Raw genomic sequence first — 139,208 nt, forward strand, 5'->3', positions numbered from 1 at the left:
AGATGCTCAGAGAGGTATGCCCAACAGCAAGCAGCAGAGGATTAGACCCAGAGCAGCTTCAAACACAGGAGACCCTGGCCAAGGTCTGGTCTAGGCTCAACTCAGTTATGGGGGGAGCCGTTCCAGGATGAGGACTCAAGGACACCAGGCTCCCAATCACAGGACCCCTGTGCCCCCCTCACAGTCTGCTTCATCTAAGAGACAGATATGGAATCAGAGGGATTTTAGCATTTCACCTACTCATGCAACCTCAGGCAAATTCCTCCCCGCCTCCCTGGGCCTCTGTTTCCCCTACTGAGAAATGGGACAAGGATAAGGTCATGACCTGTTTTTGTTTTGTTTTTGCAGTGCTGGGAATCAAACTCAGGACTTCATGCATGCCAGGCAAGTGCTGGACCACTGAGCCACATGCCCAGGCGGCCTGGCCTGTTTTGATCAGAAGATTCTCATGCTCACTGAGACCCTACCTTGCGCCTGTGTCAACCCAGTAAGTCAGTCCCTGTCTTAGGGATGAGTTCCGGCCCCAGGTCTCAGCTGACTCTCCACTTTATACACCAGGGCAAGGAGATGTGTCAGGGCCTGGAATGAGTTAGGGCTGGGGGCCAGCCAGTCATTAGTCCCCACCTGACACCTCCTCTCCTGGCTGAGGTGGCACTGAACTTGATCACTGAGTTTGGAGAGGGTGTACAGGCACCCAACCCTGCCTGCCTCGGGACTCTCCAGTTTCTTGGCTGTACTAGTATCTCCCCCTCCGCCCGCCACTATAGATGAGATAACTGAGGTTCACAAGAGTCAAGCAACCTACCCAAGCCAGGGCAGAGCTTGGATCTAAACCAAGCAGTCGGGTCAGAGCCCAACTTTTTCTCCTAAACCTCTAGGGCTCCCAGGGCTCAGTTATCTTGTCCTCATCCTCTCCAAATTTCTGTGAGGGGCCCACATAGGTTAATTCATTTCCCTGGGGGACCTTGCCTCCCTTCCATCCTGTGAAGACTCTTCTGTAGGCCAAATTACCCAAGGACTAGAAAGAGCAGGAAGTAGGTATTATTCCCACATTCCAGAAGAAATGAAGACCTCGAAGCTCGTTGGGACTCAATTCCAGGTGTGTCCAGCTCAGTACTACAGATAGTTCCATCCACCAGGCATTCCCACCCAGGTGCAGGTGGGATCTTTAAAGACCCCAAGCTTACCTCAGCTCCAAGAACCCTACACAACCCCCAGTAAGAAAATCCCAGAGCCCACTGTTGCATCTGAGCTGTGCAATCCCTACCTGTGCCCCAGAAGGGGCTGCAGAGGCGGCGATGATCACCAGTGAGCACAGGTGGGCACTGTCTAGGCCTGGCAGCAGCACACCCAGCAGACTTTGGCACCATCTCCGCCTCTTCTGAGCAATCATTAACCCTGCCAGAGACCACACCTCCCATGATGGGGCCGACTCCTCAGGCGGCACTGACCACAGCTGGGGGCCTGGGGAGGAGGAAGGGACAGAGATGACAGGGCTCACAGTTCTCTTGGGACTGGAGTACAGACTGCAGGAGAAAGGGCCTGGCAGACCCCCAGCTCAGAGGACCTGGGAACAAGGCCCAGCCCTGTGGCAAGCCAAATATGGGGAAGGTAACAGCGGGGAGGAAAGTGTCAAGACCCTCTCCCCACTACAAGAGTCCTCAGTGACAGGGACTTGTGTAGAATGGGGAGTTAGGAGAGGAGAGGGGACTAGTAAAATGGTGTGACAATCAAACATGGAGACTCCAGGCCAGCCCCTGAGAGGTTAATGCAGGGGAGTGAGGCACCCTGGAACTGTCCCTCCTGTCATTGCTATTTATTCTCTCCATTAAGGCCCTCAAAGGGCAGTCACCTTTCTCCAGGACTTTCATCCACTCCAGGTTGGCTTTAATGCTGTCTCAATGCCAATGGCTTCCCAGCAGGGACCAAGCCCCCAGCTCCTTCTCAGTCAACCTCAAGGCCCAACCATCCCCATGTGAACACAGGAGAAGAGGGGCCCAAGTACAAGATCACCAGCCTTAGATCCTGCCTCTTTCTAACTGGGGAAGTCAGTACCCCTCTCTGAACCATGTCTACATCTAGTTCCTCTGGCACCTGCTGGGAGCCTGGAGGGTGGACAAGCAAGTGCAGTGAAACCCAGCTCTACCAGAAGAGGTCATGGGATGCAAATCCTGGAAATTTGCATCTCATGGTCCAGAGAAGTTCTGGTGAAGGCTGACTTTAAGCCTCCCAAAAGGAATTGAAATCAGCATTTACTGGTACCTACTGTGTGCTTTACATCATGTACTCAAGGATGCTTGACATCACCTAAGAGAGTTAGAGACCATTATCATCATGCCCATTCCACAGAGGAGGAACTTGAGGTTCAGAGAAAGGAAGTGACCATTCTCATGTCCCCTCAAGAGCAAATAACTGAACTGGCAGTGGATTCTGACTACAGAGTCGAGGTTCTGGAATATGGAAAGGGCAAGTGGAGTGGTCACCCTGTCCTTCCTCACTCACTTGTACCCTCCCCCTTGTTCCTTGAGAGAGGGGGTTCCTTCTCCACACTTCTCTCCCTGTCTTCCATGTGAACACAGGAGAAGAGGGGCCCAAGTACAAGATCACCAGCCTTAGATCCTGCCTCTTTCTAACTGGGGAAGTCAGTACCCCTCTCTGAACCATGTCTACATCTAGTTCCTCTGGCACCTGCTGGGAGCCTGGAGGGTGGACAAGCAAGTGCAGTGAAACCCAGCTCTACCAGAAGAGGTCATGGGATGCAAATCCTGGAAATTTGCATCTCATGGTCCAGAGAAGTTCTGGTGAAGGCTGACTTTAAGCCTCCCAAAAGGAATTGAAATCTACCTCCCAGAAAGTCTTCCCTGTTCCCTGCCAGTGGGCACCTGATGCTCCCATTGCCCAGCAGTCCTTCCCCTGGCAACAATACCCTAGTTTTCATTTGGGGAAACTCCATGTACCACTCTCCCCTATTCCATGCTGGGCATGTGATGAGGCCTGACCAGTCAGATCACAGCTTCCCCTGGCCACAACAATTGGATCAGGTTTGGGCAGGTGATCAAAGTCGGGCCAATAAGAATGAATGGTTCTCAAGTAAAGGACTTTTGTTGGAATGGTTGAAAGTAAGGGGATGGCTGAGTTGTAAGAAAGTGACTCTGGGGCTTCCAAAAGCTGTCTTACTACAATGAAGGCAAGGTCTGACAGAGACACAGAGTAAGACTTTACTCTAAGACTGAGTAAAGCAGAACTAAGAAATGAAAACACACAGATTCTTTGTGATTCTGTGTGAGCCCCTGAATGCAGCCATGTTGAAACCACTCATTGTCAGAATTTTCAGTTACTGAACCAAAACATTGCCTTTTCTGCTAGACCTTGTTAAGTTGGTTTCTGCTATGACTACAGTCTCCTTTGAGACTCCCTTCACCACTCCACCCAGATGCACAGAGTTCAGCAAGAAAGACAATGTGAATGTGGCTTGGCCATCTCCCAGTTAGTAAGCCTCTTGGAGTCCCTGCTCTTCCTTGCAGCACGATATCAGACATCCTCATTTGTAATTCAAAGAAAATATTACCTACTTCATGGGATCTTGTGAGGAGTAAATCAGGTGACTGAGATACTGCTCCTGTCATGGGGTCTTCTCACATGCACTCATCTGGATTCCCCCAGCATTGAATTCACAACTTTCTCAAGGCATATGCCCTCCATCTTGTCATCGCTATGGGGTGTCCTGTTCCTCATGAGCAGGAGACATGTCTGATTCACATTTGATAGATACACATCAGTTAGTTACCAGAGTCAGAAATTTTAACAGGATAATTTCTTCCCCAGATCCTCAAACATAAAACAGATTACTGACATATATATGCTACAACAAGCTTTAAAAGGCAAAGAAATCTGGATGAAGAGAAGTCACATGAGAAAACAAGGGGAATCTAAGCTTGAATGGAGTCCACAAAATATTTGCCTTGACGTTCTGAGTAAAACAGGTGGGCCATAAATCAGGTTCTGAGTTGTCTAGCAGGCAAAGCAAGAAGGGAAAGATGATCCATTGAGTCCAGCATCCATCTGTTCAAAACCACAAGTCTATACCCAAGATCTGGGAGCTATGATGCAATTTCAAGTTTTGATTCCTAAAAGGCGTTTCCTCTTCTGAGAGGCATTTCTGAGGCAAGGATGCTGTGAAAGTATGGACAGCACTTGACAGACTGGTACAGCAGAGCAGTTAAGAGAACAGGATCAGAGGGTGAGAATGCTGGGTTCAATCTGGGGAGGGGCAAGCTACATAATATCTCTGAACCTTAGTTTCCTCATCTGTAAATTATGGATAATGTATGGTACCTGCCTTGGAAGGAGGTGGTGAGGATGAAATGAAGTCACATATTTAAAGTCCTAGGCTTGGTGCCCACACAGGGTAAAGTCTCAATGAATGTTAATTTTTGTTGTGGTGTGCTGGGGGTTGTTGTGCCATCATTACAAATGTTATCTTATTCAATTTCCCCAAAACTCCAAGGATAATTTTCCCCTATTACAGATGGGAAAATAGAGGCCCAGACAGGTTAGTTTACCACCTGAGGCCAGACTGTCAGGAATTAGCAGAACTGGAATAATAATACATATCTGCACAACTATTCTTGCCTCTGGCTTTCCTGCCTTAGACTCTCCTCTGAAGAATATAGACACTAATTATTGCTGATGGCTTGACAGGTAGGAGGTGAAGCAGATGACGTCACCGAAGGCTCCAGGGTCCAAGCTCCAGCTCTATCTTAGATCACAAAGTCAGCCTGGTCTCCCTGCACAGACCCCAGACACAACTCTCTGCCCTCCCTCCTTGCTGTGATGACTGGGGACATCAGCTGTGCGTCACCATTATGGTTGTCAGGTGTGCCCTGGTCTACCTAGACCTTTGGACAGCACCTAGATGACCCAAATGTTGCCCTGCCCATCTCAAGAGGCACTCGTTCACCTGCCACAAGGCAGTCTGGGAAACTTGCTGTGTTCTGGGCTGTGATGAGCCAGATCTGAGTAACAGGTACAGGTTCAGTTAGTTTCAGGGAGCAAAAGGCAGAAAGCAGGGCTAAGAACCCAGGATGACCAGGGTCCTAATACCCTCTCCCAAATTTTCCAGCTGGAGTTTTAGGCAAGGTACATCAATCTGAGCCTCAATATCCTTAACTGTAAAATAGGAATAAGGACAGACTCCTTAATCATTAAGTATTAATCATTAAATGTATGAAAGCACCCAGCACAGGGCAAGTAACAGTGATGTGCACATGGGGTAACAACTTAAATATACATTAGGGTCCCTTCACAGCCACTGTTTTAAATGGGTGCTTTTTCAAAGGTGGTCAGAAAAACTTCACTATCTTTGCTATGTGCACCCACTATGTGCTCAGAAATTGATCAAGTCAAAACTAAGTGCTAGTTTATCCTTGACTCGCTGCATGACTCTGGCTAGTCATTCTCTCTGAGCCACCGCTTCTTCATATGCAACATGAAGACATCCCCTAATCCCTGCCCTAGAGGTAATGAACCACCTGTAGAGCCCGAGCTGAAGGAGGTTGTTTGGTGTGAATCCATTTAATCCTTTCTTCAATGTCCCAGTCATCCCTTGATGCTACACTTTGCACAGGGTACAAAGTTCCTTCGTTGCTGTTTACAATCAAGGAACCAGCCCAGGAATAGCCCTCCTTTGTGTCACAGATTCATTCACGGACTCCCACCCTAGAAAAAACTTCGAGATTCACGAGACAATCTCTCTCCCTTTTCCCCAACCCCAGAACCTTGAGCCCCCTTCCAAGGCACACTTTCCCTTTAAAGTGCTCTTTCCATGTTGCTCTTCTACCAAAAAAGGAATCTTTAAAAACTAAGCCTCAAGGTAGCCGAACCACTGCCTAACCAACCATCCGCATAGGAGCTGAGTCCTGGCCTCAGAACAGAGGGTTCTCCCCCCGGGTAGCCGCTGGGAGGCGCGGTCTACAGGTCCAACAAGAGCTGCCAGCGCACCGCACTCTGGGAGCTGTAGTACTTATTAACCCGCTTCCTCTAGGGCTGGGACTCCCTGTTCTGTGCAAGTATGGGGCCAGTCCTATCTCGTGTTAGGTATACAGGGAATGTGGGGACAGAGGTGCAATCCCTCGGCCAGCAGCTTTGTCTTCTTGTCACTGGAATCTCACAATTTCTTCCTGATAAAGTTCATCGCTCCACTTCGCAGACAAGAAAACATCAGGAGAATGGCCCAAAGAAGGAACCAAGATCTACTGAGCCTGTTCTTTGTATGTCTACCTGCGCCCCCTTCCCCTGTGGAAGAGGCACAAACTCTCCGGGAAGCAAAGACTCTTTGAAAGGCCACGGAGTCGTATTATTCCTTATTTCACAGATGAGAAAACGGAGTCAGTCCTCACCTAAGGTCACAGACGTAGTAAGTGGGCGCTTTGCCCTTGCGCGCCCTTTGCCGCCTAACGTGAGTGGGCGTGGCCGAAAGACGCCCGCCCTTTCCCGCCTGCCACCACCCCCTCGCATGGTGCAGTCCAGCCAGTTCCATTTGCTAGGGAGCCAGGGTGGGAGGGCCGAAGCTTGCGTGGGTGGGCCGAAGCTTGCGTGGGTTCCCCCGCGCGTGGACCGGTGGTGAAGTCCGCGGACGGTTCCACTGCGCGGGCCCAGAGGGGGGGCCCGCGGCAGGCGGCGTCCGGGCCGCTGCCCGACGGAGACGCTAGGCTGCAGCGGGAGCGACGAGCCGCCGCGGGGTGGGGGAGCAGCCCCACCACTGCCCCAGGTAACGCCCGGCCGCGACCCTGCGCCGAGCGCCCCAGGCGCGGAGCCAACGAGGACGCAGCGATAGGGGGCGGCCTCGGGCTGGTCGAGTAACGCTGGGGCTTCCAACGAGGCCTATGCGTGCGCTCACTCAGCCAGAACTCGCTGTCGTGCGTCCATGTGCCGGTGCCGCGCCGCTCTTCCGTCGGTCAGCTAGCCAAGTGCCCCAGCTCGGGGATGCCTGGGCAACTACAAGTCCCAACGAGCCCTGCGCCTGCCCTGATAACAGCCCCCAACACACATCCCCGGGTGGGTCCGGTTTCAGCTGGGACCCAGGCATCCCGGAGCCCGAGAGGCGCTGCTATCCTTTGGCCTGGTTGTGCCGGTCCAAAACATTTTTACAGACACCCTTTGTGCTAGCCACCGGAATAGCCAGAATGACCCGGGTCCTGCCCTGGAGCGGCTGCGGGTCCTGGGAACAGGACCCCCCCCCCCCAAACCCAGCACCGTCTTTACTACATTCAGGATGTTGGAATTCCGAGGGGGCAAGAGAGGATCAGTGTCTTCCAAGACCACACAGCTTCCGTTTTCTGAACGCCACTAAACCCTACTCGAGCTGGCGCCGGGGGTCAGAAAGGAGAAGAGGTGAAAGGGGACATTTAATGTGGAGGAAAAATGGGGCACTCGGTTGAACTCATCTCCCGGGTCTACCAGACACTGTACTCCGGCATATGCTGGTTTTCATTTGTGGACAGTGGGAGATGGTCGTGATCCTTTTGCAGAACTTGAGGACTCCAGTGGTGAGAGTTACAGGTACTGGGGTGAGTCAAAAAACGAAGTACACACACACACATATCCAAATGTAGACCCGGAACCAGAAGGTTAGGCAGGTGCCTCCTAAGATGCACACAGACTGAGATAGGTACTCTCATCTATATTTTACACCTGAACAAACAACCTCACAGAGGTTAATGACTTCTTCAAGGTCACAGAGCTCATAAGACGCAGAGCAGGTCCTTCATTTAACCATTAGTGTAGTACTGAGTTATCTAAAGGAGATGAACAACAGAGTTGGGTGGATCTTTGTGCTCAGTAAATGTCACCTGTCATCAGTGCTATCATTATTGCTGCGATCTTAGATATAAGAAACCAAAATTTAGAGAAGGCAAATAAATTACCCAGGGTTTCCAAACTGGAGGCAGAATGCTGCAGACATGAACCTCAAACCCTAACATCTCTACAAGACACTCACCACCCTTGCACCCTTGCCCCATTGGTGCATCTACACAAACAGTTCTTTTTAGAGAAGCCAAAACTTAGGCCTCAGGTACATTCGTCCCGCCCTGAGCAGAGAGGACTTGTTAGGGAACCTGTCAACTCCATCTCAGGTATGTGAGTCTCTAGGCTGAAGTGTGATATTGTGATATCTGGGAGGTCTGAGTCCTGAACTGGCTGTACCAGGCTGTGCTGTCCCCAGAGGTGGTACCTCAATCTCTTATCTCCTGACAGCTCCATCCTGGAAAGGTTACTGTGCCCTGCCTCTTTGGAGGAGGATTTGAGGAGCCATGGAAGAAAAGTGGAGTACTCTGTGACCCTGAGGGAGGGAGGAAGGCAACCAGCTGTCCAGGCTCTGAGTAGGTGGAAACCCTGGCTGGGCAGGGCCCCAGCAGGAAGTGATGACCACACCCTCCTTTTCCGGCCTCAGCTTACCCAAGCCCCTCCCAACTGCAGAGGCGGCCTGGAGGAGGAAGCTGGAATGTAGCTTACTTGGAAGCATCAGGATTTGAGCCCCTCTGGCTCTCATCTGCTCTGTGTGATGTGGAGTTATCCCATTAGTCCCTGAACTTCTGTGGTCTCCTCTTGCTTTTGATTATTGAGCAACTTGAGTAATCATGGGAGTCTCTGTGTTGGCATTTGCATTGCATTAATCAAACTTAAGAATGTGATCCCAGGTTTGCCCCTTGATGGCTGTGTAACAGTGGTGACTCATCACCTCTCATTTAAGTTTCCTCATCTGTAAAATGGGACAAACACTGGCACAAAGCACTTACCTCACCATCATATGATCATGTGGGATTTGCCCAGACCCTGCAGAAGAACCTTGGACCTGCATCTTTCCACACAGCAGGAGCCCACTGGCCACCCTTCTGGGTTGTATGGTGGGGGCAGTGACTTCCTGTCTCTGAACCACTTCTATCAGTAATATGAGAGTAAATAGTACCTGCGTTCAAGGGGGCAGGTGTGATGAGAAACAGGCACATTGGGAATTGTAGGCCACATTCTCACACTGGAGTTCCAAAGCATAGGATTTTGAAGAAAAGTTCAAGTTTCTGCCTTGTATTGAAAATTTAGGATATCTGATGAATTTGTGCCCCCTTTCCACTTTTCTCCAGACTGGTTTTCCTTGTGCCCAGAAAAGACATGTTATTGACCTCTGACCTTGGTTAAACCCAAGGGACTCTGGGAATTTACTGAAGACTTCCTGTGGCCAGGCCCAGACACACAGAATAAATAAGAGAGTTGTGCAGGAGAGATGATGGGGAGGGGTTTCCTGGACAAGGATGAGGGACACGTACAGAGCCCCTTCTTTGGGCATCCATTACCTAGCATGAGCCAGGCCCTGGACTGGGTGTCTGGGCCCTGCTGGGAATAGGGGAATAGCCTTCTGCTGTTGTGATGCAGTGTGATAATCCTACTGGGAGGAAGCCAGAATAAGCCAGAAGGTTAGGGAAGGCTCAGAAAGGGTGGTCTTTGAGCTGTCCCCAAAGCCTGAGCAGGATTTTACCATAGATGAGTACAGGGAGTTGAGGATATATTAGGCAAAAAGAATGGCACAGTCAGAGGCTGGATCTTGGCTAGAGAGTCCTTATCTGAGGGCGGAAACTGGCTAAGGTATTGTGTGTGGCCTTTGGCAAAGTCACTTTGTGAGTCTCAAATTCTCACTGTAAAATGAGGTTGGGTTACCCCTGTGCTGCCTAACTTCCAGCAAAGACTGACTGCACACTTAAAAGGGGTGAATCCTCTCAGCCAGGAGGAGGATTATTAAGACACAGCAGTGATCCTGACAGGGTCATGTGCAAATTAAATGGCACAAGGGGAAGATCAGGGTGCATCTAGCCCTGGTATGCAGAGATGGAAGAGTTCAGTACGAATTGGAGATATCACAAGCAGCTTATTGAAAGAGGCAAAAGACAAGGCAAGAGGAAAGAGATAAGAGCAAAGGCTCAAAGGGCAGAAAAGAGGAATGGATTGGTAGGAATTCAGAGGGCATCCAAGACAAGCAGGGAAGGCCAGAGGGAACACCACCATGGTGTGGGAGAGGGTTGAGGAGAAGTGAGCCCAAAAAGTTTGGACAGAGAGAACTTGTTAAGTATACCCCCAAAGAAGAGTTTATGTGTAGTTGGAAGTAGGGAGCCACTGCAAGCTCTACCCCTATTGAAGCAGGGGATAGTCTTAAAGATGTAGGCACCTTTAAATGTGGGGAAGGGTTTCCAATTGCTTTTATATGGTGAGGAAAATAAAAACATTAAAAAGACACAGGAGGTGAAGGAAGAATTGATGAGCCAGTTGAAGAGATCATCGAGTGGGCTGGGGATGTAGTGAAGTGGTAGAGTGTTTTAAAGTTCGGCACCCCAAATTACATCTGTAGTACTGCATCAAGAACTTGGATCTTCCGTTGCTTAGAGATCAGCAAACATCCTGCTGAGTACCATCTTTAGTAGTTGTGTTACAGGATGCACATCCACAATAATACTGATTATTGTTGGTCTAAGCGACATGCAATAAGCAAGTCTGTTCCCCAAGCTTCTTTCTGGATTTTTCCATTGGACACCTGTCCTGAAGAGGGATTTCTGATTTTGAGGAAACAAAAGATTTTATTGCTTATAAGACTAAAACATACTTCATTATAGAAGTTTTTATTAAATATCCCAGTAGGTTGTATTCTAGAAATTTTTTAAATGAGCAAATGTAACATTATATACAATAAAAAATCTATCTTCCTGATCCAGTTCTCCTTGAGGATAGTTATTAATCAGTTCCCTGGATATCCTTTCAGAAATATTCTATGCAGATGTATATATTCAATTAAAGATATTGATGGTACTGTTACACCCTGCTCAGCATTTTGGATTCAATTTTTTAATTTTTAAATTTGGGATTATGGTTGGCTCAGTACTTGCCCAGCATGTGCAAGGCCTTGGGTTCAATCCCTAGTACCAAAAAAAAAAAAAAAAACAAAAAAAAAAAACCAAAAACTACATTTGGGAGTACAAAATACCCAAGAAGCATAAAAAATGAGCCCCCATCCTGTAACCCATCACATAGATTTAACAAATCCTAACATTCTACACTAACACTTTGTTTAGGGATATCCAGGAAGTAGCCCTATGGCAATATCTCTGCAGCTGCCTATCTGTGGTAGCTACATAGGAGTCCAGTTATTAGTTGTATGGGTTCGCTCAACAGTCTTTATTAATCCTGTCCCCAGCTCTGGGATATCTCTAGCATATTAATGATTTTTTGTTGTTGTTTACATAATTGATGTGTAATGCCCCATTTCATGTAATGCCTGCCTGGGAAGACATCCAAAGGATAACAAGGCTTGGCTTTGGTTCAAATGCCTGCTCCACCACACTTACCAATTCTGTGATGTGGGGCGAGTGAAGATTCCTGCGCATGCGCTCTTCCACCCCTTCCCCTAAGGTGCTGGGGTCAAGCCAGGTCCTGGCACATGCCAGGTCAGCGCTGTAGCACCGACCAGTATCCTCAACCCGAGTTAGGGCTTTCTTAATCTTCACTTTTCTTATCTGTAAAATGGAATGACCGTCTCTCGTTTTATAAATCTCTCGTTTTATAGCTACTGGGAGGGATACTGAAGTATGGAAGCTTTACACAAAACTTCCGGGCCCAGCCAAGAGTAACTACTGCCTGATGATGACTGTAGTTAGCCTTAAACTACAATCTGTTCCCCGCCCCTTTCCCCTGGCCAACGTGGGGGCGGGGCGGTTAAGTGTCTCTGTGACGTCAGCGCGCGCAGGACCAATCTCCCCACCAGGTAGACGTTAGCTCGTTTGCATGGGTCGCCCGTCATTGGTCTGATGGGCAACCTAGGCCGTCCCACCATTTTAAAGGGGCTGCACACTATAAACAAGGAGATGTGGGGCGACCGGATCATGATGTCACCGCGGTGCTGCAGCTCTTGGAGGTGACGTCATTCTGGGAAGGTTGCTGCCCAGTACTGTTGAAGCCATCCTAAGAGGCGGCCTAAGAGACTGTCCCGTTGGAGGTCAGCCCCATTGCACTTCGGTGTCCGAGGGGGCACCCGGTCCCCAAGGAGGTGACCATGACACAGTAAGTCCGCGCTGCGGTGTCTGCTGGCGGGATCCATTTCTTCCGCAGGGAAACAGTTCAGAAGCGCAAGTAGTTGGCTAGTTTGCATAGGGTGTTTGAATTGCTACCTGTCGGTCTTGTCCACCCCGAAGTGTTCAGCTTTTTGTCAGGCTCTGTGGCCCCGCCCCTTGCCTTTTACTGTGGCTGCGGTCGCTTTAAGAGCGAAGGTGGGAGCGAATGAGATTAAAAATATATATATCTCGCTCTTATCTTTCAAGATGGCGGCCCGCCAGTCACGTGCCTGGCTACGGTAAGTGATTGGCTCTCCGGGCTGCCGTGGGGCGGAGCCCCTGGCGTGGGGCGGGACCGCCGCAGGCTTGCAGCCGGCTACTGTTTGCCTAAACCTCCCGGCGCGCCCCCGCGAACCCCCCTCCCACCCGGCGCGCGACCCCGCCGCTTCGAATGTTGTGAATCAAATGTGGGGTTTGTTACATTCCGCTGCCGCGGCGGACAGTTCTTAAAGGGCCAGCCTCCGGCAGCCGCGCAAACCAGCTGCGTCCGGCGCGTCCCTCGGCTTCCCTAGGGCCTGGGCCAAGAGAGACTGACCGCGCGTGGGCTTCGCGAGGCGTACGCCGTCGGGCGGACAACAAAGAGAGAGGGCCCCGGAAGGAGTCGGGCTGCCCCCGGACTGGGGGGGTGGGGAGGGGAGCACATTGTTCCGCAGGGCGGGGACTCTTAAAGGGTCCAGGCAGCCCCCCCGCCCCCCTGCCCGGCTTAGCCTTTCCTAGATTGCGAACAAAGGAGTCAACGTGTGGCCGGGCGGCCGAAGGTGAGTCGAGGCCAAGGCCCGTAACTCCCGATTCCCGCACCCCTGAAACTCCGTTTCCCTCCCCGGGGATTGGGGCTAGTGATCCAGCTGGCTCCGCAGGGGTTAATCACGGGCGGTAGGGACTGGGAGCGGCGAGACCCCTGAGATCAGGGAACCCCCCCTGCGCCCTCCAAGGCCGGGCCGGGTCTCCCCTCTCCAGAGGCAGAGCGCTGCGGTTGGAGAGGAAGGAGCCGCCCCCTCCCCCTGCTGCCGCCACTTCCTTTGTTGTTGCTTTTGTCTCACGCCGAGCACATGGTCCAGGATCCTCGGCTCTTAAAGTCACAGCGCTCCGGCCCCGGCGCTGCAGTCTGGCCTCCCGCCCCCAGTACTCCTGAGCGTGGCACAAAGGAATTGGAAAGGGACTCGGGAGGCCTCTCTCGGAGCAGGTGTCCCAAGTCTTAGACCCCTACCCCACGCCAGGGAGAGCTGGCTGTGGAAGCTTCTTGGAGCCCCACGACCTGCGCTTGGGCAGATCTGGGGAGGAGCCTGCCCCTCAGGGACCCCGGCTTTTCTCCCCCTTCTGATGTGACCTCCAAGTTTCTTGTCCCCTCTGGCTTTTGGGTGGCATTCCAGGGAAGAGAGATTTCTACCCCCATTTTATAGTTGGGACAGCTGAGACTTTCAGAAGCTAAGGGATTTCCTTGACCAAGGTCACCCAGAGTGAACTACCCAAAGACTCCTGGCAACGTGTGTGGTGGTCCCGCCTTCAACCGCCTCCAGGCACCACACGTTGGAGAGCTCCTCTTTGGGGTGGGGGTGGGGCAGGAAAGTAGGGAAGGGGCTTCTCTTCCTGCCTGAGTTTACTCATGCTCCTAGGATCTGACTGTGCTCATCTGCAAAAGGGAGTGTCTCTTCTGCAAGCAGACCCCAGACCCAAATGGCATGGGCTCCTTAAGGATCAGGGTATCTGCATGGGGCAGTGGGCTTAGGGAGTTGGCTGACTGGGAAGTGGGTGCATGTGGGACTGTCAGTGCAAAGTGAGATACCTGCCTCTAGGCAAATTGGATTGAGAGGGGACTGTCAACCCATTTACACAAACGTTTTTGAGAGCACAGTGCCTGTGTGGAAAGGCAGAGCAGTTAAGCTGGCCACCCTTGCTGTTTGACCTTGAGCAAGTTGCTAGCTCCATCTTGGCCTCACTTTTTTCTCTCACAGGTGCATGGAAGACAAAGCTTTCTCCACCTCTTTTATGGCTTGGAATTAGATGTTGGAATTAGATGGTCCTTCCGTGGACTACTGATGCCAATGAGAGAAAGGAATTGGGAGAGTCTGGGCCTAAGGGGCCAGCCAGGACCAATTGTGTTCCTTAGGTTTTGTGGCTTATATCAAGTTCTTCTTTCTCTGGGCTTCAGTTTTGTCAACTGTGAAGTGGGTGTGTCCCCTCTTTGCTGCCTGTCTTCGTTGTGCTTAAAGTAGTGAGTGCCCTGTTTCTGCCTGGGACTTGGGGGTGGAGGTTAGTGTATCTTATTTTCTGATAATGATCATTTACACCCAAACTGAGTTTAACTTTACAAATCACTTCTGCTGCAGTCCTTGACAGTGCCCTGGGAGGCAGTTAGTGAGTTGTTCCTGTTTTACAGAGAAGGAAGCTAAAGCTCAGTAAAGGGGAAGCCATGTACCTAAAGTCTTCAAGACTCTGGCCAGAAATTGGGGATGTTAAGCATGGGGCTGTGATGGCTGCTGCTGTCTGTCTGTTCTTGGCTCCTTACTTTCCTTCCCTGAGGACTGGGTGCCTTTGTAAGAGATCTGGCCATGGAGCAGATTTCCACAGACCTGGGTCTCTTTGGGATTAGTGCCCATGAGCATTAGTACTGCCTAGCCTCAGAAGACAGCTGGACACAAAAGGAGCAGTTGAGGCCACTGACCGCTACTGACATGATCGTGAGTGCTTTATGGTCAGACTGGGTCATGCCCCAGTGCACTTACCACTCGAGCTGACTGGCCATGGACTTACCTCTCTGAGACTGGCCATGGACTTCACCTCTCTGAGCCTTGGTGTACTTACCTCCAAAGGTTGTATGAGGACTCATCAAGTTGGCACATGGGAAATGTTATAGTTCTTGTTGTTACTATTTGTCATTGGCAGAACTGTGCCTCCCCAGATCTCTGGAATCAACTAGAGCAGAAGTTCCAAACCTGACTGCCATAGAATTTTTTTTTTAATATATTTTTTAGTTGTTGATGGACCTTTATATGTGGTGCTGAGAATCGAACCCAGTGCCTTACACATGCTAGGCAAGCGCTTTACCTCTGAGCCACAACCCCAGGCCTGCTATAGAAATTGCTAAGGAATTTGGTAAAATCTAGGTGCCCTTGTCCCCTGAATCTTCAAATGGTCTGTGGTGGGTCAAGAGTCTGTTGCTTCAGTTATCTGTGTCTCCCTTGGCCCTCATCTGCTTGGAAAATTGACAGCAGGATATACATGTGTGTATAAGGATGTGCACATGGCCCATGTCATCTATGGTGGGCAGGTTAAGAAAAAGGACTTGAGTGACCCAGAGAGCACGTGGGGAAGGCATGCAGAAATGAGGCCCAGTGGAACCAGATTTCCCACTTTTCTCCCCTCCCCTGAGAGGTTGTATTGTAATCTCCCAGTTTTTAATTATTGGCCACTAACATCATCACTGCCAGACTGTGTGGCTTGGATCTGTGTGTTTTGAGTCTCTTTAGTGCACATTTATAACACCTGCCCTGTGCTAGACACGAGGCAGTCACAGGACCCTGTCCACACCCTCCTCTGAGTGTTAGAGCCCTCGAGTTAGGGGAGAAATGTGAATTCCAACCTACACACTTCCCGCCCGTGTGGTTTCAGCCAGGCACAGTAAAGTGGAGGCGATAATTCCTAGGAAAGCTTGTTTTGAGCATTAGGGCCCAAGCTTGTAGAGCAGAGCACTGAGGAAATGGTTCTTACTGCTAATGGCAGGAAAGAACAAGATGTTGAACTGACAGTTAACACCAGCTCCCTGGCTGTGTCAATGAGGAGGTGACATTTCAGGTTGAGTATCAAGGATGCATTGGAAATTTGTTAGACCGAGAAAGGGTAAGAGGTAGAGTTCCCTGTGTCAGCAACAGCAAAGGGCTGTTGATGCACCCTTCAACTTTACAGGATCTGACAGGTTCTAGAGCTTTCCCTGCCAAGGCCTTAGCCCAGCCTAATGAAGTTAACAAATGGAAGCCTGGGATTGAGCCAGGTCCCCCGACTTCCCCCACCTGGGCCCCCACTCTGACTCTGTGGAGGAGGCCTTGGCCCCGCCCATTCCTTCTTCCTTCTTAACTTCCTCTCTCAGGGTCTTGCTTCCCTTTTTTCCTTAGCAGGCCCCACCTTCAACTTTGGGGCTATGTTAGGATTCCCCCAGCTCCAGTAAGGACCTATACCAGACTCAGGCTACCAGTAACCACTGCCTTCATTACCTCCCGTGATTGGTAGCAGGATGTAAGGGACAGGCTTATAGTGGCCCCTGTCCTAGCTTTAATACTTACTGTGGGATCTGGGAGAATTCCTTTCCTCTTGCTTATCCTAAGTTTTTCTCCTCTGCCAAATGCTCTAACAAGACCTTTCTTGAAGAGTAGATTAAGTCACAGTTGGGTAGGCACTGTGGGAACTGGTTAAGGAAAGAAAATACTGCTTCCTTGAACTGAAAACCCCCAGTGGCAGAAACCAGGTTGGAACTTCTTACCTAGTGATAGTGGAAGGAAAACTGGATTCCAGGCCTCTTTGGGATCCCTTCTGAGCCAGCCAAATGGAAGGGAGGAAGGCTGGAGGCCAAGTTGCAGCCCCTGGCAGAAGGCAAGGGAAAATCCTTGCCCAAGTCCCCATACCAGGAACCAGTACCCAGGAACCCTACCCAGCAGGAGCTTTGCGGGAACCAGCTGGTCCCAAAACACATGCTGGCCAGATCTCCAAACTCAACTCTGAGAGGACTTGATGCCTCGAATCTGAGGCATAATTCCTTACAGGCTGATCCTGTCCCTAATCTGTCAGCTCTGGACCCCAGAGCCCAGAGCAGGGTCTGTCTCAGGGTGCACATAGAGCCCATGGGTGTGATAAACATCACTGGCCCCTGGAATCATACTGCAGGGATTTGATTCAGTCTCCCCAACCTGTAGTGGGGCACGGGTGACCTGACTTCTCCATGCCTCAGTTTCTTTGTCTGTTTGCCTCCTAGGGTTGTGAGCCCTGGCCTAGCCCCTCCAACCCAGTGTTCCCCTGATGCGACCATGGGCTCTGGCAGTGACTAGGTGGCCACCCTCCATCCCTGTGGGTCAGCGGCGATTCTCTGCAGGACCTAACAGTACTCCAGGCCAGCTCTGGGGAAGGTAGGAGGGAGTCTCCCAGCCCTGGTATTGAGGTGGTCAGCTTGACTGGGACCTGGGGATCCAGAGGGGTGGGGCCCAGGGTTCTGAGCTGTCTTCCCTCCCCAGTGGGTGTACAACCCTGGCTTCTCTCCCTGCTCTGTGAATGAGTGGCACCCCTTCAGTCCTATGGGGCCTCCTCTCTGTGGTGCAGCCCCAGCCACGAGGGTCCCCTGGCCAGCCCACCTGCCCAGGATGAGCGCTTACCCTCCCAGCAGCCGCTGCCCCGACCACCACACCTCCCCTTAGAGGAGCACCGAGCCTCGGCTCCTGCCGGCGGGAGCCCCCGAATGCTACACCCAGCCACCCAGCAGAGCCCGTTCATGGTTGATCTCCACGAGCAGGTAGGCAGAACACTTCCCCACTTCACTGCTGTCCCCCAGCCTTTGACTAGCCAGTCTTAAGAAGCAAAGGCTACAACACCCTGGTTCCACCTTGCTTAACTCATTGCATGGTCAAGGGAGACATTATTAGCCTTACTTTACAGGTGGGTAAACAGGCCCAAACAAAGGCAGGACTTTTCCTGAATTTCTAGAGGTTCTTCCCTGGGGTGCCTGGGCCAGGGAATAGTCTGATCTGTAACTTGGTAGGTCCCTAGCTGAGAAGGGATAGGAACCTGGAAGCTGAGCCTGGTAGGACTTTTTCTCCTGAGGGTAACCTGAGTGGTGGGATCTCCCTACAGTTCCCCGGCTCTCTCTCTATTCACAGGTGCACCAGGGACCTGTCCCTCTGTCCTACACAGTCACCACAGTGACCACCCAAGGCTTCCCCTTGCCTACAGGCCAACACATCCCTGGCTGCAGTGCCCAGCAGCTCCCAGCATGCTCCGTGATGTTCAGCGGGCAGCACTACCCCCTCTGCTGCCTCCCGCCCCCAGTAAGTGGGGCTTTCTTTTCCTACTCCAGGAGCAAGCCCCAGCTGTAAGCAACTTTATGTCCCCAGGACAGCTCAGCAGGCAACCCTGAACTGAGCTGAGCTAACAGTGTTCACCCAGGCTGTCAGAATTCCAGTCCATAGTCCTTTCTAGGAAAGATGTGTCAAAGCGTGGTTCACATGCATTGATAGAGTACTTCAGGGTTCAAGGACCTCCCTGAACCCTAGTGTCTTACATATTGGCATAGGTACTAGAGTGGAGGCTATGGGTCTTTAGCATACTGTGTCCTTCCCAGGCAGCTTAAGACAGAGATGGGACTTGTAGATCCACTGAGACTACTGGGTTTGTGTATATAATGAGGGTGGAATAACCCCCTGGCCCTCATCACAAGCTAAGGCCCAGCCCAGAGTCCAGAAGAACATTCTCCAGCCTCCTCCTCCACTCTCTCTCTCCTCTTTCAGCAGCTGATCCAGGCATGCACCATGCAGCAGCTCCCTATGCCCTATCAGACCTACCCCCACCTCATCTCCAGTGACCACTACATCCTGCACCCCCCACCGCCAGCCCCTCCACCCCAGCCTGCCCACATGGCGCCTCTTGGGCAGTTTGTATCACTGCAGACCCAGCACCCCCGAATGGTGAGTATTGGGGTTGGGTCTGTGCTAGAGGGGGAGAGTGGAGGGGAGGGTTGGGGATTTCTTTTATCCCTTTTGTGACTGATCACCCCTATCACTTCTAGCCCCTGCAGCGGCTCGATAATGATGTGGACCTGCGGGGAGAACAGCACCCTCTGGGTGGCTTCACTTATTCCACCTCTGCCCCTGGCCCAGCTTTGTCCCCCTCAGTACCCCTACACTACCTGCCCCATGATCCACTGCACCAGGAGCTATCTTTTGGTATGGTAAGTGCCAGCCCCACCTCCCAACCAGGCTCTGGGGCATTTGGGAAGCAGGCCCACAGGCTGACTTGCAGTCCGGCCCCCGTCTTGCAGTCGTACTCCCACATGGTGCCACGAAGAATGAGCACCCAGAGATACCGCCTGCAACAGCCACTGCCCCCGCCGCCACCACCGCCACCACCACCGCCACCTTATTACCCGAGCTTCCTGCCCTACTTCCTGTAAGTACCAGCACATTTGCCCCAGAGCTGTGACACCTCTTGTCCTGGAGACCTTAGGTCCTCCAAAGCTTTCTAGTATCTCCAGCAAGCCACATACACACTCTCTTGAGTTCCATCCTAGAACAAACACCAGGGTCCCCGTTGTAAACTCTGCAGAGCTGTGGACTTTGCATGGAGGAGTTAGAGGAGCAGTTCTGTGCTCTCCCCTCCCCCGCCCGTATTAACCTTGACCTTAGGACTTGACACCTGCCTTCTCTAGCTCGATGCTGCCAATGTCACCAACAGCGATGGGGCCCACCATCAGCCTGGATCTGGATGTGGATGATGTGGAAATGGAGAACTATGAGGTCCCGTGGCTTCCCGTGCTGGGAGGTAGGGTTTGGGAGATCTCCAGCTCTGGGTGCTGCTGACCCTCCCCTTCTACCTTTATGTAGGCCCTTCTGAACCTGGCTGAGCGGCTGGGAGATGCCAAGCCCAGAGGCCTCACCAAAGCAGACATAGAGCAGCTCCCATCTTACCGCTTTAACCCCGACAGCCATCAGTCAGAGCAGACACTGTAAGTGCCTTGTCACCATCTCTTGACCCTGAACAACTGGGCTGCATTGAGATTCCCTCAAGGGGAATTACACTGTGATGAGCCTTCCCTCAGCCATCAGTGTGCAAGTGACACTGCCCTTTCCAGGTGTGTGGTCTGCTTCAGTGACTTTGAGGCGCGGCAGCTACTCCGAGTCCTCCCCTGCAACCATGAGTTCCACACCAAGTGTGTTGACAAGTGGTTGAAGGTATGGTGGCCCCAGGTATTCTTCCCATGGTGAGGGGCAGGGCAAGCCTGGAGAAAGTTCCTCCTTGTCCCTGTCATCATCCAGAAGTTCTGGCTCTGCCAGCCAGGTCCTCACCAGGCAGCTGAACCTAAAGGGGTGGGTGGAGGACAGGTGAGAGTGAATCCTGACTTGCTGCTGCTCCCCTAGGCCAACCGGACATGTCCCATTTGCCGAGCCGATGCCTCCGAGGTGCCCAGGGAGGCTGAGTGAAGCCCCACAGCTGCCCACGAGAACCCTGCCCGAAGCTCTGGAAACTCGGGGGGACCCAGGGAGGATGGGGAGGGAATGGCCCAGACCTGCCCCTTGGTTCCCACCTGCATCTCCAGAGCTGGTCCCAGGGTCCTCCTTGTGAGAAGCCCCTGCAATAAGCCCCTGCATTTGCCGAGCTCCAAAGATTACTTCCCCGATCTGCCTGCCTGTCTGCCCGCCACAGAGCTGCCTAGGTATCCCCAGCTCAGTGTCCCTCCTGTTCACCCTTGGGTCCTCCTTTTTCTTGCTGGCACTGAGAGCCAGGGGTATACTCCCCTCTCATGGCTGGTAGAGATCCTTGGCCCCAGTACGGGCAAAGGACTCACCATCCTGGGCCATCTTGTCTCTTGCACTGAAAGAGTGTGCTCTCTGCCCAGGGGGCACTGCCAGGTGTGTGGACAGATGGTGGCATGAGACTATTTTCTAGGACCTGGAACTGAGTCCCCCTGATTGACCCAGGCAGCCAGCTCTGTGTAATTTGCTGTGCAGGGTGTGTCTGTCTCAAGGACCCTCACCCAGGCACAGTAATACTCTAGCCCCATCTCCAGGCTGGAGGACATCCCAGCCAGGCCTCTTGAGCAAATAGGAGAAAGGCCCAGACTGGGACACATATATCCTGAGGGGACCTGGGCCACACTGGGCAGGGTCCCTGTGCTCCTGGTGGCTGCCCCTCCACCAGTGATGGGGTCAGATACATGCCCAATATTCTCCCCTCTGTTGTTTTGCATGAATGTGAGGAGCAGCAGTTTTTGTTTATTCATTTGGCCCAAAAATGCGTGTAGGATTGGGGGGTGTGGATATTTAAGACAATTTTTTTTCTTTTGGTTTAATGGTGGGGGGTGGGGTACAGGGACCAACCAGGACCTAATGCCCAGGGGGCAGAGAAGGGTTGGGTGGTGCCGCCCGGCCTGCATGCATGTGTGCGGCTGGGGCTGGGCTGGGCGGCTGGCAGTCATGGGACAGGGTTGGGGGGTCTGTGCTCAGCTGATAACTGCCATGCACTGTACTGCACACGTCCCTAGAGCCTACTGGGACCGTACGCTTTTCAGGGCATTTCTCCCTCTCCAGCCAGGGCCCATCTCCCACCTGCCTGGGTGAGTCTCCTCCAAGGAATCCCAGGAGGATGGGGACCAGGGAGGGTGTGGACCTCCATCTCCAGGGGACCCCTCCCAGCCTGATCCCTGCCCTCCAAGGTCTGGAGGAGGCCCCTGTAGGGTCTGGCTGTGCTCCCCACCTTCCTTCTCTGATCCTGTTCCTTTCCTCTCCTACCCTCAGCTGGGGTTGCTGCCCTGAACGAACTGCGTGTGGGGCCGGCACATCCTAGCAGGCAGCCCTTGGCGCCTGCTGCCTCAGGGATGCTCCAACCACCCTCGTTCTCCCCGCAGCTGCCCTGGCTCCCTGCCTCCCACCCGCCCCAGCCTGCCTGGTCCCACCCCCATGGAGAACCCAAAGTCTTACTGTATATAACTCCAGGTGACGTTTCTATATTTATAGCAGTGTTGAAAACCCACGTGTTTTACACAAAGAACCACCCTTTCCAAAACCCCCCTCCCTTCCCCACCCCAACAAAAGGTTTTCCAAACCCTGACCATTCCTGGGGCAGGCGGAAACAGGCTCGCGGATTGTGTGTTGGCTGCAGCAGTGATTCCAACAGCAGCTACTGGGGGGGAACAACATTATTTTTAATCATCATAAAAAAAAGATTTATGAAACAATTATTTAGGATGTTTGTGATTTGCCGACCTTGCTATAGATGCCATGTTACCAATGATTTCCTGTGGTGGGGGCTTGTCATTGTTTACTCTTATTTACCAACTTCTGGCCTAGGCATGACAGTGGGCACCTTCCCCCAGCCCTGGCTGGGCCCAGCGCCTGTGTTCTGTGTTAGAAAGGTTTTATATATATATAATAACATATATATATATATATAAATATATGTAATTTCGGGGGCCCTGTTCCTTGCACATTTTACAGTTACCTCATTTTTCCCATGTATGTATTTGAGAAAATGCTAATATATAGAGAAAAAATGGTTCTTAAAGCTTAAATGTGTGGTTTTTTCCATTCCATTGGATTCACATTGGTTTGTAGCATTTAACATAACTAGTATGTTGTATTATATATATGTGTATACTGATTGAAATTTTTAACAGATTTGTACTTTTTTTAAAATGAAAGTTGCTAGTTCTGCTTGACCAAGTAGTGCAATCATTATTTTTTTTAATATTGTTGCTGATTTCAGAGGGATATTCACTAATAAATGTATGATGTATACCAAGTATTGACCAAGCTGCCTTTGGCTGCCTGTGTTCTTTGGTGAGAAGTGGGGATGATGTTAAGCTGAGGGTATGGATGGGAGGACAGGTGAGCTGAGGGTGTAAAGGAGGTTGTTCTGCACTGTGGAACTTGAGGGTAGTCAGCACCTCCTCGTCAAAGAGTGGCCTGCCAAGCCAGTTTTTAGTGATTGCTTTTCCTGGACCATTAGCCTCACATGTGAATTAGGTAAGATTTTGTTGGCAAGTGACAGAATTTCATCTAATTTGAGGAGGACGGGGGAAATGTGCTAGCAGTTCTGACTTTTAAATTCTGAAGTAGTGAGCTGGGGTTGGACCACAGTTTTGGAGTGCTTGACTAGCCCGTGCCAGGCCTTGGGTTTGATCCCCAGCACCACAAAAAATAAAAAAATGAATTCTAAGATAGGTTCTTCTGTTATGACTGGATCAGGGGGCTCAAGCCTGTCATAAGGGAACAAGGTCTCTTTCATCTTCCAACTTTGGTATCAAATTCCCACAGAATTTCTGAAATCAAATCTTACTAGACCAGTTTTGGTTGTGTTCCCAAACCTGAACCATTCATTGTTAGGAGGGTCCTGTAATGGTGAGATTGGCCAGGACTGTGTTACATGCTGCCCATCCACAGGCAGGTTCCTGAAACCACAGGGACTTGAACTCCTCAAACCTAGGCTCAGTAGGGATGAAGGACCCTGGAGACACCTCAAGTGCCTTACAGATGATGAATTTACATTCACCTTGTTCAGAATGGTGTCTGGTGCTGCAGGAGTGGTGGCTGATTTGTTTGCATGTCGAACAACATGATCCAACATGGTTTAGAGGAAGAGTAGGCTGAGGTCTTATATCTGACGCTACTAACTGGAGCCTTGATCAGGGCACTTTTCTTTCACTCCTTCGATTACCTGCAAATTAGGGGACAGGATCATTTGAGTAGTTAGGAAAAACTAAGTGTGTTTCACAAAAAGTCCCGTGGGAGCATAATAGTTTGCGTATAAAAGAAAAGCAGATAAGGGGTCTCTGGTCAATTCCACGTTGAAGGCAATGAGTATTACAGGGCTCCTCTCAACCGATGTACACTATATCTCCAAGAGTGGATTCTGGGGTCCACATTTCCTACATTTGGTTGTATTTGGTTTGGTCGTGTGTAGGGTTCAAATTATATTCCCTGGAGCACTCTGCTGGGACACAGGGAATTAGACCAGTGGTAGCAACTGAACTACCAGAAACCTGGAAGTCTGAGAAAATTGTAAAGTGAGGGGAGTCTCTAAACTTTTTCCCTTTCAGAAAACTGAAAGAAAAAAACAAAAATATATAATCAAGTCAAATGATATAAAAAATTTAATAAAATTCATTATCCATGATGAAAACTCAGCTGATCAGGAAGAGTATAACTTTCCTCATCATAATAAAGAACATCAACAAAAGTCTCTGCAGCTAACTTCATGCTTAATATTGAAACAGTAGATGCTTCCCCCTGAAATTAGGACAAGGCAAGGAAGCCCATCTCACTGTTCCTATTCAACATCATACTGAAAATCCCAACCGTGCAATTCAGCAAGGAAAAGGAAATAAAGTTAGGCATACAGATGGGAAGGAAAAAATAAAATTGTCCCAATTTGCAGCTGACATGGAAGTCTGTAGAAAATTAAGAATCTTTCGGAAAACTCTCAAAACTGAATGAATTCAACAGGTCAAAGTATGTAAGATCAGCCAAAAAATTGTGTGAACTGGTCCTGGTGGCATGCACCTGAAGTTCTAGCTACTTTGGAAGCTGGGGCAGGAGGATCTCTTGTCAAGCTGGAAAACACATCAAGACAACATCTCAAATAAAACAAAAATGTGTTTCTATAGACTAGCAACAAATGTGGAAATCAAATGTAAAAAAAAAAAAATTCTAATCGCTCAAAAGAAAAATGAAATACTTAGGAATGAATCTAGCAAAATTGTACAAGATTTATATGCTGAAAACTACAAAATATTGATGAGAGAAGTCAGATCTAAATAAATGGAAACCACCTGTTCTTGGATTAGAATATTCAGTATAGTAAAGAGATCATTTCTTCCCAAATTGATCTATAGGTTTAATGCAATTCCTGTCAAAATTCCAGGGAAGTTTTTGTTCTTCACCCCCGCTTTTTTTTTTTTTTTTTTTTTAAGATACAGACATGCTTATTCTAACATGTATGTGAAAAAGCATACTAAGTAACTAACACAGTTTTGTAAAACAAGAATAAAATTGGAAGAAACACTAGCCAATAGAGGTAGCACACATCTGTAATCCCAGTGGCTCCGGAGGTTGAGGCAGAAGAATCACCAATCCAAGGCCAACCTCAGCAATTTAATGAGGCCCTAAGGAACATAGTGAACCCTGTCTCAAAATTTAAAAAATGGACTGAAGATGTGGCTCAGCGGTTAAGTGCCCCTGGGTTCAATCCCTAGTACCAAACAAACAATGACAACAACAAACAAACAAAAAAAAAAACCCAAAACCATAGCTAAATTCAGCAAGACAATGTATTATATAGATGGGAAACACAAAGAGATCAAAGTAACAGAATCAAGAGCCCAGGAGTCAATCTACACAAGTACAACTGATTTTTAAACTTTTGATGAAGCATAGTCTTTTCAACAAATCTCAAAATTTATACAGAAATTAAGACAAAATAGATTTAAAATAAAATGTAAGGGCTGAAAAATTTTAAAACAGGTGAAAATCTTCAAGACCTAGAGCTAAATGAAGCATTCTTAGATATGATATCAAGCGATCCATAAAAGATAAAAATCAACAATTGGACTTCATCAAAATTAAAAACTTCAAAAAAAAGTTAAAAACTTCTAGCAGGCACGGTGGCACACACCTCTAATTCCAGCGGTTTGGGAGGTTGAGGCAGGAGGATCGAGTGTTCAACCCCAGCCTCAGCAACGTAGCGAGGCCCTAAGCAACTCTGAGACCCTGTCTCTAAATAAAATACAAAAAAGGGCTGGGGATGTGGCTCAGTGGTTAAGTGCCCCTTGGTACAATCCCCCGTACCAGGAAAAAAAAAATTTTTTTTTAATTTAAATTTGCAAACTATATACCTGGCAAAGGACTTCTATCTCAGATATATAAAGAGCTCTCAAAACTCAACCAAAACCAAAACATCAGCATAATCTTATCAAGGAGGATATTTCATATGCTTTTGAAAAGATGTTCAACACTGTTAACCATTAGGAAAATGCAAATTAAACCACATGAGATATTATTACATACCTATTAATAACAACCAGAAATATTGACTATCAACCAGGTGTGGTGGTACAAACCTGTAATCCCAGCTACTTGGGAGGCTGAGACAGGAGGATCAAAATTTCCAACCCAGCCTTAGCAATTTAGCAAGACCCTGTCTCCAAAAAAAGGAAGAAAAAGAAAAGTGGGGGGTATTGCTAGAGGATCTCTGGGTTCAATTCCTGGTATTTAAAAAGAAAAAAAAAAAAAAAGCAACTGTCAAATTCAGATGAGCATGTAGAGAAACTGGATTTCTCACATATTGCTGATGGGAACGTAAAGTCACTCTGGAATGTGGTCTGGTAGTTTCTTACTAAACTAACATACACTTAGCACTACGGCCCCTGGGGGTGGAGAGTTGAATACTTTCTTATCACTTTTTGTCTCAGTGTCCTTTGAGTTCAGCTTGTATGTTGACAGGAAATTCAGAGTTCTTCTCTGGTCACAAGGAGTATATAAAAGCCTGCACACACTATAAGAACTGTTCAATTGTCACTGATTTCACAGGGCCTGGTAGGGTGCTTGGCATGTCATCTGTGTCAAATAAATTTATTGAACAAAACTGACTGAGCCCTGAGCCAACCCAAGCATTCTGTTCTAGACATCAGGACATCAGAAATACCCTAGGGAACCTGACATAGTTCCTGCGTTCAGCATTCATATGAGAGGTAGATATATATAAACAAACAACCATTGCAAATTATAATAAGAAGCAGGGTGTGGTGGTGCATGCCTGTAATCCCAGCTGCTTGGGAGGTTGAGGCAGGAGGATTGAGAGTTCAAAGCCAGCCTCAGCAATTTAGTGAGGCCCTTAGGCAACTCTGAGAGACCCTGTCTCTAAATAAAATACAAAATAGGGCTGGGGGTCGGGCCCAGGGCAGAACCGTGGGAATGGCGGCTCCGAGCGCCCAGTTGGTGCAGAGGAAGGATGAAGAGGTACTTTCAAAGCAGAGCTTTTCTGTAGAACTGTAGTATAGTAGGACTTTTACAGCCAGTCCATCCTCCCAGGTGGCTCACCCTTGTGATGTATGTGACCCCATCTTGAAAGATATTTTGCTACTGGAGGGAGCACACCGTGGACTTCAAACTTACACATGTAGGGCATGTGGGAGACAATTCTGGTTCATTGCAGATTTTAACCAGAACTTAGAGCATTACAGTGGAGAGAAACCTTCACAGAGAAATGAAGGCAAGACTTCACTGGTGAAGAATTGCAGAGTTTGTGAAAAACCTCACTTCTTAGAAAACCCCTTTACCTGTGAGGAGGAGCAGAACTTTCAGGTAGCTTGGACTGTTGCCAACAAAAGATCATCCATAACAAGAGGAAGACAGCCCAGAGAACTCAAGCAGGGAGATCCTGCATGTTGGACAGATGCATTACAAGTGCAGTGAATGTGGGAAAGCTTTTAGTCGCAAAGATACACTTGTCCAGCACCAGAGGATCCATAGTGGGGAAAAGCCTAATGAGTGCGGTGAGTGTGGGAAAGCCTCTAGTCGTAAAGCTACACTTGTCCAGCACCAGAGGATCCACACTGGAGAAAGGCCTTAGGAATGCAATGATTGTGGAAAAGGCTTCAGTTGAAAAGACAACCTTACTCAGCACTAGAGAATCCACACAGGAGAAATGCCTTATAAGTGTGGTGAATGTGGAAAGTATTTCAGCCATCACTCTAACCTAATGGTACACCAGAGAGTACACAATGGAGCAAGGCCTTACAAGTGCAATGATTGTGGGAAAGTCTTCAGACACAAATCCACACTTGTTCAGCATGAAAGCATCCATACTGGAGAAAATCCTTATGATTGCAGTGATTGTGGGAAATCCTTTGGCCACAAATATAAAACACCATTCTCATTAAACACTAGAGAATTCACACTGAGACAAAGCCTTTTGAATGCACTGAATGTGGGAAATTCTTTAGTGGAAGCTCTGACTTTATAGCACACCAGAGGGTTCACACAGGTGAAAGGCCTTTTGTGTGCAGTAAATGTGGGAAAGACTTCATCAGAACCTCCCATCTTCTTCGGCATCAGAAGGTGCACGAAAGGCCCTATGAGTGTAGTGAGTGTGGGAAGGCCTGCAGCTTAAGCTCCCACCTCATTTGGCATCAGAAAATTCATGCTGCAGGGAGGTTTTAGCTGAGCTGTCCGCACAGCAGGATTCATCAGTGAGATGTCAGGCCTGTGTTGCACTTCCTGACATCCTCAAGTTGCTGTCAAGTTGTTGACATGGCTGAACCCATCTCAACTTCTCCAGCTTGGTTACCCGGCATCTTCAGATTCGAATAGCAGGACTTGAACTCTCTCCAATGCCCAGGGTGAGGCAGGGGACACCTGAGTTCACAGGGTCCTCATTCCTTTCTGTGACTGGTGTGGTTATGAATATGACCCATCTTTAACCAAGAGGACCTGAGATGTGTTCTGCTGGTAACTTACAGAGGTTTTCTTTCTTCATGGACATTGTTGATCTTACATAAAATTTGTTTTTTGTTTGAGACAGTGTCTTGCTGTGTTGCCTAAGCTGGCCTTGAACTCATAGGCTCAAATGATTCTCAGGCTGCAGCCCTCAAGTAGTTGGGATTAAAGCACTTGCCACTGTGCCCAGCTTTTACATGGAATTTCAACAGATGTTTTCAGACTTCCAAGTCACCTAGCCTGGAATAGTACTTGCCTCATGTTGCTCTGGTTTATAATAATAAAGGCTTTATAATTTAAGCCACACACACACAAAAAAAAAGAGGGCTGGGGATGTGGTTCAGTGGTCGAGTGCCCCTAACTTCAATCCCCTGTACACCTCCCCCGCAAAAAAAGAAAAATTGTAATAAGAGGACTGGGGTGTGGCTCAGTGGTAGAGTAGGTTGCCCACCTTGTGTAAGGCCAGGGTTCAATCCCCAGCCCTAAAAAAGAATTAAACGAGGGCCATAAAGGAAAAGTGAGAAGTCAGAGGGCCTAGGGCAGGGGCATCCCGACACAGGGGCGGTCTCTCAGAGGAGGTGACATTGAATCTAGACCTAAATAATGAAAAGGAGCCAGTCAGGACATGAGCACTCCAAAGAGAGGGAACAGAATGGGCAAAGGCCAGGAGGCCAGGGTGCACTGGAGTGGGAGCATGGTGAAGTTTTCCAGGGTGAGTCAGGTCCTGGGGGCCTTATCCAACAGTGCTCTTTCACCTGCTCCTAACCATCCTGGAAGGTTGATTTGGTTTCTTTGCTATTTCCACAATCCCAGAGTGCTGGGGACTCGAACCCGGGTCTCCAGCATGAGAGGCAGGCACTCTATGAGATGGGCTATATGACCTTCACTTGCTCCTAACCATCCTGAGTAGAGAAATAATTTTGAGTTTCCATTTGAAGGACTGAGACTCAGAAAAGCCTGGGTTTAGGCCCAGATACAAAATGGAAAAATCAGTCCGGCTTTTCGGTCCCCATTCCTCCCCTCAAGTCAGAGAATCCCCTTTAACTCTGTCTTACTTTGGGGGCCTCAGACATGCTAGGCAAACACTCTACTACTGCAGCTACACAACCTGCCCAAGAGTCCACTTTGGAAAAGAGTGAACAGAGAGGCCCTGGGTTTGGTGGGCCTCAGACTGCTCTCTTCAGTCAGTTCTCACGTCCTTCAGACCTCAGATGTGCCCTCCCCAACCAGCCACCGACATCTTCCCACCACAGCAGGATGTGAAGGCCTCTGTCCCTTGGAGGAGTTTTGGGGAGGATCGGCTAGAACAGAAATTTTGTTAATTTTTACTTTTTCTTTTTTTGAATGGGGAGACTAAAGTCAGCCCTAAATGTAACCTTTGTCATTTCAGAGGAAGGTAAAGGGTGTCAAGGAAGTAGATTTCCTTGTTTGTTTCTTCCTCTCCCCTCTGTCTTCTCTACTTTCTCTGAGGGAGAGGATAGAGGCAATGGGAGGACCAGTCTCCTGGTCCACTCTGTCCACTCCTACCTCTCCCTCCTCCTCCCCGCCAGAAGCTCATGTTTCCCAGCTCATCTGTGCTACCCAACACCCTGCCCCGTCCGTATGCTGTTTCCTCTGTTTGGAAGACCACTCTCATCTCTCTCATGGGATCCTCCCTCTGTTTTCTTGACTGCGAAACTTACCTTCCTTTGTAATACCCACAGGAAACAGGCTCAGAGGAAGGATGCCACAGAGCCAACAAGAGTTGGGTTTCAGACCCGAGTGTGTGTGCCTCACCCCCAGGACACACTTCAGTCCTTGAATTACGTCATCTCAGATAACTTTGCCTTCTCCCTCCCCCTAGCAAGCAGGTTCCTTTTCCAGAGCCTAGGTCAAAGGTGCCATCCAACCCAACCCCTGCTCTCCAGCCCGCTGGCTTCTACTGGTGCTTCCACGACAGGCCTTCAGAGGGTTCTTCTCCATGTGTTACCTGTCACAATCACTCCTGCTGGTTCCCCATTTCTCTGCTTCACTAGTCTGAGGGTCATCACATGCACCATGTTCCCAGACCCCAGAAAAGGGCAAGGACATATAGGCATCAGTATTTTCTGAATAGATGACCAAATAAGCAAACAAACGGCGACCTGCAGAGAGTGTGGGAAGTTGACCCCAGCCCTGGTGACTTTATGCAGGCCTCACCCTTTCTGTCTAGTGACCCAGTTTAGTGAAATGGCATAATCTGTCTAATCTGTCCTTTTTTTCATTATTTTATTTTTATCTTTGGGATAATAATAATTCCTTGTACCCTGTCCTCTGCACTTCCGACAAACTGGATGAATCCCTGTCTTCTGCACTATTGCTAAGGAAAAGGGCCTTCTGGGGAAGACCCTCAGAACAACAGAGGACTCACAATGGCAGATCTGATGGGAGGCCAACATCAGAGTCCAGCTCATCCACATGTTAGCCAAATCTACTGAGCACAAATGAATTTATTTTAGTATATGTATAAACATTTCCTGTGGTTTTTAACCAATGTATATCCACAGAAAAAACCCAAAGCAAATTTATCTAAATATTAATGTTAATCATTTTGGATGGTGAGAATGTGAGCAATGGTTATTTTCTTCTGTATACTTTCTGCAATTTTTTTTCAGTACCAGGGATTGAACTCAGGGGCACTCAACCACTGAGCCACATCCCCAACCCTATTTTGTATTTTATTTAGAGACAGGGTCTCACTGAGTTGCTTAGCACCTCACTTTTGCTGAGGTTGGCTTTGTGCATTTTTTTTCAAATGTCTTATTTTGTTTGTTTGTTTTTATGTGGTGCTAAGGGGCAAACCCAGTGCCTCACATATGATAAGCAAGCGATCTGCCACTGAGCTATAGTCCCAGCCCCCTTTATTTATTTTTTTATTTTTTATTTTTTACAAGGCTCTGCCTTATCGTATGGAGTGCACAGAAAACTCAGTCTGCTTACTGGTTATGCTCCTTCATCCCTAAGGTGGACTCTGTCAATGTTGTCCTTTATCTCCATCTTCTGTCCCACAGTTGGGCTCAACCTATGCTTTCCGAGATCTGGTTTTAAATTCTGGAACCCACCCAAGTCTTCCAACAAGTTTTCTTTCCCTTAAATTAGCTTTCCTGGGGTTGGGGATTTAGTTCAGTGGCACTTGCCTAGCATGTGCAAGGCCCTGAGTTCAGTCCTCGGCTCTGGAAAAAAAAAAAGTTAGCATTCTCTCTGTTGCTTGCAAATGAAAACCTCTGATATAGGGACCAAAATTAACATCTGTATGTGTTAAGAGCAATATGTGTGAATCTGGGTATGTGCAGAGTTTGTGTTTACATTAGCATATGATGCTAATTATGATTCATAATACTCTTTGCTAGTAACTGAGTTATGCTGAACACAAAGTTAAACCAGTTTTGTTTTTTTGTTTTTTTTTGGAGGGCAGGTACTGGGGATTGAACCCAGGGGTGCTTAACTAGTGAGCCATATCCCAAGCCCCATTTATTTTTTAGTTCGAGACAAGGTTTCACTAAGTTGCTGAGGCTGTTCTCAAGTTTGTAATGCTCCTGCCTCAGCCTCCCCAGTCACTGGGATTACAGGCACTAGCCACCATGCCTTGCTTAAACCAGTTTTATAAATGCAATTCTGGGGATACCAGTGTCATATGGTATAGGCACTTCCCTTGTTGGCAGTTGGAGGAGTCAGAGAAACTGACAGTATATCGTTTAAATTGTTCCTCTTGATATCAAGAGATCAAGAGGATAGTTGTTTAGCTACAGGCAGTAAAGTGCATGGTGTGTCTAGGGAACAATCAGGGCATCTTGATTTTCTTCAACTCAAACCTGATGTGTGCATGTGAATCAAGCAATCTCTCTCCCTCTCTCTCTCCTTGCTGTACTGTAGGGCATTGAACACATGAACACATGAATACTCTACCACTGAACTATATTCCCCCATCCCTTCTTTTTTTTTATTACAATATTTTTTATTTTTACAGACACATTTTGATTAATTGTACACAATGAATTTCTATGGTTGTACACAATGTAGACTCACACCATTCATGAAATCATACATATATATATAGGGTAATACTGTTTCATTCCACTGTTTTCCATCCCCTCCCACCCCTTTTTCCTCTACACCATCCAAAGTTTCTTCATTCTTCTCTTCCCCCCTTCACCACCCACCTCTTGTTATATATTGTCATGCACTTATCAGAGAAAACATTTGGCCTTTGGTTTTTGGGCTTGGCCTATTTCACTTAGCATGATATTTTCCAACTTCATCCATTCACCAGCAAATGCCATAATTTTATTCTTTTTTATGGCTGAGTAATATTCCACTGTGTTATATACCACAGTTTCTTTATCCATTCGTCAATTGAGGGGCATCTAGGTTGGTTCCACAATCTAGCTATTGTGAATTGAGCTGCTATGAACATTGATGTGGTTGCATCACTGTAGTATGGCAGATTTTAAGTCCTTTGGGTATAAACTGAGGAGTGGGATAGCTGGGTCAAATGGTGGGTCCATTCCAAGTTTTCTGAGGAATCTCCATACTGCTTTCCAGAGTGGCTGCACCAATTTGAAACTCCACCAACAATGTATGAGTGGGCCTTTTTCCCCACATCCATGCCAACACTTATTATTGCTTGTGTTCTTGATAATAGCCATTCTAATTGGAGTTATAGGAAATCATAGGGTGGTTTTAATTTGCATTTCTCTAATTACTAGGGATGATGAACACTTTTTCATATATTTGTTGATCATCTGTATATATTCTTCTGTGAAGTGTCTGCCCTTTTCCTTACCCTGTTTATTGATTGTGTTCTTTGTATTTTGGGTGTATTTTGGAGATGAGTGCTCTGTCTGAAGTGTGTGTGGAAAAGATTTTCTCCTACTCTGTAGGCTCTCTTTTCACGTTGTTGATTGTTTCCTGTGCTGAGAAAAAACTTTTTAGTTTGAATCTATCCCATTTATTGATTCTTGCTTTTATTTCTTATGCTGTGGGGGTTTTGTTAAGGAAGTCTGGTCCTAAGCCAACATGATGGAGATTCAGGTCTACTTTTTCTTCTATTTGGTGAAGGGTCTCAGGTCTAATTCCTAGACCCTTGATCCATTTTGAGTTGAGTTTTGTACCGGGTGAGAGATAGGACTTTAGTTTCATTTTACTGCATATGGATTTCCAGTTTTCCCAGCACCATTTGTTGAAGAGGCTATCTTTTCTGCATTGTAAGTTTTTGGCACCCTTGTCTAATATGAGGTTACTGTTCTTATGTGTATATGTCTCCATGTCTTCTATCCTGCACCATTGGTCTACCTATCTATTATGGTGTCAATACCATTTTGTTTTTGTTACTATTGCCCTATCGTAGAGCTTAAGATCTGCTATAGTGATACCTCCTGTATCATTCTTCCTGCCCAGGATTGCTTTGGCTATTCTGGGTCTTTTGTTCTTCCAGATGAATTTCATGATTGCTTTTTCTGTTTCTATGAAAAATGTCATAGGGATTTTAATTGGAATTGTGTTAAATCTGTATAGTGCCTTTGGAATGTTTATGTATAAATGCCCTTTCAAATGTTTATGTATAAAAATAGATTTATGCGTGTTGATTTTATAACCTGCTATTTTGCTGAAATCATTGATGAGGTCTAGAAGTTTTCTGGAGGAGTTTTTTGGATCCTCTAAATAGAGAATCATGTCATCAGCAAATAGTGAAAGCTTGAGTTCTCCTTTTCCTATTCGTATCCCTTTAATTTCTTTAGTCTGTCTAATTGTTCTGGCTACTATTTCAAGGACGATGTTGAATAGAAGTAGTGAAAGAGGACATCCCTGTCTTGTTCCTGTTTTTACAGGGAATGCTTTCAGTTTCTCCCCATTAAGAATGATGTTGGCTATGGGCTTAGCATAAATAGCCTTTACAATGTTGAGGTATGTTCCTACTATCCCTATGTTTTTCTAATGTTTTGAGCATGAAGGGGTGTTGTATTTTGTCGAACGCTTTGTCTGCATCAATTGAAATAACCATATGATTCTTTTTTTAAATTTATTTTTATTGTAAACAAATGGGATACATGTTGTTTATGTTTGTACATGAAGTAAAGGCATACCATTTGTGTAATCATACATTTACATAGGGTAATGGTGTTTGATTCATTCTGTTATTTTTTCCTCCCCCGCACCCCTCCCACCTCTCTTTTCCCTCTATACAGTCCCTCCTTCCTCCATTCTTGCCCCCCTCCCACCCCCCATCATGTGTCATCTTCCACTTATCAGCGAGATCATTCGTCCTTTGGTTTTTTGAGATTGGCTTATCTCACTTAGCATGATAGTCTCCATTTTCACCCACTTGTCTGCAAATGCCATAATTTTATTATTCTTTATAGCTGAGTAATATTCCATTGTATATATATACCACAATTTCTTTATCCATTCATCAATCGAAGGACATCTAGGTTGGTTCCACAATCTGGCTATTGTGAATTGAGCAGCTATGAACATTGATGTGGCTGTATCTATATAGTATGCTGATTTTAAGTCCTTTGGGTATAGGCCAAGGAGTGGGATAGCTGGGTCAAATGGTGGGTTCATTCCAAGCTTTTTGAGGAATCTCCACACTGCTTTCCAGAGTGGCTGCACTAATTTGCAACCCCACCAGCAATGTATGAGTGTACCTTTTTCCCCACATCCTCGCCAACACCTATTGTTGCTTGTATTCTTGATAATCGCCATTCTAATTGGGGTGAGATGGAATCTTAGGGTGGTTTTGATTTGCATTTCTTTTTTTTTTTTTTTTTTTGCGGTGCTGGGGATTTGAACTGAGGGCCTTGTGCTTGCGAGGCAAGCACTGTACCAACTTAGCTATATCCCCAGCCCCTTGATTTGCATTTCTATTATTACTAGAGATGTTGAACATTTTTTCATATATCTGTTGATTGCTTGTAGATCTTCTTCTGTGAAGTGTCTGTTCATTTCCTTAGCCCATTTGTTGATTGGGTTATTTGTATTCTTGGTGTAGAGTTTTTTGAGTTCTTTGTATACTCTGGAAATCAGTGCTTTATCTGAAGTATGAGTGGCAAAGATTTTCTCCCACTCTGTAGGTTCTCTTTTCACATTGCCGATAGTTTCCTTTGCTGAGAGAAAGCTTTTTAGTTTGAATCTATCCCAGTTATTGATTCTTGCTTTTATTTCTTGTGCTATTGGAGTCCTGTTAAGGAAGTCTGATCCTAAGCCAACATGTTGAAGATTTGGACCTACTTTTTCTTCTATAAGATGAAGGGTCTCTGGTCTGATTCCGAGGTCCATGATCCATTGTGAGTTGAGTTTTGTGCAGGGTGAGAGATAGGGGTTTAGTTTCATTCTGCTGCATATGGATTTCCAGTTTTCCCAGCACCATTTGTTGAAGAGGCTATCTTTTCTCCATTGTGTATTTTTGGCACCTTTGCCTACTATGAGAAAATTGTATTTATTTGGGTCTGTGTCCGTGTCCTCTATTCTGTACCATTGGTCTACCTGTCTATTTTTGGTGCCAATACCATGCCATTTTTGTTACTGTTGCTTTGTAGTATAGTTGAGGTTCTGGTATTGCGATACCTCCTGTTTCATTCTTCCTGCTAAGGATTGCTTTAGCTATTCTGGGTTTCTTATTCTTCCAGATGAATTTCATGATTGCTTGCTCTATTTCTGTAAGGTACATCATTGGGATTTTAATTGGAATTGCATTGAATCTGTATATCACTTTTGGTAGTATGGCCATTTTGACAATATTAGTTCTGCCTATCCAAGAACATGGGAGATCTTTCCATCTTCTAAGGTCTTCCTCAATTTCTTTCTTCAATGTTTTGTAGTTTTCATTGTAGAGTTCTTTTACCTCTTTGGTTGGATGGATTCCCAAGTTTTTTTTTTTTTTTTGAGGCTATTGCAAATGGAGTTGTTTTCCTCATTTCCCTTTCAGCTGTTTCATCGCTTGTGTATAAAAATGCTTTAGATTTATGCGTGTTGATTTTATAGCCTGCTATTTTGCTGAATTCATTGATGAGGTCTAGAAGTTTTCTGGAGGAGTTTTTTGGATCCTCTAAATAGAGAATCATGTCATCAGCAAATAGTGACAGCTTAAGTTCCTCTTTTCCTATTCGTATCCCTTTAATTTCTTTGGTCTGTCTAATTGCTTTGGCTAGATTTTCGAGGACAATGTTGAATAGAAGTGGTGAAAGAGGGCATCCCTGTCTTGTTCCTGTTTTTAAAGGGAATGCTTTCAGTTTTTCTCCATTAAGAATGATGTTGGCCATGGGCTTAGCATAAATAGCCTTTACAATGTTGAGGTATGTTCCTACTATCCCTATGTTTTTCTAGTGTTTTGAGCATGAAGGGGTGTTGTATTTTGTCGAACGCTTTTTCTGCATCAATTGAAATAACCATATGATTCTTATCCTTAAGTCTATTGACATGATGGATTACATTTATTGATTTACAGATGTTAAACCATCCTTGCATTCCAGGGATGAACCCCACTTGATAGTGTTGCACAATTTTCTTAATATGTTTTTGGATAAGGTTTGCCAATATTTTGTTAAGGATCTTTGCATCTGTATTCATCAAGGATATTGGTCTAAAATTTTCTTTCCTTGACATGTTTTTGCCTGGTTTGCGTATAAGGGTGATATTAGCTTCATAGATTGAGTTTGGTAGTGTTCCCTCCTTTTCTATTTCCTGGAATACTTTGAGAAGTATTGGAATGAGTTCTTCTTTGAAGGTCTTGTAGAACTTGGCTGAGAATCCGTCTGGTCCTGGGCTTTTCTTGGATGGTAGGCTTTTGATGCCTTCTTCTACTTCATTGATTGATATTGATCTGTGTAAATTGTATATGTCCCCCTAGTTCAGTTTGGGAGGAGCACATGTCTCTAGAAATTTGTCTATGTCTTCAGTATTTTCTGTTTTGTTGGAATATAGATTTTCAAAGTAGCTTCTCATTATGTTATGTATTTCAGTGGTGTCTGTTGTGATTTTTCCTTTTTCATCATAAATTTTAGTTTGAGTTTTCTCTCTCCTTGTCTTCGTTCATGTGGCTAAGGGTTTGTCTATTTTGTTTACTTTTTCAAAGAACCAACTTTTTTGTTTTGTCGATTTTCTGAATTGTTTCTTTTGTTTCAATTTCATTGATTTCAGCTCTGAATTTAATTATTTCCTGTCTTCTACTTCTTTTTGTTGTTATTTTGTTCTTCTTTTTCTAGGTCTTTGAGCTGCAATATTAAGTCATTTAGTTGTTGACTTTTTATTCTTTTCTTGAATGCGCTCCATGCAATGAATTTTCCTCTTAGTACTGCTTTCATAGTGTCCCAGAGATTTTAATATGTTGTATTGTCATTATCATTTACCTCTAAAATTTTTTTTATCTGCTCCCTGATGTTTTCTGTTATCCATGTTTCATTCAATAGCATATTATTTAGTCTCCAGGTGTTGGAGTAATTTGTTTTTTATTTTGTCATTGATTTCTAATTTCATTCCATTATGATCTGATAGAACACAAGGCAGTATCTCTTTTTTTTTTTTTTTTGCATTCACTCAGGGCTGCTTTGTGGTATAACATATGGTCTATTTTTGAGAAGATTCCATGTGCTGTTGAGAAGAAAGTGAATTTGCTTGTTGATGGATGGAATATTCTGTATATGTCTGGTAAGTGTAGCTTATTGATTGTGTTATTGAGTTCTATGGTTTCTTTGTTTAGTTTTTGTTTGGAAGATCTATCCAATGGTGACTATAAGTCTATAGAATCTAGTGACAGTATGATAGAAGAAATCATACTGTCACTGGATTCTATTAATATACAATCTAGATTTGTTTGGATCATTTTCTTCCCTTGTTTTTTCATGTTGTTCACGTATCTTTCCCTCTAGCAGTGCAGATCTGGGGTATTGTAGTTCCCCCCATAGGCTTATATTGACCCTATAGGTTTCCAAAACCTTTTCTTTACAGGAGAAATCAATATTAGCAGTGCCCAGTTCAGACTGTATGCAACCCGAAACCAAATAGCCCCTATGAGGACGTTAACAATATTGTCATAATAAACAGAATGAGTTCAATTATTATCTTCAATGCAACAAACAGACTTTCAATAAGGTCTACAGTTTCTAATGGAGGACAAAGAGGATGTGGAGGGGTGTAGGATGTAGCTGTTAAATGGGATAAGAAAAGAATATATAGAAGTTCTAGATCATAGAAAGAGTGTGAGTATAATCAAAAGAAGTCGGTTGTTAGCATGGAAAAAGGGAGAAAGAGACTCTGAGGGAACAGGTAAACAAAAGGAAAAGAGAGCAAGAAAAGTAAAGAAATAAAAACTTAAAATTTGTCAATAAGGAGAAAAAAGAAAATCTACACTATAACAGTCATATAGTAATGAAACCTCCCAGTCTTCAGTAGCCTGATGCATGAGAAGTACCTGACAATGAGCTCAGTCTGCAGCAGGCATCTCAGGATGAGTTTTGCCCCACCTAAAGATCAGAGATACAGCTTCCAGGATTATCCAAGATGGCCACTCTGGCTTCGAAATGTGTTGGCAAATGGGGAGCTGCAGCTCGGGGTATGGGCAATGTCTGCTGGAGGTCTGGAGGCGGGGTGCAGTCAGTCGGTATGGGGCTCCTGGTGGTAGGGCGCAGTCGGTCTGGGGGTCCTGGCAGCGGGGAGCAGTCAGTTGATGTGAGGCCCCCAAAGGCAGGGAGTGATCAGTTGGGCTGAGCGATCCTGGAGACAGGGCTCAGTCAGTCCAGCCAGGGGTCCTACAAATCCTGGCTGTTGTCTCAAAATGGCGGCAGCCAAACCTGCAGGTACTGTGACAGTGAACTTCCAGGCAACAGCAGGCAGCTGGTGCTCCACTGGCGGTCTATGGTCAGTCTGCTGACTGCTATTGAATGATTGGGAGGTGAACCTCAGGCGGCGGGTGATGGACAGGCAAGTGGCAGGCAAATGGCGGATGGTAGGCGCCAGATAGTGAGCAATCAAGAAACAGATATCCTCTGCTTGAAACCTGAGTTATGGAGCGATAAGGAACACAGCCTCCCTCTAGTCTGCCATCTTGGATCTCCCCCACATCCCTTCTTATTTTTTATTTATTTCTTCATTTTTTGGTACTAGGGATTGAATCCAAAGGAGCCTAACTACCGAGCCATATCCCCAGCCCTTTATATTTTTTATTTTGAGGCAAGGTCTCCTAAGTTGTTGAGGCTGGCCTTGAACTTATGATCCTCCTACCTTAACCTCCAGAGTCACTGGGATTACAGGGATGTACCACAGAGCCCAACTATTTTTTATTTCAAGACAGGGTCTCACTAGGTTGTTGAGGCTGGCCTCCAACTTGCAATTTTCTTGCCTCAGCCTTTTGAGTTGCTGGGATTACAAGCCAGTGCCACCACACCTTGCCCCAACCCAAATCTGGTGTGTGTCTCTTGCCTAATGCCCTTTACTGGCCCTCAGGACAAAGTATAAATTCCTTTAGTTCACAAAATCTGAACTTTGATTTATATTTGTTCGAATAAAGGGCAAGGGGACATTTATTCAGAATCAGTAGATGCTTGGGAACTTTTGCATTCAAAAAGGTCTTGTAAAAGGTCGATTAAAATGGTAATTAGGAGGTCCCAGGTGACCTTAGGAGAAGGTCAGTGGGAATGAAAGTACAATTACCAGAGGCTAAGAAGTGGATAGAACCTGATTGTGCAAATAATTCCTCCAGGGAAGGAGACAGTCTGGTGACTTTTGGTTAAAACAATATTGAGGATTTTTTCTTTTTCTTTCTTTTCTTTTTCTTTTTTTTTTTTTCTTTTTTCTTTTTTTTTTTTTTTTTTTTTTTTGGTAAGGGTGAGGATGCAAACATTTTTAGAGGGAAGAGTTCCAAGTGATTCAAAAGGGAATAATTGGTAAATGTTCTGGAGATGATGGTGACAGATGGGAGACTAAGCACACATTCATACGCTGCTGGTAGGAATATAAATAACTTTTCTAGACTACAATTTGGAGATAAGACAAACTTTTTTTAAAGTAAGAATTTCTATCTCTTTTGACTCAGAAATTTCACTTCTAGGATTTTCATCCTCAGCAGTGCTGAGGATCAAATCCAGGACCTCATGTATACTAGGCTAGCCCCCAGCCCCTGGATATTTTTTTTTTCCCCTCCCAAGAAAACAAGCATGGTACCAACTGTGGTGGCATACACCTGTAATCCCAGCAGCTCAGAAGGCTGAGGCAGAAGGATTGCAAGTTCAAAGCCAGACTTAGCAATTTAGCAAGGCCCTAAACCACTTAGTGAAATGCTGTCTCAAAATAAAAATAAAAAGGGGCTGGGGGGCTGGGGTTGTAGCTCAGTAGTGGAGCACTTGCCTAGCGCATGTGAGGCACTGGGTTCGATCCTCAGCACCACATAAAAATAAATAAAGTGTTGTGTCCATCTTCAACTAAAAAAAAAAAAAAAGATTTAAAAAGGCGGGGGGGATGCTAGGGAAGTGGCTCAGTGGTTAAGTGCCCCTGGGTTCAATCCTCAGTACCAAGAAAGTAAAATTAAAATAAAATATAAAATAAAAAGAAGTGAGGGATGTAGCTCAGTAGTAGAGCACCACTGGGTTCATGCCCCAGTATCACCCCACACACCAAACAAATGTGTGCTACTTATAATAGAATCCCATTTCTATAGAAAAAAAAAGTTTTTATGTGCAATGAAAAGTCCAGGAAAATATACATAAGAATATTAATACTGGACATCTCTGGACAGTGTGGTATTGTTGCAGAGCAAGGCTGTCCACAGAGGTTCTTAGTCACCACTTCTTTGTTGTCATGCTGGAAGGATTTCAAATGATTCATTTAGAGTAGCAGGCATGAGTTTATTAGTTGGAATTGGAAAAGGGAAAAAGGAACACCCTCAAAGGAGAAAGGGAGAGAGTGGGTCCTTTCAGAGAGGAGAGGAATGGTGTGTCCCTCTAGCCCTGTTTTATTAGGGGTCGCAGGGAAATTTCCAGACTCCTGCACAGGCCCACCTCTTGATGTTTGACTGGTAGTTGGACTGCATCCATCTTTCAAGTCCCTGCTGCACATGGTCTTACTCCATGGAGGAGATATTTTACTATTAAGATGGCATGCTTAAGATCCAAGGCAACTCGGGTCACTTTGGTCTGCATTGACCAGTTCTAATTGCAACTTGTTTTTACGTATTTTATGGTTGGGGACATTGTTTGAATTATCCTGTCTTCCTGAGTCTTGGAATCTGATCTGTGTAAAGGTAACAAAAGTCCCCCTTCAAGGCATCCCTTGCTCTTTTTATCTACAGGGAAGAGTCCTTGGGCCTGCATTTCTCCTGATAATAGAAGAATCCAGAATTCCATGACTCAAGTCAGGCAGGGCTAAAGCAGCCTCAGACAAATTGCCCTTTAAAAGAAAGCATGAGGGTCAGCACAGTAGGCCCAGTTCACAAAACCAACCCCCAACTTCATATTCCCACCACTTGTGTCTCTCTGCCACCTATCAATCAGTATTACAATTCTTCTTTGTTGTCTTTTCTGTTTCTTTATACTTCCTAAATTTCTCTAAATTTTCTTTTTTTTTTTCTTTTTTTTTCTTTTTTGTTATCGGGGATTGAGCCTAGGGGCACTTCATCACTGAGCCACATCCCCAGCCCTTTTTATTTTTATTTTGAGACAGAGTCTAAGTTGCTTAGAGCCTCACTAAATTGCTGAGACTGGCTTGAACTTGTGATTCTCCTGCCTCAGCCTCTCAGGTTGCTGGGGTTTTAGGCATGAGCCAGTGTCCAGCTTCTAAATTTTCTTCCTATGAAAAATAATTAAATCTTAATTAGGAAAACAATTTATAAAATCTTCCCCTTGCACATAGAGGCAGATTTCAAGAACAGGTAAAACTATGGTGAAAGAATTCAGAAGAGTCATCAGCTTTAAAGGAGCTATCAATTGCAAAGGCACAAAAGGGAATTTTCCAGGGTGGTGGGAATATTTTGCATCTTTTACTTTGTGTGTGTGTGTGTGGTGGTAGTAGGAACTGAACCCAGGACCTTGCATATGCTAGGCAAGCCCTCTACCACTGATCTGCATCCCCAATCCTGAGTATTCTGCTGCTTAATTTTAGTGGATACATAGTTAAAATTTTTATCACGCTGTAGATTTAAGATTTGGGCATTTTACTGTATGTAAAGTATATCTCTTTTTAAAAATATACCCATCAGATCAAAAGAGAAAGAGGAAGCAGGTGCATTACAAAACAATTTTGAGGTGAAAAAGGAAGATAACAAAGTTCTGTGGCAAGAACTCAACTCCTTTCTGGTGGCAGACTGTTGTAATAATGAGCCTAGACTGGGGCGATGTAGTTGGGCTTGGATTTGAGACAGTTCCTTTACAGAAGAAAGGCATGGGAGCTGGATTAAAGGAAGGGGCACTTACACCCAGGTTTAAGGAGTATGCAAGGAGAGAAACCAAATGGTTGCATTGACTTGTATTGGAATAGAGAATGAAGACAACAAAATAGGGGAACTGAGATGAGTTGAGTAGAGAGGAGAGGTTTTGAGGGCAGAGCCGGGACAGTGGGAGCTAGAGATATAAAGGTGGTCAGAGGGATTGGCATGAGGCCTTCAAAGTGAAGCAGTTAAAAGTAAAACATGGCACTATTAGGAGAGAGATAGGGAAGAGGGACACCATACTTACAGAGCATCATCCACCCAATGCCAGTCAGTTTGTACACACTGACTCATTTAAACAGTACCTCCACTTTGCAAGGATGTACTATTATAATATTTATAGATGAGGAAACAGGTTCTGAGGTCAATAATTTGCCTTAGATCATACTTAGCAAACAGTGGAATAATTTCAAGTCCAAAGCCTCTTTCCACCGTACTCAACTGACCTATAGGGACAAATTTTAGGGAATCCACATATGTAGAATTGTAAGTTCTCTAGTACTAGTGGAGGCAAAGATATAATCCAAATAGATGGTATGTGCTTCAGCACTGTCCTTTAGGACCATGCTTCAAGTTGGCAATAGAAATAGAGATCCTATTACCTTTGGCCAAGATTCATGGGGAAATGTGACCTCTGTTTACAGTTTTTGTTTTTAAGCAAGTGGAATCTTCAAGGGAAAACTAGGTCTCAATTTAAGGGGAAGAAACCTGAAAGTTGTGGGTCATCCTTCTGAGAGTTACCAAGAGGGGTAGAAGGGAGGGACTAGGGTGGTAAAAGGCTCAGGAAGCACGGTAGCTGAACTCATAGGCATGAAGAAGAGACTGAGGGCTTGGAGCCTCATTAGGACATAGGAATTCCAACTGTAATGCTAGAGAAATGTGTCATGAAAAGTTATATCATGCATGAGTTGCCAGCAAGCAAAACCTAAACTTCACACTCCTCCTCCTTTCTCCTTTCTCCACGTCTCAGATAAATCTTTAGTGTGAGTAAACTACAGACTTTGAAAAACAGGAATAGGAGGTAATATTTACCAAATGCCTACTGTGTGCTGGCATCCTGCAAAGCTGCAATTGGTCCTGTTTTACAGCTGCTGAAATTTAGAATGAGAGCTGATATGGCCAAAATCATGGTATCAGTTTGAATTCTCCTTGATTCTGTTCATCAATGGCAATTTTAATACACAAGCTTCACAGTCAATTGTGAAACATTTAGTGGCTTCTGACCTTAGGTGAATAAAATCTTGCAGACCTAAACTAGAGGCGATGTTCTAGTTCACAGGAAGAAGATGGAGTTCTACCTCCACCTCTCTGGATAAGCAACTGGGCAGACTTTGAAGGTGACAAGAATTCATAATTCAGCTGGATGTGATGATTCATGCCTATAATCCTAGCAACTTAGGAGGCTAAGGCCGGAGGATTGCCTGCCTGGGCAACTTGTGAGAGCCTGCCTAAAAAATAAAAAGGGCTGGGGATGTAGCTCAGAGGTAGTGCAATCCCCAGTACCACATGCTCACAACACACAAATCTATAATTCACAGGCACGAGTTCTTAGCACAGGAAAAGACAGGTGGAGAGATGAAGAGAAAGGCTGAAGCTTAAATGAAAACAGGAGAAAAATATCCAGGCGAGGAATTTCAGTAGTATCCTAGAATCTGTTAGATTGGAGTTACTTCTCTCTCATCACTTTTGCCAGGATATAGCTGTTCTAATAGGAGAAAAATAGGCCTGGGGATATAGCTTAGTGGTAATTTGCCTAGCATGGGTAAGGCCCTGGATTCAATCCCTAGCACCATCAAAAGAAAAAACAAAAAAGTTGAAGCAATAAACTCCTTATGAAATGGAGTTATTTCTGCAAGAAACTGTTCCTTCAAAATACATCCTTATGGGAAAAGGGGGACAAACAATGGCATCTAAAGTAGGTCAGTTGCTTCACACTTTTTTTTGGGGGGGGGTGGGGCTTACTGAGGATTGAATCCAGGGCACTTTACCACTGAACTACATTCCCAGCCCTTTTTATTTCTGAAGACACAGTCTAAGTCGCTGAGGTTGGCCTTGTGATACTCCTGCCTCAGGCTTCTGAGATGCTGGGATTACTGGTGTGCTCCACCATTCTTGGCCAATTTGTTCTTCAAATCTATCCTGAGGATGATGACATGTTTCATTTATGATTGAGGAAACTAAAGTTTATGGGAGCTAAAAAACTCACCTGAGATAGAAGCTGATAAAGGAAAACCAAAATTTAATCCCAGATCTGCCTGCTTTCTATACTACTATACTGCCTAAATTGCTATTTCTCACAGGGATATAATATAGATCTATTTTAACTTTTTTTTTTTTTTTTTTTGGGTACTGGGGATTGATCCCTTACCATTACCATTGAGCCTACACCCCCAGCCCTTTTTTTTATGCTGACACAGAGTTTTTCTAAGTTGCTGAGGCTGGCTTTGAACTTGTGATTCATCTGCCTTCGCCTTCTTAGCGGCTGGGATCACAGATGCACTGGCTTCTGGCTTCTTGGCAATGGAATGTCCCATTTACTCCCCTAATATTTTTCAACCTTTCCTTCACACATGGAAAAAGATCTGTCACACTTCTACTGGACAGAAAGACTCATAACCAGTTGTGAAATTTTTGTTATAAAACATTTAATGTTAACCTACAATACAATGTAAACCTTTATGAAAAAAATTTAAAGTACACTAGATTTCTTCAGGAAATTATCGCATAACTATTCAGCTGCAGTACAAGTTGGGGCACTGCATCCTTTGTGGATGGATTTTCTGTTGCTGCGTTCCTCACAAGTCCTAAAAAAAAAAAAAAAAAAAAAAAAAAAAAAAACCAGTTGTAAGGTGGAGCTCCTTGTTCAAGCACCAGGTGATAATACTCCCCCGACTTTGTATTCTGGGGGTTACCACTCCTTCTCATTTTCTGAAATTCTTTCCTTGGCCTTGGCACCATTAGTAATTTTCATAATAACTGCTCAGTTGATTCCAGGTTCTTTTTAAGTTTAGTTTTTTAAAGAGATATTCTCCTTCCACCATTCCTTCTTCAAATCTCATGGTAGAGGCAAGCAAGGAGAAATATTTGCTGCAGGAAATTCTGCAGAAGTGGAAGAAAAGATCAGAAGGATCCCACCAAGGCTGCAAAAATTCAACTGACCCCAGTGGGTTTCTTTGCTTGATCATTTCCCATGGTTATTCAGCTGTATCTACAACTTGAGTTTTGAGAGTGCAGAACAAAACTTGAAACAAGTATTTTCTTCAGTTGCTGACTTGCCATTTGAAATATTCCAGAGGTGATGTGGAAATGAGCAAATTTTTGTAGTTTACCAGCATCTCAGCCTTTTCTCCCTTGCAGGTCCCATCAAGCTCCTGGAGGTCCTTGGGAGTAACAGATTGTATAGGCATTAAGTGACAAATTGTGCAGCCCATATTTCACCTTCAAGGAAAGGAAATGGCACTCAGGCAGTAGTACTAGGGGCTGCAAGGAGGCAGGCACAAGGTCTAAATAAAGCAGAACTGTTTCAAAAGGGACTAGATACAGGTATGTGCTTCTGCTGAAGCTTCCTGAAACCTATAGTAAATTGGCAGGCCATCCCAAGAGTTGTATTGACAGAGGGACCTTTTCTTAATATTCTGGCATCTGACCTCCTTTACTAAATAGTTATCAAAGGCAAGAGGCATAAAGTGCACATTGTAGAATGAGATTGAGTTATTAAGGGGAGAAAAACAAAAACAAAAACAAAAACAAAAAACTTCCCCAAGAAGGTGTGGGCAAAATACTTACATTGTACACCTAGCCTAATGAAGGTCCTTCACACCCTCCCATGTGCTGCCAGGGAAATAGCTGTGAATTGCAAACAGAGAGGGAGGCTCTAAGTGGAAAAATTCCTCTTTGCATGGATGCTAGTGAGCAGACTTCACCTAAGGTTGAGTGAAGAACATAATTTATCTGATGTCCACTCTAGACACATTCTGACAATTTGTGAGAGGGTGTTTTTCCACCCATCTGGCCTCGGGACAGCAGGAAACCAAGTGGAAGAATGATAGGCAGGTAGAAACAGAACTACTTTCCCTACAGACGATGTTCTATTCCTGTGCCAAGGCCACTGGGAAATTCTCACACTCCCCAGGTGTCATCAATGAGGTACCTCCCTCAGTCCCATGGTGTTTACCCCAACAAACCTGCAGAGGGCTGCAGAGAACAGTAAGTCTATTACTACTACTGAAGAAAGTGGTCCTTAGGTTTTAGTTAATCAAGAGATAAAACCTTTGGAGATGACATATCTAGCAAGTTATACTTTAAACCTGGCCTGAAACCCCTGCCCCTCACAGCATGCTAGCAACCATAGGACTTCCGAAGGCTTCCGTATATAAGTCTGCACCCATCTAGTTACTGAACAATAGCATGTTAATACATGGCTTGACCCATATACCCATTATTATAAACTCAACCACAGACGAGTGACATCCAGAGGTGAAAAAAACCTACTACTTCAATACGGCAATAGAGGGAGAGGATCCGACTGCCTCCAGCTGTGGCTACATCAGAAAGTGATCTGTGCCTTTTCAACAGCTTACAAAGGCTGGGAGTCCAATCTTGTTTCCCTTCAGGACCTCTCCTCTGGTTCCATTCGTAAAACATACTTCCACTAAGACAGGCAGGGTGCTTTCATGTGGTTCTGCTGGCTCCACAGCAGGCCATGCCAGTCCTTTGGAAGGCACCAAGCTTGGCAATTCAGAAAAGCTGGGAGAAGCAGCAGCAGCAATGTCAGAAGAGGAATGCAGAGCTGCTATCCTTTGGTTCAGACCCTTCACCACCACCTGGTACAGATTCCAAGGCAAAGCTGCAGTTGTATGTAAAGGTGAATGTTCACCACACACATGGGTGTAATCTGTACATATACAGCCTTTGTGGGGCTACAAACAGATTTTCTCTACTGCTCCAAGTGGGGGTAGACAGGTGGCAAGAAAGGACAGCAAGAGTTGGACCAAAATGAATGACCTCTCTGGGAACATGAGAGGGGAAATAGCAGAAATAAGCACGAACCAGCCCGGGGCACCTTTATTACACTATTATGGGCTAAGGGAGCCCAGGGCAAAAACTCATATTTAAGAATTGGCTCTTTATCAAATAAAGTTAAGGAAAAGAAATACACCTATGTCAGCCTCATTCCTTTGGTCATTACAAAGCAAGAGAAACAAAGTTTTACATAAACTGTGGCAGTTCAAGGAACATCTCTGTTCTGTGCTTTCTCTTCCCTCTCTTCTCCAGAGGTAGGAGAAGCAAGTCCTCAGGAGATGCTGCTGTAGCTGGTTGATGGAGGTTTTTCACTTTTATTTTCCATAAAAGCAAGAATAAATGGGAACTAGTGGGAATGTCCCCTTCCCTGGTTGGGACAATGGACGGGTTGGAGGTGAAGAGTTTCCATTCACTCGGAAGATGCATGGTATAGAAGCCATAGGGAAGGGTGAGCTTGCCAAGTGGGTACGTTCACTGCTAACCTCGTGCACGCACACAGGTTGTGACTCTTGCAGGCAGCATGGTTTCTGATCCTTCCTTAGGATGCAGCAGTCTTTTAAAAAAAATATTGTATTATAATAATAATAATATGAATTTCTCTCTTTTTTTGTTTTCTCCATTTCTTTTAGGGATTAGGGTGGGAGGGGAGAGGAAGAAAAAGTGTCATTCATCTGTTAGGTCCTGAACAAAGAGAACTTCTGTGTGGCTGAGTCCCGCCTCCTGCAGTGTAGGGGGGTTAGGCCATTCCTCTGAAGGAACACAGGGCAGTACCCGCCGGGGAAAATTGGCTTCAATCTGAAACTTTTCAGGGCTTTCCTTCAAGGAGAATAAGAAGTCGTGGATTACCTGCAGAGGTCATATAGAAAAAAGAATGATAGTGAGAAAAAGAGATGCACACATCACTACAAAGTCAAATGTTGTCCAACTCTCCCTAGGATGATTCTGGGTTATAAATTAATCATATTACACTGGAAATTTCAGGTATTTCTATTTCCCAGAACAAATATAATATATAAATATATTATAATAAAACAAATATAAAAGGCAGCCCTTTAAAATAAATCACCCAAGCATGATACCAGTCCTACTCTGAATTGATTCATCTGTTTCTTCTTTGACAACCTATCTAAATAAAGCTTTTTTTTTTTCTTTAAAATAATCACAAAGTTACAAAAAATCTGGAAGTATAGGATATAGAATTTTTGTTTTTCTTTGAACCAGGTCTAAGTGAGCTGCCAACCCGATGTCCCATCAACCCAAAATACTTGAGGGTATGTATGTTTTACAAACAGGACAACCTTCTACATGATGACAACACTGCCATCAAAATCAGGAAATCTAATTGACATATCATTACCATAATACAATATTCCTCAGTATTCATGGGAGATTGGTTCCAGGACCCCAATGTAGATACCAAAATTCACAGATGCTTAAATCCCTTATATAAAATCATGTAACCTTAACTCATTTCTAGATTGCTAACAATGTAAATGCTATATGTCATTTCTATTCTGTATTGTTTAGAGAATAAATAATGACCTTAAAATTTCTGATCTGTGTTGTCTGAATCCATAGATTGTAACAGTCACAGATATGGAGGGCTAGACTATGTTACGTTATTTGGTCCCATTCAAGTTTTGCCAGTTGTCTTTTCTAGCAAAATGACTTAGAACTATTATATCTGTTATGACTCTGAATCTCCTTTAGTCCACAACAAATCATTCAATTTGTATAGAGTACAGTCAAATATTTTATAGAATGTCTTTCAATTTTCTGATGTTTACTTATAATCAAATTTGAGTAGTACATCCTTGATAAGAATATTTCAGAAATGATGCTGCACTCTATTCAATGCTTCCTCTTCCTGTTGGAGTACATTTTCAATTTGTTCCATTAGCTATGATGCTCATTTTGATCACCTGATTTATCTGGTGTCTGCCAGGTCTCTCCACTGTAGGTGATGCTTTTTCTTCAGTTAGGATCTACTTTGGGGGGGAAGCACTCTGAAACTATGAAGATATTTTGTTCCTTAAACATTTACATTTATTTGTATCAATACAAATTTCTGTCTTCCTATTTTATTCAATAGATAATAATATTGCAATCACCATTTTAATGTTCAAACTATTCCAGATATAGTCACCATGAATGGCTGCCTTCAGTGTCTAATATGTCTTCATCAATTTCTGAACAATTCTTTGCTTTCAGGGACAAGATGTTCCAGGCTGATCTTTTATATTCCCTTCCCTAGTCCTGGAATTAGCCATTTCCTCCAGAGAGATCTGGTCTTCTTTGTGGTGCTGGAGATTGAGCCCAGGACCTGATGCATGCCAGGCAAGTACTCTACAACTGAGCTTAATCCCCAGTTTTTCTTAATGGACAATTGTATTCAAAAGTCAAGATCTTGGTGCTAAGTATGCTCATTTTGACTGGGAGTTGCTGTTTCTAGGCACTCACTATGGAGAATATGCCTATGGATGGATAAACACATACACACATTCCTACATATAGTATATATGTGTATAAAACCAGAACTTAAAATCTGTAAATCTGTGGCTTACGACATATATTCTCCTTACTATGTTCAGGCTTTAGGCACCCAACCTGAGCTATCTGGGCTCAGATGACTCTTGCATTGAGTTGCCACACATGTAAACACACTCTTTACCTGATCAAGATTTGACACTCTTCAGGAAGCTGAGGCAAGAGGATTGAAAGTAGAGGCCAACCTGGGCAACTTATTGAGACCATGTCTTAAAAATAAAATTTAAAAAAGGGTTGGGGATGTAGTTCAATGGTACACTACTTGCTTAGCATGTGTAAGACCCTGGGTTCAATCTCAGCAGGAAGGGGGAAATATGATGCTCTTCCATGGACTTCCCTCTGTGGGAAAGCCTTCCTCACACTGTTCTGGCTCTGAGAAGGTACAGGTAAACATTTAGTGCAAAGTGGGCAGTTAGCAGAACTCACATTGCTAAAACTTAAAATGTGAGCAAGACACCTGTACAATAGGCCATGGTTATTTCTCCTGGTCTTTTAATGCCCCACATTAGGGATAGGCACAACCTAAGGCCTGCTCCATCATGCATTCTATTTCTATCAAAGACTCTTGGGGATGGATATGTTGTGAAGTACATTCCTTTTTTTCAGGTCAACCCCCAAAATGAGGACTACACCATTCAAATTATCCTTCCTTTTTTGGGGGAGAATATATATTTTTTTTGTTCTACCTCTCAGAACAATGAATTTTTTTGATTTATTCTCTTCTGCATGAAGCAGTCTTTCTCTCCTTTGTCTTCAACTCTTTAGAGATTTTTAAGAAGCTACAATTTTAGAATTTATAGATTAAATCTATTTCCCCCTTATCCAATGACTTTATAAACTTGTCACATTTTAGTCCAACAACTTCAAGCATTTTCTGACTCTCTGCAATCTCCATTAATATTAACTCTCATTTTCTTAAGATCTATCAGTTAGAATTGCAACATATATTCTTGGTATGAGCCCAAAACAGTTTTCATCTGAGACTGAAATAATACATTTGTTTCCTTTTTTCTTTTTTTCCTGGTGCTGGGGACTGAACCCAGGACCCCATGCATGCTAGGCAAATGCTCTACCACTGAGCCACATCCCCAACCCTGAAATTATACTTTGTATATCAATTATTGCTTGGGAATATCTAATATTCTTATAAGACTGGCATGTTTTCACTTACCAATGAAAAGAGTTTACACCACCAATAAACATGTCACCACTTTATGTCCCTTTTGATTTGTAATGGACATAAAGATGAGTACGTGGTTGAGTATAAATTGGATCTCTTTTTTGGGGGGCAGGGGCACCGGAGACTTAACTCAGGAGCACTCAACCACTGAGCCACATCCTCAGTCCTATTTTTAATTTTATTTAGAGACAAGGTCTCACTGAGTTGCTTAGTACCTAACTTTTGCTGAGGCTGGCTTTGAACTCAAGATCCTCCTGTGTCAGCCTCCCAAGTTGCTGGGAATACATGCGTACACCACTGTGTCTGGCTTAAATTGCATCTCTCTCTCTCTCTCTCTCTTTGCGGTGCTGGGGATTGAACCCAGGACCTTGTGTTTGCGAGGCAAGCACTCTACCAACTGGCTATCTCTCCAGCCCAAACTGGATCTCTTTTATATACATTTAAGAGAAAGCTAGATGCCACTTTTCTGCCTACTCATGGAATCTAGAGATTTTTCTATAGTTTATTCTTTTTTATCTTAGCATTTTACCGCTATCAAGAGCTGAGCATCACACGCAAAATGTGTCATTCCTTGAGATTATATGTGAAGAGTTGAGCTGATAGGAAGATGACACAAGGTCTGCAAGAGCACTAAAACACTCTAAATCATTATTTGGTTTTATGTTGTTACCTCTGTGAATGTTAAATTCCAGGCCAGAACTAGCACAGCATTTCTCCTCCTTTAGACTTTTTTCCCCTCTGCAAGCCCAATTTACAACCAAGCCTCAGCTGGTCATGATGTTCTCTTTCTTTCTTCCTTCTTCCTTCCTCCTTCTTCCCTTCTTCTTTCTTCGCTCTCTTCTCAATACTGAGGATTGAACCCAGGATGTTTAACCACTGTGTTACATCCTATTATTTTTTATTTTGACACAGAGTCTTGCTAAACTGGTTAGGGTTTTGCTAATTTGCTGAGGCTGGCTTCAAACCTGTGATCCTCCTGCCTCAGCCTCCTCAGTCACTGGGATTATAGGTGTACACCACCATGCCCAGCGTGATAGTCTTTTTTAAGAAACATCTTTCAATGAGGAACCTATTTACAAGAGTTTAATAATTAAATAGTTGAGAAGCAGTTCCCAGCGGAAATAATGAAGAATGATATTGGCCAAATTATATTGTTATATTGTGTGCATGTATGAATATGTAACAATAAATTCCACTATTACATATAACTATAATGTATCAATTTAAAAAATGGGAAAAAAAGAAAAGAAAAAAAAAAAAGAAATAGTTGGTTCCCCTTTACTCACAGGCCTATTCTTATTCTTATTCCACATTTTTATTTTTATTTTTTATTTATTTATTTTTTTTGCGGTGCTGGGGATCGAACCCAGGGCCTTGTGCTTGCAAGGCAAGCACTCTACCAACTGAGCTATCTCCCCAGCCCATATTCCACATTTTTAATAGATTTTTTTTTCTCTAAAACTCTCAGAAGAGTAAATTGTGGTTAGTTTTTTAATATATAGTTTTATCTATCTGACTTTTGGGGCTAGAAACTCCATGGAGCTCAGATGTACAAACAGTGAAACTTAGTAATGCAAGTTAAAATCCACATGTAAACATGTAGTTAAGAAACACAGGGAAAACCAGGAAACATGGTTATCACATATTACAGGGAAGGTACTCTATAAGGCACAGTCACAGTTAGAAAATCCAGGGACTGGAGATGTAGCTCACTCAGTGTACAGTGCTTGCCTATATCATGTGTGTGTGGGAGGCATCTTAGCTTCAATCCTAAGCACCAAAATCAATTAATCAATATCCAAAGTTAGACATGTGAGTACTTCCCTCAATACAAATAAATACATAAATAAGAGATGAACAAAATAAGAAAGCTATTTGTTTTGCTCTCACCTGGAAGCCTCATAACCTCCCTGACCCCTGCTGGTACTGGGGATTGAACTCAGGGCTGTTCTACCACTGAGCTACATTCCCAACCCTTTAAATTTTTTTTTTTTTTTTTTTTTTTCTTGAGGCAGGGTCTTGCTACATTGCCAGATGGCCTTGAACTTGCAATCCTGTCTCAGCTTCCCGAGTAGCAGAAATTATAGGTATGCTCCACTGTACCGGGCTAATGTTTACTCTTGATTATTTTAAATGATCAGAGAAGTGGCAGACTACTATAGCTGTAAATTTGGAAAGGCTACCTGTTAACTCTGATATAAACAGAAACTTTCTTTTGGTTATAAACACCAAAACTGTATTTGGCTGTTTATTATGAGTCAGACATAAAGTTGAGCACTTTATATGAACTTAATCTTAACAATCCTATTAAGGAGTGTCTATTACTATACCAATCTGACCGATGAAGAAATTCATGCTAGGTGTGTTTCCCAACTAAGGAAATATATCTAGCAACTCTAGTAGAATAACAGTTTGGTTTTCATTCTGTGAGACTCTTAGTGTCTCTGCTTTTAACTACTTACCTATGGAAGTAACAAAGACTATTGTATGGATTCCAAATATACAAGGAACCTCAGGAAGTGGGGATTCTTATGTGATGAGAAGGGCATAAAGGGAGAGAGAACTGCACCTGAACTACAGGTACACTTATATTCAGATATGTAATGTAATTCCAGTGATTCTTAGGTCACTGAAGACAGAGCTTTCTCTAAAAAACCAGGGGTTCTGATGTCAATGCCAAAAGAGAACATGGAAGAACCTTAAACACATAAGGCATTTGTGGGACATCTTTGTCTTTTTGTTTAGCAAAGCTTAAACATTGTGATGAAAGAAAACCTTTAAAAAAGTGCTTTGAGCCAAGAGCCAGAACTGAAGAAACCTTCAATAGTTTATTGTACTCTTCCTGGTGTTCTCTGATGTCACACCCATCTCTCTTGGTTCTTTCCCTGTTCATCAGAGCTGTAGATACACCAATAACACTTTCAGAAGGCTATGAAGGGGCTCAGTGGTTGAGTGCTTGCCTAGCATGCACAAGGCCCTGGGTTAATCCCCAGCGCTGCAAAAAACAGAAACAAACAAAACAAAACAGAACAAAAACAAAAAAGGAATGAAGGCTATAAAAGCTTCTAGAAGTCACAAACACTTCAACACACTTAGGTGATGCTTACTGTTAGAGACTGTGAAAAGTGGAATCGTCTCTCTACTCGAGAATCATTGGGTAATTTGAAAATTATCTTGACACTTTCAGGGTCATCTGGGGAAGGCTCAGGAGGCAGGCACTCCAACTTCCTTTCCTTTTCCTCCTGTAAGTTCTATAAAGACAAAGCAAAGGTGAGGCTACAGCTCAAACAGGATTGTGTAGGTTTATTGTGCACTCCAAGGAAAAACTAATAACTAATTACTCTCACAAAAACCCTTGTCAAGAGACAAGAAACAACTCTATGGCATCATATGTATTATTTGCTGACCACATTCAGGTACTGGATTATTTGAGGAAAAAGGGAATGGTTAAAAGACACTGGCTATAACCAAGAGTGAAACAAGAGCATTTCTGAAATGCACTATCAGCTAACACTGGTATTATGAATGAATAAGGAAAAAAAAAATTGTGAATCACCCAAAGTTACAACATAGTTTTTCCTTTCATGTTTTCTTTTTCACATATCTGTTTTTAGGATTTCTCTAAGTTTTCCAGGCTGGCCTTGAACTTAAGATCCTTCTGCCTCTGGGTAGCTGCAATTGCTGGTGTGTAACATCACCAGGTTCCTTTCACACTTAAGCAATCTCAGTGGTTTGGGAATCAGAGAAGAGGTATGGTCCATCACCTGTCGCCTTCTCTCCTCTGCCAGTTTCTGCTGTTGTACCTCCTCCTCCTTCCGCCGCTTTCGTTCTCGTTCCTCCCTTTTCTTCCTTTCTTTCTCTTGGTCAGCCCTGAGAGAGGCCAGGTAGGCCTCATCCTGCTGTTGTCTCAGCACCTGGGTCTGGTTCCTTTCTTCCCTATGAATGGATCAAAAGTATAAAAATGAAAAAAGCAATTTCACAAAGCTCTGTTTTCTTTTATCTCTCTCTCTTTTTTTTTGGTGGTACTCAGGATTAAACCCAGGGTTTCATGCAGCACTTAGCCATATCCCCAGACCTCTGTGGATTTTTATGTTAAAAATTTGGAACAGGGGGAATATGTTGATTCTGAAAGCAGAGGATGGCAGAATCTGAAAGAGCCATCTCTTTCCTTAGTATAATTTGGCAGGAACAGAAATTACAAGCTTCCCTCTCACTTTTTAACTTTTAAAATAAAAGTTTATCCTTTTCCACAATAGTATTGTTGTTTTAAAGTAATTACCAACATTGTATTTTATAGATAAATACCCTTCTGAATTATTGCACTATTGTATATGTGGCACTTTCACAAAATCAAAAACTCATGCATACATCATAAAAGATTTGAAAAAAGTAAATCACTATTCAGGATTTCACTAACCACAAAATAAAACAAACAAAAAATCCAACAACAAAAGAATTCCACTAACCACAGCAACAACACCCCCACACCCACCACCACTTCAACCAAAAAAGAATTCCACTAAACACATATAACATCATAACAATTTGGTGTATTTCCTGTTTTTTCACATAGCAAGAATATTTAGCCAATCAAAATGGTTGAGTAAATACACATTTTTGTTTTATATTTTCTGTCCACCTCCCCACCCCAGTATTGGGGATTATATCTACGACATACTACCACTGAGTTATGTTCCCAGCATTTTTCATTTTATAGGGCCTAAGTTGCCCAGGCTGGCCTTAAACTTGCAATCCTGCCTCAGCCTCCTGAATTGCTAGGATTACAGGTTAGTACCACAATGCCCAGCTCACAATACTCATTCCTGAGGATAAGGCCCTATATTTTGATTCACACCTCTAAGAACAGATGATCTGATATAGAATAATTCAGGTCAAAATATGCTTAAGAGAAGGAAAAAAGTCAGGGTTTGTGGAGTTCCCAAAGGTCAGTCTTTTTCACAACAGTAAAAATTTAGTGGAGTTTTACTCTAGATACACAAACTGATCTCTTCCTTTCAGAAAGTCTGTCATACCTTTCTAAGCGTTCTGATACCAGGTATGTCTGATTTGCATCCATAATAAATGTCAGCTGGTTAATGAGGTCATCAGGTTGAATAAGGCCCTCTAACCGTCCCACCACAGTCATTCTCCGATCCTTCAACATAATCATGGCCAGGAATGGATAGGTGTTCTCTCGTAAAGCCTGTGAGACTGACAGAAACACCCAAGAGATTAAGGGGATAAAACAAATCAACCCTCAAACTTTCCATAACAGTAGAGAGAAAATTGCTTTAATCCTAGTTAAGACAAATGGGAATAACATTCATTCTCTCTCTCTCTTTTCCTTTCCTAGACTCTTAATCTTTTCTCTTTGCTATATCTTTGAATCCCCACTCCTAGGTGCTTAATTAGATAGGACAGGCTTTCCTGGGGTGTGGCTATTACATTGCAGACTTCAAAGATAATGTCTACCTAATGGTAGGAAAAGGATCTATAAAGAATCTGCCTATTACTTAGCATAGCTCTTGCTACATAAGGGGTCAAGCCTAAAAGGGGACAAATTTGCCAGTTGCACATGCTACTGGTGATGATTCCCAACATCATCTTCTGCCTTTTCTTCTTTGTGTCTAATTTCTTCCTTATTCCTTTTCTCTATTTTTACTCCTAAAAAGGATACCCATTCTGCTCCAAAGGAGAAAGTCTCCAAATAACCAAAATTTGACCATAATGGAATTCCGTTTTCCTTATGCAAGAAGAGATTTTATAAATTTCTATAAAAAGTATCCTTAAATCTCCTCTTTTCACTCCCACCCCCAATCTCACAAAGTCACATTAGAATGGCAAAATATATGCTGCAGGAACTGGTCAGATGTTTAAGACATAATTAGGGAGTAAAAGATTCAGTTTCCAGGATACAAGGAAAATACCTGCTGCATCTTTGGTTTTTCAGATCTAGCACAATGCCTGGCACACACACTCAGGGTTGCTGGAGACAAGAGCTACAGAACAACTGCATTTTCCTTCACTGGATGTCTTCATATCTTCTAGTGACTTCTAAAAATACTTATCTCCAATTAAGAGTTATTGTCAGCAAAGACCTGAACTTTCTGAATCCATATCAGTACTCAGGGTACTCAAACAGCCAACTCACTGTGGCAGAAGCTCTGTTAAAATTGCTGATTAGGAGAATAAACTCTTCAGTTAAAAAAAAAAAAAAACTCCTTAAGATTAAAGTGCAAACTGCTAGGTAGGGCTCATTTTTAAAAATAAAAGTCTCTGGCAATGGATAACTATAAAGAATAGAAGTCTGTCAGACCTGATCTTGCTCCAAAACTTGTTAACTATGTAATCTCAAACCTGTAGCTTAAACGCTGAGACTGTTTCCTAAACCACAAAGTAGAGGTAATACAATTCTTGACTCTCATGACTGCTGAGATGATTGAATGACATAATATAAAAACCGCAACTAGCAATGTGTTTACCACAGACATGAAACAAATGACATGGCATGTTGTTCCAGACCTTGCCAAAGACACCCCAACAATCTCAATGAGGCAAAAGAAACACAACTCACCCCTGTATCCCTCAGGTTTGTTTGTAGAACATGCCCAGAAGAGCATCCTCGTATTTATTAGTGAAATAACTTCAGGTGCACAGAGAGTATTGCTGTGGAAAATGATGAAAAGAAATAAGAACAACTTGCTGACTACAAACTATCGGCAGAAAGGATCAGAGAAGAGAAATAAAACAATTAATTCACTTACCGACAGAACTCATCAGAGTCCTGGTGGTCATCTCCATGAAGATAAACCAAAAGAAAGCGAAGCTCTCGCTTGGCATCATTAAGTGCCTATGAGAAAAAGAATATCACTAATTATTATAAAGACAGTGTCCTGAGCTTTTATTTAGACTAAGGGTCCTAACAGATATACTACATATTTAAGAAAAATAAGGAAAAAATGTGAGCAAGAAACCAGAAAATTCCTGGGCTCCTACCTTTGCACCCCTGGTATTTTTCTCCCCATAGAAAGTTCATACTAATAAGCTTTAATGAAAAGGTTTTAGAGTTGTTAGGATTTAAATTGTATCAAACACATGAGAGTAGACAAGCTGACATATAAAGGTCTCCTACAAATCCCAGAGAAGCCAGCTGTTCCCACAGTCTAAAGATAAAAATAGAAGAATTTGACCAGGTGAAAAGGGAGGTGAGAATTGTCACTTCACAGCTATAACATCCTTATAATTAAAAAACAAAAAAACAAAACAAAATAAACCTCCAAAAAAACAAAAACCAAAAAAACTGTTAAGATGACCCTTATCATAAGCCACATAACAAGCAGGAAAGAAGGACTATGGGACCCAAAGGCATTCTAAGGAACACGTGATTTAAATGATTCTCAAAGTCAAGGCTAGTGTCCAAGAGTCTTGTTTATACTTTTGCATGTGCTTACTCCTGAGCACCATTTAATTATGTTCTGAATGGCCTATAATGGTCTATCCTCAGGATCACAGCAAAGAGGGTGCATGAGAGGTACCCATCTTTTTTCATCCCTGTATCTCCAGCATTCAGCACAGGGCCTTAATGCCATGTAGTAGATGCTTGCTGTTGGTTGGTTGCAGTGGTAGCAGCCAGCAAGGAGAATGACTATGAGAAAAAGCAGATGTGGGAAAATCAAAGTAGAAGCCAAGGGTAAGCGGTTTTCTCTTTCTCCAGATAGATTCAGGAATTCTAAAGGCTGCAGAATAAGACTACCCTTTGCCATTGTCCACAGTTTTAATTCTTTTTTTTCTCTGGCTAACTAGAGATGTGACTAACACCCAGAGAACTCTGAAGTTTTCCTCCCCTGGGAGGTAACAGTCAGAGGTCTATGTGGCTTAGGATAAATGAGATCAGCCACCCTGAATCTAAGATTTATAACCTTATTCAATTCTGTAAGGGGTCAAAAAAGATTTAGCTTTTGCCTTCAAGCCATGTACAGTCTGGTAAAGGACATAAGACATGAAATCAAATAATTATAAGGAGGAATGTGAAATTGCTATAAATTTTTAAAAGGTGGGGAGAACAAAAGGAGAGATTAATATTTTAGACTGGAAGGTACGGCAGGATAGAACACAACAATTAGAATGGTTAGAAAGGGGAGTGACATGAGCTGGTTGAAGATGGGCAAGATTTCTATTAGCCAAAACGTGAGGAAGGCATTTCATGTTGAGGGAACAGCAAAAGCAAAGGCACAGAGGTAGGAAAGGAGAAAGTGTGTTCAGGGAAGGGTTTGGCCAGAACCTAGGATATAGGGAAATAAGTAATGCAGAAAGACCTCAAAAGAAGGTTGGAATTAGATCAAGGAGGACCCAACTAAAAGGTTTGGTCTTTTTTTCCCTGTAAGCAGTGAAGAGCTATTTAAGATTTTAGAGTAGAAGACATGATCAGTGCTGGGCTATGCTTTCCTTTGAGGACAGAATCATAATCAGTAAGTTGGCATCTATATGGTTTGTGGCACTGACCTGGCTGTACGTTCCCTGGTAGAAGACAGGGTGTGCCCTCCCATATTTCTCTTCAAAAGAGTGCATAAATGAAACAATGTCCCCAACGGGGTCAGTGACCCGGCTGCGAGGGTCAGGCCGTATAAAACGAAGAGCAAACCTGGGGAGGAAGGAATAAATAATCACATGAATCCAGGTTACTGCAGTGCATATGGAGTGGGCCAGTTTGTACAGTTTCCTATAACAGAGCCAGAGGCATGGCAGCAAAGGGAGGTGAATGGTCTAAGTGGATCATCAAACCTGGGAGTAGAATCTGGCTCAAAAGCCACAAAGCTGCAAGTGTTGTTCCATGGCCTGTTCAAGAAGAATGCAAACTACTAGGATTATAAATTCCAATACTGGCCTAAACAAATGACTGGAGTGCTTTTTGCAGAAAAATTGAGAACTAGATGGGGTGGAAAAGGAAGACACCATATTAAAAAAGACTAGGGGTTAGGCCATGCTCCCAGACACTGTTTAATAGAGTAGCACTGACCACTAGCCACTTATGGCTATTCTAAATTTACATGTATTAAATCAGACACAATTAAGAATTCAGTGCCTTAGTCAGACATGCCACATTTCAAGTGCTTAACAATCATGTGGTTAGTAGCTTCCATACTGAACAGTGCAGAGACAGAACGATTCCATCATCACAGAAAGTTCTACTAGACAGTTCGTATCTAGAACAGACATCTCTTTCTACTTGTTCTACTTGCCTCTCCCTCTCCTTTCTGTTCTCCTGGTGTTTTGGATTTTTAGTTCATACTCCAAAGCTATTCAAATTACAGACAGGGACTTCAAACCTGAACTTTTTGTGATTTACTTGCTCTTCAAATGGGCAAGTAAATTTGAATTGATAATTTATGGTTGCTGTGTCCGTGAAGGAAGATTTAAAAATGATCCAGGATATACTGGCAGATTTGTAGTATAAGCAGCTATTATAAAGTTAAGGATGCATTATCTACTGGTCTACACATCTATTACTAAAGAGCCCATTCTAGTTGTATAGCACCATTCCTTTATGCTTCAAGCTTCCACAGAAAGCAATGGGGCAGGGGCCAACGTGCTACATAACATAAACAAGTTGCCTGGATGATACAGCTGCATTAAAATTAGTAACACATGCCATGCATATTTACCCAAAGAAAGCAAACAGTAGTCATTTACTTGAAATTTCAGCACAGAAAAGGTGACTAAACTATGACATTTTTAAATTAAATTCTAAGCTAATTTCTTCACCCCTAAACGAATCCCCCATGTGTATACAATTACAGTAGATTTTTTCTGAGTAATCAAATGAAACTCATTGACACAAACATTCCAGAGAAAATAAAAAACACAAAATGTAAGAAGTTGTGTTCGTGTTAGAGTCATCAGAAATTCTTCAGAAAAATGATATTTTGTCTACTTTTTTTGAAATTATTTTAGGATTATCCTTTTAAGCATTCAAAATTTTAGAAATGGATAAAGATTTTAGCTTTTTAATTCTTATTACAACACATTCCTACAGCCAACATAATTTAGTCTTCACTATGATCTTAAAGGTTTAAAATGTGCCCATTCCTACAGGGATGGAAAGGGTACTAAGCAGGTAATTAAAAACTTCGCGAAAGCAAGGAAGCCATTAAGCAGGCAGTCTCATAAAACCCCAAGAGGCTAAGGTATTATCTGATCCTTGAATTTCTTCAGCCTCTCACTTCCATTTCTGCTTCTTAGAGTAGAGCAAAGCCTACCCCATATCTGAAGGGAGGTGAAGGGAGGTAAAGGTCGTACTGTATGCAAGGCACAGGTTACATTTCTAGCTCCACCTGCTGGGCTGAATACCCAAATCATGTTAAGTTTCCCATAAAGCCTAGGTGTGGTTCAAGGCAGATACACCAAGCCTGATCTGCCAGAAATTCAGGCTCCACTCAGCATTTCCTAACCTTGGACCCTCTGCAGGCTCCAACAATGAACTCTTTGATTGTTACATGAAGGAAGCTAGAAGGTGAAGGTATGAGCAAGTGGGTGTTTATGCAAAAGGGATCCAGTGTCAGCATCCTAGAAATTGCCAGGGCAGAGGGAAATGTACATGACAGTGTTTAGAGAGATACCACTATTGTAGGAGGAATCTAGGGGCAAAGTAGGTAACCTCAGAACAAAAGAATTTGTTGGGATTATGAGTAGTAAGATGGAGAAGCAGTTTAGGTAAAAGTTCCAAGGAGTGTGAAGTTAGGAGATAACGGTGGTTAGAAAGGAAAGAATGTGGAGATTAACTAGGGAATGTAGAAGTGACAAACATGGTGAAGGGAGAAGGGGGTGATTGATAAAATGTAGGCAGATTGATTCTTGCAAACAGGCAAGACAAATTAAAACAATTCCATTATAAAACATCTGCTACTGTGCTTGAACAATTTAAAATATTTTACACTATAGTAAGAGTTCAGGAAGAATATTCGATCTGATAACAAACTGGCAAGTCAAAATTGTTAAGAGCATAAAACTTATGCTCATCCAAGCTTCAGTTCCAAGGTCTACATTGTTGTTGCTAATACATAAATATAGAGGTACCTACCTAAATATATCAAGTATCGTATAATAGGTAAACCGGAATGGAAGCATTATCAAGTAATAACCCCATCCAAGCAGCCCCTGAAATATCAAAAACAAAGTTAGAGACTATTCTCTCAACCTCTCATATCTTACAAAACAGCGAGTTCAAATTTTAGCACTTTTTTATCCTTTTATGTGATTTCTCCCACTGTGATATTCCTCTTCCCTCTTCCTAGTCACCTCCTCTGTGTCTCTGTGTGTGTGTGTGTGTGTGTGTGTGTGTGTGTGTGTGTTTTACAAGGGATTAAAGCCAAGGCCTTGTGCATGCTCGGCAAGCACTATTCTGCTGAGCTACATCTCCTACCCCTTTTAAATTTTCTTTTTAAGTCAGGGTCACTTTAGGTTGCCTAGGCTGGTCTTACACTTGTGATCCCTCCTGCCTCAGCCTTCCAAGTTCTTGGTATTACAGGTGTATGCCACATGCTGAGCTACCTTGCTTTTTTTTTTTTTTAACCTTGTCCTTCTTAAACGCTACTGCCTTTGATCTGATTCCATCTACTACTATTGTTTTTTTCCACATGATTTTGTCTTAAGTTTCCTTCAACAATTTTCCAGAAGTTACTTCCATTAGTTATCCAATTCGACTGTAAGTTTGCCTCTCCAAATAATAAATACTCATTTTTAGACATATGCATCAAAATATATGCATGCAGAAACAGCAAAGGTAACCATTATTTCTACCTGGACACTTATATGTAAACAATAAGTATATTACCACAATAACAAATTCTCACAAGGCTGCTAAGCTTAGTAATAATATTAATTATTAATATGATTATTACTGTTGTTATTATTAACTAGCAAACACACAGGGCTCTGTAGATTACAAAGCACTGCTCAGGTGTCATACTGTGTTAGCCTGAGATATATTCTGTGGCAACAGTCAAGGAGCTCTAGAGCCCCATGGCTGACATGAGGGTTCCAAACACCTAGTCAAGCCAAAAGCAAGATGAGAAACACTGGGCATACACAGACTACTCCTTGAGTTATATAATTTTCTAGGAATCTATACTCTTCTACCTCAGAAAATTTCAAAACAACTATGGTAGATCGCTCTCCTCTTTATCTACAGTTTTACTTTCTGCAGTTGCAGTTACCCATAGTCAACCAAGATCTGAAAACATTAAATGGAAAATTCAGAAATAAACAATTCATAAAAGTTTTAAAGAACATGCTGTTCTTATTGTGAGGAACCCTCACGCCATCCTGCTCCATCCCACCCAGAATGTGAATCATACCTTTGTTCAATGTACTGTATATGATACCTGCCCATTAGTCAATGAGTGGCCATCTCAGTCATCAGATTAATTGTCAAAGTACTGCAGTGCTTTTGTTAAAGTAGCCCTTACTTTACTTGATAATGGCCCCAAAGCATATCAGTAGTGATAGTGGCAATCTGGATGTGTCAAAGAGAATCATAAGGTGCTTCCTTTAGGTAAAAAGGCAAAAGCAGGAAAGAGAAAAATATTCTATGCTGAGGTTGCTAAGATAATATGGTAAGAACAAATCTTTATTTGTAAAATTGTGAAGAAGGAAAAAGAAATCCATGCTAGTTTTGCTGTTGTGCCACAAACTGCAAAATTTACTGCTACAAGGGGTACAGCAGTTACCTAGCATGTGTGAGGTTCCAAGTTTAATCCCCAGTACCACACACACACAAAAAAAAAAGAAGAAGAAGAAGATGAAGAAGAAGAAAGAGAAAGTTACATCCATAGTGAATGATAAGACAACTGGGTGCACTGGTACATGCCTATAATCCCAGCAACTCAGGAGGCTAAAGCAGGAGGATCACCAAGTTTGAGGTCAGGTTCAGCAACTTAGTGAGACCCTGTCTCAAAATAAAAATAAAAAAGGACTGTGTGTAGCTCAGTGGTAGAGCACCCCTGGGTTCAATCCCCAGTACCCCCCAACCCCACCCCACGCACAAGATGGAGAAGACATTAAAGGTTTGGCACCACTGGCAGTTTCAGACATCTACTAGGGGTCTTGAAATGTATCCCTCAAGGATAACGGTGGACTATTTAAACAAATTGACTGATTGTATCTATTTAGAGACTGGGTTTTGCTATGTTGCCCAGACTGGCCTTGAACTTCCTGCCTAAACTCCAATTTTAAAATATCAAGTTCTCTACTGGGTATAGTAGCGCACACCTGTAAACCCAGCTACTCAAGAGGCTGAGGCAGGAGGATCCGAATTGAAGGCCAGTCTAGACAACTTCAATAAAAAATAAAAAGGACTGGGGACGTAGCTCAGTGGTAAAAGACCCTTTTCCCCAGTTCAAAAAAACAAAAAACAAATTAAAAAACACCAAGTACTCCACAAAAAGTATGATGATAGAGTAAACTCTATGGCTCCAAGGTTAAAGGGAGTTCTTTCTTAGGATTCTGAATGCAAGTATAAGAGTTGAGTATAATCTCAAGGATAAGAAAGAGAAACTCCAAGAAGTTCTTTGGAGTTCATTATCAATATATACATATGACTTCCCTAACTAGACTGTGGAGAAATTTGAAATGGGAAGACAAGCTCTTTATTCAGCTCTAGATACCCAAGAGAAAAACACCAGATTATTGGAGCCCTTAAATGCCTGTCAAATTTAAGTGAACCACCTCTTTGCAACTAACCCTTCAAGACTAACTTGTAATATGTGGTAGAGGATTCCGAAGGATTCCAAACACTTCCTCAGAAATAGTCAAAATTAAGTAAATTGAAGCAATGAAGAACTTGGTTAAGAGATTCTAATTAAAAAGTGGGTGATCTATTAAATCTGTAGTAAACATTTTTACACATGTAAATGAACACATTCATATATTCAAAATAAGATACAGAAAATACTCCAAATAACTGACAAAGAACAAAAAATTGATAGTTTCTATAATAATTAATTTATTAAAAAAATCAAAGGAAAATGAAATACCCACTAAATCTACCAAGGGCCCAGGTCCAGCCCTTGTGAACATGTTCACATTCTAAATATTTCTTTTACTCCTATCAAACGGAGATCAAGGGAAAAAATTTATAAAATAAAAAAGGGGGAAATTCCAGCTACAAAGTAACTTGCCCTTGGTTGTGGTCTTGAGACAACATATCTGTAGATCCTGTGGTCAGCCGTATTAACCTGTAGGGGTCGGGATGGAGGTGGGTTGAAAACACTTGGTACACCCTCTTGCTCATTCAGCCTGTCCTGTACAGCAGCCTGAGAAGAAAAACAGAACAGCAAGAGTTTCAATAATGCTCAAATCAAACCAGAAGAGATGAGGCAACCATTTGGTGTTTCAAAACAGGGTGATAATTACACAAAGGTAACCTGAAGAATATATCTTCAAAACTAGTAGAAAAAAACCAAGGAACTTGTCTGGAAGCTATATGTATGCAGCAAGCATAATGCTTCTATTTGAATGGTATCTATTATTTAAGGGAGCTGGGATACAAGGTGCTTCATTGTATTATCCCAAGAAACGCCATCTACAGGGAGATGGAACACTGCGTATAGAGCCCCTGGAGTTGTGCAATGGAATAGTCCCAATGAGTGGTGTCTGACTGGAGCTTTGGCATAAAGAAACAGGTTTGCATCCTAGCTTCATCATTCAGAGAAGGCACTCAACTTACAAGCCCCAGGTTCCTTATGTGCAAAATGAAAATGTACAAAAATGCTCAGTTAATCTGAAAAATTAAAGAGATGCAGACACACAAAGATTCTAATAGAACTTTGGATAGATGATTTAAAAAATTCATTCTTATCTCAATTTTGTCCCTGAAAAGGGGTTATCCCAAAGTAGTACAAAATTTGGCCATACCCAGTGAAATGTCTGGTATTCTGGGAGGTAATCTATGCCATTTCTGATAGAAGTACTTTTTTGTTAGTAGGTTGTAGTTAGAGCTGCCTCAATCAATCCAGAAAGACAAATTTAGGTGGGGCCTTCGATAACTTGGTGTTAGTCAACGTGGGTAGCCAATTAAATAAATTATGCCTATGTCATGAAGCCCCCAAAAAACTCAACATTCCAGCTCAGGAGATCCTCTCCAGTTGGCCAAACTTCAGGTATATTGTAAAAAGTGTGCTAGGATGGTAATGCATCTGGTTCCAACAGAGAGGAGTATGCAAGTTTTACAACTGGAACCCTTTGAGACTCTGCCCTTTGTGTCTCTTCCTTTAGTTGATTTTAATTTGTATCCGTTCCCTTTAATAAACTGTAATCATGAGTGTAACAACTTTCAGTGGGTTCTAGTGAACCATCAAACTCCAGGATGATTTCTGAAACCCTTTGAACTTGCAGTTGGTGTCAGAAGGGGAAGTAGGTCTTTGGAGGGCCATGTATCCTTTAAACTTGATAGCTAGTTTTAAACTGTGTTGTTTGGCTAATTCAAACATTCTCCTAGTTACAATTCAGTGAGGAACAGAATATTCTTTAAGCAGACGGGGCTGGTTTAACTAGTTAGTCACATGCAAAAGACAGAAGTTGAACCCCTAAGCCTATACTACATGCAAAAGTTAACTCAAAATACATCAAGACCAAAATATAAGAATTAAAATGTTAAAACTTCTTTTTTCAAAAAATTTTAAATTTTTTTTGTGGTTCTAGGGCTCAAACCTAAGGGTTCTTTACCACTAAACTGCATTCCCAGTCCTTTCTATTTTTTGTTTTGAGACAGGGTCTCACTAAATTGCCCAGACTGGACTTGAATTTGCGATTCTCTTGTGTTAGCCTCCTGAGTAGCTGGAATTACAGGTGTGTCCCACCATGCCTGGTTGAAATTTTAAAACTCTTTAAAGAAAAACAGTGATGTAAATTTTCATGTACATGGATTAGGCCATGTTATCTTAGATTTGATGCCAAAAGCATAAGCAACAAAATAAAAAAGAAAAATAGCTCTTCAGTAAAATGAAAAAACTTTTCTGCATTTAAAGACATTATCCAGAAAATAAAAACCAAACATAAAAATGGGAGAAAATATTTACAAATCATATGTCTGATAAGGATCAAGTATCCACAATATAAAGAATTCTTACGACTCAACACCAAAGACAATTTAGTTTTAAAATAAGCAAAGACATTTTTTCAGATTTATAAATGGCCAACAAGAACACATAAAAAATACTCAACATCACTTTAGTCATGAGAAGAATGCAAATCAAAACCACAATGAGGGCTGGGGTTGTAGCTCAGTGGTGGAGTGCTTGCTTAGCATGTGTGAGGCACTGGGTTCCATTCTCAGCCTCACATATAAATAAATAAATAAAATAAAGGTTCATCAATAATTAAAAATATACATAAAAATAATTTAAACAAACAAACCACAATGAGGGTTGGGGTTGTAGCTCAGTGGTAGAACACTTGCCTAGCATGTGTGAGGCACTGGGTTCAGTTTTTAGCACTGCATATAAATAAATAAATAAATAAATAAATAAATAAATAAATAAATGCCCATCAAAAATTAAAACAAATAAACAAAAAACCACAATGAAATATTATCTCATACCCCCTAGAATGGCTATAACCAAAAAGACATTAAGGAGTATTGATAAGGGTCTAGATAAATTGGGACCTTCATACATTATTTTTGGGAATTAAAATGGTGCATTTTGAAAACAGACTAGCAGGCCTTCAATAGTGAAACATAGTTACTATATGTCCCAACAAATTCCACTTCTAAGTATATACCCAAGAAAAATAAAAATATACATTAACACAAAAACTTCCATACTTTATTGCAACATTATTAATAGCCAAAAGTGGGGAAAAAATATCAATCAAATGATGGATGAAAATATTGTGGTGCTATGGTCTGCATTTTTGTAATCCTCCTCCCCAATTTCCTATACTAAAACCTAATAAGTGTGGTTATGTTAGGAAGTAAGACCTTTGTGATTATATCGTAAGGATAGAGCCCTCATGATTAGGTTTAGTGCCTTTTTAAAAGAGGCCCTAGATAGCTGCTGGCCCCTTCCATCATGTGAAAATATAGTGAGAAAGTGCCACATGTGAATCAGAAAATGGATCCCACTAGACACTGAATCAGCTGGTGCCTTCATTTTTCATTTAAAAATTTTTTAAAAATTTCATATTTTATTATAGTAGCTGATTAAGAGGTGATATTATCTAAGGAATTTTACGGTTTTTTTGGTGGTGCTGGGGATTGAACCCAGGGTCTACCAGAGTTATACCCCCAGAACAATGGGAATATTTTTTGACCATAAAAAGGAATGAAGTATTGATACAAGCTACAAGAAGATAACTCTTGAAAACATTAAAGTGAAATAAGTCAGTTACAAAAGACCACATGCTGTATGATTCTATTCATATGAAAGTTTAGAAAAGAGAAATCTATACATAGAAAGTATACTAGTTAGGCATAGAAGGGTAAGGGAATAGGAGGGCAATAGCTAAAGGGTATGGGGTTTCTTTTTGGGATAATCTGCTAAATGATCTAAAATATTTTTGTGAAAATGTATTAAAATTGATTGTGATGATAACTGTACAAGTCTGTGAATACGAGATGGAACCTAAGGGAATTTTACCACTGAACTGCATCCTTAGACTTATTCATTATTTTGAGACAGGGCCTTGCTAAGTTGCAGAAGCTGGCCTCCAACTTGTAACCTTCCTGCCCACTCAACCTCTTAAATTGCTGGGATTACTAGCGTGCTCCATAGCACTGTTAAAAAGTTATCTTTTATAAAAGTGTTTTTAATAACTTAGAGTTATATAGTTTTTGTGGTACTGGGAACTGAAATCAGGGCCTCATGTATGCTAAACAAAATTATACACTTGCAGTTCAACATTCCATGAGTTTTCTAAAAAAAATGAATTAATAAACCTCATTAATACCTATAAATTAAAACTCCAGTTTATTTGGGGAAAACCTCTGGTCTATATAGGAAATATGTAACAAAAACATTTTTCAATGGGCATTAATAATATCTGGAAAGAATCAAAAGAAATTGTTAGCTGGGTGTGGTAGTGCCAGTAATTCCAGCAATTTTGGGAAGCTGAGGCAGGAGGATCTTGAGTTCAAGGTCATCTTGGGAAACTTAGTGAAACTCTGTCCCAAAATAAAAAATAAAAAGGGCTGGGGATATGGCTCAATGGTAAAGTGCCCCTGGGTTCATTCTCTAGTACAAAGGGTGGGGGTCGAGGGGATTATTAATAATGGCATTATTAATAATAATAATTATATTAATTATTATAATATATTAATAATTAATAATAATTATTAATAATAATTAATAATGGTATTAGGGAAGCAGGACTGAAAAAGAGAGGTAGGAAAATGATGTTAATGGAATTTCTTTCATACTTGATCTTAGGCTTTTCTTTGAACTTTTTAGAATCTAAATTATTTCTGATGTATTTTATGTATTATTTTTACAAGCTACTAAAATAGATTAAAATGAAACAGACTGCAAATACAGCACAATCCTGTATAAGAAAATTATATAAAAATATATATAGTCATTTCAATAAACAGAGTCAGAAAGAAAATACACTAAAATATAACAATATCTATCTCTAAAGTGGTTTACAGTTGATGAATTTCTTCTTTATGTTTTTTTAAAATTCTTTGTGGGTGTACAACATGGGTTTTTCTTTGTTTTCTTTTTCACTGCAGGGGTGCTCTAACATGGAGTTGCATGCCTACCCCTTTTAAAATTTTTTATTTTAAGACAGGGTCTCACTAAGTTGCCAGGGCTAGCCTTGAACTTGAGATCTTTCTGTTTCAACCTCCTAAGTTGCTGGGTCTTACAGGGATAAGTCACTGTGCCCTCTAGCATTAATATTCAAAGAATGGAATTTAGTCAACAGATACTTATTGAGACCCCATGACGTACCAAGCTCAATGTTATATGCTGGAAACAAAACAGTTAATAAAACTGGAAGAAACAAACAAACAAACAAAAATCCTCTGCTCTCATGGAGTTTACATTCTAGTGAATCCATCTCAAAGCAACAACCAATATTACAACTGATAATAAAACATCATGGTGAGAACAGATATTTCTTACTACCATTAATGATTTAGACAATATTCTAAAGTTTTAGCCAATTTCATAATCAAGTAAAAGAAACACAAGATGCAAGTAATGAAAAAAAAAATCACTGAGCTGCAGATGACATGATCACCTAGAAAACCTAAAAGAATATTATAAAATACGTAATAAGAAGGTTCACAGCTGGTTAAATACCAAGTATAAAAATCTAATCACCATATCAATAGACTTAAAGTCAAGAATCACATGATTATTTCAATAGATGCAGAGAAAGCATTTGATAAAATATAGCACCCCTTCATGCTCAAAACACTAGAAAAAATAGGGATAGTGGGAACATTCCTTAACATTGTAAAGGCCATATATGCTAAGCCCATGGCTAATATCATTCTAAATGGTGAAAAACTGAAAGCATTCCCCCTAAAAACTGGAACAAGGCAGGGATGCCCTCTTTCACCACTTCTTTTCAATATCATCCTTGAAACTCTAGCCAGAGCAATTAGACAGACCAAAGAAATTAAAGGGATACGAATAGGAAAAGAAGAACTCAAACTATCCCTATTTGCTGATATGATTGTATACTTAGAGGAACCAGGAAATTCCACCAGAAAACTTTTAGATCTCATTAGTGAATTCAGTAAAGTAGCGGGATATAAGATCAATGACATAAATCTAAGGCATTTTTATACATAAGCGATGAATCTTCAGAAAGAGAAATTAGGAAAACTACCCCATTCACAATAGCTTCGAAAAAAATAAAATACTTGGGAATCAATCTCACAAAAGAGGTGAAAGACCTCTACAATGAGAACTATAGAACACTAAAGAAAGAAATTAAAGAAAACCTTAGAAGATGGAAAGATCTCCCATGTTCTTGGATAGGAAGAATTAATATTGTCAAAATGGCCATACTACCAAAAGTGATATACAGATTCAATGCAATTCCAATTAAAATCCCAATGATGTACCTTACAGAAATAGAGCTAGCAATTATGAAATTCATCTGGAAGAATAAGAAACCCAGAATAGCTAAAGCAATCCTTGGCAGAAAGAGTGAAGCAGGGGGTATCGCAATACCAGATCTTCAACTCTACTACAAAGCAACAGTAACAAAAATGGCATGGTATTGGTACCAAAATAGAAAGGTGGATCAATGGTACAGAATAGAGGACACGGATACAAACCCAAATAAATACAATTTTCTCATACTAGACAAAGGGGCCAAAAATATGCAATGGAGAAAAGATAGCCTCTTCAACAAATGGTGCTGGGAGAATTGGAAATCCATATGCAACAGAATGAAACTAAACCCATATCTCACACCATACATGAAACTAAACTCAAAATGGATTAAGGATCTCGGAATCAGACCAGAGACCTTGCATCTTATAGAAGAAAAAGTAGGTCCAGAGCTTCAACATGTTGGCTTAGGACCAGACTTCCTCAACAGGACTCCCATAGCACAAGAAATAAAAGCAAGAATTAATAACTGGGATAGATTCAAACTAAAAAGCTTTCTCTCAGCAAAGGAAACTATCAGCAATGCGAAGAAAGAGCCTACAGAGTGGGAGAAAATCTTTGCCAATCATACTTCAGATAGAGCACTAATCTCCAGAATGTATAAAGAACTCAAAAAACTCTACACCAAGAATGCAAATAATCCAATCGACAAATGGGCTAAGGAAATGAATAGACACTTCACAGAAGAAGATCTACAAGCAATCAACAAACATGGAAAAATGTTCAACATCTCTAGTAATAAGAGAAATGCAAATCAAAACCACCCTAAGATTCCATCTCACCCCAATTAGAATGGCGATTATCAAGAATACAAGCAACAACAGGTGTTGGCGAGGATGTGGGGAGAAAGGTACACTCATACATTGCTGGTGGGGCTGCAAATTAGTGCAGCCACTCTGGAAAGCAGTGTGGAGACTCCTTAGAAAACTTGGAATGGAACCACCATTTGACCCAGCTATCCCACTCCTTGGCCTATACTCAAAGGACTTAATATCAGCATATTACAGAGATACAGCCACATCAATGTTCATAGCTGTTCAGTTCACAATAGCCAGAATGTGGAACCAACCTAGATGTCCTTCAATTGATGAATGGATAAAGAAAATGCGGTATATATATATATATATATATACACAATGGACTATTACTCAGCCATAAAGAATAATAAAATTATGGCATTTGCAGGCAAATGGATGAAACTGGAGAATATCATGCTAAGTGAGATAAGCCAATCTCAAAAAACCAAAGGACGAATGATATCGCTAATAAGTGGATGATGACAATAATGGGGGGTGGGAGGGGTTAGTGATAGGGTTAGAGTTAGGGTTAGGGAGGGGGGCAAGAATGGAGGAAGGAAGGACTGTATAGAGGGAAAAGAGGGGTGGGAGGGATGGGGGGGAAGGGAAAAAATAACAGAATGAATCAAACAACATTACCCTATGTAAATTTATGATCACACAAATGGTATGCCTTTACGCCATGTACAAACAGAGAAACAACATGTATCCCATTTGTTTACAATAAAAAAAAAAAAAAAAACCCAATGGGGGGAAAAAAAAATAAAATAAAAGTCAAAAAAAAAAAATCTAATAGTTTTCTCAAACAGCTATTAAGAAAAATTAAAAGGGGATAAAAGTATGGGATTTCATCACCATTTATGATTCCCTACTTTTTTGTCATGCTTTCTCCATTTTCCACACCTTTAATATTCCTGCTATGGACAAACATGTATTGTTGATTCTTTATCAGACCAGGAAAAAAAAGAAAGATTAGAATAAATCCTATTATACCTCTATGTTCCAGTTATGCTGTTCCAAGGTATGGCGACATTGATCCATAGATTCTATGCCAGTCAGATCCTGGAAAGAAAAAGACAAAAGTTACTTAACAAAAAACCAATAGTATTTATTTTTTTGTTTTGGGTATTTTTACCCCAAAGGAATCCTTAATGTTTAATGTTAGGAAAATGCACTAAGTGTTTAAGATAGATGTAAAAGTATGTTAAAACTTCGATTAAAAATTTATCCAAGCCAGGTGTGGTGGCTCAGGCCTTTAAATCCAGTGACTCAGAAGGCTAGGACAGGGGTATCATGAGTTCAAAGCCAGCCTTAGCAAACCAGAAAAGAAAAAAAAGCCAGCTGTAGCAACTTAACAAGGCCCTAAGTAACTCAGTGAGACCTTGTCTCTAAATAAAGTACAAAAAAGGGTTTTTGCTCAGTGGTTAAGCACCTTTTGGTTCAATTCTCAACAACAACAACAAAAATCTAGTCAGTTAACTATTCTAGACTCAGAATTTCTAAAACTTCAAGGCTTTTAATTAAAGAGAACTAGTGATTGAAATCAATTTTCCTCATTCAAATGCAAGTTAAAATTTTAAATATTTCTTCAACCTCTGGGTCTAGCAAAATATTTTCTAATGTAAACAACTACTCTGATTTTAATATGTAATGGTATCATACAGCTTTCCTGCAAAATGCCATGCCTTTCCTTAACTTATATCACTTTATTGGTAAATAACTTAGCTTGCAATATGAACTGTATAAAACTTTTTATGAAAAAGAATCTGTAATTCAGATGTTTTCCCATTCACTCTCCTCAGACAGTTCTAAGGTTTCAACTAAACCTGACCAAAACTCTTTCTCTGGTTCCCCTTATTCTTATCCCTCTAAATGTAATTTCCTAAGGATGTATCCTTGATTTTTGCCTCTCTTCTTGGCAATCAGTCCCCTACCTTCAAGCATCCTTTCTACGTAGATGAATCCTAGTTTAATCTCTGGGCCCACTATTCTGATTCTTAGCAACAAATTTCCTGTAGCCCATTCATATCCACCAAGACAAGGCACCAGTACTTCACTCAAATCCAACCTTTAAAATTACTGTATCTGTTAGTGATGCCACCAAAACATCCAGACAGAGGACACCTGGCTGGGTGTGGTGGTACACAACTATAATCCCAGCACTGCAGAAGCTGAGGTAGGAAGATAAGTTTGAGACTAGCCTGGGCAATTAAGGAAGATCTTGTCTCAAAATAAAATAAAAGGATTTGGGGATAGAGTTCAGTGGTAGAGTACTTGACTAGCATACAGGAGGCCCTGGGTTCAATCCAATAACCACGAATACAAAAAAAGAAAAAAAACTTTTGAAAACCTTAACCTCATCTTGCAACTCCACATTTCATTAGTAAATAAGTTTTGACAGTTCATGTTCCATTTTTTCTTTATGTCTACAACATTTCCATTCCCACAGCCAGAATCTTCAATTAACTTTTCATAAAAGCTCAAATCAACTGTCAATACTTTCTCTTCTTCCTTTTGATTCATCTTCCTGTATTTAGCATGTTTGTATGCATTACTCCTCTGTTTAAAATCTTTGAATAGTCAGCTGAATTTCAAATTGTTATTTAAATGAAAGTAATAATTCCAAAATCTTCAGCCCAACATTTAAGTGTTTTCTATAAAGTGAACCCAACCTGGCTTTCTAGGTTATTTTCCTCAATGTTTTCCTTCAGAGGACTGGGGATGCAGCTGGGTTGGTAGGGTGCTTGCCTAGCATGCACCAATCCCTAGTGCTGCCCCATCTCCCCCGAAATTTCTTCCCTTCGGATGCCCAATACCTACTAAATCTAATATTTCATTGCACATATCATGCCCAGAGAGCCAACTTCCTTCAAGGACCACTACAAAAGGGCTGGAGTCGTGACTCAGTAGTAGAATGCTTGCCCGGCATGCATGAGGCACTGGGTTTGATTCTCAGCACTGCATATAAATAAATAAATAAAATAAAAGTCCACTGACTACTAAAAAAATTTTTTTTAAAAAAAGGACCACTACAAAAGTCACATCTCAAAAAAAAAAAAAAAAAAAACAAAACGAAAGTCACATCTCTCCATTCATTCACCCTTTCATTCAACAAATACCTCTGGTGTGTCTATTCTGTATAGTAAGCATACTATGTCAAAGGGCTAGAAAAATGAGGTAAAAAGTCTATATCCTCAGGAAACTCCTCTTAATAACTGATAGCCATCATGACAAAGAGTGATCTCAACCTGACAAGAATGTGTTGGCACAGATTGACTAGTCAGAAGACTCAAGTTCTTGCTTGATTCTGCACTCCATATTCATGCACAAACATGTTTTAAAACATTCTAGAATTTAGTTTCCTTTATGTATAACATGAAGGGTTTAATATGGATTTTATATCCTTTAGAACTTGACAAACAAAAAGCAAACCAAAAAACTAAAGCTTGGATTTTTCAGAACTTTTAAAATTTACTCATTTATTAGGTATCGCACCCAGGGATGTTCTGCCACTGAGCCATCCCAGTCCTTTTTATTTTTTGAGACAGGGTTTTGCTAAGTTGCCTAGGTTAGCACTGAACTTGCAATGCTCTTGCCTTACCCTCATGAGTCACTGGGATTACAGACATGCACCACCATGCCTGGCTATAATTGTTTATTTTTTAAAATTCACAAGTGATACGTAAATTTTATAATTAAATTTAGTAGGGCTGGGGATATGGCTCAGTTGGTAGAGTGCTTGCCTCGCAAGCACAGACCCTGAGTTCAAATCCCCAGCACCAACACCAAAAAAAAAATAAAAAAATAAAAAAATAAAAAAATAAATAAATAAATAAATATAGTGTTTGAATTAATATAAAAACTTTAATACTAAAATTAAAAAGCTATTAATAGCTCTACAACTCCATTAAGAGTGAATGACTTCCATAGCTCTGACAGTCTGGATTTTATTTCCTGACCATTCTAGGCCTCTTTCCACTTTGGCAATGACATTCTTTCTGGCTTGCCTTACTTTCCAATTTCGTACATTACAGTCCATAAAGGACTGGCATGTCTAGGGTTCCTCCCTCTCTGACTGTGTATTCCCTTTAAGAATTAGACTACAGTTGGGTGCAGTGGCTCATGCCTATAATCCCTGTAATTCAGGAGGCTGAGGCAGGAAAACCACAAGTTTGAAGTCAGCCTGGGCAACTCAGTGAGACCTTGTCTCAAAAATAAAATAAAAAGGGTTAGGTATATAATTCAGAGGCACTGCACTCCTGGGTTCAATCCCTAGTGCAACAACAACAACAAAAAGGAATGAAACTCTAATCTTACCTTCTCACAAGAGTATGAAGGACCACTCCCTACCTTAAATACCAAAATTGTTTTCTATCCTCTATTATAATTATTTACATCCATGCCTTCTCAGAGGATGTAGGTTCCTTGAAAGTAGTGTCTATGATTCACTTATGTTATTACCTAGCACACGGTAAGGGCTTAAATAATTATAGAAAAAGTTAGTGGAAATTAAAAATATTTTTTGTGTATGTTTCAGTAATAGTGATAAACTGAATTCCTCTAGATATTTACGAGTTTGGGGTCTTTTTTTGTTTTGTTTTCATTTTTTTGAGGTCCTGGGGATTGATTCAAGGGCCTCATGAATGTAGGCAAGGGTTCTACCACTGAACTACCCTCCCAGTCCCAGAGGGATTTTGAAACACCAAATGTTCTCATTAGATGCCAGGCTGGTTGTTAAAAATACAAAACTGTAGAATCTTCCTAGTTAGGAAATAGTGTTTTTTTTTCTTTTTAAGTTCCTCAGCTGAACTTTAAAAAAATTCCTCAACTGATTCTAATTACAGTCAGAATGGGAAGTCAATGGCTATTAATGTGCAATTCTAAGTATGAGCAAAGTTATTTGTTTGTTTTTGAGGTACCATGGGTGAACTCAGGGCCTTGAGTTCAGCAAATACTCTACCCCTGAGATACACCCCAGTCCTGGAACAGAGATTTTTAAGTCTCTAATAAAAGACTTAAAATAAAAAATTTAAAAAGGTTTGTCAATAAGTAGGAGAAAATAAAGTAACTGCACATCTTCAATATACTGAAATAACCTAATCTGCAAGCAAAACCATTTTGTAAATAGTGAGGCAGGTATGCAGGAAGTCAAACTGGACAAGCCTGCTTTCAGATACTACTAATCATGAAACCATGGACTAGGAATAAGACTAGACACACCTAAGACAGGATTATTCATTCATACAACAAGATATAGTTATTGACTCAGTATTTTAAATATCTAGGATACAGAAAAAGTCCCTCCTCTCACTAAATTTGTATCTTTGTAGGAGACTAACCAAAACAATAAAGAGAGAGAGAGAGAGAGAGAGAGAGAGAGAGAGAGAGAGAATAAAAGAAAATAATTTTTCATTTTGTTCCAAGAGTCCTTTAGATTGGGTGCTCAAGTAAAGCTTCCCCATGGACCACAGAAGTGAATGAAAGATAAAGGGTTAAACATGGGGCAATATGTGGGAAGATTACTCCAGGCAAAAGGACAAGAAATGTAAAAATTCTAAGACAAATAGATACTTTGCATTTATCAAAATTCATGTTAACATCACAGCAGAGTGAATCTTGATGTATGCAAATTTAAAAAATCAGGTAGGATGCCAGGGGATCTCTGGATGGAACACAAACTGTGATGAAATAATCTTAATTGTATTACAAATAAATGAAACAACCTCACCAAAGGGGGTAGAGGAAAGGTGCTGACCTAAGTAACTTTGGAAATGACTGAAATCTAAGACTAAAGGCAAAAGGAACCACAAATAAGCACTGTCCTCAGTTTGATAAGAATTTTCCATGGGAATCTGGATTAATCTGAAGTCAGTGAATCTGCATTTGTACATTGGAACTGAACAATTAAGTAAATGTATGGTAGATGGTGGGAGCCAGGTTTATCACTGTTAAAGTGTGAGCTTATAGATAACCAAAGAGAGAAAGCTGGGATGATCTATGTGGTAATGGGAACATATGTACCAACTCATGTTGAACTATTCTTTTTTCTTTTTTGATAGTGGGAATTGAACCAGGGGCACTTTATCACTCATCTGTATCCCCAACTCTTTTAATTTTTATTTCAATACAAGGATTCACTAAGTTGCTGAGACTTACCTTGAACCTGAAATCTTTCTGCCTCAGCCTCCTGAATTGCTGGGATTACACATGTATCACCATACCTGGCTCATGTTTAGCTTAATATAGATGCACATGGTTCCATATAGAAAAATTCAGTTTAGTCTCTTTGCTGTCAGCTTAGAGGGCCTATGTACACAACAAAGGCCCAGATCTTATTTTCTTTCTTTTTTTTTTTTGGTGCTGGGGATTGAACCCAGGGCCTTGTGCATGCAACCAGATCTTATTTTCTAATACCATTCTTCAATAAAAGGAAACAGCGTTCCTTGCAGAAATGGATTGCAGCAAATATATAAGATGAAGGTGGAGAAAATTACAGTACTGGGAATTAAGAAAGTACTCAAAAAGCAAAAGAAAAAAACTATAATGGCTATGTAAAGGGATACAGGAGTCAACTGAAAAAGATCCACAATGTCCAAAGCTGGAAAATTAGAGTAATAAAATAAAGTAGTAATTGATTATAAGTCAAAGTATAAAATAAACAGCTATAGTATAAATACATGATTGAATAAATAAATGGGGGAGAAGAGACAAATATCCTGTACAGAAGAATTTCAAGTAATTTGGGTAGATACTTTACCTTCAAACTAAAGCAAAACTTCCTAGTCTTTTCCAGCATGGACTATACATAGTGACTTTTTTCCAAAAACTGCAGTGTGGAAAAGGAGGTGGGGATGATTAACTTTTTAGTGGAGAAATCTGGCAAGCACTATCTCACTTAGGTGAGTAACATCAACAGCAATAAATTTCATTGGATATCATGCACTCTAAATATAATGTAATAAAAAGTGTTTTACCTCTGTAGTCTTCCTCCCCAAATACTTAATTTTAGCCAAATCATGAGAAAAACACTGGACAAGTTTCAACTGGAGGATGTTCAACAAAACACCTGACCAGTACTCCTGAAAACTATCAAGGTCATCACAATCAAAGAGTCTGAAAAACTCTCATACGCAGAGGAGCTTAAGACATGATTACTGAATATAATATGGTAACTTAGATGGGATCCTGAAACAAAAAAGGACATTAGGTAAAAACTAAACACAGTAGGCTGAAGTAGGAGGATATCAAGCTTGAGGCCAGCTTGGGAAATTCAGGGAGATCTTGTTTCAAAACAAAAAATAAGCCAGGCAATCTGGCACAGGCCTATAATCCTAGCGGCTCAGGAGGCTGAGGCAGGAGAGTTGCAAGTTTAAAGCCAGCCTCAGAGACTTATCGAGGCCCTAAGCAACTTTATGAGACCCTGCCTCAAAAATAAATAAATAAATAAATAAATAAATAAGGCAGGGGATGTGGTTCAATGGTTAAGCACTCCTGGGTTCAATACCTGCTACCAAAACATAAAATAAAATAAAAATAAAAAGGGTTGGGATGTGGTTCAATGGTTCAATGCCCCTGTGTTCAATTCCCAGTACAAAAAAAAAAGAGTAAGTAGGACTCGGGGTATAGTTCAGTGATAAAATGTTTGCCTAGCATGTATAAGGCTCTGGGTTCAATATCTAGCAATGCAAAAGAGGGAAGGGAGGGAGGCAGGGTGGACAGGAAGGAAAGACAGACAATATAACTTGGAGAGGGAGGAAACCTATGAAGTTGAACAAGTTGGCAGATAAGGTCTAAGAAGTAGACAGTGGAGAGATCATTCCTCTAAGGGCAGGGTTCTCAATCTTGCCTGCACACCAGAAGCATTTGAGGGGATTTTTAAAAATACCCTATCAAAACAAAAGAAAAAGAAAAAAAAAATACCCTATAGACCCTAGGCAGTTTATTTACATTCTCTGAAGATTATCTAGCCTGGATAAATTTTTTTCTGTAGGGGTGGGGAATTTCCAGGTAATTCTAATATGAAACTACCATTAAGAATCACTAAATCCAAAGCCATAATTCCAAATTCAGCGGAGTGGCATAATCATATGTACACTATATAAAAAGTTATTCTGGTTGCATATAAAAAATTAGTTACACAGGGCATGAAAAAGGGCAAAATACCATAAAAATATCTATATAGTCACCAAAGGAAAATGGTGACTTAGAAAAGGACAACAAGCATGAAGAGGGAAAGAAGTAAACATATCTGGCATATATTGTAGAGGTACAGTCAAAGGATTAGATGACAGATTAAATATGTGAAGATGGAAAGAAATGTTTAGATGGACTCAGGCTTAAGCAAACATAACGATCATGTCATTTAATAAAGAATGGGGAAAACTGTTGAGATGATTTTACTCATCTTTGTTAGAAACACTTATTTATGGTAAAATAAAACTGTTTATAAAGAACAATAGGAAGCCTGGTAGGATGGCGTACACCTGTAATCCTAGTAACTCAGGAGGTTGATGCAGGAAGCCCAAGTTCAAGGACAGTCTGGGTAACTTAGTGAGACCTTGTCTCGATTTTTTTTTTTTTGGCGTGCTGGGGATTGAACCCAGGGCCTTCCTTGCAAGCACTCTCCTGACTGAGCTATCTATCTCCCCAGCCCAACCCTGTCTCAAAGTAAGAAATAAAACGGGCTGAGGATGTGACTCAGTAGTAGAGCACCCCTGGGGTCTAACCCCAATAGCACATGAAAAATAAATAAGTAAATGAATTTAATTAAATAAAAAAGAATGGCAGAAAAAGTAGAAACAGACTGCCTAACAAATACATTCTTATTTATTTCATTGCATTAAACACATTATATGGAAACAGACTGCTGACCTCAAATGCCAGCCAACACGATAGCTTCTAGTAAACAAGGACGTAGAACTCATTTGGCATTCACTATATCAAGACCACAGGGATGGGTTTTGCTACCTGGGTTTTCTCTCAGTTTTTTGTATTTTTAAACACTTAGTGTAATTTAGGTAAAGAAAAGCCAGGCATGGTGGCACATACCTGTAATCTTGGGAGCTGAAGCAGAAGGATCACAAGTTCGAAACCAGCCTAGGCAACTTAGCAAGACCTTGTCCCCCAAAATAAAATAAAAAGGGCTGGGAATGTAGCTCAGTTGGTAGAGTGCCCTTAGGTTCCATCCCTAGTACTTCCATGCCCCCTCACACAAAGGTAAAGGAGTTTAAATACTAAGAAAGTGGTCCCAACCACTAATAATACAATAATTTAAACGGTTTATATTTTAGTATATTTCCTTCTAGCTCCTCACATTCCAAGACAAGGATTTAGGATTTTAACTCAACCTCCTCTCCATATTCATTTTTTTTTTTAATTGTAGGGGAAACTGGTTAATGGTACTTGCTTCTTTCTAGCAAGTATTATTATCTCTATCTGTGTATCTCTATCTATCTATAGTTCTGGGAATGGAAACCAAAGGTACTCTACCACTCAGCTATCTCCAATACTTTTTGAGACAAGGTCTTGCTGAGTTACCCAAACTGGCTCAAACTTGGGATCCTCCTGTCTCAGTCTCTCAAGTCACTGGGATTACAGGTGTGCACCTTAACACACAGCTATTTCTAAAGTTCCTGATACATAGTGCCAAATGCATGTGAAAGAACTATCCCAATTTACACTGGGTTGGTTTCAATTTGAGTCAAAAGTTAAGTGTGTCTCTAACCAACATCCATTTCCATTTCAGTACCGAGAGTTTTGCAATGCCAGTCTTGTTCGGAAAGAAAGCCCACTACAGTTTTGGCAGGAGATAATTCCATTATCTTTGCTATCAATCCTGCCTCGGCAATAACAAAGTTTGGCTATTAGCATTTCTGGAAGAGAAGTAAAACAAAGAAGAGGGAAGGTTAGACTTAACCTCAGTCACAGGTTTCAAGCTCCTCCCAAAGTACTTTCTTTAGAATCCAATAGGGAATTCTCTTTTAAAAAGTAATTTTTGGGGGGTCCTGGGGATTAAACCCAGGGCTTTGCATATGCTAAGTATATATTCTACAACTGAGCTAAACCCTAGTCCTTCAAAAAAAATTTTCCCTTTGACAAAAAACTTATTTACCTTTATATCCCAAAACCTAGCATAATGCCTTGCAACAGGAAACGTTTGAGTAACTAAATGAATCCTCTCTCACCCAAATAATTTGTTTCTTTTCCTTTATCTAGTTTCTTTTTTGTTGTTGTTGTTGTTGTTATTGAATCCAGGAATGCTACATCCCCAGTTCTTTTTATTCCCCCACCACCACCAGAGATTGAACCCAGGGGCAGTAGACCACAGAACCACATCCCCAGCCATTTTTACTTTTTGTGATAGAGTTTCATTAAGTTGCTGAGGCTGGCTTTGAACTTGGCCTCCTGAGTCACTGAGATTATAGATATGTGCTACTGCACCTGGCTTACATCCCCAATTCTTCTATATTTTGAGACAGTGTCTTGCTAAGGACAGCCTCAAACTTGAGATCTTCCTGCCTAAGCCTCCCAGGTTGCTGGGATTACAAGCATGTGCCACCACACCTGGCTACCTTTCTCTAGTTTCTTAATCATTGTTCTTATTATTATTACTACTTTATTCCTACTCTGTGTCAAGAACTATGTTAGCTACTTTCACTACATTTTCCTCAAACATCTATGAAAGAAATATTGTCATCTTGTCCATTACAAATTGAGAATAATGGGTCTTTTTAAAAAGAATAATGTATAAACATCCCACACCAATTTGGGTATAAAATCAGTGCTCATTAAAGGTTGGCCAAATCTCCAAATTCTCCTACTGCTTTGCTCTTCAGAGTAGATGTGATGTACATTCAGATCTACTGATACCCAAGGTAACTTCAGATAGCACTGGACAAAATAGCTGTGATGGGAAATAAAGTTAACTTTGGAGCCTCTTTCTTCCTCTAATCTCTCAGGGGAAAGTGTCAAATGTCACCAACTGCTATCACACATCTCCCACTTGGCAGGTCCATTTAAATGTCTGAGAAATATCTCTTGCTCCATCTTTTCCCTTTTTCCTATACCCTCAGAGATAACTCTCCTTCCACGAACTGACCTCCTAAGGACTGGAAAGAATACTGCATTTAGACACAGCAATTTACACAAAAGTACAACTGATAATAGCATTATGGGGAGAAGGAAAGTATTTACCTTTGGGATAAAAATAAAAACAAAAACAAAAAACAAACCCTAATCCATCTCTAGTAAAATGCATAGGAGAAATTGGGAGAGGGGTCTGAACTATTCTATAACCCTAGCCTACTTATTCCATCTAGTCTTCGTCTAACTATCTTCTCTCTGGAGTCAAAAGATAAAAGGATATTAATCACCTGGCAACCAACTTTTGAAATACTGTGATCCCTGAGCTATCTCTTGCCAAAGTATGATTCAAGGATGGTATCACATTAGGTGGTATGTAGTATATTAACCAGATTTTTTTTTTTTTTTTTTTTGGTACCAGGGATCAAATCCAGAGGTGCTTAACCACGTCTTTTTATTTTGAGACAGTATCTCGAAAAGTTGCTTAGAGCCCACTAAGTTGCTGAGGCTGGCTTTGAACTTGCTATTCTCCTGCATCAGCCTCCCAAACTGCTGGGATTACAGGAGTGCGCCACCACACCCAATTTAACCAGATGTCTTAATCAAGTGTTTTGACAGGGATTAGGTAACAAGGGCATAATAACTTCACTTTCCAAGTGTTTCTCTTTCCATATCTCAAGTGTTTATACAAAAACAAACACTGAAGGGGGTTGGTGTGGAAACCTCAGTTGAGATCTAAGTTCTCCGAATTCCAATTGGCTTGCTAGGGCAAGCGTGTTGAGGATGCACATTTTAAGCTTTCTTTTCAGCTATTCCCAGAGAGAAATTTGGCAAAATTAGGAGATCTTTGTTTTCTCTTTCCTGCCACATAAACAATTTGGCTTTGCTGTATGCAACAGGCAGTATGCCTTCTCTGATAGTGGCAGGAGAAATGCATTTTTTTCTTCTTTTTATGTGGTACTAGGAATTGAACCCAAGAGTGCTTTAACACTGAGTTACATCCCCAGTCCTGTTCATATTTAATTTTGAGATGGGTCTTGCTAAGGTGCCCAGGCTGGCCTCAAAGTTTCAATCCTCCTGCCTCAGCCTCTTGAGTAGCTAGGATTATGGGTATGCACCACCATGCATGGCAGGAGAAATAGAATTCAAAGTCCATGCTGAAAGTAACCACAGCTAAGCCCTGATCTGTAACTAAAAAATATACTGGAGACTGTCCCCTGAGACACTTCCCCACTGAGCTAAATCCCTAGCCCTTTTTAATTTTCAATTTTGATACAAGGTCTTGCTAAATCGACTAGGGCCTCACAAAGTTGCTGAGGATGGCCTCAAATTTGTGATTCTTCTGCCTCTGCCTCCCAAATTGCTGGGATTATAGATGTGAACCATGTGCCTGGCTGTAACTAAAATTCTTACATACAGATCTTTAGTATTCACATTGAATTACTGGTCTCCCAAATTAATTACCAGCAACTCCCACTATGTATTATTACATAGTAATAGGTGCTTACTATTGCTTTGAAAGCACTTATTACTATGTAATAAGCACTGTAAAGATCAAAGCCCTTATTTTCAGCACTGAGAAAGCCAAGAATTCAAAAGGCTATGAACCTTTTCTAAGAATACCTAGACAGTGATAAGTAGTGGAGCTGAGACTGAAATCTAGAAAAAAATCTAAAAAAAAATCTAAAAAAATCTAGAAAAATCTACCTCCAAAGTCTGAGTCCTCTCTTGTGCCATGATGCCTCCAATTATTATTTGATTAATTCATGTTTGAAAACAACAGATTTTCAATAAATTCTCAATTCAGAAAATTTCAATTTCTTGTTTTTGTTTGTTTGTTTGTTTGTTTTGTGGGGGTGAGGGTGGGGGTAGAATACTGGTGTTTGAGCCCACAGTTTCACATATGCCAGGTAAGCACTCTACCACTGAGCTACATTTCCAGCAAAAAATTAAAATTTCTTTTATTTTCCCTACTTGTAGCTGAATAATAGCTCAAAGATGTACTCAAAGTTGTTCTCTTTTATGCCCAGAATCAACATATGTTGATATAGTTTTGTTCTATGGCCAAAGGGTCTGGGGGTCAAATAAGACTAGAAAATGTTGTTCAACAAATTCCCCTTCTGGAAATTGGTAATGTAATCTTTTAAAAGGTCCTGCTCTGTGAAAGAAAGAAAATTTAACCTCATACCTTTACACAGGGAAAGATCTTTTTAAGAACACTACTGACATCCCTCAATAAGTTTTCACTTAAAATCAACCTGGAACTCACTGGTTTAGTCCATCACTGGATGTCATCCAAACGCCCTGTGTGAATCAAGATAACCATAACCACATAGTAGAGTCTTAAATATTTGATAACTCATTTGAACCAAATGACACTATACATGTGGAGATGTTCTATGGGCAAATATATAAATCTACATTAAAAACTGCATAAGAAAAAGACAAAGACTGAACAAATAAAATGGGGGGGAAAAAACCTACATGAGGGTTGGGGGTGTGTCGCTCAGTGGGGGAGTGTTTTGCCTAATGTGGGAGGCCCTGGGTTCAATCCCCAGCACCTCGAAACAGAACAAAACGCACACACACACACACACACACACCCCCCACATGAATGAATATTTCCAAAAAGAAATCCATAATATCCTTTATCTGAGCAACTAAGAATAGGTGGAAAATGTGGTTGACCTTTGTTGGAAAGGTGGAAGGACACCATCTTCAATAATCTTTCCTTCACAGCTGGGCAAGGTGACACATGCCTGTAATCCAGGTACTCAGGAGGCTGAGGCAGGAGGATCGAAGGTTTGAGGCTAGCCCAGGCAACTTAGCGAAACCCTGTCTTAAAATAAAAATAAGGGCTAGGGATGTAGCTCAGTGGTAGAGGATCCCTGGGTTCAATTCCCAAAGGAGAGAGAGAGAGAGAAAAAAAAAAAAAATCCTTCCCTCTATTTCTACATTAACTAGCTTGGTAACCCTAGGCATCTTGAGTTTACTTTCCTCATTTGCAAAATGTAAATGAAAAGTGCTTATTAAACCTTTGTGTTGTAAAAATGAAGTATACAGTCTCAACAGAGGTTAGCTATTATTAATAAGACACATGAAGGACACATTAAAAAGACATTTGTTAGCAGAGTTCTGTGGTATACAACTGTAATACCAGCAACTCAGGAGGTTGAAGCAGGAGGATCAGCAACTTAGTGAGGCACTAAGCAACTCAAGGAGATACTGTCTCAAAATAGAAATAATAAAAGCTTAGTAGTACTGAGCTTTTAAATCCCCAGTATCAAAGAGGGAGAAAAAAGGCACCTGATATTTAGCATAAACACTTTTCTCAGCTGGGTGAAGTAGTAACCCACACCTGTAATCTCAGCTACTCAGGAGGCTGAAGCAGGATGATCAGAAGTTGGAAGGCTGAGGAAGGAGAATCTCAAATCAAGGTCAGCCTTGGTAGCTTAGTGAGACCCTGTCTCAAAATAAAAAACAAAAATAAAAGGGCTGGGATTTAGCTCGGTGGTAAAGCACCACTGGGTTCCATCCCCACTACTGTGTTAAAAAAATAAAAATAAAATAAAATAAAAATTTCCATAAATATTCCAGGACTGTGAGAAATTTTTCTAAATTTTATTGGTAGGGAAGTCCAAAGCTAACAGGCTCTTAAAACATTTATGGAGATTTCTGCTATTTACCATTTCTGGCACTCCTATTAAAGATAGTATTTTTAAACCCAGCGTGGTGGTGCATGCTTTTAATCCAAGTGGCCTGGGAGGCTGAGGCAGGAGAATCACAAGTTAAAGCCAGCCTCAGCAATTCAGTGAGGCCCTAAGAAACTTAGTGAGACCTTATCTCAAAATGTAAACAAGGCTGGAGATGCAGCTCAGTGGTTAGGTGTCCTCTGGGTTCAATCCCTGGTATGGGGTTTTTAATATTTTTAATGTGCATACAAGCAAAAGCAGTTATCATCAAATTTTCATTTTATAATTGTGCTACTTCATTTTTGCTTCTCATTTTAAGCAAAAATAAAATGTTGAAGGAACTGCAACTGGAGTTCCCAAATTGCATGCAAGGATGCTCAGGTGGCCCAAAAGAAAACTGACAAAATTAAATAAATCTTTATTAAGACCTACCTTAAATGACCTACTTCTAAAAGAATATGTACAGTATAGGGAATACTCCACTCAGAGAAACTTGAAATTATACTAATGTGTCATGTACAGAAATACTCCTTAGATACTTAAGATGAGAGGCTGGGGCTGTAGCTCAGTGGTAGAGCACTTGCCCAGCATGTGTGAGGCACTGGGTTTGATCCTCAGCACCACAACAAAATAAATAAATAAAATAAAGGCACTGTGTCCATTTACAACTGAAAAATATTTTAAAAAAATACTTAAGAGGAGGACATCAACATTGATGTCCAGCACATTCTAAAGAAATAACCCTAATATTGAACCAACTTGATAACAAATGTTTGTACTTCCATATAAAAATTGGGGGTGGATTGGACAGCTAGCACTACTGAATCAAAAATTCCCAGAATATAACCATATTCTTGAATAGGAAGATTCAACAATACAAAATGTCAATCCAGCTCCAGAAGCTCATTTACAAATACAATAAAATTTCAGCTTAAAAAAGTTGATTATAAACTGAGTGTACTGACACGCCTGTAAACCCAGCAGCTAGGGAGGTTAAGGCAGGAAGACTGCAAATTCAAAGCCAGTATCAGCAATTTAGTGATGCCATAAGCAACATAGCAAAGGCCTGTCTCAAAATAAATATGAAAAGGGCTGGGTATGTCACTCAGTGGTTAAGCACCCCTGGGTTCAATCCCTGGTACCCCCCAAATCCAGGATGACCCTAAAAAATAGAGCAATGGGGTGGAGGGGGGCAGGTGACAATCCTCTAGGTTGAAATATATTACAAGCCTCTATAATAAGAGTAATGTTGTGGCAGGCATGGGGCATATGCTCTAATCAGAGCTACTCAGGAGGCTAAGGCAAAAAGACCATAAATTCAAGGTTAGCCTAGGCAAGACTCTTTCTAAAAAAAAAAAAAAAAAAAAGTGCTGGAATGTAGCTCAGTGGTAGAGTGCCAGTGGGTTCAATCCACAGTTTGAAAGAGTACTATTGATATGGGATACATCTCAGAACAATCTATTTTTTACTTAATAGACTTTATTTCTTGGCACAGTTCTAGGTTTACAGAAAATTTTTAATAGAAATTAGAGTTCTCAAGAGGCTTTCTCCCATCCACCCCTTTCCCCATTTCCCCCCAATTATTAACAAGTTGCATTGGTGAGACCCACTTGTATGACTATACATCATTGTTAACTAAGGCCCATGGTTTACATTAGGGTTCACTTTTTTGTGTTGTACATTCTATGGGTTTTGCTAAATGCACAATGCCAAGGACAGTATCATAAAGAGTTATAGGGCATAGGTCTTCCTAAATAACCTCTTTGCTTCATCTATTTTTCTCTCTCCCTGATCTCCATTCCTGGCAACCTTTGATCTTTACATTCTCTACAGTCTGCCTTTTCCAGAATGTCACAGTTGGGAATCATACTTTTCTAACTGGCTTCTTTCACTCAGTAATATGTGTTTAAGATTTCTCTCTGCCTCTTTGATAGCTTGAAAGGCTAAAAGTATTTTACTTTGCAGCATACAGACTCAGATAAATAATCCTCCAAATTACTTTAAAACATAGTAAATATATTATACACCTTTTAAAATAAAGGGGCTCAGGGGCTGGGGATACAGCTCAGTGATAGAGTGCCTGCCTAGCATGCCTAAGGCCCTGGTTGATCTCTACTACTGCCAAAAGAAAAAAAGAAAAATAAAAATGGAAGAACTTAACTTACTTTAAATAATCATATTGTTAGTAGTAGTATGGATACTGCTATTTTGAGACAGTTATGTGTTAATTATGTGCTAAAGCAAATGAATAGGGCTGGGGAGATAGCTCAGTTGGTAGAGTGCTTGCCTTGCAAGCACAAGTCCCTGGGTTCAATCCCCAGCACCACAAAAAAAAAAAAAAAAAAAAAAAAAGAATAGTTGTTAGTTTTATTAACAACCAAAACTTGGAGACATGAAAAAGTAGATAAACATAAGATGTAGTATAGAGACAGGATTGGTAGTCCTAAATTTGAAATGGAAATACTAAATTATTATATCATGAAAATAAACACAGATGTATTTCCTGACTGACATTAAATAGTTCTAGACCAACCCAGTGGCAACAAGCATTCAGTTTCCATTCTGGGGCTTCTAAATATCCTTCCTCAGGTTCCTCGGAGATATGATTGATTCTGGATCTAAGAAAGCACCTTGTATGAAAAAGCTAAAAAGCTGCCAAAGATGACTAGGGCCATGATAACATGACAAAAGTCCTTAAGAGCAATAATATAAGACTTTTACATAGCCAAAGAAAGAGCTTTTTGGATTTTATACACAAAAAAATGGGTAACAATTGGGATTTCTTTTTTTTTTTTTTTTATTATTTTTTTTTTTTTACGTTTACATAGGGTAATGATGTTTATTTTATTTTTCCCCTCTCCCCCACCCCTCCCACCCCTCCCACCCCTCCCACCCCTCTTTTCCCTCTACACAGTCCTTCTTTACTTCATTCTTACCGCTCTCCTTAGCCTAACTCTAAACCTAACCCTAAACCTAATGGGATTTCTTTTTAAAAAGTCCTCAGGCGCCACCCAAAAATATTTTCAGTTATCAAACATGCACAATCTGTGCCCCAAAATAAATATAAACATAATGATATAAAACATTAACTATGTTTAAATTCATGAGTTCATAACAGTATTCAAATTTTTAAAAGTTTCAGTAATTACTTTTACAGGATGCTAGGAAAACCAACTCATTATTTAAACACTAGTAAATAACTGAAAGAATCAACATTATCATGTCTTTACTGTATATGATAATTTAGTATAACAGGTGAGAGAACATATCTCTTTACAGAGAAATCCCTATTAATAAATACAGAAGGTGCTGGGTACGGTGGCACACACCTATAATACCTGTGACTTGGGAAGCTGAGGCAAGAAGATTATAGTAAGCTTCTCCACTAATTTGCTTGTAATTTCCACAATCCCACAGTGCTGTGGACTCGAACCCGGGCCTCCAGCATGAGAGGCAGGCACTCTACAGGGTGGGCTATATGGCCTGCCCCTAGCTTCTCCACTAAGATCAGAAACAATGTAAGGATGTGTCTCTTCTACCACTGCTTTTCAAGACTGTACTAGAAGTCCTAACTAATACAATAAGAGAAGGAATAAAAAGCATATAGTTTAAGAAAGAAGAAATAAATTGTTTATAGATGACATGATCATCTATGTAAAAAAATCTGAAAGAAGTAATAACTCCTGGAACTAATAAGTAATTATAGCAAGATTGTAGGAAACCACTGTCTATATACCAGCTGTGTGAAAAAGCAGCCAGGTACAAGGTACATGCCTGTAATTCCAGTGACTCTGGAGGCTAAGGTAGGGGGATTAAAAGTTTGAGGCCAGCCTGCGCAACTCAGGGAGAGCCGGTCTCAAAATACAAAATAAAAAGGGCTGGAGATGGAGGTCAGTGGTAGAGCACCCCTGGGTTTAATCTGCTGTGCAATAACAATAATTATTATTATTATTACAAAATAATTAAATTAAAAACTGATTTTTGAAAAGACAATGTCAAGAGAATGAAAAGTCAAGCCATGAAATAGGAGAACATATTTGTAAAAGGAACATCTGATAAAAGACTTATTCAAAAGATAGAAAGAACTTAAAACTTGACAATAAGAAAATGAACAACTTGATTTAAAAATAAAGAGAATTTCAATGATTAGTTGTTCACACAATATTTTGGTCGAAATAAAAAAATAAGCAGAAGATGTGAATGAATACTTCACCAAAAAAGACATACAGATGGCAAGTAAACACTAAGAGACATCCATCATCATGTCATTAGGGAATTGCAAATTAAAATTATGAGACACCACTATATACCTATTAGATTGCTAAAACCCAAAACACTGACATCATCAAAAGTTGATAAAGATTTGGAGCAACAGGAAATACCATTCAATGCTGGTAGAAATGCAAAACCATACAGGTACTTTGGGACAGTTTGGCAGATTCTTACAAAGCTAACTAGTCTTATCATACAATTCAGTATGCCACATTCCTAAGTATTTATATAAATGAGTAAAAAACACATCCATACAAAAACCCGTATGAGGTGTTTATAGCAATTTTATTCATAAGTGCCAAAGTTTGTAAAGGAAAACACGATGTCGTTTAGTAAGTGAGTGGGTAATAACCTGCAGTATATCCAGACAATAGCATACTATTCAGTGCTATCAGGCTATAAAAAGATAAAGGACTTAAATAAATACATAAATAAACACATATCACCAAGAGAAAGAACAATCTGAAAAGGATACATACAGGTAATTTTAACCATATGATATTCTGGAAAAGGCAAAATTAAGGAACAGTAAAAATGTTTTGTGGTTGTCAAAGGCTAGGGAAGAGGGATAAGTATACAGAGACTAGAGGATTTTTAGGGAAATGAATCTATCTATTCTGTATGATATGGTAATGGTGGATAAGTGTCATTACATTATTTTTGTAAAACCACAGAATACATAACACCAAGACTCTAATGTGAAACTATGGCCTTTGACTTCATAATATGTGAGTGAAAATTCATCAACTGTAACATACTGGTGGCAGTGTCTGCGTGGTGAGAAAGGGTATATGGGCTCTCTTCCCACTCAACTTTGCTGTAAACTTAAATTACTCTATAACATAAAGTTTAACTAAAACACATTCATCTGTAACTTTCAGATGTAATCTGTAACTTTCAAAGTAATACCAATTAAGTAAAAAGTTTTATTCAAAATGGGAAGCTAGTTGTACTAAACTTGGAGTACTCTGATTTCAAAAGTTTATGCTCTTGTCACATTGTTTTCTATTATTATGCCAGTTGGTTTCTCATCTATTAAAATGAGATGTGAAAACATCATCTGAATTATCTATGAGTCACGAAGAAGGTAATGTCATGAGGTAAAAGCTAATGAAACAATGTTTTAATATTAAACTTGTGAGAAATGTGTGAAGCTATATCTGACATATGTGCATATGTATGTATGTATGATAGTGGTGGTGATGAGCAAAGGCTGCCTTGGGCACCCTAGACACATTACTTTACCACTGAGCTACAGCCCCAGCACCTAATATTTGAATTTTTAAGTGAAAAAAAAAAAAAAAAAAAAACCCTATAATGTTAAATTAACACTTTTAATTCTCAAATGACAGGTTTAATTCTGTATATAAAATATCTGATAAATCTTTCACGTATAAAAAAGTCTTAATGTCCCTCTGAAAAGGACCTGCAGTCTTTCAAACATATAACTTGCTAATTGATACATGGGTTTTGTTTGTTTCTTTGTTTGTTTGTTTTTGGTCCTGGGGATGAAACCCAGGGATGCTTCACCAATGAGCTATATCCCCAGTCCTCTTTATTTTAAGACAGGGGGTCTCACTCAGTTGCTTAGGGTTTTGTTAAGTTGCCAAGACTGGTCTCAAACTTGTGATCCTCCTATCTTAGTCTCAGAGATTATACATGTGTGCCACTGCACCTGGCCATAGTGTTTCCTGTCTCCCAAGCACAAACTTAAAAAGGACAATGTTGCCAAGTCCACCGGTACACATTTGTAATCCCAGTGACAAGGGAGGTTGATGCAGGGAGATTGAAAGTTTAAGGATGACCTCAGAAACTTAGAGACCCCCTGTCTCAAAATAAAAAATAAAAAGGACCAGGGATGCAGCTCAATGGTAAAGTGCCCCTAGATTCAATTCCCATTACCAAAAAAAAAAAAAAAGGGGGGGGAGGGGTGCATGGGTGGGTAATATTTTTACACAAATTCTCAATTTCACCTTCTAGTAAATAATCCATAGAAAAATGAAGACAAATGTTAGAGAACAGGGGGTGGGGATGTACCTCAGTAGTAGAGCACTTGCCTAGCATGCACAGGCCCTGGGGTGGATTCCCAAAACTGAAGAAGAAAATTTAAATATATACATATATACACATGTGTGTGTGTGCGCGCGCGCGCGTGTGTGTGTGTAAACATGTATAATTGAACCCTAGGACTGCTCCTTTTTTATAGAGTCTCCCTGAAACTATTAGAACAAACTAATTCAGCAAGGTTTCAGGGTATAAGACCAATATACAAAACCCAGTTATATTTTTCTTTTTTTGGTACTAGGGATTGAACTCAGGGGCACTCAACCACTGAGCTACATCTCCAGCCCTATTTTGTATTTTACTTAGAGACAGGGTCTTACTGAGTTGCTTAGTGCCTCGCTGGCTTTGAACTCGAGATCCTCCAGCCTCAGCCTCCAGAGCTGCTGGTATTATAGGGGTGCGACACTGTGCTTGGCAAAACCCAGTTATATTTCTAGGCACTAGCAATGAACAATCTGAAAATAAAATTAAGAAAACCATTATGTTCACAATATCATCAAAAAGAATAAAACTTTCAGGAATAAATTTAACAAAAGAAGTTTAAGACTTGAAAACTACAAAACATCATTGAAAAAGAATAAAGATAGGCAGGACCAGTGGTGTACATCTGTAGACTGAGGCAGGAGGATCAGGAGACTGAGGCAGGAGGATCACAAGTGTGAGGCCAACCTAGACAGTTGAACAAAATGCCTGTCTCAAAAACTAAAAAAGGCTAGGAATGTAGCTCAGTAGCAGAATGCCCCTGGGATCAATTCCCTATAGCACACACACAGACACACACAAACACAAAGGAAAAGAAAGACTGAGGATGACCTAAATAAATGGAAAATACTTCCTATGTTCATGGATTGGAAGGCTCAATAGTATTAACATGGTTATTCCCCACACTGATCTATAGAGCCAATTCCAACTACCTTCCGCCCCAAGAAATTAACAAGGTGATCCTAACATTCATTTGGAAATGCAAGAGACCCAGAACAGCCAAACAAATTTGAAAAAGAGCAACGCTGGAAGACTCACAATTCCTGATTTCAATCTTACTACATAGCTGCAATAGTCAAGACAGTGGATGTGGTTCTGATATAATTACTGACACAGATCAGTGAAACAAACCCTCAGTTATAGTCAACTGATTTTTGACAAAAGTTCCAAAGTCATTTAATGTAGACAGAATAATCTTTTCAACTAAGTGCTAGGAAAAATGGATATCCACATGCAAAAGAAGTCAGAATCCTAACTCGCATGGATCACAGACCTGAATAAAAGAGCTAAAAAATGCAAATCTCTTAAAAGAAAACATAGGCAGAAAGATTTGTAATCTTAGATTTAGGCCATGATGTCTTAGATATGACACCAAACATACAAGCAACAGACAAACTGTACTCTACAATTTAAAGCATAAAAGCATACCATCAAGAAAGTGAAGACAGTTGGGCACGGTGGCGCATGCCTGTAATTCCAGCAGCTTGGGAGGCTGAGACAGGAGGATCAAGAGTTCAAAGCCTGCATTAGTAATTTATCAAGGACCTAAGCAACTCAGCAAGACCCTATCTCTAAATAAAACACAAAAAGGACTAGGGAGTGGCTCAGTAGTTAAGCGCCCCTGAGTTCGATCCCTGATACCGTCCCCCCGCCCCCCAAAAAAGAGAGAGAAAGTAAAGATAACCTACAGAATGAGAGAATACTTTTGTTAAACATATATCTGATTAAGGATCTACATCTAGAATATATAAAGAACTCTTACCACTTAAACGAGTTACTCAAAAAATCAGGTAGAAGATTTTTTTTTTTTTTTTGCTGTGCTGGGGATTGAACCCAGGGCCTTGTGCTTACAAGGCAGGCACTCTACGAACTGAGCTACATCCCCAGCCCAGGTAGAAGATTTGAATAGACATTTCTCCAAAGATATACAAATGATCAACAAGCACAGGAAAGATATTCCACATCATTTCAGTTTTAGGATGCAAATCAAATCCCACAATGAGAAATCCCTTCAAACTCATTAGGATGATAATTAACAAATATGGACCATAACAAATGTTGGCATGGATATGGGAAAATTATATACTTTCATATACTGAGGGTCGGAATGCGGCTGCTTCAGAAAATTGGTAATTTCATGAAAAGTTAAATATAGACTCAGCAATCTTTTTTTGTTAGTTTGTTTGTTTGTTTTTGCAGTTCTGGAATTGAACCCAGGGACATTCCACCACATCCCTGGTCCTTTTTATTTTTTTATTTTGGGACAGGGTCTTCCTAAATTGCCTAGGCTGGCCTTGAACTTGTGATCCTCCTGTTTTCCAAGTCGCTGAGATTACAGGCATGCACCACCACATATACAGATTTTTGTGAGGACATATTTTCATTCTGCAATTCCAACAATCTCAAAACTGCATAAATGATTAATTTTCCAGGAAGAAAAAAAAAGTGGAAGTCCTGTTCTATCAGGTATTAAAATTTAGCATAAATCTAAGGTTATTCAATGAGTAATGGTACCAGTAGACCAGTTAGTGAAACAGCATAGTAAGATAGAGGACTACTCAAAATCAGTGGCAGGAAGGATAAATTATTCAGCAAACCTATGGTTTTTCCTGGAAAAAGGTGAAATTAGTTTCTTATCAGATATAACACAAGAAAGCTAAATGCCACATGGCTTAAAGATCGAATTTAAAAAATAAAATTACATAGCTGGGCATGATGGCATATGACCATAAACCCAGCTTCCTGGGAGGCTGAGGCAGGGTGATTACAAGTTTGAGGCCAGCTTTGGCAATTTAGCAAGACCCTATCTCAAAATGAGAAAAAACAAAAAAACAAAAAACAGGGGGCTTGGGGGCATAGGTCAGTCGTAGAGTGTCCCTGGGTTCAATCCTCAATACCACAAAAATTAAATAAAATTTTAGAAATAAAAATAAATTAAAAGTGAACTATATAAAATTCCAAAGGAAAAAAATGCATTTGTATAGCCCTATTAAGTAGAGGCAAAACAGTAAACCTAAGAGCCAGAAAGAAAAAAAGTGCCAATTTTATATACTGTAAAAATATCAACCAGCCAGGTATTGTGGCACACACCTAAAATCCCAGTTACTAATGGAGGCTGAAGCAGGAGGATCACCAAGTTCAAGGTCGGCCTGGGCAACTTAGTGAGACCTTATTTCAAAAATATAAAATTAAAAACTAAAAAGGACTAGAGATATAGCTCAGTGGTAGAGCAACCGTGGGTTCAATCCCTAGTACCACAAAACGTGGGTGGAGGGGGGAATGTGGGCATTGCTGTTTAAACTCAACTAATTGCAAAACAAAGTCAAATACCACAGCTTCCCTGGCTCCTGCTGCCACCACCACCAAGACCAGAAATGCAAATTAAAATGAGATTTTTTTTTTTCATTCTATCAGATTGTTAAAGGCCAAAAAAGATAACTGAGACTAGCAAGAGTATGGGAAAAGAGGTCCTCTTAATTCTCTTGGTGGAAATGATAGCTGACAAAATCCTTCTATAAAATAGTCTAGCAGCAATTTTTAAAATTTAACAAGTATATTTGTTTAACTAGTGCTATGGTTTCAAGGTGCCTCCCAAATTTCAAGTGTTGGAAACTTAATCCCCAAAACAACAGTGCTAGAAAGTAGGACCTTTAAAAGGTGCTCAGGTCATGAGGACAGGGATTAATGCTATCATCTCCGAAAGGGATCCTGATACAAGTATGAGTCAGTCCTTCTTCTCAAGTCCTCTTGCCCTTCTACCTTCTGTCACAAAGGCACTCTCCAGATGTGGCCCCTAAACTTGGACTTCCCAACCCCCAGAACTGTAAGAATTAAATATCTTCTTTATAAACAGATTTTGAGTATTCTGTTATAGTAGCACAAAATGGACTAAGATACCCAGGAACCCCACATTTTTAGTAATTTATTCTACAGAAATTAAAGCCCCACTATATCAGCAATATTTGCTTTATTCTTAGCCTCTAAATATTTTCTCTATCTTGGGCTGGAGCTGTACCTCAGGGGTAGAGTAATTGTCTGGCATACGTGAGGTCCTGGGTTCAAACCTCAGCACCACATTAAAAAAAAAGAAAAAATTAAAAGTCATTAAAATATGTTTTTAAAAAAGTGTTAAAAATTTCTATATGGAGCCAGGCATGGCAGCACACTCTGGGACTATGGAATCCCAGCTACTAGGGAGGCTAAGGCAGGAGGATCACTTAAGTCCAGGAGTTGGAGACCAGCTTGGGCAATGTGGCAAGACCCTATCTCAAAAGGAAAACAAAAATTTTTTTTCTCTATCTCCAAGGTCTAACTGAAACTCTGAGCCACTCATGCACTATTGTAATCCCAGCAACCCAGGAGGCTTAGGCAGGAGGATCACAGTTTGAGGACAGCCTGGACAATTTAGGAAGACTCTGTCTCAAAATAAAAAATAAAAAAAGGCTGGGGATATAGCTCAGGTATAGAGCGCCTCTGAGTTCAAACTCCAATGTCACCAAAAAAAAAAAAAAAAAACCCAAAAAACAAAAGAACTGGTTTTCTATGAGGCCACTCTTCCCAGAAGTTCTCTTTCCCATATCAATGGGCATAATTCATTTCTGTTTTGGGGTGATGATTCTTCTTTTCTCCTTAAAAAGTCCACCTTCATGTAGAGGATACTAAGAGTTACCATGAGTGATATGTCTAGATTAGAACCATACTTTTGGTCTTCCTCTGCTGAATTCTCTTAAACTGCCACATAAGACTAGGGGTATAGCTCAGTGGTAGAGCACCTCCCTAGCATGGTCGAGTTCAATTCCCAGCACTGCAAAAAATAAAATAAAATAACCTGCTACACAACATTTCTACTGGCCCTTCTTACTTAACTGATGTTAAAAACAAATTAACATTTAAGAACCAGAAAAGTAATGCTAGGTTATAGGAAAGAAGACATGGAAGCCAGGTCAAATCTCAGCTCATCATAAATACCGGGTGTTACCTATAGGTCCTAGTTAACTCAGCAAAACTAGAACCTACGCCATTTGTTTACTAGGAGAATTCACTGATAGAATGAATCTAGAATTATCCAGGTAAAAGTAAATGCTCAATAAATGTTTAAACAACATCACAAAACACCTTTAAATCTCAAAGTTTCATCAGATTGTACCAATCAAAATCCTGTCCTTGTTGGGACAACTGCTCACTCCAAATCGCTGCCTTTAATTCTTTAAAAATTTTAGCTCCTGTATGCCTGCCACCTTCTCCAACTCTACTGGTATTCTGGTGTTTTTACTATTTGTATAACTGTTCTAATACATTCAGCATTCTGCAACCACAAATTTAACCAATAGCAGATCACAAGCACAGGTGTGGGGATGGTGTCTGTACTTCAACATGGAGATTTGTTTTGGTCATTATTCTTCAAACAATACAGTATAACAACTATTTACATAGCACTTACATTGTATTAGGTATTATAAAGCATACAGGAATGTGTGCTTAGTTTATAAGCAAATACTCTGCCATTTTACATAAGGGACTTGAACATTTTCAGATATGGATATCACTGGGGGTTCTTGGAACCTCCTCCGCTAATAAGACATCTATCTGTACTTTGTTCTCTCTAGTCCTTGTCTACAGTTCCTCCAATGATCTCTACCCTACCTCAGCCATTCACTCCTAGGGTCAAACCCTAGACCTCACCACAATTAGTAACTGCACAGCCCTACACACTCTCACACACATTCCTACCTTTTACCGTTTCCTCCTTCTAAGGCCTTGCCTAACAACTCTCAACCCTTCTTGGACCACTGACCCTATTCTTCAGCACTCCTCATGTCTCTGTTTCTCATTTTATCCACTGTAATTTCTATACTCAAATATTATAACCACTTTCTTAACCCATTAACTCTTTTGACCCTCTAATATAATCATATTCCTTTGGTTAAGCCACAGTTCTTTTTAATTCCAAATCTCTGCCAACTCTGTATCTGTACCCTCACAAGTAAATGAAGCCTCCTGGTCTGTCTTGAAATAAATTTATGATCACTAACCTCAAGTGGAGGTTAACTTGCCTTCATACTAGTTGCTAATTCATTCACTCTCCCAGATGACTATACCTTCTTTCTTTTCAAACCTCTAATGCTACCACTCCATCCTTATTCTTGGCGTATAACCTTTGTTACTATTTCAGAGAGAAAATAATCACAGTATTCAAGTGGCATAATATATCTGTCTACATTTGTGCCCATTCATCCATCTTTTCTACTCTTAACTGTGGACAGATTTATTTGTGTTCCTGGCAAGAGCCAATTCCTTCTGTGTGCCTGATTCTATTCCCTGTCACCTACTCAAGGATACTGACAGCAACTTTTCTTCCTCTGCATCAAGGTTTCTCTAATTCATCTTCCTCATCCGCATACAAATATGCTAATATTTCTTCTCAATTAAAAAACAACAAACTCTCTTCCCCACTCCAGCTTCTGCCCAAATATCTTTCCTCTTTATAGCAAAACCTGCAGAAATTTCCAATTTCTCATGACATTCTTTTTTGAACTCACTCCAGTCAAGCCTTTACCCTGCAACATTCCAATAAAACTTTTAGTCAAGGGTAACTAATGACTTCCACAATGTAAAGTCAAAGATCTGTTCTCATTTTCCAAGTTACTTCACGACTACTGGGACATTATACTGTTTTCCTCCTATTTCACTTACCACTTAAATCTCCTTTGTATGTTTTCATGACATCCTCCAAACGCTAAAGATTAAGTGCCTCAGGGCTTAGCCCCTTTATCTTTTCTATTTTTTTGGAGGGGAAGTACTAGGGGTTGGTATGGTCTACCACTGAGCTACACCCAAGAGGGTCTCTGGCTAAATTGCCCAGTCTGGTCTTGAATTTGCAATCCTCTTGCCTCAGCCTCCCAAGTAGCTGAGATTACAAGACACTGCCATTGTGCCCAGCTTCAAGCAGTTTCATGGCTTTAAATATTATCTATATATCTATATTTATCTATATATATAAAACCTTGTATTGCCAGTCCAGATCATTATCTTAAACACAAGACTTCAGCTGCATACTAAACATCTTCACTTGGATATCTAATAGAAATCTCAGACTTCACAGAACAAATCTGACCTCCTGATCTCACCCTTACATGGCTCCACTGGCATTCTTGTGCTTTCAGTTAATGACTTCCACCCTTTTACTTAGGGCAAAAATTTTTAAAAAGAGACACCCTTAACTTCCTTTCTTTCTCACCAATCAATCTCAGAAAATCCCATCCACTTTACCTTCAAAATAGATTCAGAATTTAGCAAATACTCAGCATTACTACCTCCTTCACCCCTGTCTGAGCCTTCCTGAACCATTGAAAAAAAATTCCTAATTGGTCTCTACATTCTCCCTTACTTCAGAGTCTCCTCAAGATAGCGGCCAAAGTAACCCTATTAAATCATAAATCAAATCCTGTCATTATCCTACTGAAAACCTTCTTAAGCCTATCCATATTACCTCAGGGTTAAATCCAAAAATCTTTACAATGGCCTACAAGGCATTCTAAGAATGGTCTTAGCACATCTCTAACCTCATCTCCTGCTACATACCTCCTTCCTCTCTTGGTTCAAGGCACACTGGCCTCCTTGCCGTTCCTGGAAACCATTAGCAGACCATGCCTCAGAGCTTCTGCACCTTTATTTCTGCTATCCAGAATACGCTTCCCTAGCTATCCACATAATTTGGTCCCATACTTCCTTAAGGTTTTCACACAAATGACTCTTAGTGAGGTCTTCTCTTCATCATTCTATTTAAAATTAAACCTGTTCCTCAAAATTCTTTATTTCTCACCACAGTACTAACCACTATCTGACATATTACACATTTCACATCTTTATCTCCTGTGTCCTCCCCCTAGAATATGAACTCCACCAAAGTAGGAATTGTGTTAACTGTACCACTGCATTCTGGGCCCAGAACTTTAGCACAGGGTAGATGCTGAATAAATAACAATTGATTGAAAATGGGATAAATCTATATGTACGAAGATATTTTTATTTAGTGAATTTGAATGGGATAAATCTATATATACAAAAATATTCTTTATTTAGTGAATTAGAATTATACAAAATAGGATTCACTATGCCACATTCACAAAGGAATATTCACTGCAGCATTATTTGTGTGATCCCAAAAGTGAAAATGACACAATTATCCATAATATTTTGAAGAAACTACAAAGTAATAATAATGTTTAACATTCAAGTGTTTCATATTTCCCAGTGCTTTAGATATGGTAACATTTAAACACTGAAACAACATTGTGAATAAGTAATATATTATTAGTCCATAGATGAAGAAATTAAGGCACAGAGAGGTTAGGTAATCTGCTCTAAGTCACAGAATTAGTAAATGGAAATTCATAATTCAAATCCAGGAAGCCTTATTCCAAAGCCAACCTTCATAACCACTTATTATGATCTGCTTTCTAAAGCAAAATATGATCATAAGTAAAATGAGAATGAAACCTATAACTAGTCAACTGATTGAAAAGGCACTTAAAGTAAGGAATACAAATATTCTTACATCACTTAATTAAGATGAACATAAAATAAACATGTTTATGCAGCAAATTTTTTTTTTAATTTTTAATAAAAGCCTACACATTTCTCTAGGGAATGGCTCCACTGTCATTCCCGGTACTTTCTAGCAAAACCACACTAACTGGATTTTTAAAAAAAAAAATTTTTTTTTTAAAGTTGTCAATGGGCAATTTACTTATTCCAAGCAGTTGTGCCCAATCTTCTACCTCAATGATTTTCCCCAAAGTAATTTACAGTTATCTTGCCTACACCTAACTTAATAGCAACTTTTTTTCAGCAACTTATCCTTATAGAGCCTTTCAAAGCCATTTTATTTAGTTTTTATATAAACAAAACTCTTTTTGTACTGGTATTTAATTCTATCTGACATACACCAGCACCCACTGGTTTGGAAGTAAACACAATTGACTCCTGTCAAGAGTACAATTCAAATGATGAAGCCAGAAACACGAATACGTTAAGAGTAGATCTTAGGAAATGGAGGATAGTCTTTTTCAACTCATCAGTCAAGAGACAGAGTAAGAGTTTCTACATTAAGCATTTGTAGATGTGCACATGTATTAAAAAAGCATACAAAGACATGCAATGTACCCAAAATTAAAATTAGAAGAAAGAGACTTAATTGCTTTTTTAATACAGGAATATGTTGCTAACCTACAAGCATTGATCACTTTTTTTTTGGTGGGGGGAGAGTACCAGGGATTGAACTCAAGGCATTCAACCACTGAGCCACATCCTCAGCCCTTTTTTGTATTTTCAGTTACAGACAAGGTCTCACTGAGTTGCTTAGTGCCTCCCTGCTGCTGAGGCTGGCTTTGAACTGCCATCTTCCTGCCTCAGCCTTTCAAGCCGCTGGGATTACAGGGGAGCGCCACCGCACCTGTAAGCATGCATTACTTGATAGGTTTGTTTTTTAAAGTTAAAAAAAAAAAAAAAGAGCGAGAGAAATTGAATGCTGTCAATTAGATAAAAGAAGAAAGAGATTCAAAGAAGGAAGAACTTACCCAAGATTGCAGAATTCACTAGAAGCTAAGCTGAAAGGCTCTAACTTGTGTTTGCCTAGAGTTTCAAAGTTCACATTTCTCTACAATGTCAAATTTACTGCCCCATTCAAAAATAAAACAAAACAACAACAACAACAATAACAAAAAACACCTCAGATAACTATGAATTTTTATTTTTGGTACTGGGAATTGAAGGTAGGGGCATTTAACCACTGAGCCACATCCCAGCACAAAAGTAAAATAAAAATATTTTGAGACAGGGTCTTGCTAAGTTGCTGAGGCTGGCCTCAAACTTGAGGTCCTCCTGCTCAGCCTACCCAAGACGCTGGGATTACCAGCGTGCGTCATCACAGTCAGCTTGAATTTTTCAGTACACAAATGAAACCTATTTGTTTTTTCTTGCTAGGTAACTGTCTGATAAAGCACACTGAAAGATTTCCAAAATGAGTTATAAACTTGATTCTACAGCTCAATTCAGGCTTCACTTTCTATAATTTGAAAGAATGAGAGCAATCAGGTGTGGTGGTACACATCTGTAATCCCAACTACTAAGGAGGCTGAGGCAGGAGGATCACAGGTTTGAGGCCAGCCCTGGCAACTTATTAAGACCCTGTCTCAATATAAAAAATAAAAAATAAAGAGCTGGGAATGTAGCTCCGTGGTAGAGCACCAGTGGGTGCTCTACACTGGTGGGGTGGGGTGGGGTGGAGAATGAGGGTCATACCCTACTATATATTTAAAAAGAAATTTTTCTTACTCCTGTACAAGCAGAAAAGAGATCACTTCTTCCTCCAGGGAGGCAATGCATAGCTCATTTAGTTTTCTCTCTCTTTGTCCATGTCATCATTGTCTAGGTGTTCAAACAGCAAGAAGGCACTAGGGAAATTACTTTAATTACTTTATTTTGAAATTTGGAGAAATGGACTCCAACAGAAGTAATCATTCATATTACCTGTAGTAGCTCGTCTTACAAAACATGCCCCATTCTTTTCCATTTGAAATATCTTAAAACAAACACCTGCACTAGTTACTAATACTCAGTTGATTCCAAAATAAACAGAAGCAGTGGAGGACTGCAGAAAAATCTTAGAAATATCAGATGGACTGAGAAACATGATAAATATACTTTAGGGAGTTCCAATCAAATTACATGTCACACACACATAAAAGAAAATAGAGGAAAACAGATTTCTAAAATATTTACTAATCTCAATATATCAAATGAGGAAATTGAGAGCCAGGTCCTACCAAGCAGTGTCATACTGTTCTATCCTGATCCTGCGGAGATTCTAAATACATGCTGAATACTGTTCCTGAAGTAAACCTGAAATCTAATGTTGTCACTTTCTGGTTGAAAAAAACCTTTGATGGCTTCCCATGCCTACAGATTAAAAAGTTTAAACTACTGTGTGGAGGTTTGAAAGGCCTCCAAAATCAAGTTCTAGTTTACCTTTTCAGTCTTATTTTCCACCCTCAATTCTCTAAAACCATCACAATAGGCATACTTCACACTTTCCCATCTCCATACATATGCAACCTGTTGTGCAGCAGGTAAAGCCCAAGAAAGCGCTGGAAAGATGAACCTAAGCTTAAATATGGCACCATCACATACTATCTGTGTAAGTTAAGCATGTTACTCTAAAGCTTCATTTCCTTCATCTTTAAAATAGGCATTGTGACAGTATGAATCTTGCAGGAATTCTGAGTATTAAATGAGATAATGTATGCTAAATGTTTAGCAAAATACTTACAACTTTGTAAATACTTAGTAAATGGTATTCTACCTAAGAGTGCCTGAGCACTAAGATTTTTCATAAAGACTGCTGAATAAATGAATATTTAGCACATTTTGTATTATGAAATAAATGTACTACTAACTTCAGTTCTATTATAAGTGAAATAATGCTAAACAGCAGTAATACTGTTTGGGAGCACTGTACTGTTTAGAAAGTCCTTCTAATATCCATAAACTCACTGCTCTCCACAACATCCTCAAGGAAGTAGATACTTTTAAAATATGCATTTAAAAGACAGGAGAACTGCTAACCAAGCTATGGTTATCCACCCTAATGGTCTCCTCCAACTAGATTCTCCAGCTTAGAGGTGAAATGCTTAGTGATAAGGAAAATTCACTAAAATGCAGATTCCTGCAAGTTGCCACCCTCCTCAAGCATAATCAAGCACAGGAGTCCAGAAATGAGCCGAAGGTGTATGAACCCCTCAGAAGCCATCGATGATTGTATTTACATTACACTGTTTCGATATATGATGTCCTCCCACATCTACAGAGCAGGAGCCAGGCCTGTGTGTAGGTGCTTCCTCCCCCACCACAGCCCGCAACACAAGACCTGGTACCAAAGAGGCCCTCGGTGAATGCTTGTGGAAATAGTACGGGACAGTGGCAGAAGTGTTCCGGAAACCCGAATTAATGCCAACTCTGAAATAGGAATTATGCATTTCAGGCAGAACTAGAGTCGCTGGGTGGAGATGGTCTGACAGGTAACCAGGTTGACAAGGATGACTGAGGACTAGCGCCGCTAAGAGAAACTAGGGAAGTTGACCCGCTGAGGGTAAAGGGACACGGACGAGACGGGCCTGGCTGGCAGTGATTGCTGGAAGGCTGAGAACCGACAGAGGCTCGGAGACTAGGGGAATCCGGACAGTTGGCATCTGGGGGTGGGGGGGCACCTGCGGGTCTGAGAAAGAGCCCGGACCCAATCTGAGTTAGGAAGGTTATGAGATTCTCTAGGGGCCCACTTCCCATCCCGCATCTGCTGCGCCGACTACTCGCTGCTACCTGAAACTGCAGCAGCTTCTCTGTCTGCTCCTGGGTTAGATCCCGCTCCTCAGGCGCCGCCATTTTGCCGCCGCCTCTACGCTCCTGACCCGTCCGCACCGTCACCCGCCGGAAGTGACCTCAGGCGCAACCACATCCGGTCTGAACGGTCGCCGGCGCGCAACTGCGTGTGCGCGCGCTGGCTCACACGCCCCTTCCGCAGCCTGCCGCCAGAGGGAGCCATGCTCTGGTCAATGCCGAACCATTACGGAAACTACTATGGTTTGCTATCGGTATTATCGGTACTTGTCGCCCTTTTGATTTATGCGACAAACTGAGTATTGGAGTCCTAAGATCCCTGAATAGAACGCAGAGAGCCGTGGGAGCCCGAATGCGCCTAGAGAAACTCAGGAAGGGCCCAAATGGCGTTCGGCCGATTTGGGCTACTCCCTAACCATTTTCCAGTCACTTCCAATAATCCTGAAGGTTTCTCTGGAAATCGTGACCGTGGTCTTTTGACGCTTGATTCATGCACTGTTCAAAGTTGCCGATCATCTCTCGGGAAGTTCTGAAAGTCAATGATGGTGGGGCACTTCCGACGCCACCTTCGAACAGGAAGCTGTGGGAAAGCTTTTTGTTTACATTGCGATCTCAGCATCATTAGGTAGGAGTGTTTGCACCTGGCTTCCTGGATCTTTGGCTATTAATGGTGCTCCGATACTTGGGGAAAGCTTTCCAAACAGCCTTGTAGCCAAGGTACCGGAGCCACCGCTGGGCCTCAAGCCTTCTCAGGTCATTCTCCTCGTAGCGCCAAGGGCCTAGACCAGTGGCCCCCTACAACCCAAGAAAGATCCCTGAATCTTCAGCAGAGTTAGGTTCAGGTTGTAGTTACCACCTTGCAAATTCTGGGCACCCTTGGGCAAACCTTTTGGGATCCATCTTGCCATGTCCTCTGAAACACCGCCTTTATTCATTCTCCTTGGAGATTGTTTCTTGCCTTTCCCATATGCCATTTCTACTGTTTTGCCCCTTCTGTCAGTCTCTACTTCCCTTGAAAAAGAGAAGACTGCCACCTCTCCTTAGGTCTCTTATTTTCATTACTGCTTCTTTTCTCCCCATATGAACTTTATCCAGAAGACCTTTGGATGCAAAGAGAGCTGTGTTTGGTACACACTTTTCCACTGCCATATTAAATAAAACTTGTGGGACCGGGTGTGGTGGCACAAGTGTGTAATCCCAGGAACTTTGGAAGACTGAGGCAGGAAGAGTGTAAGTTCAAGACCAGTCTGGGCAAGTTAGTGAGACCCTCTCTCAAATTTTAAAAAAATAAAAAGGACTGGGGATGTACGGATGTAGCCCAGTGGTAGAGCATCCCTGGGTTCAATCGGCAGTACCACAAGAAAAAACAAACTTGTGGGAAGTCATGGATTTGAACTGAGCACATGCACTAAACATAATGGACCAAGCTAATAGTTTAATCCCAGCAACTGAACTTTGGTTGCTTGTAGGAGGCCTTGTAGCCAATAAACCTAGCTATAACCATTTGGTTGATTTACTAAGCCATCGTCTATGCCTGACTTCCATTTTTCTATAAATGTTGTCTCATCACATGTTAAGTGGAGTACTCCGAACCTCTTCTGGTACCTGCCCAATTTGCAAACTGTTTTTGTCTTTCTTTTGTTAGGGGGATACCAGACCTGATTATAAAATGAAATTATAAGAACATTATGATGAAGAACCAATGCCTGAGGTTAAGCCCCCATCCCCCACCCTAGCCTTTCTTCAGGGAACATAATTAGGTATGGGTCCTTATCTATTGGATTGTAAATAACTAGCTCTAGGAGGCTGAAGAATTCCTCTTGAAATGTAAACCTTCCCCTAACAGTCTTTCAAGACCAGAGAGTCTACATATGCTGTGAGAACAATTGTTTCTTATACTTTGTGAACTTTCTGAACTCTAGGAATGTAGCCACATCACTTATTGCTAGTATAAATTGTAGGTTACTATGCCAATTAACTGCTGTCTAAACTATAATGGTTACAGGCTTAGTTCTTAGAAATATAGCTCTTAGGGAGATAAACTCATGTTGTTTTGAGTAACTGCTGCCTGTGCCACTTCATAACACTCACAAGCGCTTTACTGTCTTTGTTCTGACCTGTGAGCTACTCTGCATAAAATTTCTGTGCATGGCCCTTGATCACATAGGTCAAGAAGTCTAACCCACTAATGTTGTAATGGTTAAGGAATGATGTCAAATTGCCTATAAAGGGCCATCTGTAACCTCAGCTTGGGGTTCAGCACTTCAGAGCCCTGGGACATCTGGGTGGCCAGGTATGAAAAAACCTGAGTTCTCCAACCCTCACCCTTGCTGAGGGTGATTTCCATAACACTTTACGCAAAATAACTTTTTTTTAAGTTAAAATCTTTTTTATTTTTACAGACTGCATTTTGATTCATTGTACACAAATGCGGTGCAACTTTTCATTTCTATGGTTATATGCAATGTAGATTGACACCATTCATGTAATCATACATATACATAGGATAATACTGTTTAATTCTACTATCTTTCTGTCCTCCACCCCCTTCCACCCCATTTTCCTCTACACTATCCAGAGTTCCTTCATTCTTCTCTTCCCCCACTACCCCCCCCTCATTATATATTGTCATGCACTTATCAGAGAAAACATTTGGTCTCGGGTTTTTTGGGCTCGGTCTATTTCACTTAGCATGATATTTTCCAACTTCATCTATTTACCAGCAAATGCCATAATTTTATTCTTCTTTATGACTGAGTAATATTCCATTGTATATATATACCACAGTTGCTTTATCTATTCATCAACTGAAGGGCATCTAGGTTGGTTCCACAATCTAGCTATTATGAATTGAGCTACTATGAACATTGATGTGGCTGCATCACTATATATGCTGATTTTAAGTCCTTTGGGTATAGGCCAAGGAGTGGGATAGCTGGATCAAATGATGGGTCCATTCCAAGCTTTCTGAGGAATCTCCATACTGCTTTCCAGAGTGGCTGCACCAATTTGCAACCCCACCAGCAATGCATGAGTGTGCCTTTTCCCCCACATCCACACAAAACACTTATTATTGCTTGTGTTCTTGATAATAGCCATTCAAATTGGAGTTAGAGGAAACCTTAGGGTAGTTTTAATTTGCATTTCTCTAATTACTAGGGATGATGAGCACTTTTTCATATATTTGTTAATCACCTGTGTATCTTCTTCTGTGAAGTGTCTGCCCATTTCATTAGCCCATTTATTGATTGGGTTCTTTATATTTTGGGTGTAAGGTTTTTTAAGTTCTTTATAAACTTTGGAGATGAGTGCTCTGCCAAAAGAACTTTTGTTGCCAAAATTTCTGTCCTTGTACCCAATGCCAATCCAATAACATGGTTTTGAGAAAAAAAATATAGTTTATTGCTTTTGCTAGTAAAGGAGAAACGCAGGGGACTTCTGCCCTGAAGGCTGTGATTCTGCCCATTAACTGAAACAGGGAACTTTTCAAGAAGTGATTCAGGGAAAATGAGATTAGGGAGGAGAGATCAGTAAGGAGAAGATCAGGGAAAAGAAGATAGTGGAGGAGAAGGTTAGGGAAAAGAAGATCAGGGAGAAGGTCAGGGAAAGGGTTGGGAAAAAAAAAGCAATAAGGGATATAGTCAAAGCATCAAGTGAATCTCTGTCATAATTCCCCACTGTCAATTCCGAGCTTCCATTTCTATGAAAAGAAGACATCTCCATGCTACTTCCTACTGAAAGAGCGAAGTTGGGGGAAGTAACTTAAAGTTCTTGTTTTCTATCAGGTGGTATGTGGACAACTATGGGCATTTAGCATCAGAGCAGTCCAGAGATCCACAGTGGCAGATGGCAGGTGACTGGAGAAGGCATACATATGGCAGGGATCTTGCTAAGACAACAATAAAGACAGCAAAGCATTACTTTTTTTGTAAATAATTAGCACAAAAACAATTAGGATTTCAGCCAGTCTCTGAAAACCATGAGGATAGTAACTCATGATCTTAGTGGAAAACAGATCAAGTTCATCAATGTAGGAGGTTAAGATTTGTAGGTCTATGAAATAAGATTTGAATTAACTCAGGACAAATTTGCAACTCTTGTGATCATTATTATTAGGCACTGTCACACAAGAACCCTTCCTTTATAGCCTCCAGCTTTACTTATTTTTGGTAGGGCTGACACAAATGTACATCTTAAGTTACACTTAAAAAACCATTGTTTTTCCTTTTAAATGTATACGTAAGACTGTGCTTAGGCTACACTCCCCTGCCAGGTGTTTAAGAACAAGTTGGTCAAAACTGACCTTGTTCCTATCTAAAGGTCAGCTGAGATTTCTCAGAGATCACTTTTGGGGACGTGTATGCCGCCTGGCTCCTTTGAAAGTATCAGGTACATTTCTGTCTCCATGACCCTCCTATTTTCAGAATGTGCACTGGCTGGCTTCCTATTCTCTAGGGTTCTCTCCATCTCCCTGATCAGTAGATCAGGTGACTCACCAGAGTTGTAGGAGTCAGAGAGGGGTCCCATCATTCTCGGCATCTTGGCTGAACTTAAAGGGCAAGGACCAAAATATTGACTGCTTTTTCCTTGGCCTTTCCAATTCTTGACTTTTGTCTCCAAGTTTTCAGTTTTAAACACCCAGCAAGTCAGTTTCTCCAATCTTAAAGAGGGAATAACAGGTTATAACTTCAATATCTATAATTTACAGATGCCCCTTTCATTTAATTGGGGTTAGATTAGTCCTGGAAGTCAGCAGTATGTACTATCTGTCCTTTAGGTGATGGCTTATTATCTCAGATTAACTCAGGTTGTTTTGATGTTATTGTTGTTGTTTTAGAAGCAGTACCTCTGCAAAACACTAACAGGCAACAGTTATAAAGTTTACGTTGAATATACAAAATGAAATTAACAGAGTAAAAACACAGTTTTTGCTCAGTGTAATAGGTATGAACCAATAAAAAGTGACTTTCATAATTTTGAACCTTTACTTAGTTATATATTATATCCTCTGTTTGAGGTCACAGTAATTGTTACAACAAAAATCAATCTTTTAAACACACCTTTAAATAGCTTAAGTCTAGCCTATTTTGGAGCCATTCTAACATGGAGTAACATAGGAGGCAGAGCCTTATCTTAGGTAAGGTGGGGCTCTTCACAAATAACAATACAACATTACATCTGAAATATGAATCAAAGAAAGGCTAAGAGAGCTTTTAACTTTCTTTTTGTGGAAAAAGTGGCAGAATATGCCTCCATATTTTACAATGTCACCTTGAAACAGATCAGGCTTTAATACCTTCCAAAAATACATTTAAATCCCAATTCCAGTGTGAAGAGTAACACAAAATTGTATATATAACTTATTGACAACAGGTTACTTTATTCAGTTATAAAACATCAAATACATGAATAAATGCCAACCAAATTTGTTATTTCCATACAAATCTGACATGTTACACCCAATTTTAGTTTGGAGAACACCAACTTGACAAAGCGCTCTCCTAAGCTTTACGTTTAACTAAGTTTGACTTTTGAAGTACAACTTACAATTCAGAGTGTACAGTAAAAATAATCACAGGTCTTCATGGGTTAAAAATCAAAGGAGACCCTTAAATCTCATACATTTAGGAAACAATGTTACTGATGAAATTGATTTAATCAAAGCAAACATATAAGATAGGTCTTCAAATGACAGTGTGGCCCTTCTATGTCAGATACAATGTAAAAGGAGAACACTTATTGGTTATCTTACCTTTAAACTTACATAAACTTTCATTTTACAAATGTTTACATAACACTTTGACAAGGCTTAGACAGTTTTTAGATGCATACATATACCTAGTCACATATATTTAGGGTGCCAACTATAACATTATAACCTAAATAACAGTTGTTTTTTTACTCAGTTACAAAGTAATCATATGAGTTTAAAACAGGTACAAACCCTAATTCCTTTAAGACTTTAGTTGCCCCCAAGTAATAAAACTGAACAAAAACAAAAAAATTATCTCAATAGATAAGAGTGGTTCAATATTTCAGACTTTGCTTCATATCAGTATAATAAAGTTCAAAAGACTTTGTGCTAATTATAGCCAATTAAATCACAAACACAAACTTTTGAGATTTAACTTCCACAAAAATTCTGCAACATGCTTAAACATTCAAAACTTTTACATCCTTTGTTTCATCTTTTTTCATCTTGGACTTCAGCCCAAGAACATTACTTTACCAGACAAAATACTTTCTCATCCAGAAACATTTCTTTTACCTTCTAATTTTCCATACTAAAATATATTTCCATACCTATAACTTTCTTTTATCTTTTCTAGTTTTGAACCCTTTCTTAAATTCATATTCTGAAACAGACCTTATGAATGTTATCTATGCATTTAATTTACACACGTTTTATTCCAGAAGAGGGTTAGACAATCCAGCACATACAAAATACTGTGCCTTAATGCTTTTTCTCCCACACCACATTCACAGGATATATTTGAGCCTGATCCGTCTCCATTATCATTGTCACAATGCCATCAACTTTCAGTGAGTTCGCCACTGTTAATTTTACCCAGAGGCTCCTTTTGGGCCTTTTTCTAAGCATATTGCTATAGAATGTAATACTAAGCATATTGCCAACATATATAATACTAAGCGTATTGCTATAGGGGGCCCTTGAAATCCCTTTGCAGAGGCTGCCTGCAAAACACAGCTTGGCCGTAATTTCTTTTTCTTTTCTGAGTGCAGTTATTTATTCTGCCACTCCCCAGGCATTGGATGGAATGCTATTATAGCAAGAATAGCTTTGCCCCAGTGATGAATATCACATAGCCAAATAGGTTCTCCTGTCAGATCTTAAAAGGGGAGACTTTTCCTCTTCCCAGGTCATAACTGACAGTGCTGGAAACTACTACCACATTCTTTGTGGCCAGCAGCCTCCACCTCCCCACTGCCACCAGGGGCAAAAGGGGTTGGAAGTCAGGGCAGTGGCCAGGTTCTTTTTGGCCATTTTTCTACAGCCCAGATAGCTTTTCTGGGATTTTTTTTCCAGTTTAGGACTAGTGTCCTTGACAACAGTGAGATGATCTATTGCTGCCTGGAACCAAGCTGAGACAGTGCTGGGAGTGCCAGCACTGGGTTTAAAAGATTGAAATTCTTTTTAACCCTTTCTTCTGGTGTCCTGTTATCTTTGCACACCAGAGGCAGTGTCTTTGGCACCTTCAACTTAGTTCCTGATGGTTCAGGCTCCTTATCATGCAACTGCATAAATGCCTGTACATACAGAATCTCTTTCATATACTTTTCCCCTGACATATCAACTTCAATGTCAAGATTATATAATAATCCAGAAAAACCCTTTAAAGACTAGATTGTGTTACAGCATACCCTCTTTCTCTAAGATAGGTTTATACCTATAGGTGGCCCATGCAGTCAAGATCCTCTGCTCAAGAGACTACCAGTAAGATCAATGCAGCATGGCCACATCTTAAAGGGTCAGTAACAGACAAAAAAAAAAAAAAAAGACAAGACAGGATCACTGAAACCCAGCCCAGGCTGACAGATGGGAACCTTAGAAACAGACAGACCTGCATGTACAAAATTTCTTCCACTTACTTTACCTTTGACAGACCAACTGCAACTGCAAGATTGTACAATAATCTAGAAAGTTACTTAAAAGCCTGATAATTACAGTAAAAAAGATTATCTTAGGCATACTAATTGGTGGCCCTTTCTTCAACTCACTTTACCTCTGACAGATCAACTCCAATTGCAAGAGTGTACAAAAAAGAAACATAGAGAGACAACCAGAGAGGAGCCCCAAAATCATGGCTGACAGATGGGAATCTTGAAATTGATCAGCCAAGATCTTTTCCAAGAGACTACCCATAGAATCAATTCAGTACTGGCCAAACAAACCAGACAATCAGAGGGAATTCCAAAACCATGGACAACAGACAGGAACCTTTTAAACAGGAAGACTAGATAGGGGAAAATCCAAAATTCCCAACTCCCACTTAACCATGACTTCTACACCAGCAGCACCACAGATGTCCCCATGAAGAGGGACCAGATGTTCTCACAAAGGGGAACCAGATATGTAGAATCAAGGGTCTTGGTATGCACATTGGGGGAGGTTATAGAATGGCCAAAGTTGTCGCAACCTTCCTGAGTTCAGTTTCTTTTTTGTCAGAGTGGACTTGGTGGAGCTACCTGTACTGTTCAGGGAGAGAAGGTGAGAGTTCCCTGGACAAAAGGAGCTTACGCAGTTGCTGGGATGGTCCCTCAGTCCCTCTTTTTACTCACAGAAGCAACTCCTCTGGTTCAACCTGAGGCAAACTCACCCATCTCCTAACTCCTGTGTTGGCTCACAACAAGTTTGCCAGCACCTTACATCCTCATCAGGGAAGTGGGGTTCCTTGAAGAGCCAGGCCTGCCCAAGAAAGCTGGGGTGAGGACTGATCATGGGTCCCATCTGGGTCACCAAATTTGTTGCTGAAAGTTCAGTCCTTGTCCCTATTGGCATATCCAGTCCATTGGATCCCTTCATGGAGAAAAGAGCTCCCATCAGTGAACCATATGAAAGTAGAATATGAGGTTAGAGCACTTCAGTGGGCACCCCAAAGGAAAGTTATTTTGATTAAGATGGGGACAACTGCCAAGTTGATGATACAGAGATCTTGCCCCAAACGGTAAGATCCTTTCGCTTTTTAACAGCCAGATGGGAGTGTTATAAGGTGGGTTGGTGGGGTGCAGGAAGCCTTTCTGCCTTAAATCCTGGAGGACTAGTTGAAATTCTAAGAGGCTCCTTTAGGGAAGGGAATATTGGGCCTTGGCTGGATCCCTCCACACTGGCCACCTCCTCTAAAGGGGGCTCCACCAATGAGAAGCACCCAGAAAAACCACTCTGGATTCAGGAATTCACACAAGAGATTTTATTAGGCAGATGAGCAGAATCCCTGTGGGAGAACTGTCCAGGTCAGCTGAGAAGAAATTTGAGTGAGAGGGTCAGTCCAGGTGAAGGCACAGAGACCCTGTGAGTCAGGATGAAAAGGGACAGTGAAAAAGGCATACCCAAGCAAATAAGTTTTGATGGCTCTAGGTCAGGGATCAGGTGAAGGGATTTAAGATTTTCTAGTAAAGGTCCCAAGGGTGAATCTGCCAGAATGGAAGACCTAGATCCCATGGTGGAGACTGAGAAATAGCCAAGTCAGTGTCCAAAGTGTCCTGAGGTCACAGATTAGTTGACTGGAGATGAGAAGTCACAGTGATGCGGGTTGTCATCTGACCATCAGCCCAGCAAAATCCGAGAGAGTTGAGGACCTGGAAAGTGAAGAGGAGCCTCAACCCTGAGGGAGAACCTCCACCATAAAGATCGGGGACTCACCTGTCAGATAAGGAGAAACACAGGGGACTCCTATCCCAAAAGCTGTGAGTCTGCCCATCGTAGGGAACTGGGGGAGGGGTTTTTCTTGCTTAGTATTGCTTTGGCTTTTCTGGGTCTCTTCTTCCAAATAAATTTAAAGATTGTTTTTCCTAATTCTGCAAAGAATGTCAGGAAATTTTGTCAGGGTCCAGCCCTAGCAGGGGTAGGGGTCCTCGGTGGATGGGAGGCATCGGTGTGATGGAGAAACAGCACACAGAGACACCAAGTATTCTGAGGCTGAATTTGTATCTTTATTTTTCTGCCAGCCTTTTTATAGATATTTTTCTTTAGTAATGATTATATCATTTTATGGTTAGTTTAGAATAAGAAAAACCTTCAAAAGTACAATCTATGCTTCTTCTCAAAGTACACATTCTCTCTGTATGACAGTCCAGACCAAAACAATCCTATTTCCCAGCTAGATTAAAACAACCTTGTCTCCCAGCTAAACTGAAACAAATTTGCCTCCCAGCTAAACTGAGGGCACCATGATCTGCCTGCCTTCAATCTTCAGAACAAACACATCACTAGATTTTCTGAGAAACCACCCTGCACCATGAACTCTAGTGTTTAACAGTGAAAAGTTTTTACTATTATTAAAGGGCAAAGAAATCAACTTATAATTAATATTTAGTCTATTCTAATTTCATATAATGGCGGACTATAATCTTATTCTGATTCTCAAAGAATTAGACTAAACATAGGAAAAGCACAAATTATATTTATGACTAATCTAAATGTTTTATTATGTAAAGTATCTCTAGAATCAACTATTAAAACTAGGAAAGCAACAAAGGCTAAACACCGCATCCAAGCTCAGAGGATTGCCTCTTTATCCATCTATTATTATACTAAAGCAATCACAGGCTCCTTTTAACTTGAGCACAACTACAATTGTTTATTTTCATATATTTATCTATGTATTACTGCTAAATTTTTATTGTGCACTATTTTGTGTCCCAATACAGTAAAACCTTCCCAATGTTTTTCCAATAAGTTTCTAATGAAATATTGATTATTAATATTAAAAAGCAACTACACCTGAAGACATGCCACGCCTATGGCCCCCAAGAGGGAGGACAATCAACAGAACTGTGTCAAGTGTTGGATCCTCTACTCCAACAGAGCTGTGTCAAATGTTGGAGTAGCAGGAAATAGACGCAGCAGAACTTCAGCATCTTGATTGCTGAGTAAAGCAGACCATTGAGATGTCAGCAACAGTTTTCGTTTGTTTGTTGTTCTTTTTATATTAAAGATCCTCAGGCTTCTGAGAAGGTATTTTCACTAATTAAACAAGTTAGGTTTGGATAGCCAGGCTTAGTGGTGCACATGTAATCTCAGACTCCAGAGGCTGTGACAGGAAGATCACAAGTTTGAGTCCAGCCTCAGCAACTTAATAGATCCTGTCTAAAAATAAAAGGACTGGGGGCACAGTGTAGTTCAGTGATGGAACACCCCTGGATTCAATCCCCAGTATCACCAGGGGGAAAACCCACCTCCAAATTAGGTTTTGGAGTCAAGTTGCATTACACAGACCACAAAGTACACTTCAAGTACTTCAGGGAGATCTGAGTACAATCTCTGATGCCACCATTAATTGACCATGGGATTTTGGCCAGGCTCACTTTGTTCACCTCTCAACTGTTAACACACTAATATGACACCTGTTACACAGGGCAGTGGCAAGGATTAAATCAGAGAGGAACTGGGCACCATGGTGCATGCCTGAAATCCCAGTGACTTGGGAGGCTGAGGCAGGAGGATCACAAATTTGAGACCAGCCTTAGTAATTTAGTAAGACACTGTTTCAAAAAATAAAAAGGGCTGGATCCAAGATGGCAAATTAGAGGGAGACTATGTTCCTTGTTGCTCCGTAACTTAGGTTTCAAGCAGAGGATATCTGTTTCTCTGTGAGGCAGTCTTTGCTGCTTATCAATCCCCTGCTGTTTACCCCACTTGTCCACTGGGATTACTCGCAGTCTGTCAGCATATTGACTACTTTTTGAGTGCAGATTGCTCACTGACTGGTGCCTATCATCTGCCCTTTGTCTGCCTCTTGCCTGCCCATCACCTGTCTTTCACCTGCTCATCGCCCACTGCCTGAGGTTCACCTGTAACCTGCAGACCTATTGCAGACCACCAGCAGATCGCCAGCTGCCTGCTGTTGGCTGGAAGTCCACTGTCATAGTACCTGCAGGTTTGGTTACACATAGCTGCTGCCATTTTGAGACAACAGTCAGGACCTGCAGGAACCCCGGCGAACTTACAGACCCCCATCTCCAGAACCCCTCAGCCTGACTGACCACACCCTGCCTCTAGGACTCCCAGACCAACAGGCCGTGCCCCGCCTCCAGGACCACTCAACCAGACTGACCGTGCCCCAGCTTCGGGGCCCCTGGCAGACAACGCTCATGCCACGAGCTGCAGCTCCCCATTTGCCAACATATTGGGAAGCCAGTGTGCCCATCCTGGATTATCCTAGAAGCAGAAGCTCCCACCTTTAGGTGGGGCAAGTCCCATCCTTAGATGCCTGCTGGAAACTGGAAGCTCCTTGTCAGGGGTCACTTGGTTTAGGGCTGCATATTGTCTGTACTGTGTGCTGCTAGTATTGATCTGCCCCTTAAAGAAGAGGTTTTGGAAACCTATAGGGTCACCATAAGCCTATAGGGCAATACCCCGGATCTGCACTGCTAAAGGGGAAGATACGTGAACAACATGAAAAAACAAGGGAAGAAAGGATTAAAAAAAAAAAAAAAAACAAGATTCTACACTAATAGAATCCAATGATGGCATGGTAGAAGAAATATCAGAAAAGGAGTTCAGAATATATATCATTAAAATGATTCATGAAGCAAAGGATGAGATAAGAGAGCAAACACAGGTAATGAATGAACACTCCAATAAGTAGTTGAAAGAGCAACTGCAGGAACAAAGAGATAGAAATTCTCAAAAAAAAACAAAAAACAAAAAACAAAAAAACCGAAAAAACAAAAATCCTTGAAAGGAAAGAAAAAATAAATCAAATAGGAAGCCCAATGGAAAACATCACCAACAGACTAGATCACTTGGAAGACAAAACCTCAGACAATGAAGACAAAATATTTAATCTTGAAAATAAAATAGACCAAACAGAGAAGATGGTAAGAAATCATGAACAGAATCTCCAAGAGCTATGGGACATCATGAAAAGACCAAATTTAAGAATTATCAGAATTGAGGAAGGCACAGAGAGGCAAATCAAAGGAATGAACAACTTATTCAATGAAATAATATCAGAAAATTTCCAAAACCTGAAGAATGAAATGAAAAATCAAATACAAGAGGCTTACAGAACACCAAATGCACAAAATCACAACAGATCCATGCCAAGGCACATTATAATGAAAATGCCTAACATTCAAAATAAAGATAGGATTTTGAAGGCCGTGAGAGAAAAGCATCAGATTACATATAGGGGGAAAACAATATGGATATCAGCAGATTACTCAGCCCAGATCATAAAAGCTAGAAGGGCCTTGAAAAACATATTTCAAGCTCTGAAAGAACATGGTTGCCAACCAAGAATCCTACACCCAGCCAACTTACCTTCAGATTTGAAGATGAAATAAAATCCTTCCATGGGGGGCTGGGGAGATAGCTCAGTTGGTAGAGTGCTTGCCTTGCAAGCACAAGGCCCTGGGTTCGATCCCTAGCACCCCAAAAAAAAAAATGCTTCCATGGTAAACAGAAGTTAAAAGAATTTACAAATAGAAAGCCTGTGCTACAGAACATTCTCAGCAAAATATTCCATGAGGAGGAAATGAAAAACAACAATGTAGTTCAGCAAAGGGAGGAACTACCTTAATGGAAAAACTAATCAAAGGAGAAACCAAGTCAAGTTAAAAATAAAAAATAAGACCAAATGACTAGGAATACAAATCATATCCCAATAATAACCCTGCATGTTAATAGCCTAAACTCATCAATCAAAAGACACACTGGCAGATTGGATTAAAAGAAAGACACAATATGCTGCCTTCATGAGACTTATCACATAGAAAAAGACACACAGAGACTAAAGGGGAAAGGATGGGAAAAAATCTAACATGCAAATGGACTCAGTAAAAATGGGGAGTTTCCATCCTTATTTTAGATAATGTGGAATTCAAGTCAAAGTTAGTCAGAAGGGATAAAGAAGGACATTTTAAACTGCTTAAGGGAACCATAAATCAGGAAGACATAACAATCATAAATATTTATGCTCCAAACAATGGTGCATCCATGTACATCAAACAAATCTTTCTCAATTCCAGGAATCAAATAGACCACAACACAGTAATTCTGGGTGATTTTAACACACCGCTGACACCACTAGATAGATCTTCCAAACAAAAACTAAACAAAGATACCAAAGAACTCAATAACACAATCAATAACCTAGACTTAACAGTCATATATAGAATATTCCATCCATCAATGAACGAATTCACTTTCTTCTCAACAGCACATGGAACCTTCTCAAAAATAGACAATATATTATGCCACAAAGCAGCCCTTAGGAAATGCAAAAAAATAGAGATACTGCCTTGTGTTCTATCAGATCATAATGGAATGAGAGTGGAAATCAATAACAAAATAAAAAACAGAAATCACTCCAACACCTGGAGACTAAATAATATGCTATTGAATGAAACATGGATAACAGAAAACATCAGGGAGCAGATAAAAAAAATTTTAGAGGTAAATGATAATGACAATACAACATATTAAAATCTCTGGGACACTATGAAAGCAGTACTAAGAGGAAAATTCATTGCATGGAGCGCATTCAAGAAAAGAATAAAAAGTCAACAACTAAATGACTTAATATTACAGCTCAAAGACCTAGAAAAAGAAGAACAAAATAACAACAAAAAGAAGTAGAAGACAGGAAATAATTAAATTCAGAGCTGAAATCAATGAAATTGAAACAAAAGAAACAATTCAGAAAATCGACAAAACAAAAAAGTTGGTTCTTTGAAACAGTAAACAAAATAGACAAACCCTTAGCCACATGAGCGAAGACAAGGAGAGAGAAAACTCAAACTAAAATTTATGATGAAAAAGGAAAAATCACAACAGACACCACTGAAATACATAACATAATGAGAAGCTACTTTGAAAATCTATATTCCAACAAAACAGAAAATACTGAAGACATAGACAAATTTCTAGAGACATGTGCTCCTCCCAAACTGAACTAGGGGGACATATACAATTTACACAGATCAATATCAATCAATGAAGTAGAAGAAAGCATCAAAAGCCTACCATCCAAGAAAAGCCCAGGACCAGACGGATTCTCAGCCAAGTTCTACAAGACCTTCAAAGAAGAACTCATTCCAATACTTCTCAAAGTATTCCAGGAAATAGAAAAGGAGGGAACACTACCAAACTCAATCTATGAAGCTAATATCACCCTTATACGCAAACCAGGCAAAGACATGTCAAGGAAAGAAAATTTTAGACCAATATCCTTGATGAATACAGATGCAAAGATCCTTAACAAAATATTGGCAAACCTTATCCAAAAACATATTAAGAAAATTGTGCAACACTATCAAGTGGGGTTCATCCCTGGAATGCAAGGATGGTTTAACATCTGTAAATCAATAAACGTAATCCATCATGTCAATAGACTTAAGGATAAGAATCATATGGTTATTTCAATTGATGCAGAAAAAGCGTTCGACAAAATACAACACCCCTTCATGCTCAAAACACTAGAAAAACATAGGGATAGTAGGAACATACCTCAACATTGTAAAGGCTATTTATGCTAAGCCCATGGCCAACATCATTCTTAATGGAGAAAAACTGAAAGCATTCCCTTTAAAAACAGGAACAAGACAGGGATGCCCTCTTTCACCACTTCTATTCAACATTGTCCTCGAAAATCTAGCCAAAGCAATTAGACAGACCAAAGAAATTAAAGGGATACGAATAGGAAAAGAGGAACTTAAGCTGTCACTATTTGCTGATGACATGATTCTCTATTTAGACGATCCAAAAAACTCCTCCAGAAAACTTCTAGACCTCATCAATGAATTCAGCAAAATAGCAGGCTATAAAATCAACACACGTAAATCTAAAGCATTTTTATACACAAGCGATGAAACAGCTGAAAGGGAAATGAGGAAAACAACTCCATTTGCAATAGCCTCAAAAAAAAAAAAAATACTTGGGAATCCATCTAACCAAAGAGGTAAAAGAACTCTACAATGAAAACTACAAAACATTGAAGAAAGAAATTGAGGAAGACCTTAGAAGATGGAAAGATCTCCCATGTTCTTGGATAGGCAGAACTAATATTGTCAAAATGGCCATACTACCAAAAGTGATATACAAATTCAATGCAATTCCAATTAAAATCCCAATGATGTACCTTACAGAAATAGATCAAGCAATCATGAAATTCATCTGGAAGAATAAGAAACCCAGAATAGCTAAAGCAATCCTTAGCAGGAAGAATGAAACAGGAGGTATCGCAATACCAGAACTTCAACTATACTACAAAGCAATAGTAACAAAAATGGCATGGTATTGGCACCAAAAATAGACAGGTAGACCAATGGTACAGAATAGAGGACACGGACACAGACCCAAATAAATACAATTTTCTCATAGTAGGCAAAGGTGCCAAAAATACACAATGGAGAAAAGATAGCCTCTTCAACAAATGGTGCTGGGAAAACTGGAAATCCATATGCAGCAGAATGAAACTAAACCCCTATCTCTCACCCTGCACAAAACTAAACTCACAATGGATCATGGACCTCGGAATCAGACCAGAGACCCTTCATCTTATAGAAGAAAAAGTAGGTCCAAATCTTCAACATGTTGGCTTAGGATCAGACTTCCTTAACAGGACTCCAATAGCACAAGAAATAAAAGAAAGAATCAATAACTGGGATAGATTCAAACTAAAAAGCTTTCTCTCAGCAAAGGAAACTATCGGCAATGTGAAAAGAGAACCTACAGAGTGGGAGAAAATCTTTGCCACTCATACTTCAGATAAAGCACTGATTTCCAGAGTATACAAAGAACTCAAAAAACTCTACACCAAGAATACAAATAACCCAATCAACAAATGGGCTAAGGAAATGAACAGACACTTCACAAAAGAAGATCTACAAGCAATCAACAGATATATGAAAAAATGTTCAACATCTCTAGTAATAATAGAAATGCAAATCAAGGGGCTGGGGATATAGCTAAGTTGGTACAGTGCTTGCCTCGCAAGCACAAGGCCCTCAGTTCAAATCCCCAGCACCGCAAAAAAAAAAAAAAAAAAGAAATGCAAATCAAAACTACCCTAAGATTCCATCTCACCCCAATTAGAATGGTGATTATCAAGAATACAAGCAACAATAGGTGTTGGCGAGGATGTGGGGAAAAAGGTACACTCATACATTGCTGGTGGGGTTGCAAATTAGTGCAGCCATTCTGGAAAGCAGTGTGGAGATTCCTCAAAAAGCTTGGAATGAACCCACCATTTGACCCAGCTATCCCACTCCTTTGCCTATACCCAAAGGACTTAAAATCAGCATACTACATAGATACAGCCACATCAATGTTCATAGCTGCTCAGTTCACAATAGCCAGATTGTGGAACCAACCTAGATGTCCTTCAATTGATGAATGGATAAAGAAACTGTGGTATATATATACAATGGAATATTACTCAGCTATAAAGAATAATAAAATTATGGCATTTGCAGACAAGTGGGTGAAAATGGAGACTATCATGCTAAGTGAGATAAGCCAATCTCAAAAAACCAAAGGACGAATGATCTCGCTGATAAGTGGAAGATGACACATGATGGGGGGGTGGGAGGGGGGCAAGAATGGAGGAAGGAGGGACTGTATAGAGGGAAAAGAGAGGTGGGAGGGGTGCGGAGGAGGAAAAAATAACAGAATGAATCAAAAACCATTACCCTATGTAAATGTATGATTACACAAATGGTATGCCTTTACTTCATGTACAAACATAAACAACATGTATCCCATTTGTTTACAATAAAAATAAATTTAAAAAAAGAATCATATGGTTATTTCAATTGATGCAGAAAAAGCGTTCAACAAAATACAACACCCCTTCATGCTCAAAACATTAGAAAAACATAGGGATAGTAGGAACATACCTCAACATTGTAAAGGCTATTTATGCTAAGCCCATAGCCAACATCATTCTTAATGGGGAGAAACTGAAAGCATTCCCTGTAAAAACAGGAACAAGACAGGGATGTCCTCTTTCACTACTTCTATTCAACATCGTCCTTGAAATAGTAGCCAGAACAATTAGACAGACTAAAGAAATTAAAGGGATACGAATAGGAAAAGGAGAACTCAAGCTTTCACTATTTGCTGATGACATGATTCTCTATTTAGAGGATCCAAAAAACTCCTCCAGAAAACTTCTAGACCTCATCAATGATTTCAGCAAAATAGCAGGTTATAAAATCAACACGCATAAATCTATTTTTATACATAAACATTTGAAAGGGCATTTATACATAAACATTCCAAAGGCACTATACAGATTTAACACAATTCCAATTAAAATCCCTATGACATTTTTCATAGAAACAGAAAAAGCAATCATGAAATTCATCTGGAAGAACAAAAGACCCAGAATAGCCAAAGCAATCCTGGGCAGGAAGAATGATACAGGAGGTATCACTATAGCAGATCTTAAGCTCTACGATAGGGCAATAGTAACAAAAACAAAATGGTATTGACACCATAATAGATAGGTAGACCAATGGTGCAGGATAGAAGACATGGAGACATATACACATAAGAACAGTAACCTCATATTAGACAAGGGTGCCAAAAACTTACAATGCAGAAAAGATAGCCTCTTCAACAAATGGTGCTGGGAAAACTGGAAATCCATATGCAGTAAAATGAAACTAAAGTCCTATCTCTCACCCGGTACAAAACTCAACTCAAAATGGATCAAGGGTCTAGGAATTAGACCTGAGACCCTTCACCAAATAGAAGAAAAAGTAGACCTGAATCTCCATCATGTTGGCTTAGGACCAGACTTCCTTAACAAAACCCCCACAGCATAAGAAATAAAAGCAAGAATCAATAAATGGGATAGATTCAAACTAAAAAGTTTTTTCTCAGCACAGGAAACAATCAACAACGTGAAAAGAGAGCCTACAGAGTAGGAGAAAATCTTTTCCACACACACTTCAGACAGAGCACTCATCTCCAAAATACACCCAAAATACAAAGAACACAATCAATAAACAGGGTAAGGAAAAGGGCAGACACTTCACAGAAGAATATATACAGATGATCAACAAATATATGAAAAAGTGTTCATCATCCCTAGTAATTAGAGAAATGCAAATTAAAACCACCCTATGATTTCCTATAACTCCAATTAGAATGGCTATTATCAAGAACACAAGCAATAATAAGTGTTGGCATGGATGTGGGGAAAAAGGCCCACTCATACATTGTTGGTGGAGTTTCAAATTGGTGCAGCCACTCTGGAAAGCAGTATGGAGATTCCTCAGAAAACTTGGAATGGACCCACCATTTGACCCAGCTATCCCACTCCTCAGTTTATACCCAAAGGACTTAAAATCTGCCATACTACAGTGATGCAACCACATCAATGTTCATAGCAGCTCAATTCACAATAGCTAGATTGTGGAACCAACCTAGATGCCCCTCAATTGACGAATGGATAAAGAAACTGTGGTATATAACACAGTGGAATATTACTCAGCCATAAAAAAGAATAAAATTATGGCATTTGCTGGTGAATGGATGAAGTTGGAAAATATCATGCTAAGTGAAATAGGCCAAGCCCAAAAACCAAAGGCCAAATGTTTTCTCTGATAAGTGCATGACAATATATAACAAGAGGTGGGTGGTGAAGGGGGGAAGAGAAGAATGAAGAAACTTTGGATGGTGTAGAGGAAAAAGGGGTGGGAGGGGATGGAAAACAGTGGAATGAAACAGTATTACCCTATATATATATGTATGATTTCATGAATGGTGTGAGTCTACATTGTGTACAACCATAGAAATTCATTGTGTACAATTAATCAAAATGTGTCTGTAAAAATAAAAAATATTGTAATAAAAAAAAAGAAGGGATGGGGGAATATAGTTCAGTGGTAGAGTATTCATGTGTTCATGTGTTCAATGCCCTACAGTACAGCAAGGAGAGAGAGAGGGAGAGAGATTGCTTGATTCACATGCACACATCAGGTTTGAGTTGAAGAAAATCAAGATGCCCTGATTGTTCCCTAGACACACCATGCACTTTACTGCCTGTAGCTAAACAACTATCCTCTTGATCTCTTGATATCAAGAGGAACAATTTAAACGATATACTGTCAGTTTCTCTGACTCCTCCAACTGCCAACAAGGGAAGTGCCTATACCATATGACACTGGTATCCCCAGAATTGCATTTATAAAACTGGTTTAAGCAAGGCATGGTGGCTAGTGCCTGTAATCCCAGTGACTGGGGAGGCTGAGGCAGGAGCATTACAAACTTGAGAACAGCCTCAGCAACTTAGTGAAACCTTGTCTCGAACTAAAAAATAAATGGGGCTTGGGATATGGCTCACTAGTTAAGCACCCCTGGGTTCAATCCCCAGTACCTGCCCTCCAAAAAAAAACAAAAAAACAAAACTGGTTTAACTTTGTGTTCAGCATAACTCAGTTACTAGCAAAGAGTATTATGAATCATAATTAGCATCATATGCTAATGTAAACACAAACTCTGCACATACCCAGATTCACACATATTGCTCTTAACACATACAGATGTTAATTTTGGTCCCTATATCAGAGGTTTTCATTTGCAAGCAACAGAGAGAATGCTAACTTTTTTTTTTTCCAGAGCCGAGGACTGAACTCAGGGCCTTGCACATGCTAGGCAAGTGCCACTGAACTAAATCCCCAACCCCAGGAAAGCTAATTTAAGGGAAAGAAAACTTGTTGGAAGACTTGGGTGGGTTCCAGAATTTAAAACCAGATCTCGGAAAGCATAGGTTGAGCCCAACTGTGGGACAGAAGATGGAGATAAAGGACAACATTGACAGAGTCCACCTTAGGGATGAAGGAGCATAACCAGTAAGCAGACTGAGTTTTCTGTGCACTCCATACGATAAGGCAGAGCCTTGTAAAAAATAAAAAATAAAAAAATAAATAAAGGGGGCTGGGACTATAGCTCAGTGGCAGATCGCTTGCTTATCATATGTGAGGCACTGGGTTTGCCCCTTAGCACCACATAAAAACAAACAAACAAAATAAGACATTTGAAAAAAAATGCACAAAGCCAACCTCAGCAAAAGTGAGGTGCTAAGCAACTCAGTGAGACCCTGTCTCTAAATAAAATACAAAATAGGGTTGGGGATGTGGCTCAGTGGTTGAGTGCCCCTGAGTTCAATCCCTGGTACTGAAAAAAAATTGCAGAAAGTATACAGAAGAAAATAACCATTGCTCACATTCTCACCATCCAAAATGATTAACATTAATATTTAGATAAATTTGCTTTGGGTTTTTTCTGTGGATATACATTGGTTAAAAACCACAGGAAATGTTTATACATATACTAAAATAAATTCATTTGTGCTCAGTAGATTTGGCTAACATGTGGATGAGCTGGACTCTGATGTTGGCCTCCCATCAGATCTGCCATTGTGAGTCCTCTGTTGTTCTGAGGGTCTTCCCCAGAAGGCCCTTTTCCTTAGCAATAGTGCAGAAGACAGGGATTCATCCAGTTTGTCGGAAGTGCAGAGGACAGGGTACAAGGAATTATTATTATCCCAAAGATAAAAATAAAATAATGAAAAAAAGGACAGATTAGACAGATTATGCCATTTCACTAAACTGGGTCACTAGACAGAAAGGGTGAGGCCTGCATAAAGTCACCAGGGCTGGGGTCAACTTCCCACACTCTCTGCAGGTCGCCGTTTGTTTGCTTATTTGGTCATCTATTCAGAAAATACTGATGCCTATATGTCCTTGCCCTTTTCTGGGGTCTGGGAACATGGTGCATGTGATGACCCTCAGACTAGTGAAGCAGAGAAATGGGGAACCAGCAGGAGTGATTGTGACAGGTAACACATGGAGAAGAACCCTCTGAAGGCCTGTCGTGGAAGCACCAGTAGAAGCCAGCGGGCTGGAGAGCAGGGGTTGGGTTGGATGGCACCTTTGACCTAGGCTCTGGAAAAGGAACCTGCTTGCTAGGGGGAGGGAGAAGGCAAAGTTATCTGAGATGACGTAATTCAAGGACTGAAGTGTGTCCTGGGGGTGAGGCACACACACTCGGGTCTGAAACCCAACTCTTGTTGGCTCTGTGGCATCCTTCCTCTGAGCCTGTTTCCTGTGGGTATTACAAAGGAAGGTAAGTTTCGCAGTCAAGAAAACAGAGGGAGGATCCCATGAGAGAGATGAGAGTGGTCTTCCAAACAGAGGAAACAGCATACGGACGGGGCAGGGTGTTGGGTAGCACAGATGAGCTGGGAAACATGAGCTTCTGGCGGGGAGGAGGAGGGAGAGGTAGGAGTGGACAGAGTGGACCAGGAGACTGGTCCTCCCATTGCCTCTATCCTCTCCCTCAGAGAAAGTAGAGAAGACAGAGGGGAGAGGAAGAAACAAACAAGGAAATCTACTTCCTTGACACCCTTTACCTTCCTCTGAAATGACAAAGGTTACATTTAGGGCTGACTTTAGTCTCCCCATTCAAAAAAAGAAAAAGTAAAAATTAACAAAATTTCTGTTCTAGCCGATCCTCCCCAAAACTCCTCCAAGGGACAGAGGCCTTCACATCCTGCTGTGGTGGGAAGATGTCGGTGGCTGGTTGGGGAGGGCACATCTGAGGTCTGAAGGACGTGAGAACTGACTGAAGAGAGCAGTCTGAGGCCCACCAAACCCAGGGCCTCTCTGTTCACTCTTTTCCAAAGTGGACTCTTGGGCAGGTTGTGTAGCTGCAGTAGTAGAGTGTTTGCCTAGCATGTCTGAGGCCCCCAAAGTAAGACAGAGTTAAAGGGGATTCTCTGACTTGAGGGGAGGAATGGGGACCGAAAAGCCAGACTGATTTTTCCATTTTGTATCTGGGCCTAAACCCAGGCTTTTCTGAGTCTCAGTCCTTCAAATGGAAACTCAAAATTATTTCTCTACTCAGGATGGTTAGGAGCAAGTGAAGGTCATATAGCCCATCTCATAGAGTGCCTGCCTCTCATGCTGGAGACCCGGGTTCGAGTCCCCAGCACTCTGGGATTGTGGAAATAGCAAAGAAACCAAATCAACCTTCCAGGATGGTTAGGAGCAGGTGAAAGAGCACTGTTGGATAAGGCCCCCAGGACCTGACTCACCCTGGAAAACTTCACCATGCTCCCACTCCAGTGCACCCTGGCCTCCTGGCCTTTGCCCATTCTGTTCCCTCTCTTTGGAGTGCTCATGTCCTGACTGGCTCCTTTTCATTATTTAGGTCTAGATTCAATGTCACCTCCTCTGAGAGACCGCCCCTGTGTCGGGATGCCCCTGCCCTAGGCCCTCTGACTTCTCACTTTTCCTTTATGGCCCTCGTTTAATTCTTTTTTAGGGCTGGGGATTGAACCCTGGCCTTACACAAGGTGGGCAACCTACTCTACCACTGAGCCACACCCCAGTCCTCTTATTACAATTTTTCTTTTTTTGCGGGGGAGGTGTACAGGGGATTGAAGTTAGGGGCACTCGACCACTGAACCACATCCCCAGCCCTCTTTTTTTTGTGTGTGTGTGGCTTAAATTATAAAGCCTTTATTATTATAAACCAGAGCAACATGAGGCAAGTACTATTCCAGGCTAGGTGACTTGGAAGTCTGAAAACATCTGTTGAAATTCCATGTAAAAGCTGGGCACAGTGGCAAGTGCTTTAATCCCAACTACTTGAGGGCTGCAGCCTGAGAATCATTTGAGCCTATGAGTTCAAGGCCAGCTTAGGCAACACAGCAAGACACTGTCTCAAACAAAAAACAAATTTTATGTAAGATCAACAATGTCCATGAAGAAAGAAAACCTCTGTAAGTTACCAGCAGAACACATCTCAGGTCCTCTTGGTTAAAGATGGGTCATATTCATAACCACACCAGTCACAGAAAGGAATGAGGACCCTGTGAACTCAGGTGTCCCCTGCCTCACCCTGGGCATTGGAGAGAGTTCAAGTCCTGCTATTCGAATCTGAAGATGCCGGGTAACCAAGCTGGAGAAGTTGAGATGGGTTCAGCCATGTCAACAACTTGACAGCAACTTGAGGATGTCAGGAAGTGCAACACAGGCCTGACATCTCACTGATGAATCCTGCTGTGCGGACAGCTCAGCTAAAACCTCCCTGCAGCATGAATTTTCTGATGCCAAATGAGGTGGGAGCTTAAGCTGCAGGCCTTCCCACACTCACTACACTCATAGGGCCTTTCGTGCACCTTCTGATGCCGAAGAAGATGGGAGGTTCTGATGAAGTCTTTCCCACATTTACTGCACACAAAAGGCCTTTCACCTGTGTGAACCCTCTGGTGTGCTATAAAGTCAGAGCTTCCACTAAAGAATTTCCCACATTCAGTGCATTCAAAAGGCTTTGTCTCAGTGTGAATTCTCTAGTGTTTAATGAGAATGGTGTTTTATATTTGTGGCCAAAGGATTTCCCACAATCACTGCAATCATAAGGATTTTCTCCAGTATGGATGCTTTCATGCTGAACAAGTGTGGATTTGTGTCTGAAGACTTTCCCACAATCATTGCACTTGTAAGGCCTTGCTCCATTGTGTACTCTCTGGTGTACCATTAGGTTAGAGTGATGGCTGAAATACTTTCCACATTCACCACACTTATAAGGCATTTCTCCTGTGTGGATTCTCTAGTGCTGAGTAAGGTTGTCTTTTCAACTGAAGCCTTTTCCACAATCATTGCATTCCTAAGGCCTTTCTCCAGTGTGGATCCTCTGGTGCTGGACAAGTGTAGCTTTACGACTAGAGGCTTTCCCACACTCACCGCACTCATTAGGCTTTTCCCCACTATGGATCCTCTGGTGCTGGACAAGTGTATCTTTGCGACTAAAAGCTTTCCCACATTCACTGCACTTGTAATGCATCTGTCCAACATGCAGGATCTCCCTGCTTGAGTTCTCTGGGCTGTCTTCCTCTTGTTATGGATGATCTTTTGTTGGCAACAGTCCAAGCTACCTGAAAGTTCTGCTCCTCCTCACAGGTAAAGGGGTTTTCTAAGAAGTGAGGTTTTTCACAAACTCTGCAATTCTTCACCAGTGAAGTCTTGCCTTCATTTCTCTGTGAAGGTTTCTCTCCACTGTAATGCTCTAAGTTCTGGTTAAAATCTGCAATGAACCAGAATTGTCTCCCACATGCCCTACATGTGTAAGTTTGAAGTCCACGGTGTGCTCCCTCCAGTAGCAAAATATCTTTCAAGATGGGGTCACATACATCACAAGGGTGAGCCACCTGGGAGGATGGACTGGCTGTAAAAGTCCTACTATACTACAGTTCTACAGAAAAGCTCTGCTTTGAAAGTACCTCTTCATCCTTCCTCTGCACCAACAACTGGGCGCTCGGAGCCGCCATTCCCACGGTTCTGCCCTGGGCCCGACCCCCAGCCCTATTTTGTATTTTATTTAGAGACAGGGTCTCTCAGAGTTGCCTAAGGGCCTCACTAAATTGCTGAGGCTGGCTTTGAACTCTCAATCCTCCTGCCTCAACCTCCCAAGCAGCTGGGATTACAGGCATGCACCACCACACCCTGCTTCTTATTATAATTTGCAATGGTTGTTTGTTTATATATATCTACCTCTCATATGAATGCTGAACGCAGGAACTATGTCAGGTTCCCTAGGGTATTTCTGATGTCCTGATGTCTAGAACAGAATGCTTGGGTTGGCTCAAGGCTCAGTCAGTTTTGACACAGATGACATGCCAAGCACCCTACCAGGCCCTGTGAAGTCAGTGACAATTGAACAGTTCTTATAGAGTGTGTAGGCTTTTATATACTCCTTGTGACCAGAGAAGAACTCTGAATTTCCTGTCAACATACAAGCTGAACTCTAAGGACACTGAGACAGAAGAAGATCTACAAGCAATCAACAGATATATGAAAAAATGTTCAACATCTCTAGTAATAATAGAAATGCAAATCAAAACTATCCTAAGATTCCATCTCACCCCAATTTAGAATGGCGATTATCAAGAATACAAGCAACAATAGGTGTTGGTGAGGATGTGGGGAAAAAGGTACACTCATACATTGCTGGTGGGTTGCAAATTAGTGCAGCCACTCTGGAAAGCAGTGTGGAGATTCCTCAGAAAGCTTGGAATGGACCCGCCATTTGACCCAGCTATCCCACTCCTTGGCCTATACCCTAAGGATTTAAAATCAGCATACTACAGAGATACAGCCACATCAATGTACATAGCTGCTTAATTCACAATAGCCAGATTGTGGAACCAACGTAGATGTCCTTCGATTGATGAATGGATAAAGAAACTGTGGTATATATATGTACAATGGAATATTACTCAGCTATAAAGAATAATAAAATTATGGCATTTGCAGACAAGTGGGTGAAAATGGAGACTATCATGCTAAGTGAGATAAGCCAATCTCAAAAAACCAAAGGACGAATGATCTCGCTGATAAGTGGAAGATGACACATGATGGGGGGTGGGAGGGGGGCAAGAATGGAGGAAGGAGGGACTGTATAGAGGGAAAAGAGAGGTGGGAGGGGTGCGGGGGAGGAAAAAATAACAGAATGAATCAAAAACCATTACCCTATGTAAATGTATGATTACACAAATGGTATGCCTTTACTTCATGTACAAACATAAACAACATGTATCCCATTTGTTTACAATAAAAATAAATTTAAAAAAAGAATCATATGGTTATTTCAATTGATGCAGAAAAAGCGTTCGACAAAATACAACACCCCTTTATGCTCAAAACATTAGAAAAAAATAAGGATAGTAGGAACATACCTCAACATTGTAAAGGCTATTTATGCTAAGCCCATAGCCAACATCATTCTTAATGGGGAGAAACTGAAAGCATTCCCTGTAAAAACAGGAACAAGACAGGGATGTCCTCTTTCACTACTTCTATTCAACATCGTCCTTGAAATAGTAGCCAGAACAATTAGACAGACTAAAGAAATTAAAGGGATACGAATAGGAAAAGGGGAACTCAGGCTGTCACTATTTGCTGATGACATGATTCTCTATTTAGAGGATCCAAAAAACTCCTCCAGAAAACTTCTAGACCTCATCAATGATTTCAGCAAAATAGCAGGATACAAAATCAACATGCATAAATCTAAAGCATTTTTATACATAAGCGATGAAACATCTGAAAGGGAAATGAGGAAAACAACTCCATTTGCAATAGCCTCAAAAAAAATAAAATTACTTGGGATCAATCTAACCAAAGAGGTAAAAGAACTCTACAATGAAAACTACAAAACACTGAAGAAAGAAATTGAGGAAGACCTTAGAAGATGGAAAGATCTCCCATGTTCTTGGATAGGCAGAATTAATATTATCAAAATGGTCATACTTCCAAAGGCGCTATACAGATTTAACACAATTCCAATTAAAATCCTTATGACGTTTCTCATAGAAACAGAAAAAGCAATCATGAAATTCATCTGGAAGAACAAAAGACCCAGAATAGCCAAAGCAATCCTGGGCAGGAAGAGTGATGGAGGAGGTATCACTATACCAGATCTTAAACTCTACTATAGAGCAACAGTAACAAAAACAGCATGGTATTGGCACCATAATAGGTAGACCAATGGTGCAGGATAGAAGACATGGAGACATATCCACTTAAGTACAGTAACCTCATACTAGACAAGGGTGCCAAAAACTTCCAGTGGAGAAAAGATAGCCTCTTCTACAAATGGTGCTGGGAAAACTGGAATTCCATATGCAGTAAAATGATACTATCTATCACCCTGTACAAAACTCAACTCAAAATGGATCAAGGATCTAGGAATTAGACCTGAGACCCTTTACCAAATAGAAGAAAAAGTAGGCCCGAATCTCCATTATGTTGGCTTAGGACCAGACTTCCTTAACAAGACCCCCACAGCATAAGAAATAAAAGCAAGAATCAATAAATGGGATAGATTCAAACTAAAAAGTTTTTTCTCAGCACAGGAAACAATCAATAATTTGAAAAGAGAACCTAAAGAGTAGGAGAAAATCTTTTCCACACACACTTCAGACAGAGCACTCATCTCCAAAGTTTATAATGAACTTAAAAATCTTCACACCCAAAATACAAGTAACCCAATCAATAAGTGGGCTCAGGAAATGGGCAGACACTTCACAGAAGAAGATATACAGGTGATCAACAAATATATGAAAAGTGTTCATCATACCTAGTAATTAGAGAAATGCAAATTAAAAGTACCCTAAGATTTCTTCTAACTCCAATTAGAATGGCTATTATCAAGAACACAAGCAATAATAAGTGTTGGCATGGATGTGGGGATAAAGGCACACTCATACATTGCTGGTGGAGTTGCAAATTGGTGCAGTCACTCTGGAAAGCAGTATGGAGATTCCTCAGAAAGCTTGGAATGGACCCACCATTTGACCCAGCTATCCCACTTGTCGCTTTATACCCAAAGGACTTAAAATCAGCATACTACAAAATCAGCATACTACAGTAATGCAGCCACATCAATGTTCATAGCAGCTCAATTCACAGTATCTAGATTGTGGAACCAACCTAGATGCCCTTCGATTGACAAATGGATAAAGAAACTGTGGTATATATACAAAATGGAATATTACTCAGCCATAAAGAAGAAGGAAATTATGGCCTTTGCTGGTAAATGGATGAAGTTGGAAAATATCATGCTAAGTGAAATAGGCCAAACCCCCCAAAACCAAAGGCCAAATGTTTTCTCTGATAAGTGTATGACAATATATAATGATGAAGCATGGTAGGGGGAAGAGAAGAATGAAGGAACTTTGGATGGTGTAGAGGAAAAAGGGGTGGCAGGGGGTGGGAATGGAAAAACAGTAGAATGAAACAGACAGTATTACCTTTATATATGTATGATTATGTGAATGGCATGAATATACATTGTGTACAACCATAGAAAGGAAAAGTTGTACCCCATTTGTGTACAATGAATCAAAATGTGTCTGTAAAAATAAAGAATAATTAAAAAAAAAGTAAAAAAAAAACATGAGAAAATGCTCATCGTTTTAGTTACCAGGAAAATGCAAATTAAAATCTGTTTTTCGGGGTGCAGGTACTGGGGATTGAATCCAAGGGCATTCAACCACTGTGCCATATCCCTAGACCTATTTTGTCTTTTATTTAGAGAGCGAATTTCACTGAGTTGCTTAGCTAGATCCTCTTTCTTCATCCTCCCAAGCTGCTGGGATTACAGGCGTGTACCACCACACCAGCACAAATTAAAATCTTAATGAGGTAATACTCAAATACATAGTAAAGCTGGAGTAAAAAAAGACCAAGTATTTCTGGGCACAGTGGTGTTGGCCTATAATCCCAGGGACTTGGGAGGCTGAGGCAGGAAGATCACAAGTTCAAAGCCAGCCTTATCAATTTAGTAAGGCCCTAAGCAACTTAATGAGACCCTATCTTCAAATAAAAAATAAAAAGGACTGGGGATGTGGCTCAGTGGTAAAGTGCCTCTAAGTTCCATCCCCAGAGGGCCCCCCTGTGGGAAGCCATTCTTATTTAGTAGAATCATACTAAGTTGAGCCATGGGATGTATAATATAATACAGAGCTGCTCCCCCGCCCTTTACGCTGCAGTCATTTCCCCGCCTCCCAATTTACAATCAGAGCTTGTCAATCTGTGAACATCCTAGCTAGCTATTGGTTCATCAGTCAGCTTGCAAGTATCCTTCTCCATTATTGGTCCCCTGTTAGCTGCAGAATTCAACTGCTAAAAAATAGCTTCCCCAACATTTCTCTCTCTCTCTCTCTCTCTCTCTCTCTCTCTCTCTCTCTCTCTCTCTCTCTCTCTCTCTCTCTCTTTTCCTCTCATTTTCTATCTTACCCTGCAGGGAGAAACTCTGCCTGTTTGCTTAATAAACTCTCTTGCTTGAGTTCCCACATCCGGAGTGGTTTCTGGGTTCTTAAAGGATGCAGAGGCCTGGCTTCTAGGAGCTGCCGGGAAGTATGTGGCCCTGAGTGGGAGTGGTTCCCTGTCTCATTCTGGAATTTTCCCCTAAGAGAATGGCTTCCCTAACTCCACCCTATCCTGGCCATCACAGAAGAAGCTCCTCCGGTGGTCCTTGCCCCCTTTACCTGTATGTTATAAATAAAGGAGAGTGGGGTCACTCCAAGTTGTTGTAAGAGGCCAGAGCTGGTATGGCCAGACCTGTCACACCCCCTCTTATGTGAAGAGAGTATTGGCTCTTGTGTGTTTATTGAGTAGATAAGTTTTATGGGTAGTAGAAAACCCGCCAACATCCTCTTCCAATAGTTAACCCTTTTCTCCTCCACGTGGGACATGGCAGAGAGGACCCACCACACATTCCCACACCAAAAAAAGACCAAGTATTATTGAGGATATGGAGCCACAGAAATAAGCATGCTTTACTGGTGTGAGTGTAAAATGGCACAATCTTTTTGAAAAGCAGTTTGGCTATTCCTTAGAAGGTTAGGCATCTGGGGACTGGGGATATAACTCAGTTGGTAGAGTGCTTGCCTCACAAGGGCAAGACCCTAGGTTCAATCCCCAGCACGGCAAAAAAAAAAGAAAGTTAGGCATATATTTTTCTATACAACCCAGAATTTCCACTCTTAGATATTTACCCAAGGAGAATGAAAATATATTCACTCAAAGATTGTACACAAACTTTCATAGCAACTTTATGCATAATAGAGAAAGTTTGGCAGCAATCCAAATGTCTGTAACAGGTGAAAAGATACACAATTTACTTAATAATCATGCTATGGGAGTCTATACAGCAATAAACATTGAAGCATGCAATAACATGCATGCACTAACAAAAAGCAATCTGGTAACAGAAGGCAGATCACTGGTTTCCTGTGAATGGGTGGAAGTAGGGAGAGTTAACTGAGAAGGGGCACAAGGAAATTTTGGGGTGACAGATATTTCTTTTTTTGGTACTGGGGATTGAACCCAGGGCTCTTAACCACTGAGCCACATCCCCAATGCTTTTTATTATTTTTTATTTTGAGAAAGGACCTTGCTAAGTTGCTGAGGCAGATTTCAAGCTCTCAATCCTCCTGCCTCAGTCTCTCAAGTTGCTGGGATTATAGATTCGTATCTTTATTGTACTGGTAGATACACAGATACACACATTCATCACAACTCATGGGATTGTACACTTAAAGTCAGTGTACTCTATTGATTATAAATTTTGTATTCATAAGGTTGTTTTTTTCAAAATTACTTGGGATACACGAACAAATGCAATGTCGGAAACATTGTTTAGATCCATATATATTCATGAAAAATTTGAATACTGATTGGATATTTGCTAATATTGTTGAAAAGTTTTTTTTAATCTCTGATCATTAGTGATTAACAGGAAAGAAGTCTTTCTCTTTTAGAGAAATATTTGTGGATGAAGTGATATAACATGGGATTTATTTTCAAAGAATTTAAAGTATGGGGTAGTGGTGGAGGTTTAGATGAAATAAACCTCCAAATATGGATAATTACTGAAGTTGGTGATAGTTATATTGGGGTTTATTTTACTGTATTATTATTATAACTTCATTATTATAATAATGATATATTGTTACAATTATTTATAATTATCTCTGCTTTTATAAATGTCAGAAATTGTCCATAATTTAAAAAATTAAAGAACTTGAGTCATTCAATCAAATTCAACATGTAATTTTGTTCAGATATTAAGCTGAACAAACTCACAATAAAAAAATTTGCAGAACCCAGCCTAATGGCACATGTCTATAATCCAGGCAGTTCAGGAGTCCCAGGCATGAGTATCACAAGTTTGAGGCTAGTATGGGCAATTTAACAAAATCCTGTCTAAAAATAAACAGTTGGAGGTATACCTCAGTTGTAAAGTGTCCTGGATTCAATCCCCAGTACTAAAAGTAAAAATCTTGAATAATGTTTAGACACAAAGGTATTTCGAGAGGTGTCAATAAACTGGAAATTTCTATCATATATGTACAGCTACATTGTTCAAAATATAACTTTAATAATAATTTTCAATATCAACATGTAAGAGTAATGTATAGGAGTGAACATTGACTGCAGAATAATTTGACAAGTAATTTGTACAATTAAGGACAGAAATTCTGCTGATGGGTATATTAGGAAGGAAGAGGAGAAAGGAGGAAGTAGTTAGGAAGAATGTCTCTACTGGATTTATATGCATTGCCTACGTTATTGACTGAAGCCTGAGAGAATAAAGCAAGGATATCCCATGGAGGGCTCAGTGGGCAGTAGCATAGTCTTAGTCCCCTGTCTCTACCATACTTAGCTGATTAAACTAGTTAACCCTTCTTTTTCTTTTTCTTTTTTTTCTTTTTGGTACCAGGGACTGACCCCAGGGGCATTTAAACACTGAGCCACATCCCCAGCCTTTTTTGTATTTTATTTAGAGACAGGGTCTGGCTAAGTTGCTTAGAGCCTCACTAAATTGCTAATGCTGGCTTTGAACTCATGATCCTCCTGACTCAGCCTCCCAAACCGCTAGGATTACAGGCATGGACCACCATGCCCAGTTCTAGTTAACTTTTTAGGTTTTTTTGTCACCCAAGTCTGTAGTGTGGGAACAAGGAAGAGGTGGAAGATGATGCTAGAGTGGTGAGTTTGAATCAAGTTGTGCAGGGCCTCTAGTTTCTCTCTTTTTCAACATGTCTATGTTCTCATTATAGATGATCTCCAACCCTACAATGTTTCAACTTATGATTTTTCAACCTTACCAGGATGCATAAGCCATTTGTATTCAGTAGAAACTTTACTTCCAATATTCATATGACTATTCTGTTTTTCACTTTCACAACAGTATTTAATAAATTAGATGATTTTGCCCAACTGTAGGCTAATGTAAGCGTTCTGAATGCATTTATAACAGGTTGGACCAAGATATGATATTTGATGGGTTAAGGGAATTGACTGCATTTTCCACTTACAATGTTTTCAACTTATGGTGGGTTCATTGGGATGCAACCTCATTATGAGTCAAGTAGTACCTGTATGAGATTGAAATCTATAGTCAAGTAATAGTTAACAAGAGCTTTGTGCTGACCGAACTTTACTTCCACTCCCCACTGCCTAAGGGAACCACTACCCACCACCTGGAGCATATCTTTCTGTTCTTTCAGCCCATAATTCATAGTTGATCTTCAAGTCTCAAATCAGAAGAAAACAGTCCAAATCCCTTGGTGGTTCTCTGGGTCTCCCAGTACCTTGCGTTTAGCCATTTGCCATCTGTTGGTCTCATTAGATTGTAATCTCCACATGACCAAAACTGAGTTACTAAATGTTGTTGTCCTGGTTCTTGGTCATTTCTGGCAGGGAGGAGATTGGGTGTTAACTGTGGGTGGCTGGAGGTTAACTGTCCCATCGCCTGGATAAACTGCAGACCTTTCTCAGGTCGGTTCATATCTAAAGGCAATGAAGAGGCCCAGGCCCACGAACTGGTGGCAGGAGCTAAAGACTCCCCAAATGGGAAATGCCCAAGCAATGCACTAAAGCAGCATGGCCAAGTGGGCGACGACCTGCACTTGCCAGGCTCATTTCCCTCCTCTACAGAGAAGTGTCATTTAATAGGGCTCATAATATTGGGACAGTTTTGGTTGAAGACACTTTCGGGGACCGTCGAGGTGGGGCGG

At 41.1% G+C, this 139,208-nt stretch overlaps 2 protein-coding genes across 11 annotated transcripts; one reads left to right on the top strand and one right to left on the bottom strand.

Moving 5' to 3' along the window:
- Window positions 1-6,555: 6,555 nt before the first annotated feature.
- On the top strand, window positions 6,556-22,648 carry Rnf44 (ring finger protein 44). 7 transcript variants are annotated; one of them, XM_047556564.1, is made up of 11 exons: window positions 6,556-6,769; window positions 17,113-17,263; window positions 17,454-17,643; window positions 18,008-18,175; window positions 18,635-18,811; window positions 18,913-19,074; window positions 19,165-19,292; window positions 19,552-19,639; window positions 19,727-19,848; window positions 19,975-20,074; window positions 21,638-22,648. In XM_047556564.1, exons 2-11 carry the CDS (start codon window positions 17,157-17,159, stop codon window positions 21,653-21,655), a joined length of 1,260 nt encoding a protein of 419 aa, XP_047412520.1. In that variant the 5' UTR covers window positions 6,556-6,769; window positions 17,113-17,156; the 3' UTR covers window positions 21,656-22,648. The 7 variants fall into 7 exon arrangements, with proteins under 7 accessions (XP_047412520.1, XP_047412515.1, XP_047412519.1 ...); XM_047556559.1 differs by having other exon boundaries at window positions 6,557-6,769; window positions 20,261-22,648; XM_047556563.1 differs by having other exon boundaries at window positions 6,557-6,769; window positions 18,638-18,811; window positions 20,261-22,648.
- Window positions 22,649-47,802: 25,154 nt separating this feature from the next.
- Window positions 47,803-106,000, bottom strand: Faf2 (Fas associated factor family member 2). 4 transcript variants are annotated; one of them, XM_047556359.1, is made up of 11 exons: window positions 105,901-106,000; window positions 73,427-73,495; window positions 65,688-65,822; window positions 62,591-62,667; window positions 60,016-60,154; window positions 58,278-58,363; window positions 58,088-58,179; window positions 56,547-56,724; window positions 55,278-55,449; window positions 54,621-54,764; window positions 47,803-48,632 (listed from the first exon to the last, which is right to left on the bottom strand). In XM_047556359.1, exons 1-11 carry the CDS (start codon window positions 105,961-105,963, stop codon window positions 48,450-48,452), a joined length of 1,338 nt encoding a protein of 445 aa, XP_047412315.1. In that variant the 5' UTR covers window positions 105,964-106,000; the 3' UTR covers window positions 47,803-48,449. The 4 variants fall into 4 exon arrangements, with proteins under 4 accessions (XP_047412315.1, XP_047412316.1, XP_047412317.1 ...); XM_047556360.1 differs by lacking the exon at window positions 105,901-106,000 and adding an exon at window positions 103,861-103,926; XM_047556361.1 differs by lacking the exon at window positions 105,901-106,000 and adding an exon at window positions 86,204-86,333.
- Between the last annotated feature and the right edge of the window lie 33,208 nt (window positions 106,001-139,208).

Source organism: Sciurus carolinensis, chromosome 6 (assembly GCF_902686445.1).
Source record: "Sciurus carolinensis chromosome 6, mSciCar1.2, whole genome shotgun sequence".
In the NCBI taxonomy this organism is placed as follows: Eukaryota; Metazoa; Chordata; class Mammalia; order Rodentia; family Sciuridae; genus Sciurus; species Sciurus carolinensis.

Excerpts from the sequence above, each read along its gene's own strand:
- Rnf44 (XM_047556559.1), top strand. The coding sequence starts at position 17,157 with ATGCGACCATGGGCTCTGGCAGTGACTAGGTGGCCACCCTCCATCCCT. Across the intron at positions 17,264-17,453 it reads CCAGGCCAGCTCTGGGGAAG|CCCCAGCCACGAGGGTCCCC; the intron begins GTAGGAGGGAGT and ends TCTGTGGTGCAG. Across the intron at positions 18,812-18,912 it reads AGACCCAGCACCCCCGAATG|CCCCTGCAGCGGCTCGATAA; the intron begins GTGAGTATTGGG and ends TATCACTTCTAG.
- Faf2 (XM_047556359.1), bottom strand. The coding sequence starts at position 105,963 with ATGGCGGCGCCTGAGGAGCGGGATCTAACCCAGGAGCAGACAGAGAAG. Across the intron at positions 56,725-58,087 it reads CAAACCTGAGGGATACAGGG|TCTCACAGGCTTTACGAGAG; the intron begins GTGAGTTGTGTT and ends TGTTTCTGTCAG. Across the intron at positions 54,765-55,277 it reads CAGAGGAGAGAAGGCGACAG|AACTTACAGGAGGAAAAGGA; the intron begins GTGATGGACCAT and ends TTGTCTTTATAG.